At 33.8% G+C, this 144,179-nt stretch overlaps 4 protein-coding genes and 1 long non-coding RNA gene across 5 annotated transcripts in view; all 5 read right to left on the bottom strand.

The window, feature by feature from the left end:
• The window catches only part of LOC114717052 (30S ribosomal protein S9, mitochondrial-like), a gene marked incomplete at its 5' end in the record, with an annotated part of 18,252 nt that extends 3,067 nt beyond the window's left edge, over nucleotides 1-15,185 (bottom strand). Inside the window, 3 exons of the mRNA XM_028902126.1 lie at nucleotides 2,948-3,388; nucleotides 5,367-5,526; nucleotides 14,847-15,185. Coding sequence (XP_028757959.1) covers nucleotides 2,948-3,388; nucleotides 5,367-5,526; nucleotides 14,847-15,185 — 940 coding nt within the window. The remainder of the gene's footprint in view (nucleotides 1-2,947; nucleotides 3,389-5,366; nucleotides 5,527-14,846) is intronic.
• Nucleotides 15,186-28,783: 13,598 nt separating this feature from the next.
• Nucleotides 28,784-31,707, bottom strand: LOC114717054 (uncharacterized). Its single transcript, XR_003737676.1, has 3 exons — nucleotides 31,656-31,707; nucleotides 29,107-29,301; nucleotides 28,784-29,006 (listed from the first exon to the last, which is right to left on the bottom strand). It is a non-coding gene; the product is annotated as an uncharacterized LOC114717054 (long non-coding RNA).
• Nucleotides 31,708-37,947: 6,240 nt separating this feature from the next.
• On the bottom strand, nucleotides 37,948-110,316 carry LOC114717028 (TMV resistance protein N-like). The gene is made up of 5 exons (XM_028902106.1): nucleotides 109,641-110,316; nucleotides 39,883-40,999; nucleotides 39,415-39,774; nucleotides 38,313-39,314; nucleotides 37,948-38,229 (listed from the first exon to the last, which is right to left on the bottom strand). The coding sequence occupies exons 1-5, from the start codon at nucleotides 110,150-110,152 to the stop codon at nucleotides 37,948-37,950; spliced, it is 3,273 nt and encodes a 1,090-aa protein (XP_028757939.1). The 5' UTR covers nucleotides 110,153-110,316.
• A 10,919-nt stretch (nucleotides 110,317-121,235) lies between these two features.
• LOC114717027 (TMV resistance protein N-like) lies at nucleotides 121,236-127,230 on the bottom strand. The gene is made up of 7 exons (XM_028902105.1): nucleotides 126,837-127,230; nucleotides 126,406-126,567; nucleotides 125,911-126,270; nucleotides 124,791-125,807; nucleotides 124,183-124,692; nucleotides 123,403-123,508; nucleotides 121,236-121,519 (listed from the first exon to the last, which is right to left on the bottom strand). Exons 1-7 carry the CDS (start codon nucleotides 126,843-126,845, stop codon nucleotides 121,236-121,238), a joined length of 2,448 nt encoding a protein of 815 aa, XP_028757938.1. The 5' UTR covers nucleotides 126,846-127,230.
• Nucleotides 127,173-128,701, bottom strand: LOC114717025 (TMV resistance protein N-like). Its single transcript, XM_028902104.1, has 2 exons — nucleotides 128,486-128,701; nucleotides 127,173-127,500 (listed from the first exon to the last, which is right to left on the bottom strand). Exons 1-2 carry the CDS (start codon nucleotides 128,575-128,577, stop codon nucleotides 127,173-127,175), a joined length of 420 nt encoding a protein of 139 aa, XP_028757937.1. The 5' UTR covers nucleotides 128,578-128,701.
• Between the last annotated feature and the right edge of the window lie 15,478 nt (nucleotides 128,702-144,179).

Raw genomic sequence — 144,179 nt, 5'->3', positions numbered from 1 at the left:
AGGCTTGGAAGTTCAAGAAGCAAATATCTCATATGAAGAAGAATCCATCGAACTACAAGAGTCATTGGGATTCAACGAACAACCAACAACCAACAACCATTGCCCAAGAAGTGTCTGTTGAAGTGAAAGAACCCTTGGAGCTTAATGATAACATCAAGAAAGATCTTTCGTATGAGTATGGAAGTGAAGAAGAAGATTTTGATGATCAAACAGAAGACTTGGCAGTTCAAAATATGATAAAAACACTCTCCATACTGATGACGGATTTGATGACCTTAACGAAGGAAAAGTCAAAGACACAACTCTCACCAAGATTGGGTTTTGTGTTTATGGGCCTTTTCTTTCAAGAAACGAGTCACAACTTCTTGTTACCATTGATCAGTTTTAATTGGGTTTCTCTTCACATTTCTCCTATAAGATTCTTGGTTCAAATTTGGTTCAAAGGCAAATTAATCAAGATGCTCTTTGGTGTTGGTCTGGGACGAGTTTTTGTGTACTTGACCCTTGAGGGCAAGGGTCTTTTGGGGAAGGGGGTATTGTTATGTAATTATAATTATAAATAGGGAAATATTTAAAGATGATATAAATAGCATAAATAGGATTTAAATGATATTAGTAGGACTTAGATAGGATTTAATTATATTAGTAGGATTTGGATAGATTAGGATATTTAGATAATATTAGGATATATATTTGGATTTATATCTATTAGGGCTTTTGATTATAAATAAGTACTCAGTATCCTTTGTAACTCAGTTTTGGAATGTGATTAGAAATTATTCAGTTTCTCTTGGTCTTCTTCTCTTCTCTAATTCTCCTCTGATTCTCTTACTCTTTTCCCTTCTCTTTTCTCTTTCTCTCTCCTATTCCTTTGCTTTCCATAACAGAAACCATAAAAGCCCACAGCATCTCTTCATCCATCCAGCCAATAACTTTCCCTATTTCTTCCTCCTCAATAGATTTCTCCAACTAAGCTGCCTTGAGGAATCAGGCCCCAATCCAAGGCTCAAATGAAATGTTTGCTAGAGGAGTCACTTTATACACACCAGCTAAAGAAAAATGATTTTCAGCAATTACTTGCACATTCATAATACGAACCCTATTCTCAGACTGCAATTTCTTAGCAAAATTTCCAACTACCTGCGACCACTATGTAAAATAATTTAGACTTCTCATTCACATCTTTAGCCCACTTAATTGTTGATTTCTCACTCCAAATTATCTCTTTTCTAAAGTCTCCACCTAATTGATGCTCAGGCATACTTTCCCTCTTCAACAGAGATCACTATCTCAACCTCAAACTTATCCGGAAATCAGATATAGATAAATAATTATCTCACAACAGATCCAAATTTCCAGAAAACTCAGTATTTAACACCTTAAGCAAGTCTTGATGAAGATTCAGCATCATCACAAGCTTTAAAATTCCTGATCTAGCCACATATTCACAAAAATAATATATCCTCACCTCACATGTTCAAAAAGTAACTTGAAAATAAAAATCTACAGCAAGCCAAACAAATGCCTTTCTTCAAGCCTAAACAATTTATTGTATTCTAGAAAACGTGATTTTAATAAAATAAATCTGAATAATAATAGTTTAGTTATTAAAAAAATGAATCATATTAGTTTTATGTCCATGCCACAAGGCTAATTAAGCACATCATGTCACAGAGTCTCATCTCCTTTCAAGATTTGAACTTTGCAAGAACCTTGTCAACCAATATAAGTACGTATTTGTGTGACCAATTTTGTGTCATTAAAACACATGAGTTTACCATTATACTTAAATAAGATATACGCCATAGTTTACAAAGAAAACCAGATATTCTATTAACACTATTGACAGAATCGTAGCATGGCAGTTAAGAATTGTTAACTATTTGCAAAGACTCTTTGGGGGAGAAAATGTTCAGCTTTTGTCAAACTTTCCAAATTTGTCCCATCATACCTTTTTGCACGGCTCTCCAATTTGGTGTTTTCAGTCTTCTCCCGGGGAAATTTCCTTTGAAAAATTCACTTTGCCAGAATTCGTTCTGATAGAGAAATTCATGAACTAGTGGTTATTTTTTAGATTAAGTACTTTAGAACCATATTTTAGAGCCCATATGCCTTTGTTCATACTTACAGCAGAGTTTAAAAAGTTTAACTACAGGTTCATCAAATGTTCTCTTTTCTAAATCCTCTTTAATTCATAGTTACTTCTCCCAATAGGCCATCAATTTATTCTTGAGACTTTTAGTTGGAAACCAGAAACTCTCCTCAAAGTGAAATCTTTTGTTTGGACAGTGGTACTCAAAAGAATGCAGATTCAAAAACAATACAGGGCACCTTCTCCTAACATTTGATTTCTGTGTAGGGACAACTCAGTAATGAGGAACAATTAGACACTTCTTACAGTGTAGTACGCCTACTTCTCTTTGGAATAAGTTATTTGATATTGTTGCCAGATCTGCGTTAGTCCAGAAAATCTGGATAAACTTTTCGTTGATATAATTTGGGGGTAGAAATAAGATTACAAAGTTTTGTGGCACTATGTATTTTTTGCTTTTGTGGCACTAAGTATTTTTTGCTGTGATTCAGTGTGTTTAGTTTGAAAGAAATGCTAGAATTCTTAAAGGTGTTTCAACTACACTCAATGACTAATGAAGAAAAAGATCTTATCTCTTGCTTTCTTTTAGTGTTCTATTCATAATTCTTTTTGTAGGGATTTGTGCTCAACTGTTATTTACTTAAGTTCATTATTTCTTTCCTAATTTTTCTTCTTTTTCCTTTTCAGTACGTTATCTCTCATAGGAGGTTGTCTTGCCCAGCAGTTTTCTAATAATTCATTTTCTTTTCCAAAAATGAATTATGAATGAATGAATAGAACATGGCACTTTCATAACAGAATCATTGAGAATTAAATGCAAAGACAGAAGATGTAATTATAAGTCATTAACCTTACCTGAAACACCACCTCCTTTCACAGTACAATCGACATCCCAAAGCCCCAATGTCTTTGTCTCAGAGAAAGGTCGTAATAGGGTAGCCCGATGTTCAAGCATAGGAAAGCAGACATCAAATTCTTTATCATTAACTATAAATTTACCATCACCAGGCTGAACCCAAACACGAGCTACACTGCACTTCCTTCTTCCTGTTCCATAGGCACGTCCTTTCTCATCTACTTTTCTCACTCTTGCTTTTGCAGCTTCCTCCTGTTTCTGTCGCTCAATTTCAGCTCTAGTAGATTTTTTAGTACTCTTTTCATAGCGCATGTCTTCTATTTCTCTAAGGGGTGGCAAGCCATCAACCTCTTCAAAGTCCTTCAATGCCATCAAACTGTCAATCATTTCATCCGTAATTCCAGAAGCAGCAACAAGATCACCAAAAGCACAGTTGGGTCCTGTAGTTGAAAATAATAATATGAAAACTTCAGATTTCCTCTCAACAATAGGAAAGTGGCATTGCATTCCACGATCCATGAGTAAATAAACATCTTTTTATCACATAAATCACCAAAAAAAAAAAATGTAACTTCAGCAAGCAAATTGTATTAAAAGAGAAAAGAAAAAGGCAACAAGAAGAATAAACAAAAAATGAGTTGATACAACTGATACCAGTTATGATACATAAAATATAAGACGATGGACAAAAATCTAGAGCTTTTGATTTTCTTCTTCCTCAGTTGTGATATTATCAACAAAAAGATGAGATGGAGAACAAAGCTAGCATTGAATTTTCAGATTGTTCAGCAAATGAATATAAAGGGTGGGTTTTCCCCAGGTACAGCCCCTTTCAAAAATGCATCCAATATGTGAGTGAGCCATATCCACGTCATATCTAAAGTTAGATCATTTTCACCGATGCAAATATGCAGTGCTCAGTTCTAACAAACATCCCCACTCAAATCGCACTGCATATATGTTTTATTCTCAATGAAGGTCCACCTCTTCTATATTCCTTAAACTAATCTCAATTTACACGTTGTCTACTGCAACATCCTCATCTCAATTTAATTTGATGGTTGTCCAGTACTTGATCCGAAGTGCAAATGAAGAAGTATAATGGCTAATGGGGGCAAAAAACATGAAAGGCCGCCTGTCATAACCAAATTTTAAACTCAATTGCTCAAGATGAATTCCCTAAATTATTCTCGCTTCAAAATCATCATCACTTCATAGAATATGATGACGCACTGCAAGTGATTTTTCCCATATATTGCTCCCTTAATTAAGCATTATTAAACTATCACTTCCAAATTCTTACTACAGGTGCCTAATTGTTATGTTTCGACTCGTTAACCACTAGAATATCCTATAACAACAGACAAAAAGTAATTATGATCCAGAGTTGGATGATTTCGAAGTAGGAGATTTTTCTTTGCAGGCACTAAATACACTATGTTTAGCGCATTTATCACTGTATTTCCTCCTATTTTGTGCTATATTTTCCTTTTATAGGAATCAATAGGGCTGGTTTGATCAGTACCCTTCCTCTCCAAGCAACAAAAAGAGAATAAATACGGCCCTGAAGATAGCAGTTACACCATATGGAAAGCCTTTTCTTTTTCTGACTGTGAAGCTTCCATACATGAAAAGCCCTCCTAGTAGCAAGACTACTTATGTTTCACAAATATAGCATAAGCAATTTTGTGCAGCATCATTTTACTACTGAACTTATTCTTCATTCCACTCATCATTAACAGATTTCCATCTAATTATTAACCATAAAGATGCCAGCTTTCTGTTCAACCACTAACTATCAGCAAACCTATGTTAAGCAATGGGACTTGAAAAGACATACTCAGTCCTTAACATTTTGATATTGTCATTTTATCATCTTAACAGCTTTCATTAGACTCTTCTATACTAACACAGCTAGAAGCGTGGAAGCCCAAAACAAAAAGAAACACGATAGAAACAGATGAATAAAACAAAGCAGAATCTTCCCAAAATAGGACTTGTTCAAACAGCGCAAGGGGAAACGCTAAGGGTTGTCTAAACAATATTCTACTTCAATTCTCTAAAAAATCCAGAAGGATTGGTTCAAGACTTATTTGTAATATGAAAACTCATCAGTGAAACAGTGCTCACACCTAAAATTACAAAATAAGGTTTCATAAGAAAATGCAACAATATTAGAATTCACCAAATGAGGATTGATTATGTAAAATAATTATACTTATCGTCTAATTGCTTAGCAATGTTTTGCTTTAAGAATGATACATTGACATTTGAAAACGAAATATATACTTGTGATCACCAAAACACAAATCATCACCCACTAAAATAGCTGATAAAAAATGACAAACTGCATTTCGGGTTGACCATTACTGTCAATATGAATCTTGTTATTATGCGCAGAAAAGACTTATAATTTACCTTTGAGAACCGCAGTCAACTGTTTCTCTTCCTTCTCAAGTTTTTCAGGATCCTCAATTTTCTGACTATCAGTTGTCTCACTCTCCACAATACTACTATCAGGCCTGAAATCACTCGCATTGTTTACAATATCTTGAAAATTAAACACATCTTTCTCTTCCTCCCGTAAGGTCCAAGGTTTCGAGGCCCCAGCCAACAAGGACCAATGGTGGTTAGAAAATTGATCCCTACCATTGTTGTTATTGTTCCCATCGGTGGAGAAGTACTTAGGGAAAATAAAAAAATTCGAGGTGGTGGCAGAATAGATGAAATATGGTTGGGGATGTGAGATAGACTTTGAAGTAATCAATACAAAGCGTCGGAAATGGGGGGATTTGGGTATTAGGCGAGAAAACATGGTTAAAAACCGGGCAAAAAATCAAACTTTACCAGCAACACAGAACGGTCTCCGAAATTTGAATGACTGGAGGTATCATAACATTGATTCCGTGAGAGCTGAGACAGCCATCAAAACCGCTAGATAATTGCTGCCAACGACGACGACCGGAGAAGGGAAGAGTCTGAACACGGCGGCGAGGGAGCGACGACGAGCACGGTGAGTGTGGATGCAAAGGTGGGTACAACGGGAAAGGGGTATCGCTGCTCTGTGCGCTCTCCCAAGGTGTATTTTTACGACAAGTTCGACTAAAATTTCCAGTTCTCTAGTTTATAGATTAATGGAGAAATTTAGAGACAAAATTTTGCATGTTTGTGTACGGATGGTTTAAATTGAATTATACTGGCTCTTATTTTTAATATAAGATCTCGTTTGATTTTTATTTTGGTCTTAAATATAAAACTCCAATCTATTTTGTCTCTTATATTTATATATTTTTTCTCAAGTAGTCCTTCTTATAATAATAGTTGTAACCAATATACTTGATTAGTAAGGATATTTTAGGAAAGACAACGCCTATTTATTATAAAAAACTAACTTAATTTATTTCCTTAATCTTCTCAAATTAGTCAACTAATTCTTATTTTTAGAACCAGAGGTAGTATAAAACTACTTTAATTTTAAAAAAGGATTTTTTTTGTTGTCGAGAAAATCCTAATTAAAACCAATTAAAATACTTAGATTAGATTCAAATTGAGGCCAACATTGTTAATCAGGACATGACGTCTAATTAAAAATTTCTTAATATTATTAAATGATTAGAATATTATCAAAATATAAATAATTTTTTAGTGTTTGAAATTTTATATATATATATATATAAGTAAAACCTTCAAAGTATTTTAACAAAACATTTTTAAATTATAATATAAGTAGTCTTTTTTCTTTTTACGGTGTACATATTTATTTTGAGATTTTGAAATATTTTAATTGCAAGAAATATTTGATAGCGAGTTGTTATAATTTACATTTTGTGTTGGATCCAACATTATTCAAATAAATAAAACTAATCCAAATTATGAGAACTGAAATTAAAAAAATTATTTAAAGGTTACTAATATTTGTAATTTAAATATTTTATTAAAATATTTTTAATGGTTTTATTTTTTAAAATTAAAGCAGGCATTCTGATTATTTAATAATATTTACAAATTCCAAATCAGGTATCATGACCTAATTAGAAATTTTCTAAGAATTTAGGCCTAAACTTGAATTTAAGTATTTCAATTTGATTTAATTTGAATTCTACCTTTTTTCTAGTTTCTAATCTTAGCACCATTAATTTTTAAACACTGGTCTTATAATTTGGAAAACTACCCAAAAATACCTTTAAAATTTTAAAATACCAAATCAAGAATGATTACAAAAATGTTTTGTTATTTACTTTTTAAATGTTACCAATTATTATTAAAGTATAGTAAACAAAATTGATTTAGAATTTTGAAATTCAAATATATTTTTTAGAATTCTCCCTATAATTTTACATATTAACAAAATATTTTCAAATAATGTATTAGTAAAAATTATAAATAAGTACCCTCAAAATATGAAAATCCAAATAATTGATTTCAGTTGGCATAATCCCAAATCATTCCACGAGTATTGAAATGTAATTTTGAAAATTTCATGTTTTGATTATGATACTCCTCGCTTAAAAGGAAAAAAGCCACCTCAATATCCTCGCTAGCTGCAATATTGACAATCAGTCAGATAGCGGCAATTAGGATTTTTTTTATTATAAAATTAGCAAATAAAATGCAGTAAATCACTAATGAAATGCAGTAAATAGCGAACATAGTGTTGGAAATATTCAAAATGTGTATAATAAATAGTTAATGAAATATAGTAGATATTTCATTTGCATTTCATTAGCTATATACTACATCTCAATATTTCATAAATTATTTACTACAATAATTATTTAAAGTTGGTAGGGTCCAACCCGTCAACCCAACAAAAATGACAGGTTAAAATTGCCTAAAAGCCAACTTGCCAGCAATTGAAACTTTTTAACTCGCACCTCCAAACTTACAACCTGTCGCGAGTTAGTTCGCCAACCTGTGAGCTAACCTGCATTTATTTTTTTTATTTTTTTCAATTTTATTAATTATTATAATTATATTATCATATTTTATATCCTATCTAAAAATAAAAAAATATCTATGTCATCTCTTTGTTTTTGAATCAAGTATTTGAAGGAAAGATAAAAATTTTATTATATTTTGTTTATACTATATAAGAAAAATATTTTAAAAAATTTAAAAAAGTAAAGAAAATAATGCCCTGATAATTTCATGTATATTTTTGCATCCGAGTAAATTTTATGGTGCCCAATGTCCTTTATTGTAAATTTTGTTGTTAAAATTACACTTTAACCCTTCTTTTTATATTTGCAAGTAAACATTTCAATCTTTCCAACACATCCTAATTTACAAATTTTAGGAATGTATGAAATTAATCATGAATTTTTGAAGTTAGGCTACCTCAATACCTATAAACCTTTTGAGCAATTTTGGAAATTATCATTTTCAAGGACCAAATGATAATTTTTTTAATATTCCCTCCGGTCCTCATTACAAGCTTCAAATAAATAATTCACAGATAACAAAAAATTAGTAAAAAAATAATAAATAAGTTACAAATATACTTTTATTTCCAAATATGCCCTTGCAAAAATGAGAAAAAAGATCAGAGAGAATATGTCAAAAAATGATATAAGAGAGAAATAATGAAGGGCAACATTAAAAAAAATACATTAAATATTAAGACAAGTCCAAATTAAAACTTATAAAATGAATTACACCTATTTCCAAATTTCAAGCTTAGAAATAGGACTGGAGGTAGTAATTCTTTTTGTATTGAAAAGTAGACTTCCCAAGCTTTCTAAAAATTCCTAACTTGTAATTTTTGGAGATGTGTAAAATTGAGTATGAATTTTTAAAGTCGAGCCACCCTTGTTGTCATGCCCTTACATCTTCTCGCATGACTAACAAAAAGTATAAGGAGTCCCTCACTTCATAAGCCTATTTATTTTTTTATTATTATTTACAAACAGCAAAGTCTCCTTCATTAGTATAATATTAAGTGAAATTATAATATTTATCCATGACCTTTATGATAGAATCTCATAGAATAAATCACATGCAATTCTAAGCATCTAGTCATCTACCAACACACACACCACAACAAATAAGGGACCCAGAAACATAATAAAATGCATATGGAGAAAACAACATAAACTCATTGGGGGAAGAACTACAAATAGCTAATGTAGCTTTACTCTTCCTAAGCCTTTCTTAACATCCCTCTTCTAGAGCTTTCACCTGGGGAAAAAAAAGGTTAAACAACATGAATGAGACATCTTAGTAATTAAATCCCTACCTATCATACACTAGCATGGGCTAGTAAGGTGTCAGGTAGGATATACTATTTTAAAAACAACTGCACAATTTCAGTCAATAGATAAAACATGTTCACCAGATTCATTAGCCAGTATCAAGATAATATCAATATCAGTCTCAGAGATAACATCACTGTTAATCTCATTCACAAGATAGTAATTAGAAAATAATTCCAAATATATATATATATATATGCAAATATGAATGCCAAATCCAACCTTATATCTTTTTTATTTCTGTCAACTGGACCCGTGAGCTAAGTCACAACACATGATTGGCCACTCTTACAAGCTCACCACATAAGTGATATGGATGGACCAAAGTTTACAGAGCACCAGTGGACTATGGGTTCCCCTCAAAAAACTAATGGGATGTTGTAGTCCCTTAAAAAACTAGTGGGACAAGAACAAAGGCCAACCATAAAGCTTTGTATGGAGGCTAATACCATGTGCAAGTATATGTGTATTTGTAATCTCTAGTCATCTCCTCCACCATCTAACTCATGCACATGATTCAAAAACATAAATGTGGATATATACACATATATTAAAAAACATAGCTCATCAAAACTCTAACTCATGCACCATATCCCAAAGAGTCAATTGTTTCCAAAATTGATCACGTTATTTAGCTTCTTTCAAACAATATCCCACTAGACAATTTATGCAAATCAAAACTTTATATAAAAGAATTCATTTATAAAAATCACTCAATAGCACATACTAGAGCATGCAACAGATAAAATTTTAGTTACATAGTCTCCTAACTAACAGTCAAACACAAGTAAGGCCAAAAATCAAAAACACCAAAGTATGATTTATAACTACTAACAAAATTAAAAATTTATCTTTATAGTATTAAGGTAAGATACTCATCAAGTTTTAACCCCTAACTCCTCCTCTAAGACCTCAATTATTACTTAGAATTCTATTTTGAAAGGCTTTTTCTAAAGGTCGGAGTAAGAACATATACATGATAATGTAGATTCAATTCCTAGGATCCCTTAACTTAGATTATCTTTGAGTTATTAGATTAAATCATTAGAATCATCAATTCATAACCTAGATAGAAGACCCCTAATTTAAAACTTATGTTTTATTTTCGAAGATCTTAGAAAAACATCTTTAATATGAGTTACATTATTCTCACTACAATGTCTAATTATTGATCTAACCATTAAAATTAGTGACTTATATGTTTAAGTCTACCCTCAAATTTTCAGCTTAATCCAATAGTGAACGAATTAAAAAAATAATAATTAGTTACTAAGGGTTCTATCTATGCAATCTAGAAAAACGATTTCAAAGCGTATCTAATAAATCGCGCCTCATAGATTGATCCAATTGTTGAAACCAATGAGTTGGATGTCTTGGACTGGCTTGCCAAATTTCAGCCTGATCTAACTGTTCACGAACTTGTAAACAATACTTTACCAAGACTATCTCATGTGTATGTGAAACTTGCTTAGGATATTCTTAACTCTACCTGCCTCCTCCTCTATGCAGCTCCTAAAACTCCCTCATTTTAGTATTTATTTGATGTGGCGCTTCTATAACTTGTTATGCTATTTATTTTTATAATATTACACACACCGAGTCATGATTAATTAAATTGCCTATATTTTAATCTCCATTAACTTGATGCTAAAAGTATTTATTTATAAATTTTGTTAAACCCTAGGTGTAAAAGTTCAAAATGTTTCAGATGGCGTGCAGCTAGTAGTCCAAAGTATTCTCTTATGCCTACCCCTTATCTGACACCCCTAACACGCCCCTTGTGCTCTTGCTTTCCCGTAGCAATAGTCAATATGTCATCCCTACCTTGTGGCTTGAAGGTTCCCTTGACTTCTTGACATTTAAGTTTATCCTATAATAACAACAAATATATAACAAGTTATGATATAAATAGTTTAACCAAAGCCAAAAAAAAAAAAGTAACAGTGTGCGTACAATTCTTTGATTCTTTCAGTAACTTTTTGAGCATACATCTTCACGACATATTAGAGACGGTGGGATAAGGATGATAAAAGGATCTGAATCAGCTACTTCTTGTAACCTCTTTCGCTCGGTGGTCTTCAAGTCTTTGTCTGCCTTGGCATAATCCCCACGAGACATTATGTGGCGGCACTCATTTTTGCAATTGTTCTCCATTGCTTTTGCTCGTTCTTGTTGTAACATCCTAATTTTTATTTTTAGTATTTAAATAAACTTAGAAAAAAATTAATGCTTGATAAATAAGATTTATTCTATAATTAATTAAGTAAAGAGGATTCACTTAGAATAGGCTTTATGAGAATAAGTAAATGAAATTACTAAATAAAGAAATAAAATGGATTAAAAAAAAGAGAGAATACAAGGAAAATGAAAAAGATGGGGTTTTGAACTGTCATTCTTCCTATTTTAACATGGCTCTTAAAGTTCAATATACCCCTAAGTTTTATTTTTTAACCATAACGAGAGAGAGAAAATTTTCGGAAAACTCAACGTCTTCTTCCTTCCTTTCCTCGCACAGGATCACCATTCTTGAAGCTTGGAGTGTCTTTGCAAATCATTTAGATACTCCAAACCACTCCATTTTATTAAACCTTATCCGTGAAAGTGATTCTACTCATTTAGATCTATCTAATAATAGTAATTTTTGCTGTTAGAGAAAATTTTTGGATTTAAGATTTAGAGCAAGTGTTGAGTTTTGAGAATAGATGGGCATGGTATTGTAAAGCTATTTTAATAGATTATTTCTATCGGTTTAGATTTATTTACTGGGTGCCTAATATTTTTAAATTAATTATTTTAGTTAAACAGTTTTTTTTGGTGAAAAATATGATATTTTTACTATGGAACTTATGATTGAAATATTTACTTAAGTGTATTTGATGTATATTGAATTTCTAATGGTTTATTTTAGATATTTAAACTTGAGATTCGATTTGTAAATTTTAAATATCATAATTTTATATTTTTAAAATTTTAAGAAATTTTTATTACAGTAAATAGTTTGAAAGATTTAAATAAAAAAATGGATTGTTAGTATATTATAATTTTGTGCTAAAAGATTTAAGTAAGGGTTGTCACCCAAAAAAAGAAAGATTTAAGCAAAGGATATGAGAGCTATGAGATTTTAGCATAAAATTAGAAACTTTAACTTATATACTTGCTCAAGTAATTAATTAAATAGCTTGTGTATTGATATGCAGATATAATGATTGTGTAGATTGAATTATTTGATTGCTGGTTTGAATACGAGGTTAACCTTGTGGTAATCCTTTTCCTAGTAGGCAAGACGTAACTTCTTTTCACTTATTATGTATGCTTGTGTGTTGTTTATGATTGATTTTAAATTATATGGGATTTATGAAGTAACGAAATTATGATATTAGTTATGAAACTATGTTGTTATTGAAACTCTCTCGTGGGACTCTTTTTATTAAAAATAATTATACATATAACTATGATGATCTCATGTGTTTATGGATTGTTGGGAATTGGAAATTCAAACTGATTTTAGCATGTTGATGATTTATTATGAATATAATCTTTTGAGTATCGATATGCGAGGGGTGGCAGATGTTAATAATGGGAATTATACCACAGAGGATATAAGAGGGTGAATCATGTACATTAGATGATATTAGTTGGTAGGGCTATTAGGTGTACATTGGTTGGTCCTTTAGCCCAATTACTCATTGTAGGGCATTGACACCTTGCTAGTGGATTAGAGGGGGAACCCATAGTTCTGTCTTATGCTCTGTGGATTTTGGCCGCTCCATATCACTTGATATGTAAGCTTATTTGATTACTAGTCACATGGATAAAATTTAACCTATGGGTTCAGTTAGATAATATAGGGTAGCTGGATATAAGGGAGGTGAGAGGATTATCCATTGTACTTTGTTATATCTTTCAACAATATGAAATCTGTTTGAATACTATGAATTTGTAATTGTCTCACTTGACACCTTATGAGCACTTATTTGTATACTTAATAAGTAGGATTGTTGGTTATTAAGGCTTTTGTCTCATCCTGTTGATTTAACACTTTTCCAAGTGATAATTACCTTTCAAGTCTCTCAAGGAAAGCTCCAGAAGTTTGAGCTACTGCTGTAAAATTGTAGTGTTTTCACTCTTTTAATTATCTTGGACAGATTTATATTGCCATACTAGGGCACATTCCACATACTCTGATTTGTTATGAGACTGATTGTATTGGCTTTGTAGTTTTGATTAACTGTTACTAAATTGCATGTTAGTAGAAGACCGGAGGCTTCAAGGTGTTTACATGTGGTTTCTATTGTGAATGGTAGACCCACAATGATCTTTAATACTAGATGACTTTTAGTTTTAGAAAGTTATGAAAGACATTATTGAGTAATATTGTGTTATGGGCTTAGATTGAATATGGCATTCTGGGTTTCATAAAGCTCTTTTAACCATTATAGACATATTTATAGATTGGTTTGACTCCTTTTTCTTATCATGGTTAACTTTTTTTGTGATTTAAGTTGCTTATATAACCATGGTAGCATTTCTAAATGTTTTACAAAGTTCCTATTTTACCATAGTTAACTTTTCAATATTGATACATTTAAATAATTAGAAGTTTTGTTGTTACAAATTTGGTATTAAAGCCAAGTTTCGATCTTGTGACTTGTGTGTTAGGGACCCACCATGCTTTTGATGTGCAACTCTAATGCATATAGTGGCAATATATAATCTTCACACATATCCTTTCTTATCTTGTCTTGGTTGTTGTGTTTCAATACTCACTTCCTATGTTTGGTTACATCCTTAGGTAAGGAGGAGATGGTACGCACGCAATCATGACAAACTAACCTTGGAGGCAACTGGCCTCCTAATCCACCTAACTAACCTCAATAAAACAATGAAGCTTTCTTACAACGGATGATTGACCTAGTGATTGTTAGTCACAGCTTCACCCAAGAGGGGTTGAATTGGATGATATATAAAAAAATTGACTTAATAAAATAAATAACCAATTAAAACAAGGGAGACAGGCTTAGAAAGATTTCACCAAGGATGAACAAATGAAATGACATAGGAGATTATACTGGTTCGGTCTCAATCACTTGATCTACGTCAAGTCCTCAGAGTGCCTCTAAGGCTTCCACTATACCCCAAGATTCAACAGGCTCTTGGTGCTTCAGTATAGCAATTGAGTCACTCTTAATTACTCTCATTTACTACCTGTGAGGTTACAATCCCCATAAGAATCCACACTCTTCGGTCACTCAGTGCTCATGCCTAAAATTACAAAATAAGGTTCCATAAGAAAATGCAACAATATTAGAACTCACCAAATAATGATTGATTATGCAAAATAATTATACTTATCGTCTCATTGCTTAGCCATATTTTGCTTCAAGAATGATACATTGACATTTGAAAATGAAATATATACTTGCGATCACCAACACACGAATCATCACCCACTAAAATAGCTGATAAAAAATGACAAACTGCATTCCGGGTTGAGCATTACTACCAGTATGAATCTTGCTATTATGCGCAGAAAAGGCTTCTAATTTACCTTAGAGAACGGCAGTCAACTGTTTCTCTTTCTTCTCGAGTTTCTCAAGAACTAGTAGAAGTCACATGCATTGCTTACAACATTTTAGATATTAAACACATCTTTCCGTTCCTCCCATAAAGTCCATGGTTTTAGGAGCTCTTCTCCATGCCATAGTTGGTTGCCAAAATTATCACCCTTCTCATTACTTTTCTTGTGAAGCCCTTTAAATATAGCATCCTCGTCTTTATTATCAAGACCCTTCTCTTCTGACCACCATTGGTCCTTGTTGGCTAGGGCCTTGGGGTCGTCATCCCCCTCATTAAATCGATCAAATCCTCCAGCGAACATAGCGTCAAACATATCTTCACTCTCCTGGAAATCTTTGCAAACACCGATAGAAGCTTGATCCCTGCCATTGTTGTTGTTGTTCCCATAGGTCGAGAAGTATTTGGGGAAAATAAGAAAATTCAGAGTGGTGGCCAAATAGGTGAAATATGGTTGGGGTGGTGGCAGAATAGATTATTTCTATCGGTTTAGTGTTATTTACTGGGTTGGCTAATATTTTTAAATTAATTATTTTAGTTAAACAGATTTTTTTGATGAAAAATTTGATATTTTCACTATCGAACTTTTGATTAAATTATTTAGTTACGTGTATTTGATGTATATTGAATCTCTAATGGTTTATTTTAGATATTTAAAGCTGAGATTGGATTTGTAAATTTTAAATATGATAATTTTATATTTTAAAATTTTGAGAAATTTTTATAAAAGTAAATATTTTGGAAGATTTAAATAAAAAAATAGATTGTTAGGATATTATAATTTTGTGCTAAAATAAAATCGCAAAAAGGCCACTAAAATAAAAAATTATATACAGTTTACAAAAATTATTATAAAAACCAATGCTATTGTTATCAAAACCCATACTTATGTTGTTATGGGTTCTTATTTGTAATTTTTTTATTTCTGCCTTTTTTTTTTGTGATTTTCCCTTTAGCAATAATTATCTAATAAGTACAAAATAAATCAATTGCATTGTAGACTTAGGTGGCGTTTGGATGGAAACCAAATCATAGTTTCAAAAGTACTTTTACGGTTTACGAAATAAATATGTAGAGGAGTTTGCCTCGTTTTGCTGAAAAGTACTTCTGAAGCACTTTTAAGGGTTACCAAATACCCCCTTAATGAAGATGGGAAGGCATGCAGCTGACAGATATAGATTAGAAATTTGGATCTTCTTAATTAATCAACAATTTCTTCTACTTTGTTTCAATTTTACTTTTTAACTGTCATGCATATTGATTTAAATTGTTACATTGTCCCCCGTCAAAAAAGAAAAAGGTTAGTGGATGCAATATTTATTTCCTCTCTACATTTTATTTAGTTGATTTTTTTTCCTGCTGCTTTAATTCCTTTAGAACTGGGACTATAAATCTACATAGATGAATTAGGATTTTAGTATATTGATGAATAGATTAGTAAATAAATATTTTAAATATTTTAATTAAAAAATATTTTTATAGCCCTTTAAACTATAACACAATTAGGATATTATATTAAAGTATACGTTCACAAAGAAAGCATATATAATTATAAGACAAAATAAAAAGAAGATGATCAAGATTATTTTACTGTAAAATAATGCATCCATTGGACTATAATTTTTAAACCTGCATCCATTAGATTTTAAACCCGGCGAAGGCTATGGCAAAAATTGAAGCTTTGGGCAGAAGTTTAAAAAAAGGGACAGTAGATTCAAAAGATTAGACATGCAGACATCAGGTTGATTCGCAAACTCATTTCCACTCAAATCTAATTTCTGCAATGATGATAAGCCATTGAGGTCATTAGGAATGATCCCATCAACTAATGTTTTAGTAGCTCAAATCTAATTCCGTCAGTGATTCAATTTTGAAGATAGAATTAGGCAATATGAAGCCCTTAGGAAATGACTGCCTCTGAAACATTTGTTTCCTTAGAAAAGACAAGATCCTTGAGCTGGAAGTTGTCTTTTAGCATCCATGAAATGCCAATGTCTTTAATTTTTCTAAATAACAAATAGCAGAAGGTACTCCTGCAGAGGCTGTTCCACTAGCATCAAGCTTTTCCAAGGCTTCATTCTCATTAAGGTTTTCTGGCGCTTCGGAAAAAGTTGAGCAGCCGGAGACATCAAGAACTTTCAGACACTTCAATTTGTAAAGGCTATGGGGAAGGCCAACAAGATTTTGGCAACCCTTTAAATCCAAAGTTTCTATCCTTGTTTAAGGATCCAAGTGACTTAGGAACTTTGGCTATACTTGTCTCTTTGACATCTAGTGTTATGAGCCCTTCAAACCCCACTACTTTCCAAAAACAAACGGAAAGGAAAGGAAAGGGGAGAAAAACGTACACAACAAAATCTATATGTATGCACCAAAACGCAAAAACCCAAGGACTCTGGCTTTAATTAATGCAAATGCTCTCAAGGACCTGCCGCCAGTGGAGCCAGCATCATCTTTTTTCGTGATGATGGATGATAAAAAGGAAGAGGACTGCACAAAGTATAAGCCAACCATGAGCAAATGACACATTAAATCTTGTTTCATAGGATGAAAATATTTGAAAGCTCATCAAAAAGCTTCCTGAAATCTTCCCACTATACCAGTCTGCATGAGTGTGTAAAATACGGTGACCGTGTGCATCTATTGAGAGATAACTGGAATAAAGTTCTCAGCCTTATCAACAGGGGGAAAAAAATAGCAACTAGAACATGGAGAATTATATCTTGTATATCCTAAACCCTTTCCTTTCCATATAAATAATTAGAAGATGGAGCAGAAATAAAGAACTGAACCTAGTGAGTTCAAATTGCAAGGTGTTTAATAGTGAGTCAGCTACTCTGTAAATTCCGAAGAGTCTAGAAAGCATTATATACAATTAAAAACACAGACAAATGGCTACTCAAGTGAAAACCCTTTAAATTCTAGCAGTCCTTGGCTTAGGCAGTATATTATTATCTATCCCATGCTACTGCAAGCTGCTTATAATGCCAGTGATATGGACTTCCCTGTTCATATGAATACTGTTGCAATTGCTGCCATTAAATCTGCACATCTACCTCTCAGTTCTGCTTTAATGATTGAAGATAGGAGGTGTGTTGAAATTTGATGATGACTTGATCAGGATTGGGTTAATTGATGTGAGGGGTGGTAGGTGTTTGGAATTCTTTGAAGTGCAGAATTGTTTGAGGAGTTCCAGCAGGAATAGTCAGATTGTTATTTTCCTATTTTTTAATTGCTTCTGCGGCTGAATTGAATGTCACTAGAGCTGGTGCAGTGATGGTTGGGTATAAGACAATTGATGAGTTGATAAGGCCAGGGAAAAGTTCTCCAAATATTATTATTGACGGCTCTATTTCCAGATATAGAGAGCTAAGTTCTGTATAGGTGATCATGAAATGGAAATTGCCATTTTCAGTGTGCTCAAACCCATTCTATGTTATTGGTACTTACTCTTATTATATCTGACCATGGGTTCACTTTACAGGTTGTAAATGTTTAGTCCCTCAGTTCTGGGTTGATTATATACCAGCTGTAATTGACGGATTCAATGACATATTCATATCAGCCATACGTGGCTCAATAGAGCATTTAATGCTGCTGATATTTAAAGGAGGTATTCTTAATCAGCCAAACTCCTTTAATGTCTACGTGAATAGCTTGTCAGACTCCATAGCAAGTACTTTCGACCCTGGTGGCAACAATAGTGTTCATTTTTCCTCTGTTATATGGTTGCTAAAGTATCTAGTTAGTACATTGGACGGGCAAAGGACAATGATTGATGAATACTCAAACTATTTTTGGAGAATTTAGACCCATTTATAGTTTTGTGCTGCAGAGAACAAGGTGCTTCGGTTTTATCAATGATGAAAGAATTATGTCTCCCTGATTTGAGGACGCTTCTATTTGAAACTTTTGCTTAAAGAAATATTTCTCCACATTTGCTTGTGTACTTTTTTCAATGGTGAGAAACTACCACTCTGCCATTTGCCAATTTGCTCATGATATTGGACTGAGTTTCTGCTTTTTAGTTACTGCCATATGAAATTTTGAATCTGGAGGTCCTAAATGTGGTTGATATTTGACTCCTGTGCTTAAAACCCAGCACTTCCGTGCTCTACTCTAACTGATGCAAGGGTACCCAAACAGTTGTCGCTTAGTTTTGCCTTGATGATTGAGGATTTTGAGAGAGTTAGAATTTGTTGAATTGATTTCGTTTGGCATTAATATAGAACCTACTATTAATAATTCTTGAAAGTGCAGCTTACTCTGTGTTCAATAGTCCTTAAAACTATCAATCGAATACCTTATAAAAATGATATGTTTTTTCTTCACGACTTTAATCTGTTGAATTGGTATGGTTTGGCCAAAAAGCAATTAATAATGGAAATTGTGAAAATTAAAGAAACAGCACACGCTTTTTACTTCCGAAATACAGCACTTGTTTATAACTTACAAGTATAGCTACATGGTGATGTTGAGCGTGCCTTTTACTTTGTTCAGTTAGCTTTATTGTTGCCGGATTCATGTAATTTTCAAATGATTTCTCCTTTAGCAGTTCTTCATAATCAAGACCTGTACTGTTTAGATTAGCTAAATTCAAGTGCAACGATTTTATACTATGAAAAATAAAATTAAAAAAAAAAATCTGTGTATTTAAGGATTAAGTTTAGCCGCATTATTTCACTACTCATTCGCATGTAGATAGAAATCATTGCACACGTTTAGGTTGAATATTCATTCTTTTAAGTTTGCAAATTGTTGTGAGCAAGTGTTTCTGGATTTCTTGGTGATAGAAGTAGCCTAAAAGCCTAGAAATCTAAGCTTTGATACCAAACTGATGCAACACACTCGCTCTCACGACAAGTTGCACTCGGAATGGATTTAAGAGAGGCAAATAGAAACAGAGATGGGGAAGGAAAAGAACAAACAGAAACAGAGGGAGAAAGGGAGAGAGAATAGAAGCTCAAGAGAGAGATTTCACATAACTTAAAATATCATTCAACTAGTCTTACTTTTACAAATTAAAGCTAGGCATTTATAGAAGGAGATTTCTTTCTCATGAAGTAAACTACTTCTCCTTCCTGTGAAGAAACCTAAGTAGCAGCAAATGTTGACTTTCCAGAAGTAGAAACGAAAAATAAACTGAAGTTTCTTTCACCCTAAAAAGAAACTAAAAATACAAGATAAAAACTCAACAGCAAAGTCATCTATTTCTAGAACAAAATCTTCCATATTTCCTATCGATTCCTATATTCCATCAGCATCAGCAGGGGACAATGCTTGATGAATACTTAAAGACTAATCTTTCCAAAGATATGAAAAGTAAATGAATAGCTTCCTTTTATCTAAGTATCACCGGAGGAGAAAAAAAAAAAAAGGAGGAAGAAGCTTCCTTTTAGCTGGATTTGCTCCATATATAAGAGTTGTTCTCCCAGATAGTTACTCATGAGATGAGACCACATTTTACTATTCAAATTATGAAATCATCGTGACATATCATGCCATCTTTAATAATCTTACTATTTGAGTCCAGGCCAAGACAAAGAAATATGCACTCCAATTGGCACCCGCCTCAGCCTGATGGCTCAGACTTGATGTTAATCGATCATTTGATTACAATGGGGCAGTCTCATATGCGAAGGCTTCATCTAGGACGCTCAAGGAAATTAGAAAAGGGCTTCATCAAATATTTAGGTTATCAGAAATCTCTTCATGCAAGATTGGACAGTTCTTTTCAACTATGCTTTTAGAGAAGCAAATGCTTGCGTCAATTACCTTGCTCATCAAGCGAATTACAATAGTTTCACATCAGGATTATTTATGAACCACCCTGGGATATGGGGATCTTTGGTCTTGCCAAAAAATAGAGCGCTCTCTCTCTCTCGTTGAGGTTCCCAAAAACAGGTCAACTTTTTACAGTCTTGGTTTTGCACAAATTAGTACACGTGGGAAAACAAATCGAGACTAGCTAGTCTTTTTAACCCAGCACTCATGTTTGAGAAGGAATTGGAGTGTTGTGCTGCAGAGAACAAGGTGCTTGGATTTTATCAATAATGATGAAGAATTATGTCTACCTGATTAGAGTTTGCCTCTATTTGAAACGTTTACTCAGAGAAATATTTCTCAGCATTGCTTGTTTATATTTTTCAATGGTGGGAAACTACCTTCTTCCATTTGCCAATTTGCGCATGATATTGGACTTAGTTTCTGGTTTTTTGTTACTGCTATATGAACGTTTGATCCTGGAGGTCCTAAGTGTGGCTAGTGTTTGAATTATGTGCTCCAAACCAGCACTTCCACGCTACTTCAACTGTTGCAAGGGCACCTAAAGATTTGAGAGGGTTGGAATTGGTATGGTATGGCATTAATATGGAATTTGCGGTTATCTCTGGTGTGTTACATATCTGCATAATACTCTATGAGTTGCTACCTTGGATATTACAGTAAATTACATTACATTGCAAGACCAGCTTGGAAAAACTTAGACATTAGCAAGTCAAATTCAATCTGAAGTTGGTATATAAGAAATGGAAATGGTTCACTTTGTCATATTAAAATTACAGGTCAATTAGGTTGTAGTATCAGTCAAAATAATGATCCCACTTGCCCGCAGTCTAACACAACAACAAGAAGGAACAAAAATTAAATCTCAACAGATTAAAGGCTCACTGGAAAATCGGATTCACCGTTGATGTTTGAATTTATCTCTTTTGGGTTCAATAATGTCATGAAAAGGTGGAAACATCAGTAGTAGTTGATTCTTGTGAGTAATACTGACCAGTAAAGCAGTATTGGACAGCTTAAAAACGAGGATAAATGTGATTAAGGAGCTAAAATGTGTTCTTAAAATCTACGATGAGAATAGAATTTTATTGGGTAAATAATAGAAATATTAGGAAAATCCATGCAAACTCAAACACAACCAACAACAAGGTATAAACAAAAAGGCACGAATTAATATGAGGGAAAGAGAACATAAAATCAATAAGTACTTGGGAGACCTTCCGTGTAACAACTCCATAAAGGTGACTGCATAACGTAGATGCCATTCATGTGAAGCAGTGTAAATAATTTCTTTCATGATTCTTAAAATAATGATATAAATGCTTGTGAAAATAAATGAAATTGTATTAAGAGTATCAGAATACGCTAGATTACAGAGGCATGAAAGCCCAATTAATTGCTCTCTGTAGTCTGAAAGAAAGATGCTTCTTCAACCAAAAGTGACTTCGCCGAGCACATTATCAGACACAAAGTACCTAGGTTGGAATGTTAAGCTAAAGAATACGTTATAAAGTACAGAGTAACAAATATTATACCACATTCAACAACTTTATATTTATACGTCTCAGGAAACTGGAAGACAATACCAACTCTTTCTGGTGCCAATGTCTTTTTTTTTTTTTGCCGCCGCCCCCGGGGGGGGGGAAGGAGGATTGGCTGGGCTTGCCATCATTATCATATTTTTGCGTGTAAATGGAACCAGAGGTTGGTTTGGTTAATCCTGCCAGAAGCTAAAAAGATAAGTGATATGAACAGCTGAGAAACCAGATGCATTGAAACTAAGGGACAATCTTACCTGCAACAGAGTTGTTTTTCCACTTCCACTCTGTCCAAAAGTGGGCCAAAACTGTGACAATTGACAGAAACGAGTTAGAACTTCTAGTGCCAATATACAAAATCTTTGTTCTAGTTCCTGAAAATGTAATCCTACCATCAATCTTTAATATAAAAAGCTAGTTGGAGATATAATTTGGTTTTAAATATAAAGCCCCAATCTACTTTGTTTCCCTTTTTTTCCCCTAAAATATCCCTATTGATTGAAAGAGAATCTGGACAAGAGGACTTCCAATGCACATGACTATAAGGGACAGTTTAGGGAGATAAACACACATTTGTGACAAATAACTAATTTAACTAATTTTTTTAATATTTTCAAATTAGTTATCTAACTATTATATTAAGGACTGGAGGTAGTATGTCCAGCATGTAGATTTCAGCTGTGATTCCATTGTGAGAATAGTTCTCTTTTTAGAGGAGATATGGTAGCTAGAAGCTTATATCGAATCAGCTCCAACTGGTCATCTCTAAAACTCAACCTTCTTTCTGATTGCATAGAAGATTGTGATTTATTAACAAGGGGCTGTGACAATTCTCAGCCCTTTAGATGCATTGTAGATGAAGTTAGATTACTGATTTATAGGGATTTGCAGGTTGTGATTCATCATAGACCCAGAGAAAGCATTTTGAGCGCTGACAAACTTGCCAAGCTATCTCACAGCTTTGTAGAAAATTTTTACATCTTTGACCATCCTCCGTCTTGACAGATTAGAAGATGGATGATGATGAAGGAGCGCATTTTTGTTGTATTTCTGTGCAAGTTTCTCTCTTTCTTGAGTTGATGAATTTCAGTTTTAAAACCCTCACCTATCATCAATCTCAGCCTCATTCAACATCCATGAAACTATACTCAGGGACAGACAGACACGTAGTTCAGGTAGGAAATATCATTAAAAGAGACTAATTGCTTAAAAACATGAAAATGTAAAAGGTTCAGAAATCAACACGCGCACTCTTTGTAAACCATATATATAGTTGACCCCCTATCAATTTTTGTTATCATCATTAACTTAATTCTACATCATTTATTTTAATTTTAATTCGTATTATCCTCCCTGTCTCCCTTCTTTTTAACTATCACTTTCTTGTAAATCATTTGTTTTTATCTATTGGAGTATTTTTAAAATGTAAAGACAATAGTATTAATTATCATTTTTAATTGTGCCCTTAATGGTTACCAGGGCAACAATAATTATTACTTCCTTTAAGACTCATTATTAGCTCTATTTCAACATTAAATAGAAATTCCGTTTGCAAAATAAGGTGAATACGTGAAACTTTCACCAAATTAAATCTTACTCCTCTAGTCTTATTTATAAAGCAGAGAGAGAAGATATTTTTTGGTCCTTTTTATAGGATGCTAAGAGAAATTTTTTTATAAGATGTACAATTTTACTCTTCATTTATTATTGTGTTAACTTTATTTACATGAGGTATAATGTACATTAAATAGGGCTAAAATTATAAAGTTATTGAATTTTAAATGAGAGTTAATAAAGTTTAAAGTTTTTCTTGATTTGTATGAAATATGTTAGAAGTGACTTATAAATAATATTAGAAGAGTAATATATTATCTCCCTTATAATGACACTCATTTCTTGGACATTTGAACGAGTTGGATGCAAAATATGGCGGAACTGCAGTAAAATTTTGAAGAAGTAATATTGAACACATAAACTTTGTGTCAACGGCCATTATCCTTTTTTTATTATTGATCTTCAATCATTTCCGTGGTAATTAAATCATCATCACATGACTTTATACAAAATTTACAGCTCAGTTTTTCTTTTTTTTTTTATTGTGAAGGAGGCCCAACGGCCCAAATACAAATTTAGTTAATAAGAGATTCTTAAAGGAAAAATTACCGATAAGTGCCAGATAAAAAAAAAAAATCCAAATAAGTCTAAAAGTTTACAACAAACCTCCTTCAACTTTGCAAAAAACTTTCACACTATTACTTTTTATTATCTACTTATGGAATTGTTATTTATTTATAATTAGAGAGTTAAAATATAATTAAGTCAGAATTTTGGCATATTATATGTACATAAAAATAAAATTAATGGTTTTAAGTTTTTATATAATTTTGCTCTTTACTTTCATGATGCTCGCGAAATTATCATAGCGAAAATGGAATTCATCACTTTTTGACCGGAGAAAAGGCGCAAAGTCTGTAATTTGCTTTATGATGTGGCCATATAGGCATGCGCATGATATGGGAGGCAGGGTATGCCTTCGGTCAAGTCAACTTGACGTAAACGCTCCGATTCCTCTCCTAACTGTTCCATACGATTTTAACTCATCCTAATGGCTTGTTTATGTTAATGGGAAAATTGCAATAAATCCTATCTACAAAAATTAAATATAAAAAAATCTCTTAAAATATCAATTTATTCTAAAGTTTTAAGAGAATTTTATTTGTTTAATTATTTTTTTTTAAAATTTGTATTGACAACTGAAAGAGCAGTTATTAACAATTTAAAATATAAGAATTAACAACTATCACGATAGGTATTGACAACATATTTTCTCAGTATATTACAAAATGTAATGCATGAGTGATCAATACTTGCCGTGATAGTTGTTAAAATTTACACCTTAAATTGTTAATGACTGCTCTTACAGTTGTCAATGCAAATTTAAAAAAAAAAAAGCAATTTGGTAATTAAAAAAATATATTCTTTTGCAATGAGGTTCTTTAGGACTTCAGAATAATTTGATAATTTTCAAAAAAAAATTTATATTTAATTCCATTAGATGGGACTTTGTTACAATTTTTCCTATGTTAATTGGAGAAAAATGGAGAGATTGAGGAAGGGAAAATCATGTAAAAAGAAGCTAAAAATTATAATATTTCAATTCAGACATTTAAAGGTCAAATATTCAATGAAGAAAGTAGTGCCTACAGTCAAATGACTAAAATGCTTTTGTATCAGTTTTTTTTTTTTAAAAAAAGCTATTAAACTTGCCATTGCTAGCATATTTATTGTCATTGGTTGTTCAATACTTGTCATTGCTAGTTCATAACTTATTAATAAATAACTTATCATTGTCAGTATATTTTTTTGTCATTTGTTGCTTAACATTTGTTATTATTAGTTCACAATTTGTTGATAAACTTTTTGATACAATGGCATTTTTATCATTTAATTACATTTGTAAAATATCATATCAGGCATTACTTTCTTTCCTAATATTTTGGCCTCTTAGATTTCTATTTAATTAGAATATAACAATTTCGAACTTATTTTTATGTCATTTTCCCATGAAAAAACTAATAGGCTGTGTTGGAAAAGTAATTTGTTTGAAAACATTATAGAGAAAATGTCTTCAGTTTTTTTTTTTCAATTCAGAATTTCACATTTACCCTTAAATTAAGAAAAAGAGCTAGTTCTGATTTCAGACTCCCCTCCTGATTAACTTTATTTGGGATTTTCAAAAGGTAGGCAAATTTTATTTCTAATTTACAATTATAAACTCTGGATTCCAAAAACACTCATGCTCCAAATAAATGCAATACACAGCAGAAAACCTCCATCTATTGAATTCAGACGGAGCAACCACTTGCTTCTCTTTAATGTATTTATTCTTCTATATTAATTAAAATTTGTTTTTATATCATATGAAAAATCAATTAAAAGACGTCCTGCCAAATTGTATAAGTCCGATGAGGGTGATCCACAGGGACGGGAATTTTAAAAAAACCATTTCACACATTCAAGAGAAAACTTCTCTTACATGCTTATCATCTCGTATATTATAAAATTATTTCTAAAAAAAAATAAAAACTAATTGGGTAAAATACTTCTCTTTTCCAATTTTTGTACCAGACCGTGTTCTTTAATTTAATCCGGCTAATATATACACATACATTACGAATATAAGATTCACTTTATATGGTGGATGTCATGTAAAATATTTTTCTGTGATTTTCTTGTTTATCTTACCGGCCTAACCATTTTCTTAAATTTTTTTTTAAATATATCTTTCCACGACGTTTAATTGTCTCCACGACACAATGCTAAGGACAAGAAACGGACTCATCCCCTAACTAATACATACTACCTCCGCTCCTTAATATAAGAACCTGTTTGACTTTTATTTTGGTCCAAATATAAGACCCCAATCTACTTTGTCTCTCATATTTATGCATTTTTTTAAGGTAGTCCTTCTAATAATTGTATTTCTAAAAAATATAGTTGATTAGTAAGGATATTTTAGGAAAAACAACACATATTTATTACAAATAACTAACTTAACTTCTTTCCTTAATCTCTTTAAATTAGTCAACTGGGTCTTATAATTAGGACCAGAAGTAGTACTAAACAAAAGTATTAAGTTGGCAAATTAATTTTCTTTTTAGTAATAGGAAAAAGTAATTAAATTGAATTATATACAAAATCAGTAAAAAATTAGCAATTATTTTCGTTTTTGAGCAAATCAAAGAACACGAATTTGCATTTCATGCATCTTTTATATTTGGATGTTACAACTTGTTGAGATCATTTTAAATTCATTCATACTGTATGTGCACCATGCATAGTTTTTTTTTTTGTTTGACCAGATCATAGTTATTTATTATTGACAGAAACACAATTATATATACCATACTTTGTTATCATGGTTTAGGGTGATGAGTTTATAGGTCTTTTTACCTGCGTGGGGCTGTACGGATATATTCACCTCTTATCAAGTTAAATTATATGCAATGGAGGATTTTATTATTGCATTCTATTTTCGATATAAAATTTAGTTTACAGTTCAATTTAAATTACAAACTAAATTTTATTTTAAAAATTGAAAGTAGCATTTTCTTTTTCCATACATCAAATCAAGGCCGTCCACAGGTATTTTCATGTTCAATCCTTGAAACCTTTTTTACTGGTTGAGAAGGTTTAAACTGAGGAGAATAAAACAATTCTCCGAGGGTGTGACTTTCATTGAGCAGAGAGAGATGAAGCAACTCAAATGGAAACTGAAATTTGCAGCAACATTTCTTATTGCTCTATTTGAGAAAATTAACTGTATGTCTTTATAATTTCACTTTAGTTTTAATCAGATGCTTACAGCTTTTCTCATTCATAGACATTAGTCTTTAGCTCATAATGTATTATTTTGATTGATATGGATGCTAAGTCACATGTAAGTTATTGCAAGATACAAAATTAAAATTTTAAATAAAATGACAGAATACAATTTATTTTCAATCAACATAATAAAAAATTATTATACTCATAGATGTCTCCCTGAACCTATATACAATCTACTGTCTAGTTTATTTTAATCTAATTTTTTTAGATCTATGTGAAAAAAGTAGTCCATGTATGATATGAGTTAATTAGGCCAACATTGTCATTAGCTCATAACAATGTTTCCTTTACAGATTAACAAATTATTAATACAATGACCAATACCTATAATTGAAGAAATTGTACCAATAGAAAAAGCTACTACGACCCCATTAAAAATTATATAAAACTACAAAGATCTATGAATTAATTTTTTAAATTTATATTAATTATCTGTGATGCTATTGAGCACAATGGGCAATTATGCAAACGAAACTTGAAAATAGGGCATTTTCTTGCTTTTTTTTTATGAATTTTATATGCAGCTGATTTTTTTTCCAAAAAGGATAAAACCTTTTTTCCCCCCCTTTTATTCTTCACCCAATGGAAAGAGTCTATGCATCTGACATATCCATAGTCCATAGACACTCAATCTCATGCTTGACTAAATTTAAAGAGGTCAACCCAACAGCGAAGATGAAACATATCTAGCTACTATTTGCATAAAATAAATATGGAATTTATATGATTTACTTTTTCAAAAAAAAATAATATGGCCTTCTTCATTAGATTTAACTATTACCATTTTATGGATGTGAATACATATTATGGAATGTTGATCGATATCTTTTTTTAAAAAAATATATTAATAATTTAATTATAATAGATGTGAATGTGATTAATAAGTCTAACCATTAAACTATAAATAGGAAACTTGACTCGTTCACCACCCCATCGTATCTTCATAACATTATTGCTCATTATTACGCACGTATCCTTAGATTTCTCGTTTAATTATGACAACTTAAAGTTAATTTAAAATTCGGATTCTGTTAGATGACCTTTATACATATATCTCATGTTGTGTCAAGCGACTAAGGGGATGTTTAGTTAAACTTAAAAAAAAACAAACGTTTAAAAAATAATTTCATACAAGTCAAGACAAAACTGAACACCCCATAAATTATATGTCGAGTACCCGTTTCCTGAAGGCCAAGCTTTTTAAAGTGCTTCTAATTAATGGCCAGAGATTAATAACGCCAACGAGGGGCTACCTCTTGCAATTACTGTCGTGAATATTGTGATACTGCGAGTGGGTGTGTCCCAAAAACAAAATAATAATAATAAAGAGAGAAAACAAGTCAAACATTGTCCAGAATAGTAAAGATTTTAAAACAGTTCCTCAAGCTAACATACCTGAGATTCTCATATAGTCATATTCAACAGCACCATCATTAAGCGTTTTAGGCATGGTGATTGCTCCACCAAGAAAATAAGGATTATATAATGTTATCCCTCTCGAATAAGTTAAAAAGGATGCACTTCTGTCCCAGGAAATCAAAATATAAACCCATATTGAGGCCTATATAGTCTCAAACTTGCTAACTACCATTAATAGTAAGGGAGGAGTGAAAAAAATCGTACTCACGAAGCATGATCATGTGCACTGAGGATGCATGGATAGCTTGGACTATCCAGCCTCATCAGCTGAAGCTGTTGTAGCAAAACTCCAAAACCCAAGGACCCGCTACCAGTAGAGGGCCAGCATCATCTTTTTTTTTTTTTTTCCTTTTTTTTGTTTTGTGGTGATGGATGATGAAAACTTGAAAAGGAAGAGGACTGCACGAAGTATAAGCCAACCATGAGCAAATGGCACGGTAATCTTGTTTCATTGGAAGATCAATATTTGAAAGCTCATCAAAAGGCCCCCTGAAATCTTCCCACTATACCAGTCTGCATGAGCGTGTAAAATACAATGACTGCATGCATTTATTGAGAGATAACTGGAGTAAAGCTCTCAGCCTTATCAACAGGGAAGAAATAGCAACTGGAACATGGACAGGTATATCTTGGATGTCCTAAACCCCCTCCTTTCCATTTAAATAATTAGAAGATGAAGCAGAAATAAAGAACTGAATCTAGTGAGTTAAAATTGCAAGGTGTTTAATAGTGAGTCAGCTACTCTGTAAATTCCAGAGTCTCAAATGCATTATGTACAATCACAATAAACTTGGGCAAACAAAACCCTTTCTAGCATTCCAATTCTCTTGGCTTTGCCAGTATGTTATTATCTACTCCATGCTACTGCAAGCTGCTCATAATGCCAGTGATATGGACTTCCGTGTTCATATGCATACTGTTGCAATTGCTGCCATTAAATCTGCACATATACTTCAGCTTTGCTTTAGTGATCGAAGTTGGGAGTGTGTTGAAATTTGATGATTTTTTGATCAAGATAGGGTAAATTAATTAATGTGAGGGATGGTAGATGTTTGGAATTCTTTGAAGTGCAGAATGGTTTTGTGTTGGAGCAGAAATAGTCAGATTGTTATTTTCCCATTTTTAATTGCTTCTGCGGCTGAATTAAATGCCATTATAGCTGATGCAGTGATGGGTGGGCATAAGACAATTGATGATGAGTTGATATGGCCAGGGAAAAGTTTTCCAAATATTATTATTGAGGGTTCTGCTACCTTCCTTTTTGGGAGAGCTACGAGATATAGGAGGATTATATACAAGCTGCAACTGAAGGATTCATTGTGTTCACATCAGCCTTACGTGACTCTATAGAGCGTTTAATGCTGCCGGTATTTAAAGTAGGCATACTTAGGAACTGGTTTCGGTGCTCATCACTTTGATGAGCACTATAAGCCCATCAAATCTGGACCGTTTATATCTTATTTGGATGGTCCAGATTTAAAATCTTTAATTAATTATTTCTAAATGAAAAAAACTATTTTTTGAAAGAATGATAGTAAAGAAATTATCTCTATTTTAAATTCTATACATATTAAAATAATTATTTTAAATAAATAAAAATAAAAAGAATCAAATCTGGACCATTAAAATGAGACATAGACGGTTCAAATTTGATGAGTTTAGGGTGCACATCAAAGTGATAAGCACTGAAACTGGTTCCGGCATACTTATGGAGCCAAACTCTATAGAGCCTTATGTCCATATCAACCTTTGTTCTAATACCATAAATGCAGCACCTAGCTAACATTCTATATACTAATAGGGTCGTTTTAATGCCCGCGAATAACTAACACTGGGTTTCTAACCTGAAAATAACAGGGTAAATTTTTTTTCAATTTACTCAAATGATTAATTAGCATCATCAGATTCAAAAGACCATACAAGTATGTACATATAGTATAATACCCACAAATCACTTTACAAATCCTTCCTCATTTCTAAAAAAACTTTAATCCATAACTCTAAAATATCAAATTAACTTTAATAGAAATGCCTAACTATCATTTTAAAACTTCATACTTGAATCTGAATCAATTCTTCTAAATCTGGAATTATTTTTCCAGCTTATCATTAACACTTAGACCATTCATATTAATTTAAATCCTCCTTCCTATAAGCTCTAAAGTGACTTAGGGTGTTTAATCTGGAATTTCCAGATTCCATTTCTACTCTGAAATTATAGTCTGGCAACTTAGAGCACCAAAGAACATTCCTTATCTTAGCTTTGTTCAATTAAATGGTCCTGCCCATACCACTCATCTCCACTTAAGTCATACCATTTCATTGAAAAAAGACACTCCATCCCTTTAAAAGAATTCTCTATTACAAAATTTGAATGACTCAATATCAAGCATCGAGAGCTCACGGTTTCCATATCTTTTTTTTTTTTTTTTTTAAAGCTTTTCTCTCTTCCAGATTCGAAAATTATTATATACCCATATCAAACCGAACAACTAACACTTATCATATGTTTATATCACATCTCCTCCTAACTCCAAAGAACTCTACAGTATAATCGAAACAAAAAAGGGCAACAGATTTGACAGCATCACAAAACAGTCCCAACATCTCATGCATAAACATTTTTCACTTCTTTAGATCTTAGAAAACCTGGGCTACAAAAATTGAACACCAAACCCTCTCTTCGACCAACACAAGCAAAGCAACAAACACACATGCATGAGCAGAATCACAGCCACACACTCCGTTCTAACCTTTAAACACGGTTTGCATAACTTGGCCATCGAGCTCTACACTTTCTCCCTCTAAAACAGGATTTTATTATCTTCATCATTTTGCAAAACGTGCCCCATCAGAGGAGAATAAAGATAAGAGAATATTCAGGAGGCATACCTTTCTTGGATTTCACCTCTTCATGCAAAGATTCTCTCCTCCGATCACTTCTTCCTTCTCGGTCTCTCTCAAACTCTCAACTCTCTCTCTGGTTTCACTTCGAGCAGCAGGGGAAATGAAAAAGGAAAGAAGCATTCTGAATGTTATTCTGTGGGGGTTTCTAACCCATCCTTCACTCAGGTTTCCTGAAGTTAAGGAATACATCCAGAAATTAATTCAGGATATTTTGTATGGATTTATATTATCCGTTAGCTTTTTTAACCAGAAAGTAATTTGTCTAAAAATTGAGTTAAAAATCAACTCCTAATTATTTTTTTTTAAAATAACTTTTTATTTCATAAATTAATCCTGAACTCATTTTAAAAATTTTATACCTCAAGTAGATTCTTTAACTCATAGAATAATTATTCTAGAATTTTCAACTCATTTTTCTTTGAATTTTCTAGAAAAATGAGTCATTTTTTGCTCTGAAAAATAAATTTAAAATTATTTGAGTGATTTTTTTAAAATAGAATTTTTTATAAAATTTGTAAGTCCTGAAAATTCATATTCCACAATTTCTCCCATTTTTATTTAGGCTCTAAATAATTTTAAGAAATTTTTTTTCCTATCCTTCCTAAATCAAAACATTCGGGTTTACACATATGGGATGATTTTCTCACTTTCCCGTCTAAACACCACCATCAAAAAATTTGAGTGTTTGGATTGAATTAAAACCATGGTTTTAAAAGTATTTTTATGGAATACGAAATAAATATTTGGAGGAGTTTATCTCGATTTGTGAAAAAATTCTTTTGATGGTGCCCAAATACCCCCACGACTCCTTCCAATTAATTAGATTATACTATCTTTATTTTTTTAATGTAAAAATTAGATAATTAATTTATAAATATTAAGAAATTAGTTAAGTTAGTTATTTATAAGAAATTGATATTGCTTTTTCTAAAATATCCTTATTAATTATGTGAATTTGGATTATCTATTGATAAAAATTTCTTGACAGCATATGTAATCCATAAGAATTACTTGAGGAGAAAATAAATAAATATTAGATATAAGGTAGATTAGGTTATTATATTTAAGACTAAATCAACCCTTCAACTAACGCTTATATTGTAACAAAAAAAAAAAAAAAACTAACGGACCGAATGGAGCATGAAACAAAAGCAAATACATAAATGCTGTTCTTGACCAAAGACTTGGAAAAAGGAGTGGAAAATTAAGGAAATATTACTTCCACTGACAACTTATTTATTTCAAGCTTGGAAGTCTTGTTTCCATGCTCCTTCCCGCATGACTGCGATTTGTATCACCAAAGTCAAGTCAATCTAGTCTGAGACTCCAAGTCTTTCCCGAATATGCTACAATTTTAAATTTTGTTCTCATTTAATGACTTTTCTTTCTGAACAGCAACTAATATTTATCCAACTTGCAACTATTGTCTATATTACTAATTTATTTTTTAAAAATAAAATTGATCCTCAAAAATTAGCTTGTGAATTTTAGAAATTTAAATTATTCAATTTCTTTATAAAAATGATCAAAGTCTTTTGAAAAAGACGGGCTGAACTTATTAAGCAAATGGTGGACGTGAGAGAACAGAGAAGATGTTGAGTGTAGTAATGAAAGGAGCTGTAATCTGAGCAATTTGAAAAAGATGAAGGAGTTGGAGGTGAAGATAAAATGACGAGGCTGAGTAACTGTGGATTATGAGAAATAACGAGACCATTGTAAGGACAAGAAATTGCCACGCGGAGGTAGAATGCATTTTCAAATTCATGCTTCAGTCAACAGAGAATTTTAGAAAGTAATTTTATTTCCAAATCCAATTCTACTGTTTGGATGAGTAAAAAATATTATAATAATTATGAATATATATTACAGCATATTCCTTTTTTCTTATAATTTAGAATATACATAATCCTGTATTCATCTAAACACAAAAGAAAGCACTATATTTTACGGTTTACAATATGAATTGCATCAGCATGTATATGCATATAACTAGTACAAAATAAATGAAATTGCATTTCGATATATCTCGAAATCCAATCTCATCCCCAACGCATAAGCCACATAAGCTTAAAAAAAAAAAAATGCTAAGCTAGTAAAATGATTATTGTACCAAAACCTTGCAAAGGTAACAAATTAAGTGAAATATCTTGTAATCTGGGTTGACATAAGCTTTGTGAATAAGGGAGTAGGAAGAGTCTTAAATGACTCATACTCTCTTTGGTTTCCAGTAACTATTATATAAATTTGCACCAAATCAGTGTCTGCTAAGTCTGGAACTTGAGAAGGTTCTTCCTCAACACTAGCAGTACATGATTTCGCTCCCTGGAACGATTCTGCTTTCGAGTAGGAACTTGTGCGCCATCAATTGAACAACCAGTTGAGATTGTTGATTCCTGTTACCAAACGAGCTTGAACAATCATAACACGCACCTTTTCTTCTGTCATGAACTACTACCATTAATCACCTAATTTCTCTTCCTCTTCCAAGCATAATGATGATGACAGTTCTGAAATTTAGGAAGTTATTCATAAAAAAATATTATTTTTTTTAAAAAAACATGGTTCATCTTTTAAAGTAAAGACTGCAAAAGCTAGTTTATTTGACCCAATTGAAAAAAAATTTGATATTTTCCCCATAGACTTGAAAACTGACTTCCCTATTAAAGCTATACGATTATTTTTAAGTAACTTTTATTTTTTAACAATTTAATGTGTAATTCTTTTTACTTACTTTCTATATAAAAAAGAATATTTGAATATTTATACGCAGTGATTTGCGATCCAATATTATGTCATTAACAAGTCATACTGTGGGGATTATCGAATAAACTCGATTAACTGTGCACTACAATGATGCTGACCTAGATCGATCTCTTTTGAGGAGTCCATTACTAAATTTCTGACTAATTAAGTATTAATGGTTTTCCCCCCATTTTACGAATTAAATGGATTACGGAATGAGTGATAGGAGACTTCTTTGATGATCGACTTAACTAACTTCTCTAGTTCCCCTTTCAATTACCTAACTAAGCAATATCACTCGCGAAGACACTTATCCCTAGCCAATACCAATAACCCCCTAAATTCACGTGGACACCTATGTTCCTTTAGTTTTTATTATAGATGTTGCTTAGCTGATATTAGACTCCCAGCCAATGCTAGGAGGATCTCTCCACTCTTAATCAAACCTGGACAGCTGGCCATTTAATCAAGAGCTTGAGAACATGGAGAGTCAATCAAAATAGAAAAGAAAATGCTACAAATCAATCAACAATCCACAGAATACAACATCTAATATAAGTATCAATCTTCAGACTACACATACCGACGATAATCCTGAACCAAATGCACCAATTACAATCCATAGAGACCTAGAGACTATAATCAATAAATATACAGATTGGAAACGGAAACTGGATAGGAGGATATCTGTCCATTATTAATCAAACCTAGACACCTGGCCATTTAATCAAGAGCTTGAGGAACTCAGATTGGCTCCTCCATCATCAAGGAACGGAAGGCCTAACTGCTCATGGACGGACACACATGTCACCGAGGTTCACAGGACTCTCGATCATGGGTCTCAGCAAGTGAAGACGGAATTGCAACCGAAGGACGAGAGGAGATGGTGGAATTGAGAGGACCCAAACTGTGGTCGATGAAGATGAGAGATGAAGATGAAGATGGTGGATATGCAGAAGATGACAACCGGAGGTGGAGGATCGAGAGAAATCGGCAAACAAAACAAAGATGAGAGTTATGAATCTGAACATGTGCAACCTCGAATCGAATATGAGAACCTCAGCAAAACGTAGCGTTACTCGTCTAATCCTTCGTCGTCATTTTGCTGGATTGGTCCTTCTTGCCATTTTTGTGCATTTATCGTCAATTCACATAACTTGCAACTAGGGTCACCTGCACGCACAATGAACTCAAGGGATTAAATATCTTAACATAGAAAATCACATAGACAACACCAAGCACATAAAACCTCTAAAATAACTTCATTACCCTTTGTGCATACTTACCATTAATTATGCCCCAATTAACTAATAATTAGTGCCAAAAACCTAAAATTATACATGGAAATGTATAAAAATAATGAGGTCATATTCGAGCATTCTTGTATCAAGCTCCATCCACACTCTCCACTACATTTAATTTCCTCGTGCCTTAGCGTGGCTTAAAAGTTATTAAACAAAGATACATGAATAAAAGGGGGGAGGGTTGCAACGCATTGATACTAGCATTTTCCTTTTGTCAAGAACTAATATCATATAAATATCAAAGTATTGTTCCAGTCCAAATTATAATAACTTATTTCTAATTATTTTATCAGAATATAAAATATATAGTTAAATCATTGAAGAATTTTTTGTGTCTTTTATTTTTACATAAAATTTTTAAAAAGTATATTTTTATCCTTTAACCCTAGTTGTTAGTCTGAAATAAAGATTTTTTTTTATAATAATCATAGTTATTTTGATTATTTTGAAAATAACTATGAATGTATTTTAAATCTACAAAATAAAAATATTTAGTGATGGTCACTAATTTTGATAGCAACAGAAATTTTGTCACTAATGGTATATAAGCTTTATTTATAAGTATATTTTTAATTAAAAATATTAAAGTTGTAAATAAAGAGTCCAAAATGTTAATATATGGAAATTCATTATTTTATTGTAGAGTATGAATAATACATAAAACCAGATCAGGCAATATATTGGTGGCGTTTGCGTGGAACTTACCGAGCTTGAATCTGAACCTGGGCGAGGGAGCGTCATGGGACCATATCTCGTGAATACAGTGGACCTACCAAATCCCACGTGCATACATGGGGGACCAGGCGGACGAAGATACTGCACAATTTGTTGCAACCCCAATCATCACAACAACACAATCAAATCACAAAAATAACTAAGCTGCTGCTACATTATAGTTACCATTAATTTAAGTTCCATGCCACCATCTACGTAACTACTTTGTCCGGCTTGTTTTTCATTTTATGATAACCAACCAAATTAACTTCTCGTCGTTGCTCCATTTTTGCCACACATTCATTCAATTTACAGAAATTAAAGAGTTAGTTTACAATCATTTGTTTTCGTCTTCCGCCTATACTTTAATGTTACTTTTAATCTCATATATGCGTGGGCGTTAATTATGGCTTCATTTCGGTGAATCAATTGAACATTGAAAGAGCCCTAAATTTCAATAACTAAGGACTGGGAAAAGAGGCAGGCAGAGAAATTATTATTCGTGTGTATGTATACTCCCTCCATCTCTGGGCTCTTGGTACCATCTATAAAAGAAGACTATCGAGCCTATACATGTTAAAAAGATAGTTTAAGCAGACTGGTTAATATCTGAATATTGATCATATTTTCCCACTTATATCCTTAACTAATGCTCATCTTTTTCGTCTTTCCAACTTTCTAAATATGACAAGCTGCTTGTTTAATTTACTCCTTTATAAGTAGAAGTCTCTTGCTCACTTCGCTTTAATAATCCTTTATAAGAACCCATCCATCCCTTTTCTCTCCTACATCAAAATATACCCTAGCTAGTTAATTCTTATCTTCCTTTCGTAAATGAAAAGGCTTAATTTTGCACTTTGGTAAAAAAAAAACATTTACTTACTATTAATACATCTCACTAAATGTTATGAAAATTGCAAAAGAGGATTCGACAAGTTAGTTACAAATAACTAATTGCACAAATTTTCTTAATACTAATAAATGAGGTACAATGGTAACTATATTTAGGCCTGAAAGAGCGTGTATATAATGCGGGGCAAGTGCTTACAAAATACTAGGGATAGAGGGGGTAGCTTGAAATAAAAATGAAAATAATGAGTATAACGGAAGTGACTTACTTGGTCCAGGTACTCCAATATTGGAATGCGACTTCGACTCATTATTGAGCTACTGCTGTTTTCAAAATCACTTTTGCGTATGACACGCCATCCACACTTCATTGAAACTTTTGCATTATTATGGCCGGCATTAAAAATGAAGGGAAGCTGACTGTGCTTTCTTGAGCACTCCAAGGCACAGAATTCCTTTGTATGTTTCCAGAACCCTAGCCAAAGGTGACAAGACTTTCTTTTCTTCTCGCCATCACAATCAAATGCCCTTATCGTCTTGTGGTTTTGGGATGTACTGCGAAATCATAAAGACTCCACGACAAAGCCGATTCTCTTGTGTCGGGTTCAGTGGAATAAAACTTACCTTCTAACGGAGTGCATAATCCAATTCCCACCATTTCTTCCCAAGAAGGTATGTCTACCATCAATAAAGCACTACCATATTCATCCAGACAAAGATCAATTTGATGGTCAAACCATGATGGTATTTCACGTCCAGGAGTAGTCACCGAGAGAGTTTCATCCATCCAAGGCGTTGTTTTCACCTTCCACTGTTTCCAATGAATATATATGTATAATAAAAACAAAATAAAAACATAGAATTCTATAATGATATATGGATATTTATACATACTTGGTCCATTGAAGCAAAGAAATGTGATAATTGTTCACCTCCCACTGTTTCCAACGAAGCACATTCTTCTAACTCCAGGATACATAAACTTGGCGGAGTCTGCGGCAACGACTGAAGTTCAGAGCAAGAATTTAAATACAGACGTTCCAATTTCAAAAGATTAGCTATGCAGCCAGCAGGTAGACTCTTAAAATTATTTCCACTCAGATCTAATCTCTCCAATGATGATAAGCCCCTCCAGTCATCTGGCATGGATGCATCATCAATCTTGCAATAGCCTAAATCCAATTCTCTCAGTGATTTAATACTCAGCATTGAAGAAGGCAATGTTAAGCCCTTATGAATTGAATGCCCCCAAGGAAGAATCATGCTCCAAGGGTATAACATCGACCTTTTGCACCGACGAAATGACAATTTCTTGAGTTTCTCTAAACCACCAATGGAAGGAGGTATTTCTGTTATATCGGTTTCACTTGCGTCGAGCTCCTCCAAGCCTTCAATTTCATTCAACTTTTCTGGCAATCTAGAAAACTTTGAGCAGCCAGATATATCAATAACTACAAGGCGCTTCAAATTGTGAATGCTCTGAGGAAGGCAAACAAGATTTTTACAGCCCCTTAATTTCAAAGTCTTAAGACCAATCAATAAGCTAAGTGACTCAGGTAGTTTGACTAAATTTGTCTCCCCAGCATCAAGTGTTTCAAGATTTTTCATACTTTCTCCAAACTCTGGGAGAAATTTTACTTGAAGACATCCAGAAAGAACAAATTCTTTCAGAGCAGTCATTTCCAATTTTTTTGGACAACGGAATCTAAGATTTTTGCAACCTTTCAAATTCAACGCTTGAAGCTTTTTGAGTTGTCCGATCGAAGCATGAAGGTCAACAAGTTCTTCACAACCTTCGAGTTCCAATCTTTCCAGGTTTGGAATTTCCAAAAAATCAGGAGTTTCAATCAAGTTTTTGGAATAACGCAAGTCCAAAATCTTCAAATTCTTTGAGCACTGGACAAACAAATATATGAGAATCATTGAAAAAAACACGATGTGCTAACTAGCATAACCAATTACACTATCAATAACATCAAAGGATAAGATATCTTACCAGGCTAAGTTTCTTTAATTTGCTATGATTCATTCTAAGATCAACAAGTTCATGCAATCGGGTTCCAGAAGAAAGAGTGTTTAGAGGATATTTTGTCCAATAAAGTACTTTCAAAGCATGAGAAAGACATTTGAGGCCATTAGGGAGATGAAAATCACTTGATATCATCAGTAATCTGAGGTTGTGCAATGTTGAAAATGCTTCAGGATCCCAAAATGCCTTATAAGATGTGGATGAGGCCATACCTTTTATTTCTTTTGTGCCTTGGTAAACAACATTATGCAATGTTGAAAATGGTTCAAAATCCCAAAATGTGTCACAAGATGTGGACGAAACCATACCTTGTATTTCATTTGTACCCTGATAAACAACATTAGCCACAAGAAAAATGGTATCAAATTTACCATGTAAGAAATTAATAAGATGTAAAATATATTGAAACCAATAAGAGATAAGATCGATACTCACTAAATTGTTTTCCATAACTTTATCAATGTCTTCGTTAGTCCACAATCTACTACGGTTTCCAACATAATTAGAAGACTTATCCACAACAATTTTCCTACCCATTTGTTCCACCAAATCATGCATCACTAAAGTACTGCCATATTCCTTCAGCATAGATTTTTCTTGGAGAGTTGTTATTCCAATTTTTCCATTAAAACCACAATTTTCTAATATTTTTGTTATTTTGTTTTTGCTCCAACCATTGAAGAAGCAAGCAATATCTAAAAATATTGCTTGTTCTATATCAGTTAATGCATCAAAACTTATTTTAAGTATCCCAAAAATATCTTCATGGGGATCTTTCCTCAACATTCCCAAGGCATCTTTCCTCAACATATCCAAAGCATCTTCCCATTGCACAATGCTTTTTCCACAGAAAAAAGAGCCCAAAACAGAGAGAGCTAAAGGAAGGCCTCCTGCATAATCACAAACAATTTTAGACAGCTCCAACAAATCCTCCTGAGGCTCACTTCTTCCAAATGCTTTCTGACAAAAGAGTTGAAGGGCTTCATTTGGGTTCATAGTTTTAACCTCGTGTTGATATGCTACACGCGCTCCACGTAACAAGTCTAAATGCCTAGTTGTTATGATCACTCTACTCCCAGCACCAAACCAGTTTGGGCTATTAGCCAAATTTTCTAAATGGGTTGTATGGCTAACGTCATCAAGGATAAGTAAAACCTTTTTATTGCAACAACGGTTTTGGATTATTTTCTTCCCTTCATAGCTGTTTTCAATTTTCATGTTTCTTCTTTTGAGTTTTGAAAGAAATTGACTTTGTAACTGAACCTCGCCACCATCTCTTTTGGAAGCTACCCTAACATTGTGAAGAAAGCAACTAATATCAAATTGGCTACAATATTTCTCAAAAACAACCCAAGCAATTGTTGTCTTCCCAACACCCCCTAAGCCCCATATTCCTACAAACCGAACATCATTCGAACCTATCTCCAACAGTGGCTCTAGTTGTTCCACTTTATTGTCAATTCCAATGAGTCCTTCAGTATAAGGTGGTAGTCTAGGATGTAATTTGGTCCACAACTCCTCAACCACTGTGTCAACAAGTTCTGCTTCAGACCTACAAGTTACAACAATGTATGAATGGCCATGTGAAATATAACTTTTGATTTATTATGTAATTATACTACCTCTAGTCCTAACTATAAGATCTACAAACGAGGTCTTATAGTTAGGGAGGAGTAATATAATATTTGTTACTCCAATGTCTGCAATTGTTAATATTCTTTTCCTTCTAGATTATCAACACATTGAAACAATTTCACTATTGGCAGCAGCACAGACATGCAGTTCTTGTTCTTTTTTTTTTCAACGGGCATTTTAATTTAATTGTGATGTTAAAGCTTTTCAATTCAAGGATAAAAAGTTGTGGATGTGAAAAAAAAATAAAAATTAACAAAATACAAATTTAAAATTTAGAAACTTTTAACTTCAAATACCAAAAAAAAAAAAGAATAGTCACAAAATTTATTAGAATAAATGACGACATAACTAAAAAAATGACCCTGTACTATAAAGTTGATTCCACACCACTCAAATATAACTAATAGTATCAATGTCAAATAATTGTATTAAAAAAGTTTTACAATTCTTTTTTCTACAAAAGTTAGCAGTGAGAACTCATTTATTAAATAGTGGTAAACAGAAAAGGAAAGAAAGATTGAATAAACAATAAAAAGAATAATGACACTTGCAATACAAGGTATCATTGTGTATTACAACTAAAATGTTCATCTTAATAATTAATTTATTTAATTTTTAAACTAAGAATACATACATGTCAACCAAATAGTTTGACTACATCTAAATCAATATATGTTCCATAAAATGATTATATAAATATAAAATATTTGTTGCATAATTTTACCCAATAAGAAATTGACTCACCTATATTTATTGCAATCCCAACCAGATAAGTCTGAAACCTCCCTGAGAGAATCTCTCCAACATTTCATGACCTCATTGTCCCTTTGAAGCATTTGATGCCTAGCAAAAGCTTCGGCAAAACTTTCTCTTTGATGCCGTACGTCAGATGGATTTACATCATAAAATATGGGGAAACTTGTTGAGACAATTGTTTCTTGAGTAAAGAATATGTTTAAGCTCATCTAAACACCATGAAGAAGAGGCATAATTTTTTGAGAGAACAACAATTGCAAATAGAGAATCCTCAATTGCTTGTTTGAGTTCTTTGGAAATGACTTCTCCTCTCTCAAGTTCTTCATCATCTCTGAAAACCTTAAGCCCACTCTTATCTAGTGCATGGTACAAGTGGTCAGTGAAGCCTTTACGAGTGTCTTCACCCCTAAAACTCAAGAGATGTCATACTTCCAAGTTCTTTGGGTTGAATTGGAGTTGGAAGAGTTTGAAGAAGATCCTCCTTGATTACTTGCCATAAATGTTTAAGCCAATAATTTGAAGAACCAGCAATATTACGACCTGCAACACAACTAGACTATTTCATTTGACGAAAGGAAAAAAATGAAATAGGAGATGATCAGATTGCAAAGGAAAAAATGGAAAAGAAAAATAGGGGAAGTTGTAGATGTATGATATACTGACCTGGGCTTATAGCTAGAGGTGAAGTGTCTGAGCTCTAATGCTTTATATATACAAGCTTTCAAGTGTTTACCTTCTTGATGGTGTTATTAGATGGCTGAAACTAGAATTTCCGTGCAAGTTTCTCACAATTTCTCTCTGTTCCTTTTCTGTCTTCCTCTTTTCTCCTTCTTTTCCTCTCTCTTTTTCTGCAGTGAGGGAAGAGAGCTAAAAGCCCTACTTATTGTGAAAGGTTGTTTGGAGGCCGCCTCGAGAATGAGAAAAGGCTGAAAGGGTCCACGGTCTTCCTTCCATGCTCCTTCCCTCGCCACGACAGGCCAGTGATCACTTTTGACTTGCCTAACCAGCTTTTTTTTCCCCACAGTATATTCCCATTTTTTCCCCACAAATTAGCCTAACGGATTTGAACCACTGCATCTTTGCAACAACCACCAAAAAATTGGTTTTATTTGAATGATGGGTGACTTATTAATTTTAATGAGTTTCCAAACAAAACGCGTGATCTATAAAAGAGGGAACAAAAGAAATTTGAATCTGCGAGTTAATTGAAAAATAAATTATAAATACCATTAATTCTTGTTAAAATACCATCTTTTGTAAAGAAGAAAAAGAAATGAGGGGAGAATTGAAATAATAGAAGATCATATTTGTTTATTTACAATTTTTTTGGGTGAAACACTAGGTTATCCATTGGAGGATCTGGTGACTAATCCCTTCATTAGCTTGTGAGCACATCAATGTGTGGGACAGTTGGCTCGGAATTTTAAAGCTTTTCCATACTCAAGGTAAGAATCAAACCCTCAATACTTGGTTAAGGGAGGATGAACCCCTACCACTCAACCACACCGCTAGGGTTTGTTTATTTATAATTACTACCCTCTATCAATTGTGGAACCAATTTTGTACTTATTGCAATGATAAGTATCATAATACTCATTGCCATGGTAAAATATATACTATTCAAATATAGTTTTAATAGTCAAGATTTAAAATTTTTAACAAATAAATTTTAAATCAAATTTTTTTTCTAAAAATTTACAATTAAAATATTACATTTATTTGGGATTATCTGCGTATGAAAAGAAAACATTTTTTAGAAAAAAATATATAAAAAATAAATCTCAACCGTCCATATTAAATTTGAACAGTTGAGATTCAATAAGTATCATGGTGATTATCACTGCATTTATTTTTAGTCAAGTCTTCCATATATTTACTTTCAAGTTGGGCATTGGAAGGAAACAGAGAAGTAGTTTTTTTCCTTTTAGGGGGGGCTGAGCAAAAGGCAATTTTGTTTGGTGTACAATCGAATAAAGCTATTTGTAGTATATTCTTTTTTTTTAAAAAAAAAAGGTCCTGAAACAACATGAAGCCAAGAAAATTTTTAACTGCCTATAAATCCATAATCCCATGGGAAATCACATTGAAAATGGAGTTCATCACGTTTTGACCGTAGAAAATAAAGCAAAGCCCGCGATTTGCTTGATGTGCAAGTGCGTCACTTGCGATGGTTCCCGCCCCACCCCAAAACAAAAAAAATTTCTTCTCACATGATCCCGGTTAAGTCAACACCTAAACTTTCCAATTCCCCTCTTGATGTGGTCCGTACAACTTTGACGTATCCTAAATAATTTGTTTAAAAAATTAGAGAGAAAATAAAGGGTACAGATTCTCTCCTTTTCCTTTTCTTTAGTTTTTTATCTCAAAATTTCAAACTTACCCTTAAATTAAGAAAAATGGAGGGTTCAGACTCCCCTCCTAATTAATTTTACTTTGGATTTTGAAAAGATAGGCAAATTTCATGACTAATTTGCAATTATGAACCCCATTCCAAAAACACCAATACTCCAAATAAAAGTAATACACAAATGAAAAGCCCCCTCTATTGAATAAACCAAGGCTCCCTCCCAGTGCTTACAAGTGTGGCAGCTTTCTTTGAAAAAGTGAACACGAATGGAAAGCAACGCGTGAAAATATGGTAGAGTTTAGTCTTTAATGCGTGTTTCCTGGGATGTGTCCCTGTCTTTTTTTATAATTACTATCCTCCGTTAGTGGCATTGTTTAGACTTTTTAAAAGTTTACAACAAACCTCATTAAACTTTGCATAAAACTTTCACACTATTACTTTTTATTATTTTTTTACGGATGACTTAAAGTTTAATCAGAGAGTTAAAATATAATTAAGTAAAAATTTTGGGATATTATATGTATATAAAAATAAAATTAATGGTTTTAAGTTTTTATATAATTTTGCTCTTTACTTTCATGATGCTCATGAAATTATCATATTGGAAATGTAATGCATCATAATTCGACCGGAGAAAAGAAGTAAAGTCCGTAATTTGCTTTATGATGTGGCCATGTGGGCATGCGCATGATGAGACGTAGGGGGTGCGTCCCCCCTGTTCTTCTCACATGACTGCGGTCAAGTAACGTAAACGCTCCGATTCTTCCTTTGTATGTTCCGCATAATTTTAACTTATCCTAATGGCTTGTTTGCGTTAACTGGGAAAAAACGGAAAGATTGAGAAAATTAGGAAAAATTAATTTGGAGGTCTTCTTTTTATTAGATCCTTCAATTTTCTTCTGTTTGGTTGATTAATTCCTACTGTTAAATAAGACAAACACCGTTATAACTGTCAGTCAACATCTTCTCCTTCCCCGCTGTTCTCGCGACCTCCCTAATATGAGTTGCATGAGCTCGTCCATCAAAAAACCTTAAATTCCAGCTCCATCCCACCTGCTCATCTGATATATTTCCCGGCTTCCATTTTCTTCTCTTTTTTTTTTTAACTGGATCTGCGCAAGTCTCTCTCCCTTTAAATGGTTTCTTAAATTGAATCCATGCTAGTTATAGAATTTATCTTTACTTTATTATTGGATTTAGTTTATTTTTCATTTGTTCCTCTATTTTCTGCGATCCTCTTATCTCGAATTTGCTTCCCTTAGTCTAGACTCTGAATGTTCTATCTAAGTTGTTAAATAAAACCTATAACGGATCAGGAAACATACTAGGTCGAGTCTCGGTTCGGGTCGGTTAGATCCTCTTAGCTCACGCTTAAGCTAGACTATAAAAGTCTAAGCTTTTGAGTGCACAGCAGAGCACCTTTTTGCAAGAAAGAAATAAGAGAGAGAGATAGTAGGAAAGATCAACTACTGGAGTGATTTGAACTGATGAGAGGAAACCTCTATATATAGCTTTTGTCAGGGGTATTTTGGGTAACCAAAAATATCCACTAAGCCCATCAGATAAAATATGAGATAAGATATATAAGTATATCTTTATCTCATGATATCATGATATCTGAATTTAATATCCAGAATTAATCACAATTAATTCTAAATATATATACTTAATATATATATTTAATCTATACAATATAAATTAATTAATTTATTATAAACTAATCAAATTTATATCGTAACCGATTGTATATGATTCAAGGTGTTTGACCAAGTCAAACATATCACAATATCGCTTGGATATTTGACTGGTATATTCTCTTTATACCCGGTCAAATAATCCAGCCTATCAAGGGCGGATCCAAGCCCAAAATCCAACATCTCCCACTCGCACTTGATGGGTTGTCCATCGTGTGATAACTACATCTTTCGTTGCTTCATATTGGGTGTCTGCTGTGACCGCGTGGGCACGACATCATCAATTTGGATGCTTGTGCACTAGAAGTCCTTTACACAGGATCAGCACACAAGAACACCCTAGGTGTACTTGTAAATTGTATGCTTGTTGCCTCGAATGCCCTAGTTTTATCTATAAACTTTACTCATGGCATATCTAATCCCTCTCGAGTTATTTTGTTTACTCAAATTGCCTTCTTATACGCATGGTGTCCACACTTGCTTAGTTGTTCTGTTCAACCTGCAAGGAAAATGTTACAGATACCAGTGTAGATGTGTACTTCAGGACAAATCTTCCTTTTGACTATTCATCACTTAGATTTGGCATAGTCGCTTTTCCAGTCTTGACCTATTAGATTGCATCATTCTTGACCGTGGGGTTTAGGCTAGAGTAGCTATGAGTAAACCAGATCCTTGTGATGCTGTCTAAGTCTTGAGGGCATTATGAAAGGTTTTATTTCCTTTCTGGGACTCACACCATAATGGATTAGGGATCTTCCATTTATGTCCCATGTTACGGATTTGTGTGAGCTCATACAATATGAATTACATGCTATAGTGTCCGATCCACTAAGTAGAGTATGTTGCTTTTGGTTTTAGTGGCACCGTACAGACTTAACTTCTAAATGTACTTTAACACTTGAACCAAGATCTCTTCTGTCCCAACTAAATATGATGTCTTATAGGTGAAGAGTTCCTTGTCTGGTTATAGGTCTCATGGATTACACATTATCCATGATTCGGCCCAGAATTTTATGAGCCTCATCTCAGTCTAGCTAAAGTGACACTTGTGCAGTGATTCTTCCCTACCATCTCATGGTGATCATCTGCTGTCAACCCTTCTACGTCCCATGAGAACATAGCAAGGTAGTTGTTTGTGTGAGTGAGCCAACCTTGTGACCTGTACGACATATTGGTGTTGCATACCTTGTGCCTATGCATATATAAACGCACAAATGTATATACAAGAAAATTTTTTGAACTGGATAAAATGCATATAATTACTAAGTAAAAGAAGGTTCAATACAACGTGCCTCACGGTTGCACAATTGAAAGAAAAAAGATAAAAAAGAAAAAGGAGTTCAATACATCATGCTTTACGCATGCCCAAGGCCTTTACATGCTTGACAAAAGGATCTCTAACTATAGGCTTGGCTAGGGGATCTGCCAACATCTTATGAGTGGACAAGTATTGAACAGTCACTTGTTTCTTGGAGATCATATCTCTTACAAAGTGATATTTTATGTCTATGTGCTTAGTACGATTTTGGTACTTAGGGTCCTTTGCATAGGCTATTGCTGCTTCACTATCGTAGTGAATTAGGGTTGGTCTCTTACTACCACCATGGATTCCTAATCCTACTAAGAATCTTTTAAGCCAACAGTCGTAGAACATGCTACGTATTCTGTTTCCAAGGATGAAAGAGACACACATGTTTGTTTCTTGCTGCTCCAGGAGATTGCTCCGTTGTTTACTAGGAATGTATAGCCTGATGTCGAGTATTGCTCGTCCAGGTCTCCTGCCCAATCAGTATCGGAATAACCCTCCACACAAAGGCCATTTCCTTGATAGCACAACTCATAGTCCATGGTTCCTTTTAGATATCTCATAATCCTCTTTACGGCTTCCTAGTGTTTTACTCCTGGATTGGATTGGAATTGTCTTACAAGTCTAACTGCGGATCACATGTCCAGCATGGTACTCAACATAGCATATATTAGGCTGCTAACGACACTTGAGCATAGAACTCTCTTCATGCTATCTATATAGCATTGTTTTATAGGGCTCATTTTCTCACTTGGATCATGTCCCTTACCCACTGGGGTATCCATAGGCTTATAGTCTCTCATATTGAAACACTCAAGAATCTTTGTTATATATGCCTTTTGTGACAACGACAACAATTTCCTAGAATGATCTCTTCTTATCTTAACTCCTAAGATATGTTCTGCTTTGCCTATATCTTTCATCTCAAAGTTCAAGGACAACCACTCTTTGATCATCTTGATTAGTTTGAGATTGGTACCAGCTAAGAGTATGTCATTGACATAGGGAATAGAATGAAAAAATTGTCTCCAAACCATTTGATATAGACACAGTGATCTTCTTTGATCATTTCGAAGTCATAGGAGCTTATAGCTTTGTGGAACCTCAGGTGCCACTGCCTAGATGATTGCTTGAGTCCATAAATGGATCTCAAGAGTTTACAAACCTTTTGTTCGTTTTCTTTCTATATGAAGCCCTCAGGCTATTCCGTATAGATTTCTTTATCTAGTTCTCCATTTAGGAAAGTGGTTTTTACATCTATTTGATGCAACTCTAAGTCTAAACTTGCTACTAGAACCAGTATTAATCATATCAAGTTGAAACGTACAACGGGTAAGAAAGTGTCTTCGTAGTCCACTCCTCTCCGTTGTGTGTACCCTTTGTCAACTAAACTTGCTTTAGGTTTATCAATTGATCCATTAGCCTTGTGTTTGTATTTGAGAACCCACTTGTTCCTGATTACCTTTCGGCCAGGTGGTAGACCAACTAGTTCCCATACTTGGTTAGACTCCACGAAATCCATTTCCTCTTGTAAGGCCTTTTTGTCATTTTTCCTTAGCAGGCCCTGTTAATGCTTTTCTAATGCTTACAGGGTCTTCTTCATTGTTTTTTGGACTAACGATGAAAGTTGCTCCTTCGACTGAGAAGCGTCTTCTAGGAGTTTTGTCTCTATTACTTCTCCTAAGTGGGGTTGCTACAGGACTTTCTTCTTGTGGATGCGTCAAACCTGGTTGTGAAAATGGTTCAACGCTCCCACTCGGATCAGTAGACTGAGAAACACTTTGTTGCTCCTCGCTGCTAATAAAGATAGCTTGTGCAATCAATACTCCCTCTGCTAGGAAATTCAGTTTCTATGAACGTTGCATCCCTTAACTCTATCTTAGTCACTGAGCCATCATCATTTTCACCAATGAAGACGTACCCCTTAGAGGTCTCATAATATCTTATGAAGATACACTTTTTGCCCCTTGGTTCTAACTTGTCATACTTGTGAGAAGAATCACGAATGTAGACCACTGATCCCCATAGTCTTAGGATGCTTAGATCCAGTTTGCAGTTTGTCCATGATTCATAAGAGGTTGTGGTGACTGATTTAGAAGGCACTCAGTTATGAATATGGCAGTTAGAAGAGCATCTCCCTAATATGAGGTTGGGAGCTTCGCTTGTGCCATCATTAACCTAACTATATCAAGGAGAGTTCTATTTCTCCTTTCAGCAACTCCGTTTTGTTGAGGAGTACCAAGGATTGTTAGCTACCTAATAATACCCCTTTCTTCATAGAGCTCCTTGAATTGATCAGAGAGATATTCTTGACCTCAGTCAATTCTTAAGCCTTTGATTATTGAAATTAGCTAATTTTTCACTAGATTGAGATATTTTCTAAAGCATTCTAATGCCTCAGATTTGTGGGAAATCAGAAAAGTATAGCCATATCGAGAAGAATCATCGATAAAGGTAATAAAATAACATGCTCTGTGATGAGCCCTTACACTCATCGGTTCACAAATATCAGAGTGTACCAATTCAAGAGGGTGGTTAGCCCTGGTTGCCTTTCCAAAAGGCTTCCTTGTGCTCTTGCCAGCTAGGCAATGTTCACACAGAGACATTTTCTTTTTGGATACATTACCTAGCAAACCCTGTTTTGCTAGTTTGGTCATGCGTTCTTGACCAATATGTTTTAATCTAGCATGCCATATATCGTAATTGACATCAAAAGAAAGCATATAGCAAGAACTAGAATTAAAATTGTCATTGAAATTCTCTAAAACAAAGAAACCATATGAAACATAATCAAAAACTGAAAAATTAGTCCCATACAAAATGTCTACGATGAAATCATGAAAAAAGACATTAAAATGAAATTTAACTAAGGAAATAACAGACACAAGATTTTGTTGGATATTCAGAGCGTAGAGGACATCTTGTAGGACTAAGGTTTTTCCTCCATGCAGGATTAGTTCACAAGTGCCAATCCCTTTGACTTCTACCCTCATGTTATTCCCAACATAAAGCCATCTACTTCTTGCTGGTAATCGATGAAATTCTGTGAAGTTGCCACGATCCTTGCTCATGTGGTCTGTTGCCCCTGAGTCTATAACCTAAACAGGATTAGTTTCAACAATCAACGCAGTGCTAGAAACATAAGAGAAATGTATTGAATCTAAATCTAATTCCTTTTCTTTCTTAGGGTAGTCCTTGGCATAATACCCCTTTTATTGGCAAGCATAGCATTTGATGGTTGCTATGTTTCACTTCTTTGCAGATTTCTTGCCTTTCTTGGAGGAATTCTTTCCCTTCTTTACTTTAGGGCCGCCGTTCTTATTTTGAGAGCCTTTGTTTCTCTTGGATTGACTTTGGGAGGTTGAGCCTCTCTTTCCTTTAGTTAAATATGCCTTATCGATAGGTTTCACAATCTCCATTCAGTCATCCTCCAATTAGAGGTGGCGGGCTACATCAGCAAAGGTTTTTATACTCTCATTATGAGTAATAGCATGCTTTATGGTATCCCAACTGGTCGGGAGAGACCTCATGACAGCTTGAATATGTTGCTCATTAGATAAGGTGCCTCCGGCTTCCTTAAGCTCCCTTATTAAGTTCTGCATTACCCTTAGGTGATGCCCTATGGGAGTGTTAGGAGCTAGCTTGAAATTATCAAGTTTGACGGTAAGTCTCCTAAACCTTGCAACAAAGGTACTATCAAATTCAGATTTCAGTACCGCCCACATGGCAGAGGCAGAAGGGTGTGTTTCAAATTACACTAACACATTGTCAGTCATAGTACTTAGCATAGTGATTTTGGCAATGGTGTCCCTTTTTGTCCAAGTTGTGTAGCCATCCTGGTCCCTTCGCGATGCATTCGCCTCAAGCTCTTGAAGAAAAGTAGTCAACACATCAGTGACTTCTTGCTCTTCGAGGACTTATGATATCTTATGATGCCACATGCTGTAATTGTCTCTGTTTAGCTTGTCACCTCCTATGAGGTTAGCTACGATGGACTTAATTCCTTTTTGAGACATCGTCCGATCATATAGACAATAATGCATTTTAGTATGGTATGTAACATAATGTTATTCAAGTAGGTCATAGACTATCCAGGTGGGAGTCTTGTCAGTTTCATGATCAGGAGACAACTAGGTTGGCTCCCATCCCATTACTCCTGGTTTGCCTTTTACCCCTCTTATGTTTGACTGTCCTTGAAAATATCCCCAATTTTGAGTTTTCCTTATAAAACTCCCACTCAATTAAAGCACTTATAAATAAATAATAAAATTTATTTATTAACAAAGAATAAATGTTTACAAAAAAAATGGACAATTCCAAAATAAAAGTAAACATGAACCAAAGAAAAAAATAAACAAAGAACAAAAACCTATTCGTTCATGACATATTTTATCATTGGTCCTCTTAAGATCTCTTGAACGGTCCTCCAGCATTTACGGAGACTTTGTTTAAAAAATCCCTCACTAAAGACGTGTCCCCTCCTTGCCAGTTCCTGTCTATATTGAATTACGATGTTTGCGAAAAATAGTGCATCTTTGTCATTGGTGATTTTTTTTGCATACTAGCTTAGTTTTGAAAACAAACATTTTTTATGTTTGCATTGATTAGCATGCTTTTCTGCTATTTGTTTGATTAGATCTGCGTCCTTAGGTCTGCAAACTTCCTCCTGTTGTCGATAAGGAACACATTTCCTTTTACCATTATTCTCCTCAGGAACATTGGAGTATGCTCGTGACTGAAGCCTTTTTCTTTTATTAGTACTTTCATCGGCATAATAATTTGAACTCTTTGGAGCTTCAGAAAGAGGAGAATAACTTGGATGTATTTCAAAACTAGGATTAGAATTTGAGGTTGTCATTTCCTAAACCAAAAAAAGTTTAAGTTAAGAAAAATATAAAAATAAATATTTAAAACATTTATTTGCTATTTTTCATACCCAAAAAGTCATAAAAAATAAGCACATAATATATCAATTTGTAGCTCATGATTTTAGGAATATTTCAGGCTAAATAGGGTCCAAAAATAAGCCATCATGCGCCCTCACGACCTCCAAGAAGCATTCCAAAAAAAATTTAAAAAACAAATAAAGGAGGGGAGGATTGCCCACTCTCGGACATGCACTGCCTTTCCAGCCTCTCACCGTCATTGGACCTACTCCATTTGATTCCCCACATCTCAAGGAGTCCATATATGTTCTTTTTGTGACCTAAGGGGCCCTAAGTGGGCCCCACGCACCCACTTGGTGTGTCGGTAGGGAAAAAAAAGTATTTTATTTTATTTTATTTTTGGGTCGGGTCTGTGGAGACCGACCCAACCCTATGGTGGATCCGAGTCCAATAGACCCGGAACGTTGCGTTTCACTTTAAGTGAAACGCAGCGTTTGACTGCAACCCAAAACAATGTTGTTTTGGGTTGGCTAGTCATCCTTGACCTCCAGCCGGGTCGACTTGAACCCGACTGGAGCTTTGGCTGGTTTGTCGCGATTCGCCAACTTCGAACCTCCATATCTTCCACCTTCGAGCTCCGTTTTTCATGTTTTAGGTGTCTATGAACTTGTATTTTTGTGCTCTGCAATTCTATGGATTTATTTTCTTAAAAAAAAAAGTCATTTTTAAAGACCCAAAATATGGTTCGGCGTAACCGACGGCGGAGCTTGTGGAAAACTAGCTTTCAACATGTTTTTGATCCTTACAGCATTACGGATAATATTTTCATACTTCAAATATATATATACAAAGCGCATTTTCGAATTTAATTCACAAGCATATCAATATTCAGGAAAAAAAAAACATACGAACGACGTAGCGAAATAACAGAACCGTAATGATATATATACATGCATATATATATATTTATGATGCCTAAAGATCGTCGGGGCTCTAATGCCAATGTTAAATAAAACTTAGAATGGATCAGGGAACATACTGGGTCGGGTCGATCAGATCCTCTTAGCTCACGCTTAAGCTAAATTATAAAAGTCTAAGCTTTTGAGTGCACAGCAGAGCACCCTTTTGCAAGAAAGAAATGAGAGAGAGAGAGATAGTAGGAAAGATCAACTACTGGAGTGATTTGAACTGATAGGGGGAAACCTCTATATATCGCTTTTGTCAGGGGTATTTTGGATAGCCAAAAATATTCACTGAGCCCATCAGATAAAATTTGAGATAGGATATATAAATATATTTATCTCATAATATCATGATATCTGAATTTAATATTCAAAATTAATCATAATTAATTCTAAATATATATACTTAATATATATTTAATCTATAGAATATAAATTAAATAATTTATTATAAACTAATCATATTTATATCGTAACCGATTGGATATGATTCAGGGTATTTGACCAAGTCAAACATATCACAATATCGCTTGGATATTTGACTGGTATATTCTCTTTATACCAGGTCAAATAATGTGGCCCATCAATGGCGGATCCAAACCCAAAACCCAACATAAGTAATTCAAGCTCAAATAAATGAACTTTGTACGAAACCCCTATTTTAAGGTTCTTTGCTTTGTTCTTTTTTCTGCTTCGCCTTTATTCCCTGTGTTCCTACCGTACCCCTGTGAGCTATACGGACGGACATGACCCGGGAACGCTTTTCCTTTTTGCCCTTTAAACCTGAACCAAACCAGACGCTATGGAGCATACTCAATGTACTGCCTAATGATATTCATCGTGGAAGGAATAGTCAGTTGGGCAAAGTGGGGGGGTGAGGTGAAGATTTAACGAAAAGTTATAACAGTATTTGTCTTATTTAACTGTAGGGATTAATGGGCCTAATAGGAGAAAGTCAAAGGATCTAATAAAAAGAAAAAAAAAATTACAAGGACTTGATTCCAAACTGATAACAACTATAAGAACCTCCAAATTAGTTTTCCTAAGAAAATTATTAGACTGTGTTGGAAAAGTAATTTGTTTGAAAAAATTATAAAGAAAATGACGGGTAACAGATTTTCTCCTTTTCCTTTTCTTTAGTTTTTTCTTCAGAATTTCAAATTTACCCCTTAAATTAAGAAAAATAGATAGTTCTGACTTCAAACTCCCCTCCTAATTAACTTTATTTGGGATTTTCAAAAGATAGGTAAATTTTATAACTAATTTGCAATTATAAACTCTGGATTCCAAAAACACTCATACTCCAAATAAATGTAATACACAGCAGAAAACCCCCGTCTATTGAATTCACATGGAGCAACCACTTATTATTTGTCTTTAATGTATTTATTCTTCTATATTAATTATAATCTACTTTTACATGATATGAAAAATCAGTTAAAAAATGTCCTTGATCGATTTAACATAAAAACTAGGGATGAAAATCAAGATGAAACTATCAGAATTGAGGGAGGAAGATTTAACATTAAAAAAAACTAACTCACCATTGCTTCCTTGAGCAATTTTTTGACTTTGTAATGGTAGACGTCAAGTTTTCCTTATTCAAAGGTCTTACACAATGCGAGAATGATAAAAATTTCTCATCTCTCTAAATTTCTAATAAAAAAGACATTAGAGTCATTACATAAAATCTCTAAATTTCTAATAAAAAAGGCATTAGAGTCATTTTATAAAATTTTAAAATTCATTTTTGGGTTATATGACTTGATTAGGATTTTAGCAAATTCAATAATCCAAATAAGAATATGAGTTATTTAAATATCTTTTTAAAAGACTTTTCTTAGAAAAATTAAATATTTTACACAGTTATCTAATTCTTTTTAATACCACTACAGTCCGATCCCTAGACCCAACAATCATATATGTGTGTGTGTGTGTAATACTTACAATTTTTGGGATAGGGTCCTGTTTTATAAGTTAATTACCGTTTGTACCTATCTAAAAATTTACTGTATTTTTTAATTTTTATGCTTAATTACTTACATTCTCTCTTATCTTTTTTATGCTCATTGTCTTTCTTACTCCCCCTCTCCATGAATAAAAGTATTATTTTTTTCCCAAGAAAACACATTTGCTACATTTTTATTGCCTTTAATTGACCAATTTGAATTATTCAGCCAAAAAAATTAACCAATTTGAATTAATTTTTTATTAATGTAATTTAATTATTTATATGACAAGAGACAAGTTAGTTCAGAGTTGGAGGTCAGATTGGAAGATCAAGTCATTCCACAAGTAGAAAAGTTTAAATATTTGAGATCAATTATACAAAAGAATGGTGAAATTGATGGAGATGTTAGTCATAGAATTCAAGTTGAGTGGTTTAAATGGAGAAAAACAAGAGGAGTTATTTGTGATCGGAAAATACCAAATAAGGTTAAAGGAAAGTTTTACCGCACTGCTATAAAACCGGCAATGCTATATGGTAGTGAATGTTAGGCTTTAAAGGGACAACTTGAACATAAAGTGGCAGTTGCTGAGATGAGAATGCTGAGATGAATATATGGTCATACAAGAAAAGACAAGATCCGTAATGAATATATACGACAAAAAGTTGGAGTGGCTGCTATTGATGAGAAAATGGTAGTAAACCGATTGAGATGATTTGGGCATGTGCAAAAAAGGCCTTGGGATGCGCTAGTGAGAAGAGTTGACCAAACAGTATGGAGTTCTCTAAAAAGAAGGAGAGGAAGGCCGAAGACAACGCTTAATAAAGTCATTGAGAGAGATCTCTCAATTAATAATATATCCAAAGATTTGGTTTTGAATAGAGCTCAATGGCATTATGCGATCCATGTAGCCAACCCCGCCTAGTGAGATAAGGCTTTGTTGTTGTTGTTGTAATTTAATTATTTATAACCTATTTATACATAGGACGGGGGAAGTATCATATTGCTTGAACCATTATGTTATAGGAGAGGGCCCAAAGCTAGGTTATATTTTGTCTGCACTGTACATTTCTGTTTTTTAGGCGCAAGTGTCATTTTATTAGAGATAATCTTATTTGAGATACTGTCGGATATTAAATATGGCCACTTCTTTCAACAGTGATTTGAACATTGCCTCACTATATTGTGGAAGACTAACTCTCCATGCTGCTGCTAAATCCAATCATGTCGGTTACGAAATTGTCTCTCATGCAAAGTATAAGAATATTTCTAACTCAAAGTATTGGGGTGTGCGTGTTGAGTCTTTAAAACTTGAGACCAGTGGCCAAGTTTTCCCATGTGCCTACAAATGCTGCAGTTTTCTTTGGTAAAAAATGAATGTGAATGGGAAGAAAAGGCGTAAAAATATGGGAGAGCTTCGTCTTTAATGCTTGCTTTTTGGGACGGGTCCCTATTCTTCTTTCCATCAGCCTTCCCACACGACTTTGACTTGTATCCCTGCAATCAAATCAACTAGGCGTCAATTTTAACTTATCTTATGGGCCTTTTATTTTAATCGGAAAAAAGAAAATTAGGGAGGAAAATAACAAAATCTCACCTGTTCATCACCTCAAAGATTGAGAAATGATAATAATAAATTGTTGTTAAAATACCATCTTTCGTGAAAGAGAAAAATAACTGTGAAGAGAATTGAAATAATAGAAGATCACATATTTATTACTTTATAATTAGTACCCTCCGTAAGCTGCACTGTTTACACCTTCTAGTTAAGTCTTCCATTTATTACTTTCAAGTTGAGCATTATATTGGGTTTCAGAAGGCATGGTTCCACATTCTCCGGTTACAGCTTGGGAGGTTGCGCCCTGTGACAAACCTTATTGCCTGTGTTCTTCAGCTTCAGAGCCCGTTATGTTTTCATTAAAAGCATGAAGTTTATGATAATTATGTCTCGCAAAGTCATCAAACTTCAATTTATTCAAACTTAAAAGAGATTTAATTTGGTGGTTTATCATTTTAATTTCTCTATACTGCATATTATGAAAGTGGCAGCAGACAGAAAGCAAGTTACTCTATCATTGAGTCGTTCTACATCCTCTGGAGTATGAAACGCCATCCACACTTAGTTATGTCTGTTCCCATTTTTTCCACGAACTAGCTTTTCAAATTTGAACCACTTTTAGTTTCAAAGAACCACTAAAAATGGATGTATAATTGGGAGTTGTTATTGATGAGTACGTACAGACAAAAATATGTAAAAGAAGTGTGAAAGGATCGAGGGAGAGGTTGGACGAAATTGAGAGAAGGACGGTGAAAAAGAATTCACAATGGAGGTGACCACTGTGCTTTTATCAAAGTTAATTTGAAGATCTTGTTACAAGAAAATAACAACAGCTAAAAATTATTTCAACTAAATAATTAAATTCCAGTCCCTTTCAAATTACAATATTGTTAATTGGTTGTGAATGTTCAAATTAAAAGGGCCGAAACTGTAAAGATGAGATGGGATAATTGAGAGGCGTGCAAAAAGCAAGCACAATGGGTGTTGTTTGGGTTTGCATAATCTTCTTTTTTATTTTATTATTATTATTATTAGTATTATAATTATAATTATTTTATTATTGAAATCTCGTAACACCCGTGAAGCTAAAACGGGTCGGGTATATTGTTTAGATGGTGCAATGGAAATAGGTAGATTGCATTATTAATTATTAATATGATACCTATCCATTTAATGACGGTCTCCTTCCGTTTGAGTAAACAACGAAACCCTCATGCTATAATAAACGTTTCCTTCTATTATTATCTTGATTATTTTCCCAATGCAACTCATTTAAACTGATTGCAGGTATTCATGGGAGATTTTTAATATTTTAAATCTGTTTTGAACAATAACTAAATTTACCAAACAAATATGTGGTTATTTAATTTAGTTAATGAAGCAAAACAAGCTTTCATATGGAATATGGAATATGGAATATGTGGGTATCCAAAAGTTTTTTTAATTAACATTCTTATTTCCCTCTAATTGACTCCTAACAAAATATATCTCAATAAATTAGAAATATAAATATATAACGATGTATCATCATAAATGTAGTCCTTCAGATTTGCATTTAAAAATGATATAGAGCAATATGCACCTATCTGTGCGTAGCACGGGAAAGAAGATTCTAGTTTGTGGTGGAAAAGCAAGCACCATCAATTTGTCTCAGAATAAAAATACTACCTCCAATTTTTAATATAAGAACTAGATAACTAATTTAAGTGGATTAAGAAAATTAGTTAAGTTAGTTATTTGTAATAAATAGGTATTGTCTTTTCTAAGATATCATTGCTAATCAAGTGTATTAGTTAGAACTTAACTACCATTATCACAAGAATTATTTTGAGAAAAAATAAATAAATATAAAAGACAAAATAGATTAGGCTCTTATATTTAGAACTAAAATAAAAATTAAATAAGCTCTTATATTAAAAATCGAAGGTAGTAGTTTATAGAAATAGAGGCAATGTATAAAAATGTGTGTGTGTGTGTGTAAATGGCGTTTGCGTGGAAGAAACGTTGGCTTTCTCACCAGCAACGTATCAACATATCTATTTGTAGATCATAAATATTGAATTTTTTCTTAAAAGAAAAAAAAATCTACGCCAATATTTCCACCACTAGGCTCCATTACCGGATGACTAGAATGAGCAGGGGACCCACTTTGCTCCTTCCATGCCCCTTCCCTCACCCACTCCTTCCCATAGATTATGTTATCATATGAAATAGAAGCAAAAGACATAAAATGCTGTCATTGACTGCCAAAGACTTGGAAAAATGAATGTGAAACTAAGGAAATGCTGCTTCCACCTAAAACTCATATTTCTCAAGTGGAAATCTCCATGCTCCTTCTCCCATGACTTCGACTCGTCTCACCACATTCAAGTCAAGCCTGGTTTCAAGTTCCTCCCAGTCTTGAATAAGCTGTAGTTTTTTAACATTGGTTTTTTATGATTTTTCCTTCTGAAAAAAGTAACTAATATTTCTCTAACTTACTTGCAAATGTATGAGAGTGTGTGTATTAATAATTGATCCACCAAAATTAACTCATGAATTTTAGAAAGTTAGCTTAGCTAATTTATTTAATAAAAATGAACAAAATCTTTTCAAAAGAAAAAAAGAGACAGGCTGATCTTATAAAGCAAATAGTGGAGCTATGGGTTATAGAACACATTCTAGAGGCGGGAGATGAGTGAGAGCATAGAGGGAGCAGAAGGTGACGGTGGCGGTGAACAAAGAAAGGGTGACTAGAGGATGGATAAGGTAGAGATGGATGGAGTTTTCAGAAGTAAGGGAGAGACGGTGACTCTGAGGAATTCTAGACGTGGCACGCATAGCGGACATGATTCACAACCAAGACTCTCCTACAAAGACAAACTGTTGAGTTTGGGGAAAACAAGATTTTTTGGAAATGAACCTATCCTTGGTTGAGGCCCTCAAGGGGTGGAGAGATTATTTTACCAAGAGTAGTGGGACACCGGCCGAGGGGGTCGAAGGTGATCAAAACGAGCAGGAGAATGAGGAGGAAGAGCCCGATGAGTCCTGGGTTACAACAGGAAAATTCCCTAAACTAAAGGTGTCAGCAAAAGAATATGCGGCTTGGTGCAAGCCGTACATGAACTCACTAATTGTGAAGTTACTAGGAAAGTCCCTACAAGCGAGGTTTATGAGACAAAGAATGGATAGTATGTGGGGTAAGAAGAATCTGATTAAGGTGACCCCACTAAGTAATGGGTACTATATCATCTCATTCTCCACGATAGAGCACCGAGATTTTGCTCTACATGAAGGACCATGGATGATCGCGGATCACTATTTGATGGTGTAACGTTGGCAACCCTAACTTCAACCCATGGAAAGTTGACACCAGAAGAAAATAGCGGCTTGGATTCGGATTCTTGATTTACTGGTAGAATTATATATAGTGGAATCTCTAAGAAGGATTGGTAACCTTGTAAGGAAGCCATTCAAGATCGACTGAACGATGGCCTTCTCAGATAAAGGAGGCTTTGCAAGAATCTGTGTGGAGCTTGATCTGCAAAAGCCTTTGCTACCAGCTTTCGACCATTTTAGTGATGATCACACAATTGAATATGAAGGTTTGCATCTAGTTTGTTTTAACTGCGGGATGTATGGACACCATACAAACCAATGCCCCTTGAAAATGCCTAAGGAGACGTCGTCGGTGATGCCACAGCAACTAGCATTGAAGCAGTCCACTAGTAAAGCTGGTAAACGGGAGGTGAGGGGAGCTACAAAATTGGGATAGGGTAATTGTCAAAGAGAGATTTTTGGTCCTCATATGATTGTAAAGAGAGATTTTCGGAGGAAGATTCCAACTATAGATATGAATGGATTATCTAACACAACAGGTATAAATGTTACAAGTAAATCGCAAGAAGAATCTAAACAATCTGACAAGCCACGTCTTGCTGAGGTTTTTTCTAAAAATAATGAGGGGATAGGAAGACAGTTGGAGATTCAAGGATAGGGAATAGAAGATTTGGTAATAAAGTCAATAATAAGTCAGAAAAGGTGTGGACCCCAGTTGTCATAAAGAAGAACTTTGGACAAAAGTAGAAACCACGTGGGGAGGAGACCCTACACAGCATTAAAATTCTAGCTAGAGGACAAAGGAAAGCCTCATCTGAGAGTGAGAAGCCGAGTCAAAATGGTGTGGAAACAGCTAATCCCTTTGCCACGTTACTTGATGGGCCAATGCATGATGCAGAGCCTAGCATAGGGGGCCACGTATATGGTCAAGGTGATCGTGACCTGAAAGCGAAGCAAGATAGTGAATTTGGGCTTGGTATGAATGAGGGAGTGGCCGAGCTAGAGCCAAGCTCATGTAGGGCCAAAGAAACAAACACCAAAATGACTGACGTCCAGTCCATGGAATGTATGATGATGGATAAGGAAAGGGGTTACACCCCAGAAACTGAGATGGTCTCTCAATGAATTTCTTATTTTAGAACATAAGGGCATTGGGTTCCGTGCTTTTCCCAGCCTTATACAGGACTTGGTTTCTCACTATAACTTGGATTTTGTGGCTCTTTTTGAAACTCGATGTGGGGGGAGAAAGGCTAGCCGTATTGCCAGCCAACTGGGTTTTCAAAACATAAAGGTTGTGGCTGCTGATGGTTTCAAAGGAGGTATCTGGTGTTGCTGGTCGGATAGATTAACAAAGGTAGGAGCAGTAATTATAGATAAATAGTTCGTGCACCTAAAAATTGAAAATCTTGACTGGCAGAAGTAGGAAATGACGTGTGTTTATGCTAGTCCTACCCCAAGCCAAAGACGATCTTTGTGGCATGAATTACATAACATCAGGAGAGGGATAGTAGGGCTCTAGTGTCTTGGTGGTGATTTCAATTCCACACTTCTCTGCTTGAACACCTCTGGCTGGCACCAATAGAGACCCTGACAAAGGCTTCTACAATTTTGTCATTGAAGAAGAGTTGAATGACATGGGTTTTATAGGCCCTAAATTAACCTGGAAACGGTCAAATGTGGAAAGTCGTATTGATTAGCTTTTATGCTCAAGTGATTGGCTGGTGGCTTTCCTGAATGCGATAGTCTCTCATCTACCATGGTATAAGTCTGACCATTTGCCTATCTTATTGCAACTTAATTGCCTTTAAGCATCCAAACAGACCTGACGCCCCTTCTGCTTTCTTGCTCCTTGGGTCCTGCACAAGCAGTTTGATGAATTTGTTAAAAAATGCTTGGAACATGTCTTTGCCTTGGAAGGAAACAGTTAGAGAATTCACCAATGCGTGTGTTACTTGGAACATGCATGTCTTTGGCAGCATAACAACGTGAAAGAAAAAGCTCATATGATGACTAAATGGTATTACGTAGGCGGAAGCACAGTTCGGGCTTATAGAGAACTTATAAGTGTTGTAGCAAAAATTATGGAGAAACTTAGAGGACGTTCTGCTCTAGGAGTCTTTGCTTTGGGCCCAAAAAGCAAGATGTGAGTGGCATATTAATGGTGACAAGAATACGCGTTTCTTTCACATGAGAGCAAATGGGAGAAGGAAAAGAAACTTTGTGGGGGCCATTAAAGACTTTAGGGAGTGGGTTTATGATGTGGAGAAAATAAAATCACTTGCTACTGAATTCTTCTCCACACTGTTTATGGAAGATATGGTTCAACACACCCTAGTGTAGTGTTCTTTTTCCTACCCATGAATAGAGACAATCGATTAGGAAATTTTGGAGACCAAAGTGGTAAACACAAAAATTAAAGAGGCACTTTTCAGTATAGGAGCTCTCAAGGCACCCGTGCTAGATGGATTGAATGCCTTTTTTTTATCAGAACTAGTAGAAGGTGGTAGAGAGCTCACTGTGCAATTTTATAAAATACCTCTGGCACATACCCAATCTAAATTTCTACTGTTAATGCAATGTTTATCTCTCTCATCCCAAAAGTAGACTATCTGGAGGAGCTTAGGGACTTGAGACCAATCAGTTTGTGCAACGTGGTTTTAAAAATTATCACAAAAATTATTGCTAACAAACTAAAAATGATTCTTCCGCACATTATTAGTCCAAATCAATGCAGTTTTGTTCTGGGCACCATAACTCTAACAACATTATTGTAGCACAGGAAGTGATACACTCTATGAGAACCATACATAGCAAGCAGGGGTATATGGCTCTAAAGATTGATTTAGAGAAAGCCTACGACAGGGTCAATTGGCTTTTGCTCAAGAGATGCCTACATGACCTGCACATTCCTGAAAAGCTTATTGAAATTATTTACAAGTGTGTAGTGACCCCCTCTATGAAGCTGCTCTGGAATGGTGAAGTTGTAGGCGACTTTAAGCTGACTAGAAGAGTAAGGCAAGGGGACCCCATCTCCCCATACTTGTTCATAATATGTATGGAGCGTCTTGCTCACCTCATCCAGGAGCAAGTTGCCTCCAAAAATTGGCTACCTATAAAGCTTTGTAAGTCTAGACTGCTGATCTCCCATTTGTTCTTTGCTAACGATATTATTCTCTTTGGTGAAGCGTCGATACAACAAGCTGAAGTGATTAAACATTGTTTGGATGCATTTTGTGAAAGCTCTGGTCTGAAAGTCAATGCTCGTAAAACTTGGATGTACTTCTCTGAGAATATTAATCATACCTGAAAGGCTGAACTAAGCAACATGTTGGGTTTTCAAATGACAGGGGACCTTAGAAAGTACTTAGGAGTCCCATTACTACACTCTAGAGTCACCAAAGATAGTTTCCAAGGAGTTGTTGATAAGGTGAAACGAAAGCTAACATGTTGGCAAGCTCATAATCTTTCGTTCACAGGATAAACAACACTAGTTACGGCAGTGACTACTGTAATCTCGGGGTACACTATGCAGACTTCATCTCTGCTAGTGGGTACCTTCAATAATATTGAGAAAAGTAACGGGGCTTTCATATGGGGCACTACAGTAGAAAAACAAGAGACCCATCTCGTGAAGTGGGACATCGTTTGCCAACTAAAGAAAACAAGGGGGTCTTGGAATTAAGAACATGCGGCAGCAAAACCAAGGATACATGGGTAAGCTTAGGTGGAATTTGATACATCGTAAGGATGATCTGTGGGTACAGGTGCTGCGGAGCAAATATAAATATGGTAATGATCTCATACCAATTATAAATATGAAGCGACATGGCTCAAATATATGGCAGGGGATCAAAAAATCTTAGAAGTTTGTTAAGGATGGTTGTGTGGTTGACCACTCAACTCTTACAGTGAAATGGAAGCATGAAAAGAGCGGAATGTTCTCAATCAGAAGTGCTTACACCATCATTAAGGACAATATTTGAGAAGGCGACCCAACGTGGCAGAAGATTTGGAAGATGGATACCACTCAAACGTGCAAAACCTTTTTGTGGCTGGCTTACCACAACCGTCTTCTCACAAATGAGGAGCGGACTCGACAACATATGATGAGAGATAACTTGTGCGTATGGTGCAAACAGAGGCCTAAAATCGTGTTGCATGTTTTACGTGATTGTGAGGCGATCACAAGGCTGTGGAGAGGCTTGATAAGACTAGAGTCGCATAATAGGCTCTTTCGTGCCAACCTGAAGGACTGGATGCAATGGAATTTGAGAGGCCCCCTTGGCGCAGGATATAAGGACTGGGGAAGCACGTTCTCAACAATCTGTTGGTTGCTCTGGAAAAGGTGAAATGACATAGTCTTTGAGGCAAAAATCACAACAAATGACTCCTTGCTTGTACATGCCAATTCCATAGTCACAGCTACCCAACATGCTCCAGCCTATATGAAAGGAAGTAATCTTAATGGCCATCTAGTGACTGATAGACATGAACAATTGTAGAGCCTAAAGGAAGGATGGGTAAAGCTAAATGTTGACAGATCTTACTCGGGAGGTAAAGGAATTGGGTGTAGTAGAGTTGCATGCAATGACGAAGGGGCCTTCATTATGGGCTTCATGCACCACGACCACACCAGAGATAGTCTATCCGTTGAGCTATGGGCCGTTCTTCTCAAATTGAAAACCACTTGGGATGTAGGCCATCGACTTATGATTCTGGAAACATATGCCTTTGAAGTGGTAGATCTATTACGGAACCGGTAAATGGATACACATGTCAAAGTCAGTTTGGTTTCTGAGATCAAGGCACTTCTTGCACGGGATTGGAATGTCGAAATTCAACACGTGAGTTAAAATACGAATAAGGCAGCTGGTTATCTAGCAAAATTGGCTTTGGGAGGCATCATGGGTTTCTTTCCTATTCTCTCACTGCCTGCAGAGCTTAAAGATATTCTATTGCAGGATTCCTTCGGACCCAACGACAATAGGTAGCGTGCCTTGAGAATTTCTCTCTCCTTCTATTATGATCTCGAAAGTAAATGACAATGAACACAATAAATGCACTGGAATATGTGTATATTCGTATAATGAATCAACTGTAGTCACAATTATACAAGCAATTATCCAGGCAAACTAAAGGCAAACAGTCAAAATATCACAACGTAATGATCAGGTCCAGAAAAGGAAAGAACAGAGATAACCGAAAGGGGATTCTAGAGAGAAGGTCAGAGAGGAGGTCAGGGAGAGAAAATCCACATATTCCACACCCACTCTCTTTCCTCTAACAAACTTTATTCCCTCAGCTTCCAAGGCAGGCATCTCTCACGTGTGCTTCTACGCACACCCATGCTCGTGATTGCATGACCACTCGGTTCGCCCACCTCATTCTCCACCCTGTCATCCACGTGAGCGCCTCGTTCATTGTCATCTGTGACATTGCCCCCCGCTAAGAGAGAGACCTTGTCCCCAAGGTCAAAAGAAGGATACAGATGTTGTATTTCAGAAATGTCCTCCCAAGTATGACGAGTAGGACCATCCCATTGCATCAAAACTTGAGGTACCCATTGTCCCCGCTTCTTAATGGTACGAGAATCTAGGACTGCAATTGGCTGTACAATGGGACCTTCAGGTTCAGACAACAAAGGCAGAGGAATATGAGGGGTAGTAACCGGCCCTTCATACCGTTTCAGCAGAGAAATATGAAACACCAGGTGTATACAAGCAGATGCCGGTAATTGCAACTGATATGCAACCTCCCCAATTTTTTTTGTAATGGGGAAAGGGCCAAAATACCTCATAGCCAGCTTATTATGCTTCCTTAAGGCCACTGAGTGTTAGCGATAAGGCTGCAGTTTGACGAACACAAAGTTGCCAATATGAAAATGCTCCTCTAAACGGTGACGATCTGCAAAGTGTTTCATGTGCTGTTAGGCCTTCAATAAATGCTACTTGAGTTGTCCCAAAATCTGATCGCGGAGCTGTAACTGAGTGTGCAGATCAGAGGGTATGTCCTGAGAGTGATGTACAGGCAGAATTGTAGGGGGATCTCGACCGTATACACTTTGAAGGGGGTCATACCAATGGCAGTATGGAATGAGGTGTTGTACCAGAATTCAGCCCAAGGTAAATATTCCAACCAGCGACGCGGGCAATCAAACACATAACAGCGAAGATACATTTCTAAACACTTGTTCAGTATTTCTGATTGTCCATCAGACTGGGGATGATATGCAGAACTCATATGGATCTCAAAACCATGCAACTTAACCAAATTACGCCAGAAAGAGCTGAGGAATACCTTGTCTCGATCAGAAACTATAGTTTTTGGGAACCCATACAATTTGACCACCCCAGTGATAAAAGCTTCAGCAACCTGTGTAGCGGTATAACTGGCCCTTAATGGCATAAAGTGAGCATATTTTGATAACTGATCAACCACCACAAAGATGACCGAATAGCCTTGGCCTGTCGGAAGGGCAGTAATAAAGTCCATGGCGATGTCCTCCTAAATTTGCTTTGGAATAGGAAGAGGGGATAATAACCCCGCAGGAGTTTGTTGGATACTTTTTGCTTGCTGACATATAATACACTGCTTGATGAACCGCTTGATGTCCTAGCGCATGTGGGGCCAAAAGAAATGTGCTGCCAAATGGTGAAAAGTGCGCAGCACTCCAGCATGTCCGCCAGTAAGAGAGGAGTGAAACTCCAATAAGAGCTGTTGAATCAAATCTTGGCAATCCGAATGGATAACCAATCACCCAAAGTGGTATAACAGATGGTCCTTGACAATATATCCTCGAAAAGCAGAAGGATTGGCCTGCACTTGCTGTAACAAGGTCTGAAAAGAAGCAGAATGAGTCAGAGCAAGCAAAATAGTGTCCCATAAGCTAGAAGTAATATGTAGAAATGACATATGAGTCATCCGGGATAGGGAATCTGCAGCAACATTCGACTTCCCTGGCTTGTATTCAATAGTGTAATCGTATCCCAGTAATTTTGGCAAATGAGCCTCTTGTTCCGGAGTCTGAATAACCTGGCCAGACAAGTGTTTTAAGCTCTCCTGATCTGTTCGGATAATAAAGCAGTGGCCAAAGAGAAAATGGCAAAACTTTGCCACTGCCTGGGTGATAGCATACAACTCTCTGGCGTAAGCAGACTGTGATTGCATCCGAGGAGACAACTGTTTCGAAAAGAAAGCAATCGGATGATCATTTTGGCTCAAGACAGCCCCAATTCCCTGTCCGGAAGCATCTGTCTCCAACATGAATGGTTGTGTGAAATTAGGAAGGACTAATGTAGGAGCTCGAGTAAGAGCAAGCTTGAGCTGATCAAAAGCCATCTGGGCTTCCGGTGTCCAACTAAAAGCATCTTTCTGCAACAATCTGGTGAGGGGGCTAGCCAGTTGCACATATTGCTTAATAAAGCGCCTGTAGTAACCTGAAAGTCCCAGGAAGCCTCTCAACTGAGTTACTGAACATGGGGAGGCCAATTCTGAATAGCTCCAACTTTAGTCTGATCCATCTCAACTCTGTCTGAAATTATATGCCCAAGGTAATCAACACGAGTGCAACCAAAGGAACACTTAGAAAGCTTTGCAAATAGACGATGGGTGACCATCACTTTTAACACTTCTTCCACATGGAGCAGGTGTTGCTGCCAAGAAGCACTATATATTAAGATGTCATCGAAAAATATAAGTACAAATTTTCTTAGGAAAGGTTGGAAGACATCATTCATAAGAGCCTGAAAAGTTGCAGGGGCATTAGATAACCCAAATGGCATAACGAGCCATTCATATAACCCCTGATGAGTACGAAATGCAGTCTTGCTTCTATCTTCTGGACACATACAATCTGGTGATAACCAGAACGCAAATCTAATTTGGAATAGTATACTGAGCCACCCAATTCATCCAACAATTCATCAACAGTCGGCATGGGAAAGAAGTCCTTTACCGTCACTGCATTCAATGCTCTATAGTCAACACAGAACCGCCAAGTACCATCTCTTTTCTTAACTAAGATAACTGGGGCAGAGAAAGGACTATTGCTAGGTTGGATCAACTCGTCCTTAAGCAATTCAGCAACCATTTTTTCAATTTCAGTTTTTTGACTAAATGGGTACCTGTATGGACGCACTTTCACTGGCACAGTTCCTTCAGCTAAGAGGATGCGGTGTTCACGGACACGGGGTGGAGGCAAACCTGCTGGCTTGTCGAATGCCTGACGGTACTGGTGGAGCAATTGGGTCATATCCAGTGGAAGACCGTCTGGAAACTTAAATGTGGTGTCTGTGGGTTGGTCTGGTGTCTCCACATGCATCATAAAACACTCCGAGATAGCGTCAATGTGTACTAAACGTTGAAGCTGATAAAGCTCTGCTCACTGCACATTCGGTTGGACTAAGCCGTGTAGAGTGACAAACTCACCATTATTGAAAAATTTGATTCGCGCGTTACCAATGGTATAATCGGCCACGTGAGGACCGAGGGTAGCCAACCATGATGCTCCAATCACTATATCCGACCTCGTAATTAGCAACACGTACGCTCGTAACAAGATCGTATGCCCTAAATGTGAAGGGGAAGCTCGCGGATGACACCTTCTCCCTTCATGGTATATCCGTCCCCAATCATGACCCAGATATTCACACCAGGCTCAACTGGAAGCTTTAAGTGATGCACAATTTTCGGGTGAACAAAACTATCTGAGCTTCCTCCATCGAGAAGAACTTGGACCGTGGTCCCCTGAATGGAGCCCTCAAAGCGAATAGTGGCCTTACCAGCTTGCCCTTGGAAAGTATGAAACGAGAGATGATGAACGGATAGCGTATCTGCCATTGGATCAAGGGATCTGGTATTGGAAGGCTTCGAACCGTGCGGCGGCTTGGGATCGTCACACTCAAGCAACATATATTGTCGATTGGGGCACTGATGGACCGGGGAAAACTTCTCGTCACAAGTGTAGCAGAGCCCTTTTTCGCGACGGACCGCCATCTCTGCCGGTGTCATCCTCTTGATTGCCGGTAAGGGCTTCACGTTCAGCGTGGGTAACAATGGTGGTAGAGATGGCTTCGAAGAAACAGGAGGTAGAACCAAACTCGCGTTAGGTTTGAAGGAAGCTCCTGTTCGATGTGGGCCAGGCATGGTGGATTTGGACCCTGACTGTAGAGACCCCACAGACGTGTCAAACAATTTGGCAAGCTCGGTGGCCCATAATAGGTTGGTGGGGGTTTGGGCCATGACATCTTTTCTAAGCTCTGGTTTTAACCCTCCATAGAAGCAATCCAATAAAGCTTCATCAGAGACGCCTTCAGTTCAATTTGCCAATGAGAGGAACTCTCCGCAATACGCATCGGCCGAACTGGATTGCATCAACTTGAAGAGACGAACTCGAGGTTGTTCAAACAAAGAGGGGCCATATTCATTTTGTACAGCCTTAATCAACGAGGACCAATCTGTAATAACCTGTGTCTTCTTAAGCATTTGGAACCACGTATGACGTCTCCTTCAAAGTTAACCGACGCACAATTACCCGCTGTGCATCTGGGGTGCCGTAATAAGAAAAGTATTGCTCAACTCGAAAAATCCAATTCATCGGGTCGGTCCCATCAAACTTCGGAAAATCTATTTTCAACTGGCACTGCGACCCTTGTGAATAGGATGGAGAAGAAAATCCACCCATCGTAGAAAAATTTGACTCATTCCCCCGTTGGGAGGTTTGTACCGTTCGTGCCAGAGACTCCAATGTTGTTTCTAAGCGATCAAAGCGTGGGTTCAGAGTACATCCCAGAGCTTCAATAGCAGCTTGCAATTGGTCAAAGCGTGAGTTGGAATGGAGTTCTAACTTCTCCATTCGATTCTGCGTTTCAGCTTCCATTTGACCCATGTAGTCTTTGACATTCTTCATTTCAACTTGTAAGTCCTTGAAACGGGTTGCCTCCGCCATGCTCAATGAAAGCACCAAAATGTTATGATCTCGAAAGTAAATGACAATGAACACAATAAATGCACTGGAATATGTGTATATTCGTATAATGAATCAACTGTAGTCACAGTTATACAAGCAATTATCCAGGCAAACTAAAGGCAAACAGTCAAAATATCACAACGTAATGATCAGGTCCAGAAAAGGAAAGAACAGAGATAACCGAAAGGGGATTCCAGAGAGAAGGTCAGAGAGGAGGTCAAGGAGAGAAAATCCACATATTCCACACCCACTCTCTTTCCTCTAACAAACTTTATTCCCTCAGCTTCCAAGGCAGGCATCTCTCACGTGTGCTTCTACGCACACCCATGCTCGTGATTGCATGACCACTCGGTTCACCCACCTCATTCTCCACCCTGTCATCCACGTGAGCGCCTCGTTCATTGTCATCCGTGACCCCTTCATGTATAAAAAAAATAGTGGAGCTCTGAAGAACAGGGCATGAATAGAGGAGATGTTGAGTGTGGCGAGGGAGGGAAGTATAACCTGAAGGCTTCCGAAAGGATGAAGAATTGGAATATGAAAATAATGAAAATGGTTGCCACCATCACTAATTCCAAAGAGAACTTAAAAACCAAACAACACAATTGTTTTCTTTTTCCAGATCATGTTAGGAAAGAAGTTACATGTGACAAGGTTTTGGCTAATCTCAGTTTTGACCAACTTCAATTTGCAAAATTCAATTTTTGCTAACTTAAATCTACTTGAAAGCAATTTTCAGAATCAATTATATCCAAACTTTAATTTTGACTAACGTAAAACCAAACATACTAGTTAAATTATTGTTGAAGTAAGAGGTCCAAGGTAACACAAGCCACAAAGGTAATTGCCAATTAATTAAAGGTTCGTTTGATATGAGGAAAAAGCAGGAAAAGGAAAAAGAGAAAAAATTTTAATGAGCTCGTTTTAGAAAATTAAAGAAGTGGGGTTACAAACTTTTAATTAATTCTTAGTACTCTTTTATATTACATCTTCTCTCTATTAAAATTTTAAAACCCCATTTCTTCAATTTTCCAAATCGAGCTCATTAAAATTTTTCCTAATTTTCCTTTCTCTCCATTTCCCTTGTACCGGACAAGCCCTAACCAAGAGAGTGATATATCCGTGACTACAACTTTGAAATTCAGCTTTAAGATGTATTGAAACATATTAGATTACGTTTCATAACATGTTCCTCAGTATTCTGTCATGAAATACTTCCATTAGTCATATAATTTCTCATACTAAGTAGGGTGGTTGATAAATCCCTAATTTAATATATTATTTGATATTTTTGGGGATATTTACCAATTAAAGTGGGATAAATTGCATTGATTATGGATATCTTGAATCGAATATTGATTGCATGAAATTAGAAATTTAAAAGGAAATCTTATCATATTTTTATCTCCTTTTAAATAATTGATTTTGAATTTTATGATAGTATCTCAATTTATCTTTGGCAGGCCTTAAAGAAAAGGAAATAAAGATAATAGGAAAGCTGAAAGGAAGAAGGAAAAAAATAAAAATAAAAAAAAGGAAATTGGAGACACAACTTGAGCATCAAGTATCAGATGATTATTTTTCAATTGAGTCATGAAAGAAACGGGACGCTGGAATTGCGATATCCACACACGCCAATCTTCCTTTAGATTTGATTCATATATCTATCTATTCCCTCAACTCCAAGATACTGACCACGCCACCAACGTAATTGCCATATATATGGATGGAGGCCCGACATCAAAAGGGAAGCCACACACACAAGAAGTTCATATCCGATCTCCTGAGAGTCACGCAACGACACAACATCACTATTCATTGAATTTCCATCCAACCTCCACGGCCTCATGGATTCTTACTCCTTCAAATATGTTGTAGATGCTGCTAGATTCATGAGAGGCTAATCCTATTGTGCTTCTTGGAGATGGAGGAGTAGCTTGAGTTTGGAGCTTTAACTAGGAGAGTATTTGGTTTTCCAATTAATTTTCTCTTAGACTTCATTAGATTTTTCCTGCGTTAGGATTCTTCTTATTTATTTTGGAGACTAAGATTATGCGTTATAATTTCTGTTAATTGGATTTTTGCAGTTAAATTTGAGTTGTATTACTTGGGATTTGAATTTATATATATTTCCTTTGCATTCATTAAAATTATTCTATCTGGCGTGTTGTTGGATTTTATGATTGAGATATATTGCAATTGAGTGTTTTTGTGAGCATTCGTTGAGAGAAAAACAAGTTTTGTTAACTCAATTTAAATTGCATGTCAAGTGATTTTTAAATGTGGCTTAATGTGGCTTAATAATTTGATTACTATGTAGCGTTTAGAGTAGTCAAGTGTTAAGTTTACTTGACTAAAATCATGTTTGGGGTTGTTTTTCTTAACTTGATGTATTATTTTACTCTCATATCTTTATTAAGTAATGATAGCTATATTCCGTTTTTATAGAACATTCTCATCACTGATTTTCTAAAACCTGAATTTACATTTTTCATTTTCTCTTTATTAAAAGTATCAAAAAAAAGTAGTTTAGATTTATTTCTTAATTTCATAATTAGTTTTATTAATTGAAAAATCCTTTTCCAAACCCCTCCTTTTAATTCTTTGTCACTTAGTTAACTTAGGAATTAATAAAAAGCTCCTCAAAAGACTGGACCCGAGTTGTGCTTTACTGTATAATTTGGCTTTATTTTTGATTTAACCCAAGATAACTAAAAAGGTTCAAATCAGTGATGATGATTCTGAAATTTAGAAAGTTATTTATTAAAAAAATCGTTATTGTTTTAAACGTGGCTCATTTTTAAAAGTGGAAATTACAAAAGTTGGTTTAACCCAATGAAAACAACCATAGTTGATATTCCCCTCATAGGCTTGAAAATTGACTTCCATTGTTCATATGGTTATTAAAACTATGCGATTATTTGTAAATAATTTTTATTCTTTAAAATTTATGTATAACTCTTTTCAGTTACTTTTATATCAAAAGGATTTGAATATTTTTTATATAGTCATTTGGCACTCAACATTATTATGTCATTGAAAAGCCATGTCATTAGGGGTGGAGCCTGTCAAATAAACTAAACTAACTAGACACCATAGCAATGCTACCTAGGTCGATCTCTGCTGAGGAGCCAATTACTAAGCCTCCAGCTAACCAAGTATCAATTACAAGCTATTTAACCAAATGGGATGCAGTAAAGTGAATTAACTATTTTAAACCAGGATAAGCTCGCTCATCTACTTTTTATGATTTTTAAATTTTACTAATGAAATGGATTATGCAGACTTCCGTGATGAATGACTTAGCTAACATTCCTAGTTCCACTTATGTTGAGTTCAATCACACCTAACTAAATAATGGAGCTAGATTAGAACACACCTTCCCCTAACCAACACCAGTTATTTCCTAAACTCACCTAGACACCTAGCCATTTAATCAAAAGCTTGAGAACATGGGGAGTTAATCGCAATAGAAAACAAAGTGCTACAAATCAATCAATAATCCAGTGAATAAAACATCTAATATAAGTACCAATCTCCAGACTACACATCCCAGTGATAATCCCCAGCTATTTACATCAATTACAATCCATAGACACCTAGAGACCATAATCAATATACATAGAGATTGGAGACCGAAACTAGGAACAATTAAACTCCCCTATTAGCTTGAGGAACTCAGGTTGGCTTCGTTGTCATCAAGGAATGAAGGGCCTAACAGCTCATGGCCGGAGACAACATCTCACCGAGGTTCAAAGGACTCTCTGCCATGGCACTCAGCAGGTGGAGAGGGAATTGTGACCAAAGGAGAAGCGGAGGTGATGGAATTGAGAGAACCGAGACGATGGTCAATGAAGATGAGAGATGGTTGATATGGAGAAGATGATGACCGAAGGTGGAGGATGGGATCGAGAGGAATGGACAAACAAAGATAAGAGGGAGACGAATCTGAAAATATGCGATCTCGAAGTCAAACATGAGATCTCTGAATTAGCAAAACGCAGCAATCTATGTCCTGATCTTCATCGTTATTTTGGAAGTTTTGTCCTTTTTTTGTCATTTCCTTGTGTTCCCAAGTGCAAATGTGCAATAGGTTATTGTCCTTGATTGCTATTTTGTGAATTTCTTTCCGAACGACAAATATTGCATCGACAATAACCTGCATACATAATCAACCCATGAGATTAAATGTCCTAAACAGATCACAAACAAGCGCATAAAATCTCTAAAATGACTTCACTACCCTTTGGGAACGTTTATCATTAATTATGTCCAGTTAACTAATAATGAGTGCTAATTAGAAACCTAAGATTATATGTAGTGGAGAGTGTGCATCTAATTTTGAGAAGCTCTATCCACACTTTCCACTACATATAATTCCTACAAATGTTAAAGCCCAGAGACATGCCTTGATTTTGGCAAGTTCTCAAGACCCAAATTATCTAAACTTTTATTTATATAAAAAAAGGGAGTGGGTGTTGCACTTATAATAAATTATTTCCAATTATTTTATCAGCATAAAAAAAGATATAGTTAAATCATTAAAATAAAATAACATTTTAAGTGTATCCTTATTTGTAAATAAAAGATAATTTATCAGAATAAAAAAAAAGATAATTTAAAAAATTTGTAAATACTTCACTTTTAGTGCACAATGTTAATATATGGAAATTCATTATTTTATTTTAGAGTATAAATCATATGTAAAACCAAAGGAAATATATGAATTAAGGTGCAATTTTACCTCATATATCCAGAATTTTTTGTTGGATTAGTATCACTTCAAGAGTGTTAATACTGAAGCAATGTCATCCTTAACCGTTAAAAATATTAAAGGTTAATGTTAGTTTTTTAACTGTCAATATTATTTTTAGATTAATATTAATTGAAAAAAAAATTCAGATACTCATAGGTCCTATGCATAAACTTCCATGATAAAATTGGAAATTAACCCGACAATGTATTTTTGGCGTTTTCGTCAAACACCAAGCTTTGAATCAGAAGCTGGGTCTGGGAGCACTGTATGTGGGCTGTGTTTGGAATGGTGTTGAGTCACCTCAAACGTACGTTCAGAAGAAAAAAAGCTATGTTAGTATAATTTTTCTTGTTTGGATGGACTTAGAAGTTATTTTGCCTCGTAACCCGCACTGTGGCTGAAGTTTTTTTTTTTTTTTTAACTTTTACGTTTGGTGCGTTAGGGTTCCATGCTTTTGCATCTCATTGTCACATTATTTTCTAGATTTGTCCTCTCTTCTTTTCTCTGAATGAAGCCTCTCTCTCCTCTTTGTTGTTTTACTGTGTGAATGTGGGTTGTGTTTCAAGTGGTTTTTTTTTTTTGGTGGTTGTGTTTTACCATTTTTTTAATGAGACTTTTTTAATCAGATTTTTTGTTGCCTTTAATCTTTTAATTATTTGTTTTTTTTTAATTTTTATATATTTATTAAATATATATAATTATTTCTTTTAGATATTTACAAGTTTTTGTAATAATATGTTAAACCCTGTTATTTTTATAATTATAATTATAATTTCAATACTTTTAAGGGAGAATCTTAAAAAAAATCTTTGAATTTTAAAATTTCAAATCACTTTAATAAAAATTGATAACATTTAAAAAGCAAATAATAACATATTTTTATAGTTATTCTTGATTTGAAATTTTGAAATTTTAGAGGTATTTTTTTGAGATTTTTCTTACTTTTAAAGTTATCAAATTATACATTTGTAATATATATTTATAAAAATCATACCATTTTCAATTATTTTACATCTAAACTTATTTTTTCATTATCTATCCAAAAAATTTCAACTTTTTAAACCAACTTTTTAGAAATGTCAATACAAATATAAATTACATTACACTAATTGACTTTTATCCTAACTGGCTTTTACAAAAATAGATAGAAATAGTTTACTTTGCAATTGAACCTCATCATCTCTTTCTGAAATTGTCCGCAGACGGGGAAGAAAGCAGCGAATTTCAGATTGGCTATGATATTTGTCAAAAATGGCCTTGTCTTGCCGACACCTGGTAAGCCCCATTTTCCAACGAATTGAACATTATTGAGACCTATCTGAAAGAGCGGCCCCAGTTGTTCTAGTTTATCGCGAATTCCAATTGGTTTTTCACTAGCAGGCAGCAGTCTGGAACGTGATTTTGTCCATAGCTCCTTAACCACCACCTCAATGAGTTCTGCTTCAGGCCTACAAGTTACAACATATGAATGGCAATGTAAAATATAACTTTTGATTTGTTTTATAATTATAATATCTGTTACTTAAAGGTCTGCAATTTTTAGTACTCTTTTTCCTTTTGGATTGTCAGCACTCTAAAACAGTTTTAATAAGGGCAGCCAAGACATGCACTTCTAATTTCATTTTTATTTTACGAAAGTGCTTTATGAAGGTGAAGCTTTCTGATTTGAGGACAAAAATTATTGAAAAAAAAAACTACACAAATTTAAAATTTTAAAAGTTTTAATTTTAAATAAAAATAATTTCAAAAATTCTAAATTTTAAATTTTATTAGAATAAATAATATCATTACTTAAAAAAATGAAACGTTGATTCCACAATACTCAAATATAACAAACAGTATCAATGTCAACTAATTGTATTAAAAAAGTTTTACAATACTTTTTATATAAATTTTATCAGCGGTTGTCACCAAAAAATAAAAGTTTATCAGTGGAAACTTATTGGGAAAATTGATCATTTGGTGCCTATGTTCTTGACTCAATTAAAACTTAGTCCCTAAATTTTGACTCCATACGACTCATTCCCAATAATTTTAACCACTTAAAATGTTGATCTCTATATTTTTCAAAAAATAAAATTACAAAGACTAAAGTTATTTTCTCAAATTTAGGAAATAATATTTTAAATGGCTAAATTATAGGTACTAAGTTGTATCAAATGAAAATTTAGGGACTAAGTTATAATTAAGGCAACACTATGGGAACTAAATTTTCCTTGACTCATTTATCAAATAGTGGTAAACAGCAATGGAAGGAACAACTGGATAAACCATAAAAAGACTCATGAAACTCGTAATATGAAGTATAGGTTGGTGTTACAACTAAGATGTTCATATTAATAATTAAATTTTTGTATATTCAAAATATACAAGAACACATACATGTCAAACTACGTTCCATTGACTGATTATAAGCATAAAATATATGTCGCATGAGTTTACCCAACAAAAAGTTAACTTACCCATCCTTGTAATCCCAACCAGATAAGTTGGCAACTTCCGTGAGAGAATCTTTCCAACTTTTCATATCCTGATTGTCCCTTTGAAGCATGTGATGCCTATCAAAAGCTTCAGCGAAACTTCCTGTTTGATGCCGTACATCATATGGATCTACATCATAAAATATAGGAAAAACCTGTTAGCCCAAATTATTTCTTGATTGAAGAATATGTCGGAGCTCATTTAAACACCATGAAAAAGAGGCATAGTTTTTTGAGAGAACAACAATTGCAAAATGAGAGTCCTCAATTGCTTGTAGGAGCTTTTCTGAAATGACTTCTCCTCTCTCAAGTTCTTTATCATCCTTAAAAACTTTAAGTCCTTTCTTGCACAAGGCAGAACATAAGTGACTTATGATGCTTCTACGTGTGTCTTCGCCTCTAAAACTCTAGAAAATGTCATACTTGCAGGTTCTCGGGTTTGAGTTGGAGTAAGAAGAGTTGGACGAGGATGCTTCTTTATCACTTGCCATAAATGCCTGAGCCACCTTTTGATTGATGAAGCGGTAATATTAGGACCTACAAGAACTAAACCATATCATCATTAGCCTTGAAGGAAGACAAACCAAGTGAGCTAGAGAAGATCAGATGATAATTAACACAGAAGAAAGGAAAGGAAAAATTGTGAAAGGTGCGGATAGATAATATGCTGACCTGGGCTTACAGCTGTAAGTGTCTAAACTCTAATGATTAGTATATATACAACTTCAAGGCTTGCTAGTGGCAGCATGCATGTGATCTTTCTCTGATATTTCGCTTCATGATTTACGTAGGGCTTTATTTGACTGAATCAACTAATTAATATATTTTATTTCTCGTCAGGAGTCTTTAATTTCCCCGACGTAACTGGCGGGAACCAACTTTCGGTGAATTTTCCCTTTTAGTTTTACTGACCTTTCTTCCTTTCCTTCATCTTTCATATATTTTAATGTAATTTTTAACTTTGTGCCAAACCTTAATTCACAAAACAGAGAATAGCGTTGGATAATCGCGCGTGCTATAGATAGATAGATAGTGGGACCTTTAATTTTTTTTTGCTTTATTTTTTGCTCTTTATTTTTGCCACAAAAAATATATGTATTAAAATTATTATGGTTAAGGTATATCTAGTATTCTGAAATAGTTTGTCAGCTGCTTCCAATATCTTGAAGTAATTTGTGATTTATCTAGTACCCTAAAATATTTTTTCATGTGCATCAAGTGTCTTAAAGTATTTTCTATTTTATTATATTGCGTCACAAAATATTCTGGCATAGTAAAAAAATATTTTAGGATACTATATGAATCATAAATCACTTTAGAATACTAAAACTTGAAATATATTTTTAGGTAGGTCCACTGTTCTAAAATATTTTGTGATGTTGCATCACAAAATATTTTTGTATAAAGAATGCACTTGAAAAAAATTTAGGATAGTGGATGAACCACAAAATACTTCAGGATAATGGACCCTTAAACATTTTTCTACATGCGTTGTTACAAAATACGGTAAGACACTAAACAAATATGAAAAAAATATTTTAAGATATTAGATAAACAATAAAACAATTCTAATACATAATTTTCTTTGCAGTAAAAAAAAAGCAAAAATAAATAAATAAATAAACAAAGGTCCACGTTTTGAGTGCGAAGCAATCCGTGCTCATCATCAGAAATGTGGACCCTTGTAAATTTTCTGCAATAATGCATATAGTGTGTAATTCAAACAATGTGATTAAAAAAAAAAACAGGTTATCAAATTTGAACCGCTTCAACTTTTGCAACAACAAACCACTAAAATAAACATGCATGAAATCAGAGACCTTTTTTTGGCCAAGTCTGTAAAAGAAGTGTGAAAGGAGGGGAGGTTCGAGGAAATTGGGAGGAGAATGAAGAAATTAAAAAGAATTCACAATGGAGATGCCCTCATTGTCGTTTTATGAAAGTTCGAAGATCTCGTAGGAAGAAAATTATTACAATATGGCTATAAAGATATTTTCTAACTCAATATTTGGAAATTTTAACCGAATAATATATAAAAGCAAGATCTTATATCATTATTAATTTGTTTTAGAATAAAAATGACACTGGTTTTTAATATAAAACCCAGTTAACTAATTTGTAGAGATTAATGAGGTTAAACAGATTACTTTAAAATATTACATTTACCATTCTTTTAAAACTAATTTGCCCAGTTTATAAACTAATATATAATGTAATGATATATATAAAAATTTTAGATAGATCATGTAATATATACTACAACTAAGTAATCTTTTAACTTTCTTCATTTTCTCAAATTGGTCAATTAGATTTTATATTAATAGTCAAAAGTTGCATATAAAAGCAGAGGCAATATATTAGTGGCGTTGGCGGGGAACATCAAGGAGCATTAGACCAACAAAATGCTCAGCACAGAACTTCTCTTTTACAAAGGCTACTTTTAATCTCAAAAAAAGACCCCAAGTCTTTGCTGAACATGCTTCAATTTTTAACTTTTATTCTTATTTTATGATTTTCTTTTTGGGGAAAAATAGCTGATATTTCTCTAACTCACTTACAAATATATGTGTATTGGAATTCAGTCCGCAAAAATTAACTTTGGAATATTAGAAAGTTAACTGAATTAATTAATTTATGAAATGATATAGAGCGATTGCCAAGGAATTAGAATTAGAGTGCATCTATTTTTTAAAAAAAATTAAAGGGACAGATACTAATTGTTTGAAGTTACAAGCGCAATCTGTGACTTCCTATTTATAAGGAAGCATTAATGTTATAAGGCCTTTGGCAGAATTCATCTTTAAACTCATGCTTTGGTCATGCAAGGCATTTGGGAACGGAATTTTATTTCCAAATCCAATTCAAAATTTTACTATTTGCATACACAAAAGATAGAACTAAATGTTACAGTTTACAAGATGAATTTTATCATCAGCATGACTACACATCTATCTAAGCAGTACAAAATAAATGAAATTACATTTCAACAACCACTTCGTCTTTTCAGCAACCATTGAAAAATTGGCTGGTTTTCTTTTTGAATTATTATTACCAAGTTATGAAAATAATGAGTGTTCTCAAACAAAAACGCTTAACCTATAAAAGAAGGAGGGAAAGGTATGTATATGATTTTTGCTGGGCTTCATTACCATATGTCTTGCCAAAATGTGAGAGACAAAAGGAGAAGAGAGAGAATGAGCAGAAAGCCCATTTTCTACTTTCCATGCCCGCCCATCACGACCTGGCAAAATGAATGTGAACTTAAAGAAATACTACTTTCAATTCAGGTCCTTTTTTTTCTTTTGAATTACAAGGCAAGCATTACGCTTGAGGGTCCAAAACAGTCAAAGTCATTCACTAAAGGGCGACGCAGCTCCCTGGTTGGAGCTCCCCTAGTCGAGTCTCAGCTGGTCCAAACACATGTGGTTAGGTTCCTGGGAATATATTTCGTTACTGCTGACATTGTGCGCATTTCTAGCAAGGATATCAGCACACTTGAGTGCTTCTCTATGTGAATGAATGATCTCAAGGTCCCAACCGAAAAAGACAAGAGCTCTTGTATCATCCATCATCTCTTTCAAGGGGTGTGTAACTTCACAAACTGACATCATTCGGTTAACAGCCTCTATGGAGTCAGTGTACAGTTGACCTGGGACAATTGCAAATCTTCACAGACTTGTAGGCCTTGATGTACTGCTTGAAGCTCTGCTGCTGTGGTTGATGTAAATCCTAGACTGTTTTGGAATCCCATCAGCCATTGTCCTCATTCATCATGAAGGACCCCCCCACAAGCTCCATGCTTCTGGCTTGCGACCGATCCATCAACGTCAATTCTAACGAATCCTTATGCTGGTGCCGTCCATCTACAATCTGCTCTATCAGGTAGCTAGTAGATCTGGTGCTTGAGTCTACTGTTTTCTACTCCTTCCATCAGTTGGTGTAAGCAGTGATGATAAACATCCTTGGGTTGGTAATACACTCTTTTGAAAGCTTGCTTGCATCTGTTCTTCCGAATTAACCAACAAGTCATTGCGAATACTCTGTGCCATGGCCAGCATGTTATCCTTCATGCTCCTGGGTTGGTTCTCTGGTTCCTCTACAACCATACCTGCAAATTTCCACTAAAAAACACAGGAATATTATGGGGGTTAATGAAAACTAGCCATATTCTCTTTGCAAACTCACAGTCTCTCAGAGTATGTACAGTGGTTTCCTCGCTATTACACTTAAAAGGGCATTTAGTTGTGGAGTTTGTGGGGATTCTCTCGTGGATAACTTGCCACAAAAAGAATTTGACTCTCTCGGGGATGTCCCATCACCAGAATTTGTGCCACTGAGTGTTAACCGGTTGGTTATTTTAAGCTTTGACCAGTTGGTAGGCTGTTTTAACACTGAAAAAGCCATCATTTGATAGTCTCCAGTAGAAAGCATCATTGTCCGCCTGCCAAGGTGGTTTCACTAAGCAGATTTTTTTAATGACCCAATTTGGGAGTACCTCTCTCCACTTGTCTATGTCCCAGCTTCCACTACTTGTTTTAAAGTGATCCACCATGGCTTCATGATCAATAAGGTGGAATTTTCTATCTACATAGTACATAAGTTGTCTGTCCAGTGGCGTACTAAGTTCATTATAGGCATTCGTGCTTTTGCCACTATGGATCTTACTCCCCACTCCTGGAATAAATTTCTCCCAAATTGAAACTATAGCATGCCAAACTGCTGATTGATTTCTCTTCTTTACCACTATTGGATATTTGCCCATACCATAAAGGTATTTTGCCCTAAGACACTGAACCCAAAGCACATCCTGTTGAGTTAGGAGCACCCAGTAGAGTTTCATAATGAAAGCTAAGTTTTGGCATTATAGATCCCAGATCCCTAGTCCACTTGCCTTCTTCTCCTTCTTAATGGTCTTCCAAGATATGAGATGCATTTTTTTTATATTTGGATCCTACCTCCAGAAGAACTCCCTGCTTAACTTCTCAATCTCCTGTAAAACTCCAACTGGAAGAAGAGTCTGCATCTGGTAATATGGTAGAGAGGAGAGCACCGATTTGATAAGGATAGTCCTCCCCACCATACTTAGATACCTGCCTTTCCAGTTTGCCAATTTCCAGTTCACTTTCTATATGATTGGTGCAAAAGTTAGTTTAATCACCCTTTTGTGTAGAATCAGAACCCCTAGATACTTTCCCAAATCTGTTGTCAAATTAACACCCAACAATTGACTGTAGATGTTTGCTCTAGTAGCATGTATAATCCTTGAAACAAACACTTTGGACTTTTAGAGGTTTATATTATGACCAGAGACTTCATAGAAAAACATCATCACCTTTCTAATTTCGGTCATTTGTTCCTTGGAGGCTTTGCTAAACAGCACCAGATCATCTGCAAAAAATAGATGAGACAGCATAGGGCCTTGACTGCTTAAAGCCATAGGTTTCCAATTTCCCTGTCTTCAAAGTCTATTAGATGCCCCAACCTCTCCATACAGAGAACAAACAGAAAAGGGCTTAGTAGATCACCCAGTCTAACTCCTTTGCTTGGCAAGAAAGCTTCGGATTAGGCACCATTCTAGGATACTTTTATTGTGGCCGTTGTAACGCATCTGATAAGAATTTGAACAAAATCTCCCCTTAGGCCTATATTTTCCAAAGTGAACCTAAGGAAATCCCAATCCAACTTATAGTACGCTTTTTCCATATCAACCTTAATTGCTACAAAGCCTTTCCCACCTCTTTTGGTTCTCATAGTATGAATTGCCTCCTACACTATGATAATATTGTCGCAACTTTGCCTATCATTGATGAAGCTACTTTGGTTTGGTTTAACCAGGAAACCCATTACCCCCTTGATTCGGTTAGCTAACACTGTACTCAGAATTTTGTAACAGACATTGCATAAGGATATGGGCTTGAAATCCTTCAGAGAGGTAGGGCGATCTACCTTTAGGACCAAAACAATCTTCATTTGGTTTATCTCCCTAATTATTGAAGGGTTAACGAACATGTTGGAGATTATTGTGCAGATTTTAGGTCCCACTACAGCCTATTAGGACTGGAAGAAGTGTGCATGTAAGCCATATGGGCCTAGAGCTTTAAAAGCCCCCATCTCAAACGCTGCATTTTTTATTTCAACCATCGACACCTCCCTTTGGATGTCGCCGAGCTGTCGTGCTAAAAGTGAAGGAAAATCCACAGGCCAAGTATTTATTTGTCTGACACTTTGGTCTTTCGAGTAAAGGTTACTATAGAAGTCCAAAGCCATGCTTTTCATTTCCTCCTGATTAGACACCCAATTCCCATTTTCATCTTTTAGAGCTTTAACTCTGTTCCTTTTCCTCTTCATCACACAAGTTGCATGGAAGAAACTGGAGTTCTTGTCACCAAACTGAATCCATTAGCACCTCGACTTCTAAAACTAGATCAACTCTTCCTATTGACGTAATTTATTATAATCGCGCCACAAGTTTTGTTCTAGTTGAAGAAGTCCATTGCAGGGATTTGAGGTTCTAGCCCTATCTATGCCCTCCAACCGTCTAATAATTTCTCTTTTCTTCTTTGGAATATTTCCCACTATCTTTTCATTCTAGATGGCTGCGTTTTTCTTGAAGACTTTCTTCCCTTCCTGCCAGTGTCTGTTCTCCCAAGAAGTTCTGACTATTGCTTCAAAATCCTCCTTAAGGCACCAAGCAGCTTGATATATAAAGGAATACGGACCATTCTTTTTAGGAGTAGCATCTCCCGAGACCATTATGACTCGATGATCAAACTTGAATCTGAGGTGGTGGAAGCATTTGAATTGAGGATAGGAGATTTCCCAATCAAAGTTGCAAAAAGCTTAATCTAATCTTTCTCTGACCCCCTCTTTCTCCCATGTGAAACTATCCCCCACAACTGGAACTTCCAACAAATTACAAGAGTTTAAACAATTCCTAAAATGTGACATCATCTGACTTGTCAGGGGGGCTTCTCCTACCTTGTCATTTGGGGTAAGATACGAGTTAAAGTCTCCCAAGACGAGCCACACATGGCCTTTAGAGTCTGCCACCTTCTTCAGAGCCTCCTAGAGAGTTTTCCTTTTTCACTGTTGTTGTGTCTCCATAGACAAAGATGACAAACATACTCCCCCCTGATGCCTTATTAGTAAGCTAGCAATGTAGAAGTTGAGTAGTTGACCAGATATACTCCATGGAAGCCTCCCAGTCATTCCATAACACCCAAATTCCTCCAGCAAAACCTATAACTTCTATCCTGAGCCAATTGTTGAACCCCAATTTCCTTACCATTTTATGAGCTCTGTTGCCACTTATTCGTGTCTCAAGAAGCTCCATAACTTTTATACCATATTTCTTAACTACATCTTTCAGAATCTGTGGGAAAGATCTACTACTCGCCCCATGGCAATTCTAGGAAGAGACAATCGTTAAAGACAAATCAAGAAGGAAGGGAAAGAGCGAGATGCTTACAGGTCTGGAGGTTTGTTCTCCTCTACCATTATGCCTTCCTTTTGTAACATACTAATTTTTTTAAAAAAATTAATTAAAATATATATAATAATATTTTATTTCCACTGAATTTGGTGGAAAGTTGTGGCTTTTGACTTAGGAATAGAATTTAGGAGAAGGGTAGTAAATGAGGTTGGAAAAAAATGGAGTATAGTACATGAAAGAAGAATGTTGGGAAGGAGTATTAAATGAAAAAAAGAAAAAGGAAAGAGGAAAGGACAGATGGAGGTGGAAATTGGGAGGAATAATGAAAGAAGTTGAAAAAACCAATAGAGAAGCATTAATGAAGAAAACAAGGGGGGAGGGGCGGTCGATGGAAGGAATAGGATCAGGCATAGGTAAGAGAAAATTAAGGAAGAAAATTAAACGCGAGGATGTTAAATACCTACAATCCATCTTCCCTTCATTTCATGCTAGGAGTAGAGAAAGAGAGAACGAGAGGCAGAGAGGAACAGAGAGCGAGTGAGATTGAGTTGCAGAGTACGTGACAAGTTTTGAAAATCATTTAGGGATACAAAACTACTCCTTTTTATCATATTTTCTTTATGAATATTTTCTATATATTTAGAGCTTTATATTATTAGTCTTATTATCATGTTTAGAGAAAATTTTACTGTTTAGGTATGGAGTAAATATGGAGTTTTGACAATATATGACTGTAGAAATTTAAAGATCCATTATTAAGGAATTTTAATCTGTTTATTTTTGTTTAATTATTATTTTGAGAATTTTAAATTAATATTCTAGTTGAAAAATTTGTTATTTAGACTTACAGTATGTTTTTACCGATTAAATTTAAGTTAAATAATTTTTTTGAGTTATTTGATGTATTATTGAGATTTTAATTGGTTTGATTATTAAATAGATTAAAGATATAGTTTTGAAATAATTTTTAAAAGCTTGAAGAATTGTAAATTGAGAATTTTATTTAAAAAATTAAAATTTATTTGTACTTCAAAGGAGTTGTTTGGCTGAGGAAAAATTTTTTAAATGAGACTATAATAAATAATTGAGATTTTAATATAAAATATTTATATTTAAGAAATATATATTTATTTAAGTTATTAGATTTAAATAGTCTTATATGTAAATTATATTTTCAAAATATTATATGCATTATAAATAGCTAGATTTAGGAGTTTATGTAATTTTAGTTTAGAGGGTAGTTTTAGAATTTTAGAGTAGTTTTGAAGTAGTTTTGAGTTTTATATTAATAGATATCTATGTGCAATTTTATAGACTCTTGAGAATTTTGGAGTAATCTTTGTGTGGTTATTTGTAAGTTAAAGAGTACCAGGTAACTCTGAAAATTCTTTCTTGTACATGTGAATTGTGTATGATTATATTGTGGATTTACTAATGTTTTTATATCATATTGAAAAATAGTATTATGATTTCAAATAAATGTTGATATGTTATTAGATTTTGTTAGGATTTATTACTATTGATTATGATCAATATTTAAATATATTGATGGATATGGAATTGTCTTGAGTCGCTATTAAATGGTATATAAGTTTTATTGCTATCTTATTTTTAATATATTTGAGGATGTATTTATGATGTAATTATTGGCATCTGACATGCATTGTTGGGTTAAAGATAGGAGATTGCTTGGATATAAAATTACCACATAGTATGCCATCACTCAGTGCATAGTGGATGGCACATGTCAAGGCCCATTCTTTCATGTTTTTCTTTGGCTGGGAATTCAATAGAGCTGTGGGACATGTAACACCTTCTTATTTTATTTGCAAAGGAGGGGAGCCATAGTCCGAGCTTGAGCTCTATATCTTTGGCTGGATATATCTCTAGTATCGGTGAGCTTGGAATAATTCAGTAAAATGGATTAGTTCCTATCAGACTATGTATTAGCCTATAGCTCCAATCAACGGTATAAGGGTAGACGGTGATATAAGGGAGGCAGCATATTGCATTATTTTTTGATATATTGGAAAAATGATATTGGTATATTATTGAATCAAAAATGAAATTGAGTTGAATGTATCGAATCTATGATTTTTATATATACATATACACACACATATAAATGAATTTTTGGTTTATCATATATGGTTTGCTCATATATGTTAGAATTTCAATAGTTACTGAGACGTTTGATCTTATCCCCTGTATTAACAATTTTTCAGGCAAAGGATCTAGTAGGAATCAAGGGAAGGCACCAATAGAGTGAGCCGTGAAGGCTTCTGTGCTCCTCAAGCACATGCTATATTATATTTTTATTTGCTATGACTATAAGACTTTAATAGTTTATGTTGTCAAGTTATGTTAGGAATGTCTTGAAATTATAACTTATTTGAAATGTTAGAAATCTATATAGACTTTTAAATGAAATATTTTATCACGTATATGGATATAATTACGTGAAGTGTTACACTTTTTCTCTCTAATCGTGGGGTATTTGTTGCACAGTATTCCCTGCATGTTCCTGCCTCGCTGTGAAGAACTGTTACTCTTGACTAAACATCTTTCGTCCCTTCCCCATTACCAATGTTGATAGTAGGCACTCTACTCTAACTGCAGTTTGCAATCACTGTGTTCATCAATTCCTTCAGAGCCTCCAAACTTACCTGTTTGTTCTGCTCAATGATGATCTTAGTCTCAATAGAAGATAAACCTCCGCTTACCACTGAATGTGTACGTTGGCCCACAGCTTTTTGGCTAGGCCTTGGTTTGCTAACTGGGGTCTTACTAACTTCCCCAGACTTCATATTTGTTCTGCTGGAATTTGGAATCCTAAAGTTTTGGGCTTTGTGTTCTCTTTTCCCCAGCCCATATTATTGGGTATCATTTTCTGGCTCATTTTTAACTTCGGTTTGCCTTTTGTAATTGGTGCTGCCATGTGTCTGCTCTAGCTCACTGGACTTCCCTCGTATATGACTAGCGCCCGTTGCCTATTGGGGGGCGTGTTTTGACCCCCCACATCTCTACTTGTCAACTCAATTGTTCCACCTTCTTCCTCTTCAAGGTCTGCGATAGCTGCATATTTCGACTTGTAGGTACTCATATTTCCTTTCCTATCAATTTTCGATTTCTGTCCTGAGGTTGATGCCTTCTCCTTCTCTTTATCAGTCCTCAGAAATCATGATTTGCTTCCTTTCATGAACACCTAGGGACCAAAGTGTTCATCCTCCTCCGGTAAAGTGGTTTCTGGCGACATACGCAGTGGAGCGTTAGTCTTTGGTGTTGACCCTGCTGAGTTCTGGGAGCTCAGTTTCTAGGGGCAAGCATCCCTTGTAAGCCCATATCTTCCACAATTAAAGCAGATAAGATTCAACCCCTCATATTCCACATTGAAGAGGGCTGAAGTACATATGATTTGAGGAACCAGTTTCTTCTGTAGATCTACCTCTACACAAATCCGGGCGAATCTGCCGCGTTCTGCCTTGGCTCTGTTTTCCTCTAGATTTGCTATGGTATTCATGTCTACCCTGGGCGTCTTTCCTATCATATCTCCGATCCTCTATATGGTACAGTGGGATATTTGGTATTCTCGCCCAGGTAGCAATGCGTCCCAATAGGTTATGGAACGGCTGGAAATCGGGAGACCATTTCTGCACCAGTATGCTGTGTTGCGCCACTACCCATGGACCTTCAAAGAGCACTCGTTTGTATTTCCGACCCCAGTTTTCATCGCTGCTAAAGTGAACCACATAATAGTTATTCGGTAGGTCAACTAGCTCAAAGTCGTTAAATCCCCAAATTCTGCCCAGATGTTCCTTAAGCTTGTATAAATTAAATCTTGCACCCAGTACTGTGATGATCAAGGCATTATTCCACTACTTGCATTCATCATTAAACTCTACTTCCATGATTGGCATTACCGGATACACCTCCATTAATTTTTTTATTTCATCAGAAGGCTCTGGCAAGCTCCATGTCTGGTCCAGGATATCAAAAATGAGTGTATCCTCCTCCATGCCAGAATACCCATTTGCAACTCTGTTGAAACCTTGCCTTTTGCAACCTAGTAGTGAGTCTCTGTATGAAATGGGACTTGACTTTTGTTTTGATTGGGGCTCTTGAGGTTGGGTTTCCTCAAAGCATACTTCAGCATCCTCCATCTTATCTGACATGATTGTATCTTCTTTGACCTCCTTCTTTGATATTTTGGAGCTCGTCACTTTATTTCGGTCTTCCAGCTCTCAGTCCTGTGGCATTTTCCGGCAACAGGGATCCCCCATGAGGTTCGAATCGTATTGGCACGAAATCCAAGGGAGAGAAAATCTTGGGAACAGTGACTGCGAGCTTTTTAATTCAGGTCTTTTTTGGCCGATAAAATTTTCATACATGGAAGGAACTAATATGTTTTTAATACATAGGAAGTAAAAATTTGACTAATAAAATTTTTAGATAGGGATTTTCCACCCATTTTTCTTATAGTTAATATGGTGGACTCCCCTTTTATCTATTTTTATTGGGAAGTAAATGAGAATAAGAAAAGTAACTCTCTTCTTCTTTCGATGCTTCTTCCCGCATGACTGCAACTTGCATCTCCATAGTCAGGTCAACTTGGGATAAGGACACTGACCCTTTTCTTGAATATGCTGCCATTTTTCACTTTTGCTTCCCTTTTCTTTTTGAACAAGACAATCATTTTATGAGTGATTTCGAGAAGACGAAGTGGTGGCGAAGTCACGAAGATAAAAATTATAACTTGTTCCATGGGAAGGCATGCAGAGACGGTTAGATGGATTATAAATCTGGATCTTCTCAATCTACGATTCCTTTTATTTTTTTTCGAATTAGCAAGCTAACGCTTGCGGATCAGATCGAAGCCACATGGCACGTTAGCTGCCTTGGGTGCACTTTTACTTTTTAACTGTCACATTGATTTAAATTGCTGTGCTGTTCCCTCCGGGTAAATTAGAAGGATACGATAGTTATTTCTCTTTTACATTTTAGTTGATTTTTTTTTTCCTTTAGGACATAAGTCCCCTTTGTTTCACCGAAAAAAGAAAGAAAGAAAGAGGAAAAATATGACTTATTATACGGATCAAGGACTAAATTAAAATTTAGAAATGAGACAAATTGAGAGGATAAATCTACATACAAGAATTCGGATTTTAGTGTATTGATGAATAGATTAGTACATAAATTTTTTTAAAAATAATTTAACAAATGTAATTTTAGATTACTTTAAAGTATAATAGAAGTGATATATCATATTAACGTATACGTTCACAAAGAAACTCTATATAATTAAGATAAAAATAACACCAAGATTATCAATACCATTTTACTATATAAAGATATAGATTACTTTGTTGCAACCATAATTTTTTTTTTTTTTGGGCTTGCGCAATGATTCAAACCTTGATGAGAAAATCCATTTTAAAGGCAGCTAAAATACCCAAATTCAAAATCAGGCCTTTAAATTCAACACGTTTAGACCAAAATGAGATTTTAGAATGTTGGTTATTTTCCCACTTTGTCCTTTTTTTAAAAAAAGAAGAAAGAAAAGTAACCTCCTAAGCCACTTCCACCAACGACCAGCTGCCAACCTTGCGAATGGCTTCGCCGGAGCATCGATGTTGATTGTTGACAACAATTTTATTGCAAAAATCTTTTTGTGAATATCTAATGGCAGCTTATGGGTCGCTATTATTGGACTTGTTAATTTCCACACCTATCTTGTGATTAAATAATAAATATTAATATAAGTTTTTGAAGAGTACAACTTGATTGCAAAAATTTGTTATCAATAATTAATAGACTTGTAAATTGTTAAATTGAACTTGTTAATTTTTAAGGTTGTTTTATCTTATGATTGAATAACAACATTTCATCGAAGAGTGCAACTTTATTGCAAAATTAATATTTTCGTTGTACATATATACCTCAATGAATTGTTAGATTAAACTTATTACTAAAAATGCTTCTCTAATTTTCTGTATTGGACCCGTGTTTTCTCATCGTGCTATTTCTTTGGCCAAAAAAAAAATCGTGCCATTTCTGCGATATCTTTCGGTGACGTATGTTTGTCTGTCCTCAACGATACAATGCCCAAGACATGGATATCGATAAAACTAAGAATATTAACGTAACATGATCGGCAAAAACAGAGGCCAGATGTCTCTACTAAAAGAAGTGCAACAGAGTATGTACGGATAAGGCATTGAAACAAAGCAAAGCTCATATAATTTATGACTTTCAATAGGATGGATCAGTTGGGATTTCGATGAAGAACACACTGCCACGTTCTTTTGTGAGTAACGCAGCATTTCTTCATCATAATATTCACTTTCATAACAAACTTTGCGAGCAAACCAACTATTCCATTGGAGCCTCTTCATTAAGCAGTAATTAATCAACAATCCTGCATATATAATAATTCCACAGCCAGGAAAAAAAAAAATAATAAGGAGAGGCATGAGCAGTGAAGTTTGCGCTTTGGTGGAGTGCATAAACTCATATATAGATATCTATTCAATTAAAATATCCTTATTAATCATATGAATTTGAATTATCCCTTGATAGAAACTCCTTGATAACATATGCAATCTATAAGAATTTCTTGAGGGGAAAATGAATAAATATTAGAAATAAGATGGATTAAGATCTTATATTTAAGATCAAATTGAATATTCAACTAAAAGCTTATATTGTAACCAAAAAAAAAACAGATCGAATGTAGTGTGAAACAGAAGCAAAGACATAAATGCTGTTATTGACCAAAGACTTAGAAAAATGAATGGGAAATGAAGCAAATATTACTGCCACTGACAACTTATTTCTTACAAGCTTGGAGGTATCGTTTCCATGCTCTTTTCTCCATGTCTTCCCTGAATATGCTACAATTTTTAAATTTTGTTCTCATGTAATGACTTTTCTTTTCTGAGAAAAGTAACTAATATTTATCTAACTTAAAAATATGTGTCTATATAGCTATTTTTAAAAAAAAATAAAATTGATCCAAAAGAATTAGCTTTTGAAGTTTAGAAAGTTAAATTATTCAATATATTTTATAAAAATGATCAAAGTCTTCTGAAAAAAGACAGGCCAAACTTATTAAGCAAATAGTAGGCCTGTGAAGAAAAGAGATGTTGAGTGTGGAAAGGAAGGGAGCTTTGATTGAGCAAGTGAAAAAAGATGAAGAAGCGGGATTTAAGATAAAAGGGTGAGGCTGAGTAAGTGTGGATGATGAGAAATGATGAGAGCAGTGCAGGGAGAAGAAATTGCTAGTTAGAATTAGAATGCATCTTCAAACTCATTCTTCAGTGAACAGAGAATTTGACAAAGGAATTTTAATTTCCAAATCCAATTCAAGTTTTATTGTCTGGATGAATAATAAATGTTACTCTATAATAATTATCCCTTTTTCTTAATTTAGATTATGCATAACATCTTGTGATCTGGGTTGACATCCAAAGCTTTGTCAATAAGGGAGTCGGAAGAGCCTTAAATGACTCATTATATACTCTCTTTGATTTCCAGTAACTATTATATAAATTTGCCTCTACCCAGTGACTGTTAAGTCTAGAACCTGAGAAAATTCTTTCAATATATCCTCAGCACTAGCTTGTTAGCATTGGAGACAACACCAGCAGCATAATTTCTCTCCCCTGAATTATTCTGCTTTCAAGTATGAACTTGTGTGCCATCGATTCAATCACAAGTGGAAATCGTTAATTCCTGTTAAGAATGAAATCAAAATACAAGAATCTCCTCTAAATCGCCCAAAGAATCTCTAGCATATCAATTACGTAGATCAGAGAACGATACAACAGAGTGCTTTTCTCTGTTCCTACGCATGCCATACCCAAGTACCTTACATGTATAAATTCCTCTATATATATTATAAGGATCATACCTTGCATAGTCAGTAATGAACTACATCTGTGAATCATTTCGTTTGCCCTCCTCTAGAGGCATTTTTTCCACATTTATTGATTTTGAAGAGGGAGTTCTCACTTATTCCTTATTACAATAATGGAAACCAAAAAAAAAGGAGTGGGTTGCAACACATTGATACTAGCATCTTCCTTTGGTCAAGAGTTAATATCATAACAAAATTGATATCATACAAAAGTAATGTTCCGATCCTAATTATAATAAATTATTTCCAATTATTTTATCAGAATGAAAAAGATATAGTTAAATCATTAAAATAAAATAACATTTTAAGTGTATCCTTATTTGTAAATAAAAGATAATTTATCAGAATAAAAAAAGATAATTTAAAAAATTAATAAATACTTCACTTTTAGTGCAAAATGTTAAGGGAAAATCCCAAAAAAATGACTATTAAATTTCAAAATGCCAAATCAGGAATTACTACAAAAATGGGTTGTCATTTGCTCTTTGAATGTAGTTATTTTCTTTATGAGTGTAGTAATGAATACTGATTTGGAATTTTGAAATTTAGCTATCATTTTTTTAGAATTTTTCCAAATGTTAATACATGGAAATTCATTATTTTATTTTAGAGTATAAATGATATATAAAACCAAAGGCAATATATGAATTAAGGTGCAATTTTACCTCATATATCCAGAATTTTTTGTTGGATTAGTATCACTTCAAGAGTGTTAATACAGAAGCAATGTCATCCCTAACCGTTAAAAATATTAAAGGTTAATGTTAGTTTTTTAATTGTCAATATTATTTTTCTAACGATTAGGGCAATCTTGCTTCTTCTTCTTCTTTTTTAACACTTTTAGATTAATATTAATTGGAAAAAAATTTTCAGATGCTCATAGGTCCTATGCATAAACTTCCATGATAAAATTGGAAATTAACCCGACAATGTATTTTTGGCGTTTCCATCAAACACCAAGCTTTGAATCATAAGCTGGGTCTGGGAGCACTATATACGGGCTGTGCTTGGAATGGTGTTGGGTCCCCACAAACGCACGTTCAGAAGAAAAAAAGCTACGTTAGTCTAATTTTTCTTGTTTGGACCAGTGGTGACTCAGAAGTTATTTTGCCTCGTAACCTGCGCTGTGGCTGAAGCTTTTTTTTTTTAAAAAAAAAAACTTTTACGTTTGGTGCGTTGGGGGTCCATGCTTTTTCATCTCATCGTCACATTATTTTCTAGATTTGTCCTCTCTTCTTTTCTCTGGATGAAGCCTCTCTCCTCTCTGTTATTGTACTATCTGAATGTGGGTTGTGTTTTCAGGGTTTTTTTTTTTGGGTGGTTGTGTTTTACTTTTTTTTTTTAATGAGACTTTTTTAGTTAGATTTTTTGTTACCTTTAATCTTTTAATTATTTTTTGTTATTTGTAATTTATATATATTTATTAAATATATATATAATTATTTATTTTGGATATTTACAATTTTTTGTAATAATATGTTAAATCCTTTTATTTTTATAATTGTATTTATAATTTCAATACTTTTAAGGGAGAATCTTAAAAAAAATATCTTTGAATTTTAAAATTTCAAATCATTCTTGTTCACTATACTTTAATAACAATTAACAACATTTAAAAAGCAAATAATAACAAAATTTTGTAGTCATTCTTAATTTGAAATTTTGAAATTTTAGAATTATTTTTCTTGAGATTTTTCTTACTTATAAAGTTATCAAATTATACATTTATAATATATATTTATAAAAACCATACTTTTTTAGTCATTTTGTATCTAAACTTATTTTTCATTATCTATCCAAAAAGTTTCAATTTTTTTTAACCAACTTTTTACAAACATCAATCTAAATATAAATTACATTCCACTAATTGACTTTTATCTTAACTGACTTTTATAAAAATCAGATAGAATAAAAGTCCCACCGCTGATCCAAACACATCGTGATCACTCTACTCCCAGCACCAAACCAATTTAGGGTATTACAAACTTCTCTAAAGGGATTGTACAGCTAACCTCATATGGATAAGTAAAACATTTTTCTTGCGACAAACTTCATATGTGTCTTCGGAATGTGAAAGTTTACTTTGCAATTTAACCTCATCATCTCTTCGGCACTTGGTAAGGCCCATTTTCCTACAAATTGAACATTATCGAGACCTATCTGAAAGAGCGGCCTCAGTTGTTCTAGTTTATCGCGAATTCCAATTAGTGTTTTACTAGCAGGCAGCAGTCTGGAACGTGATTTTGTCCATAGCTCCTCAACCACCACGTCAATAAGTTCTGCTTCGGGCCTACAAGTTACAACACATGAATGGCAATGTAAAATATAACTTTTGATTTGTTCTGTAATTATAATATCTGTTACTTCAATGTCTGCAATTTTTAGTACTCTTTTTCCTTTTGGATTGTCAGCAGTCTAAAACAATTTTAATAAGGGCAGCCAAGACATGCACTTCTAATTTCATTTTTATTTTACGAAAGTGCTTTATGAAGGTAAAGCTTTCTAATTTGAGGACAAAAATTATTGAAAAAAAAACTACACAAATTTAAAATTTTAAAAGTTTTAATTTTAAATAAAAATAATTTCAAAAATTTCAAATTTCAAATTTTATTAGAATAAATAATATCATTACTTAAAAAATGAAACGTTGATTCCACAATACTCAAATATAACAAACAGTGTCAACGTCAAATAATTGTATTAAAAAAGTTTTACAGTACTTTTTTATATAAAGTTTATCAGCGGTTGTCACCAAAAAATAAAAGTTCATCAGTGGAAACTTATTGGGAAAATTGATCATTTGGTGCCTATGTTCTGACTCAATTAAAACTTAGTCCCTAAATTTTGACTCCATATATACGACTCATTCCCAATAATTTTAACCAATTAAAATGTTGATCCCTATATTTTTTTTAAAAAATAAAATTACAAAGACTAAGTTATTTTCTTAAATTTAGGAAATAATATTTTAAATGGCTGACTTATAGGTACTAAGTTGTATCGAATGAAAATTTAGGGACTAGTTATAATTAAGGCAACACTATGGGAACTAAATTTTCCTTGACTCATTTATTAAATAGTGGTAAACAGCAATGGAAGAAACAACTGGATAAACCATAAAAAGACTCATGAAACTCGTAATATGAAGTATAAGTTGGTGTTACCACTAAACTGTTCATATTAATAATTAAATTTTTGTATATGTCAAACTATGTTCCATTGACTGATTATAAGCATAAAATATATGTCGCATGAGTTTACCCAATAAAAAGTTAACTTACCCGTCCTTGTAATCCCAACCAGATAAGTTGGCAACTTCCGTGAGAGAAGCTCTCCACCTTTCCACGTCCTCGTTGTCCCTTCGAAGCCTTTTATGCCTATCAAAAGCTTTAGCGAAACTTCCTGTTTGATGCCGTACATCAGATGGATCTATACCATAAAATATAGGAAAAACCTGTTGGCCCAAATTATTTCTTGATTGAAGAATATGTCGGAGCTCATCTAAACACCATGAAGAAGAGGCATAGTTTTTTGAGAGAACAACAATTGCAAAATGAGAGTCCTCAATTGCTTGTAGGAGTTTTTCTGAAATGACTTGCCCTCTCTCAAGTTCTTTATCATCCTTAAAAACTTTAAGCCCTTTCTTGCACAAGGCAGAATATAAGTGACTTATGATGCTTCTACGTGTGTCTTCGCCTCTAAAACTCAAGAAAATATCATACTTGCAGGTTCTTGGGTTTAAGTTGGAGTTAGAAGAGTGGGACGACGATGCTTCTTTATCACTTGCCATAAATGCCTGAGCCACCTTAGGATTGATGAAGCAGTAATATTAGGACCTACAACAACAGAACTATATATCATTAGCCTTAAAGGAAGACAAACCAAATAAGCTAGAGAAGATCAGATTATAATTAATATTTAATACAGAAGAAAGGAAAGGAAAAGCAGTGGAAGGTGTAGATAGATAATATGCTGTCCTGGGCTTACAGCTGTAAGTGAAATGTCTAAGCTCCAATGATTAGTATATATACAAACTTCAAGGCTTGCTAGTGGCAGCATGCCCGTGATCCTTCCCTGCTATTTCCCTTTTGGTAGTGTTGGCGCGTAAACCGGGAACTTAATGATTTACGTGGGCCCTTGTTTGACTGGGTCAACTAATTAATATATGCAATTTCCCGAATCTTTAATTGGGAGAATTACAATAAAATTCCAAGCTTGCTAGTGGCAGCATACCCGTGATCTTTCCCTGATATTTCCCTTTTGGTAATGTTGGCGCGTAAACCGGGAACTTAATGATTTACGTGGGCCCTTGTTTGACTGGGTCAACAAATTAATATATTTAATTTCCCGAATCTTTAATTGGGAGAATTACAATAAAATTCCAAGCAAAGCAAACAATTAAAAAATAAATCTCAGAGGTTATCATTCTCCAATAGAACTTGTCATTAACTCATTATAGATTGTTGAGGTTGCTATTAGGACTTTTTGGTAATTATTTTTTTTTTGTGAGATTTAATTGTAATATTCTCTCCCTAATTTCCCTGACGTAACTCTCGGAAACCAACTTTGGGTGAATTTTCCCTTTTAGTTTTACTGACCTTTCTTCCTTTCCTTCATCTTTCATTTATTTTAACGTAATTTTTAACTTTGTGCCAAACAAACAGAGAATAGCGTTGGATTATAACGTAATCGTGCTACCGATGGATAGACAGCGGGACCTTTAAATTTTTTTTTTTTGCTTTATTTTTTTCTTTTCCTTTTTGCTACAAAAAAATGTATGTGTTAAAATTATTTTTGGCTAAGGTTCATCTAATACTCTAAAATAGTTTTTCAGCTGTTTTCAGTATCTTAAACTAATTTGTGATTCATCTAGTAACTTAAAATATTTTTTTATGTGCATTAAGTGTCTTAAAGTGTTTTCTATTTTGTTATATTGCATCACAAAATATTCTAGAATATTGAAAAAATATTTTAGGGTACTATATAAATCATAAAATACCTTAGACTACTAAACCCTAAAATATTTTTTTTAGGTAGGTCCACTGTTCTAAAATATTTTGTGATGTTGCATTAGAAAATAGTTTTGAATAATGACTGCAGTTGAAAAAAAAATTATGATAGTAGATGAACCATAAAATACTTTAGGATACTAGATTATTAAATATTTTTCTAAATACGTTGTCACAAAATACTTTAAGACACTATACGTATATTAAAAAAATTATTTTAAGATATTAGACGAACAATAAAACAATTCTAATATATAATTTTCTTTGCAGTGGAAAAAAGAAAAAAAGCAAGAATAAATAAATAAATAAATAAAGGTCCACGTCTTGAGTGCTAAGCACTCCGTGCTCATCATCAGAAATGTTGACCCTTGTAAATTTTCTGCAATAATGCATAAAGCATGTTTTTCAAACAATGTGATTAAAAAAATAGCATATCAAATTTGAACCCCTTCAACTTTAGCAACAAGCCACTAAAATACACATGCATGAAATCAGAGACCTTTTTTTGGCCAAGTCCGTAAAAGAAGTGTGAAAGGAGGGAAGGTTCGAGGAAATTGGCAGGAGAATGAAGAAATTAAAAAGAATTCAAAATGGATATGGCCATCATTTTCGTTTTATGAAAGTTCTAAGATCTCGGAGGAAGAAAATTATTACAATATAGCTATGTAGATATTTTCTAACTCAACTTTCGGAATTTTTAACCGAATAATATATAAAAGCAAGATCTTGGATGATTATCAATTTGTTCTAGAATATAAATAACACTGATTTTTTATATAAGACCCAGTTAACTAATTTGTAGATATTAAAGATGTTAAACAAATTACTTTGAAATATTATATTTATCATTTTTTTTAAAACTAATTTGCCCAGTTTATAAACTAATGTATAATGTAATAATACATACAAATATTTTAGAGAGATAATGTAATATACACTACAACTAAGTAATCTTTTAACTTTTTTTATTTTTTCAAATTAGTCCATTAAATTTTATATTAAGAACTAGAGGTTAGATGTTGTATATAAAAGCAGAAGCAATATACTAGTGGCGTTGGCAGGGAACAAGGAGCATTAGACCAACATAATGCTCGGCACACAACTTCTCTTTTACTAAGGCTACTTTTGATCTCGAAAAAAGACCCCGAGTCTTCGCTGAATATGCTTCGATTTTTAACTTTTATTCTTATAATGTGATTTTCTTTTTGGGAAAAAATAGCTGCTATTTCTCTAACTCACTTACAAATATATGTTTTTAATACATAGAAAGTAAAATTTTGACTAATAAAATTTTTCGATAGGGATTTTCCACCGATTTTTCTTATAGTTAATATGGTGGACTCCCCTTTTATCTATTTTTATGGGGAAGTAAATGAGAATGAGAAAAGGAACTCTGTTCTTCTTTCGATGCTGCTTCCCGCTTGACTGCAACTTGCATATCCATAGTCAGGACAGCTTGGGATAAAGACACTGACCCTTTTCTTGAATATGCTGCCATTTTTCACTTTTGCTTCACTTTTCTTTTTGAATAAGATGTGTGTTTATGTGTATTAATCATTTTATGAGTGATTTCGAGAGGACGAAGTGGAGGCGAAGTCACGAAGATAAAAATTATAACTTGTTCCATGGGAAGACATGAAGAGACGGTTAGATGGATTATAAATTTGGATCTTCTCAATCTACGATTCCTTCAACTTGTTTCAATTTTGCTTTTTAACTGTCACATTGATTTAAATTGTTGTAGTGTTCCCTCCGGGTAAATTAGAAGGATGCGATAGTTATTTCTCTTTTACATTTTAGTTGATTTTTTTCCCTTTGGGACATAGGTCCCTTTTGTTTCGTGGAAAAAAGAAAGAAAGAAGAAAAATATGACTTGTTATATGGACCAAGGGCTAAATTAAAATTTAGAAATGAGACAAATTGAGAGGATAAATCTACATAGATGAATTAGGGTTTTAGTGTATTGATGAATAGATTAGTACATAAAATTTTTTAAAAATATTTTAACAAATGTATTTTTAGATTCCTTTAAAGTGTAATAGAAGTAATATATCATATTAAAGTATATGTTCACAAAGAAAGTCTATATAATTAAGATGAAATAAAACCAAGATTATTGAGACCATTTTACTATATAAAGATATAGATTATTTTGTTACAACCATAATTTTTTTTTTTTGGGGCTTGCGCAATGATTCAAACCTTGATGAAAAAATCCATTTTAAAGGCAGCTAAAATGCCCAAATTCAAAATCAGGCCTTTAAATTCAACAAATCCCTAATCAGACTTTTAGACCAAAATGAGATTTTAGAATGTTGGGTATTTTTCCACTTTGCCAAAGTAACCTCCTAAGCCACTTCCACCAACGACCGGCTGCCAACCCTGCGAATGGCTTCACCTCAGCATCGATGTTGATTGTTTTTGAAGAGTGCAACTTGATTGCGAAAATTTGTGAATCTTTTTGTGAATATCTAATGGCAGCTTGTGGGTCGCTATTATTGGACTAGTTAATTTCTACACCTATCTTGTGATTAAATAATAATACATGTTTTTGAAGAGTGCAACTTGATTGCAAAAATTTGTTGTTAATAATTAATAAAGACTTGTAAATTGTTAAATATTAGAAATAAAATGGATTAAGATTTTATATATTTAAAACCAAATTAAATATTCAACTAACGCTTATATTATAAAATAAAAATAACGGACCGAACGTATTGACCAAAGACTTGGAAAAATGAATGGGAAATGAATGAAACATTACTTCCACTCTTCCACTGACAACTTATCTCTTACAAGCTTGGAGGTATTGTTTCCATGCTCCTTCCTCCATGACTGCGACTTGTATTCCCAAAGTCAAGTCAACTTCGCGTGAGGACTCCAAGTCTTCCCTGAATATGCTACAATTTTGAAATTTTGTTCTCATGTAATGACTTTTCTTTTTTGAGAAAAGTAACTAATATTTATCTAACTTAAAAATATGTGGCTATATAGCTATTTTTTTAAAAAAATAAAATTGATCCAAAAGTATTAGCTTTTGAAGTTTAGAAAGTTAAATTATTCAATATATTTTATAAAAATGATCAAAGTCTTTTGAAAAAAGACAGGCTGAACTTATTAAGCAAACAGTAGGCCTGTGAAGAAAAGAGATGTTGAGTTTGGTAAGGGAGGGAGCCCTAATTGAGCAATTGGAAAAAGATGAAGAAGTAGGACTGAAGATAAAATGGTGAGGCTGAGTAAGTGTGGATGATGAGAAATTATAAGAGCAGTGCAAGGACAAGAAATTGCCAGTTAGAATTAGAATGCATCTTCAAACTCATGCTTCAGTCAACAGAGAAGTTGACAAAGGAATTTTAATTTCCAGATCCAATTCAAGTTTTATTGTTTGGATGAAGAGTAAATGTTACCCTATAATAATTATCCCTTTTTCTTAATTTAGATTATGCATAATATCTTGTGATCTGGGTTGACATCCAAAGCTTTGTCAATAAAGGAGTCGGAAGAGCCTTAAATGACTCATTATATACTCTCTTTGATTTCTAGTAACTATTATATAAATTTGCCTCTTCTTAGTGACTGTTAAGTCTGGAACCTGAGAAAATTCTATCAATATATCCTCAGCACTAGCATGTTGGCATTGGAGACAACACCACCAGCATAATTTCTCTCCCCTGAATGATTCTGCTTTCGAGTATAAACTTGTGCGCCATCGATTCAATCACAAGTGGAAATCGTTAATTCCTGTTAAGAATGAAATCAAAATACAAGAATCTCAGCTAAATCGCCCAAAGAATCTCCAGCATATCAATTACGTAGATCATAGAAGATACAGCAGAGTACTTTTCTCTGTTCCTACATATGCCATACCTAAGTACCTTACATGTAGATATTCCTCTATCTATATTATACAGATCGTACCTTGCATAGTCAGTGATGAACTGCGTCTGTGAATCATTTCGTTTGCCTTCCTCTAGAGGCATTGTTTCCACATTTATTGATTTTGATGAGGGAGTTCTCACTTTTTTCCTTTATTACAATAATAGAAACCAGATATTTCCTCGTCTGCTAAATGGAGGAGCAGAGCAATCCACAATGTACGTCGCTTTTTTTTTTAACCAACCACGTTTTTAACACATGTTGGAGGTTAAGAACCATGGTTTTGAAGCCCAAATTACGTTTTCTTGGAAGCGGTTGCCAACGAACTTGAAAACCAAACAACACAATTTTTATTTTCAAATCATGTTAGAGTTCAAAATCTTGGTAAGCAAAGAAGTAACCTGTGACATGCTTTTGGCTAATCTCAGTTTTGGCCAACTTCAATGTCAAAATTCAATTTTGGCTAACTTCAATCTGCCTAAAAGCAATTTGCAGAGCCAATTCTATCCAAGCTTTAAAATTGACTGACGTTAAACCAAACACACTAGTTAAATTATTGTCGACGCAAAAGGCTCCAAGATAACAAAAAGGCTCACAAAGGTAATTGCCAATCATGAGAGTGGCATAGAATTATATTCATTACTGCAACTTTGAAATTCACCTTCAAGATGAAATGAAACATATTAGATTACATTTCATCACACGTTCCTTGGTCTTCTGTCATGAACTGGTTCCATTAATCATCTAATTTGTCATCCTCTTCGAAGCAGGGTGATGATGGTTCAGAAATTTAGAAAGTTATTCATAGAAAAGTTATTATTGTTTAAAACATTGCTCCTTTTTTAACGTTAAAGTTACAAAAACTGGTTTGACCTAATTAAAATAACCAAAGTTAATATTTTCCCCCCAAAGACTTGAAAATTGACTGTTCACCCAAAAAAAAAAAAAAGACCGCCATTGTTCATATTATTATTCAATATTATTATGTCATTGACAAGGCATGTTATGGGAGCTATCAAATAAACTAGACTATGGGAGCTATCAAATAAACTAGACTAACTGTACACTATAGCAGTGCTACCTAGGTCGATCTCTATTGAGGAGCTAATTACTAAGCCTCTAGCTAACTAAGTATTACCCCCGGTCCTAATTATAAAAGCTAGTTAACTAATTTAAGGAGATTAAAGAAATAAGTTAAGTTAGTTATTTATAATAAATAGGTGTTGTCTTTCCTAAAATATCCTTGTCAATCAAGTGTATTGGCTAGAACTACTATTATTAGAAGAATTACCTTGGGGAAAAATGTATATATATTAGACACAAAGTGGAGTGGGGTTTTATATTTAGGACTAAAATAAAAGTCAAACAAAGTCTTATATTAAAAACCGGAGCTAGTATTAATTACAAGTTAACCAAATGGGATTTAGTGAGGCGAATTAACTATTTTAAACTAGTATAAGCTAGTATACTTTTTATGATTTTCCAATTTCATGAACCAAATGGATCATGGAATGGGTGATAGGAGTCTTCCTTAACATTCCTGGTTCTACTTATGTCAGGTTCAATGACCTAACTAAGCAATAGAGCTAGTGAAGACACCTTCCCTAGCCAAACCAATAACTCCCAAAATTCACCTAGACACCTAAATTCTTCCTTTAGTTCATTAGAGATGCTTTAAAGTGCTTAGCTCACATTAGACTCGCGGAAGGATCTTTACACTAATAACCAGACCTAGACACCTAGCAATTTAATCAAGAGCTTTAGAACATGGAGACTTGATCAAAATAGCAAAGAAAGTGCTACAAATCAATCAACAATCCGCTGCATGCAACATCTAATATAAGTACCAATCTCCAGACTACACATACCACTGATAATCCTCAGCTATACACATTAAATACAAATTCGATCCACAGATACCTAGAAACTATAATCAATACGCATAGAGGTTGAAAACTGAAACTAGGAACAATTAAACTCCCCTATTGTCTTGAGTAACTCAGCTTGGCTTCATCATCATCAAGGAATGGAAGGCCTTACTGCTCATGGACGAAGACAACACCTCACCAAGGTTCACAGGACTCTCGGCCATGGTATTCAGCAAGGGAAGACGGAATTGAGATTGAAGGAGGAGCAGAGATGGTGGAATTGAGAGGATGGAGATGGTAGTCAATGGAGATGGAGATGGTGGATATGGAGAGGATGATGACTGGAGTTGCAGGATAGGAACGAGAGGAATGGGCTAACGAAGATGAGAGGGAGATGAATATGAAAATGTGCGATCTCAAATTAGATATGGGAACCTTCAGCAAAAACGCAGCGTCCCATGTCCTCTGATCCTTCATCGTCGTTTTGGTGGATTGGTCTTTTTGGTTCCAGAGGTCCTCAACATGACGTCCCTTGGGTATTATTTGGTACGAGGGAAATGGAAGGGGGGAGGGGAAGAAAAATTTTAATGAGCTCTATTTAAAAAATTAAAAAAGTGGAGTTTTAAAATTTTAATAAAGAGAAGAAGTAATATAAAAGACTAATAAAAATTAATTAGAAGTTTTTAACCCCACTTTTTCAATTTTTTAAATCAAACTTATAAAAATTTTTCCTTCCCTCCTCTTCTCTGGTCCAACGGTATAGCCTTTCCCACAGACAATCAACGCATGGACAATCACCTGCACACACAATCAAACCATGCATTACATGTCCATAGAAAATCACATAGAGAAGACATAAAAAGATTAATATAATGTTTAGTCTTTCAAATTTGTCCTTATTTTGGTTTTGGTCTCTTAATGAGAAAAATGGTCCAAATTTTTATTGAACTATAGGGACTGTTATTTTAAATGAAAAGAAACTTGAGGAACTAAAACTTATTGTTTGAAACTTAAGAGACTAAAAATAAATTAAAAGCAAACTTGAGAGATCAAAAATTACATTAACCTAACCTAAAATTTTATATGTAAATGTATAAAAAGAATGAGCTCTGTCAGCCATATTTGAGTAGTGGTGGATCTAACCATAAAAAGCTCTATCCCCACTCTCAACTACATTTAATTTCCACATTCGTTAGCTTGGCTCAAAAGTCAAAACATAAGAAAAATAAATAAAAAGAGTGGGGAAGGGGTTGACCTTCCAACATATTGATATTGGCATTTTCCTCTGGTCAAGAACCAATATCATATTGATATCCTACTAAAGTATTGTTCCAATTGTAATTATGATAAATTATTTCTAATTATTATATCAGAAATGAAAAAAACGATTTGGTTTGTGTGGAAATATTAAAAGTTGTAAATTAAAATAATTAAAATTTAAAAGTTAATAAATACTTCACTCTGTAGTGCAAGATGGTTAATATATGGAAATTTATTAATTTATTTGAGAGTATGAATATATAATATATAAAACCAGAGACAATATAGTAGAGGCTTTTGTGTGCATACCGAGGTTTGAACCTAGACGTGGGTCTGGGAGCGTTATGGGACCATCTTTCGTGAACGCAGTACGGTAATGCCATGGGCTCCCAGGGCCTGTCATCGGCATCGGGTTACGATCAACAACCTGCATTATGAGTTGTAGCCCTCAATTCACATTAAGAACCCATCTATCTATTTTCTCTCTTACATCAAAATGCCCCTAGCTGGGTAATACTTCATTTTCTTTCGTAAATGAAAAAAGCTCAATTTTCATTTTGGTAAAAAGGTCACTACTACTATAGTCACTATATCTCATTCAGTATAATGTTAGGAAGGAATAATTGTAAAAGAGTACTACCTCTAATGCATCATATAAAAAATTGGTTAACTTTTTCTCACACATGAAGTGTAGTCACTAAATATGTCATAAAATGATAAAGTTTGCCTATTTTACCCTAAAAAAGTGATAAAGTTGCCTTTAATATTATATTTTTATTATCTCACATGTCTCTTCTATATTGAATAGGAACAAAAATGAAAAAATCACATTAATTATCCTGCTAAAGTCTTATATTTTGGACCACAATTTTCTTTAACCAATGTCTTATATTATGGGACTAAAGGGAATATTTGACTAATTGCACACGTTTTCTTAATACTAATAAATTAGTTAAAATGGTGCTATGTTCAGGACTTCAAAGAGTGTGTATAATGTGGGTTAAGCGTTTACAAGATATGGGGATGGAGGAGGTAGCTTGAAATAAAAATGAAAAAAATGAGTTTAATGGAAGTGACTTACTCAGTCCATTTGTTGCTCCAATATTGGAAGGAGACTTTCACCCTTTGAGCTGCTGCTATTTTCAACATCAACTTTGCAGATGACACGCCATCCACACCTTATTGAATCTCCTGCACTGCAAGGACCAACTTGAAGTACAAAGGGAATCTGGTTGTACTTCCTTAATTGCACCATATCACGGACATCCTTTGTTAGTTTGCAAAATACGACCCAGAGGTGACAAGACTTTCTTTTCTTCCCACCATTACAATTAGGCGGTGGAATGCGATCGTTTACACCAAAATTATAACGCCACTGCCACACAAAATACGTCCACGCTTCTCTAGAATAAAAGTTACTTTCTAGACGAATGCATAATCCAATTCCCAATATTTCTTCGCAAGGAGGTATGTCTATCATCACTAGAGCTTCGGCAATATGATCCAGATAAAGATCGATTTGATTCTCAAACCATGGCGATATTTCACTTCCAGGAATAATCAGTGATAAATCAAGTAACCCAAGTGGTCGCTCCTAAATCGATAAATAAGCACGTATCAAATTATATAGTATGATTAAACGCAAAATAAATACATATAATTATGTGATGATATATGACTCTGTGTATATACCTGGTCCGTTGAAGCAAAGAGATGTGATAATTGTTCACCTTCCACTGTATCCAATGAATCACATTCTTCTGCATACATCTCACATAATCTTGGTGGAATCTGTGGCAACAACTGAAGTTCCGTGCAAGAATTCATGTCCAGAAATTCCAAATTCAAAAGATTTGATTTCAGCCAGCAGGTAGATTCTTAAATTTGTTTCCACTTAGATCTAAGCTCCCCAACGATGATAAGCCACCAAAGTCATCCGGAATAGATCCATCATCAATACTGCAGTAGCTTAAATCCAATTCTTTTAGTGATTTAAGATTGAACATTGAAGCAGGCAATGTTAAGCCCTTATGAATTGAATGCCTCCAAAATAAGTGCTTCAACAGAAGAGTCATCCTCCAAGAGTTCGACGTTGACCTTTTGCACCCACGAAATGACAATTTCTTGATTTTTTCTAAACCACCAATGGAACAAGTTATTTCTGTTATATCAGTTTCACTTGCATCCAGTTCCTCCAAGGATCCCATTTCATACAACTTCTCTGGTAATCTAGCAAATTTTGAGCACCCAGCAATATCAACAAGGACAAGATGTTTCAAATTGTGAATGCTTTGAGGAGGGCAAACAAGATTTTTGCAACCCCTTAATTTCAGAGTTTTAAGACCAGTCAACAAGCCAAGTGACTCGGGAAGTTTGACTAAATTTGTCTCCCCAGCATCGAGCGTTTCTAGATTTTTCATATTTTTCCCAAACTCTGGGAGAAATTTCACTCGAATGCATCCACAAAGAACAAATTCTTTTAGCGCAGTCATTTTTAGTTTTTTTGGACAATGGGCTGTAAGACTTTTGCAACCTTTCAAGTTCAATACTTGAAGCTTTTTGTGTTGTCCAATTGAAGCATGGAGGTCAACAAGTTTTTCACAACCTTCAAGTTCTAATCTTTCTAGATTTGGAAGTTTAGAGAAATCAGGAGTTTCAATCAAGTTTTTGGAAAAACTCAAGTCCAAAAACTTTAGATTCTTCGAGAACTAGTCAAACAAATATATGAAAACCAATGAAAAAAATATGTATTTTGCTAAGTATGATAATCAATGACACTATCAATAACATCAAAGGATAAGATATCTTACCAAGCTAAGTTTCTTTAATTTGCTATGATGCATTCTAAGATCAACAAGTTCATGCAGTCGAGTTCCAGAAGGAAGAGTGTCTAAAGGATATTTTATCCAATAAAGTACTTTCAAAGCATGAGAAAGACATTTGAGGCCAACAAGAACATGGAAATCACTTGATATCATGAGTAATCTAAGGTTATGCAGTGTCGAAAATGCTTCAGGATCCCAAAATGCCTCACAAGATATGGACGAAATCACACCTTGTATTTTTCTTGTGCCTTGATAAACACCACTATGCAATGTTGAAAATGGCTTAGGACCACAAAATGCCTCAAAAAATTGGGACGACATCATACCTTCTATTTCTTTTGTACCCTGATAAACAAGATTAGCCACAAGAAAAATGGTATCAAATTTACTATACAAGAAATTAATAAGATGTAAAATGCATTAAAACCTAATAATATGTAATATTAAAACCAATAAGAGATAAGATTGGTACTCACCCAATTGTTTTGCATAACTTTATCAATATCTTCATTAGTCCACAATCTACTACGATTTCCAACACAATTAGAGGACTTGTCCACAATAATTTTCCTACCCATTTGTTCCACCAAATCATGCATCACTAAAATACTGTCATATTCCTTCAGCATAGATTTTTCTTGGAGAGTTGTTATTCCAATTTTTCCATTAAAACCACAACTTTCTAATATTTCTGTTATTTTGTTTTTGCTCCAACCATTGAAGAAGCAAGCAATATCTAAAAATATTGCTTGTTCTGTATCGGTTAATGCATCAAAACTTATTTTAAGTATCCCAAATATATCTTTCTGTGGATCTTTTTTCAACATATCCAAAGCATCCTCCCATTGCACAGTACTTCTTCCACAGAAAAAGGAGCCCAAAACAGAAAGAGCTAAAGGAAGGCCTCTGGCATAATCACAAACAATTTTAGATGGCCGCAAAAGATGCTCTTGAGGTTCTTCTCTTCCAAATGCTTTTTGACAAAAGAGTTGAAGGGATTCATCTGCATTCATAGTTTCAACCTCATGTTGATATGCTACACGTGCTCCTCGCAACAAGTCTAAATGTCTAGTTGTTATGATCACCCTACTCCCAACACCAAACCAATTTGGGTTACTAGCCAAATTTTCTAGATGGGCTGTATGGCTAACATCATCAAGGATAAGTAAAACCTTTTTATTGCAACAAAGTTTTTGGATTATTTTCTTCCCTTCATGGCTGTTTTCAATTTCCATGCTTCTTCTTTTGAGATTTGAAAGAAATAGACTTTGTAACTGAACCTCGCCACCATCTCTTTCTGAAGCTGCCCTAATATTGTGAAGAAAGCAACTAATATCAAATTGGTTACGATATTTCTCAAAAACAGCCCTAGCAATTGTTGTCTTCCCAACACCCCCTAAGCCCCATATTCCTACAAATCGAACATCATTCGTGCCTATCTCCAATAGTGGCTCTAGTTGTTCCACTTTATTGTCAATTCCAATGAGTCCTTCAGTATAAGGTGGCAGTCTAGGACGTAATTTGCTCCACATCTCCTCAACCAGCATGTCAACAAGTTCCGCTTTAGACCTACAAGTTACAATAACGTATGTATGAATGGCCATGTGAAATATAACTTTTGATTTATTCTGTAATTATACTACCTCCGTTCCCAATTATAAGACCTACAAATGATGTCTTATAATTAAGACTAGAGATAGTACAATATTTGTTAATCCAATGTTTGCAATTCTTAATATTCTTTTCCTTTTAGATTATCAACACATTGAAATAATTTCACTATTGGCAGCGGCCCAAACATGCAGTTCTTGTTCATTTTTTTTCAACGAGCGCTTTAATTCAATTGTGATGTTAAAGCTTTTCAGTTCAAGGATAAAAAAATTTTGGATATGAAAAAAATAAAAATTAAAAAAATACACATTTAAAATTTAAAATTTTTAACTTCAAATACAAAAAAAAGAATAATTATAAAATTTATTAGAAAAAATGATGACATAACTAAAAATGACCTGGTACTGTGAAGTTGATTCCACAATACTCAAAATTTAACTAATAGTATCAATGTCAAATAATTGTATTAAAAAAAGTTTTACAATTCTTGTTTCTACAAAAGTTAGCAGTGAAAACTCATTTATTAAATAGTGGTAAAGAGAAATGGAAAGAACGATTGAATAAACAATAAAAAGAATAATGACACTTGTAATATGAAGTATAATTGCGTATTACAACCAAAATGTTCATCTTAATAATTAATTTTTAAAATTTTTAAAATAAGAACACATACATGTCAACCAAATAGTCTAACTACATCTGGATCAATATATGTTCCATAAAGTGATTATATAAATATAAAATATTTGTTGCATAATTTTACCCGATAAGAAATTAACTCACCGATTCTTATTACAATCCCAACCAGATAAGTCGGAAACCTTCCTGAGAGAAACTCTCCAACTTTCCATGACCTCATTGTCCCTCTGAAGCATTTGATGCCCATCAAAAGCTTTGGCAAAACTTTCTCTTTGATGTCGTACATCAGAAGGATTTACATCATAAAATATGGGGAAAACTTGTCGAGACAAATTGTTTCTTGAGTAAAGAATATGTCCGAGCTCATTTAAACACCATGAAGAAGAGGCATAATTTTTTGAGAGAACAACAATTGCAAACAGAGAACCCTCAATTGCTTGTTTGAGTTCTTTGGAAATGACTTCTCCTCTCTCAAGTTCTTCATTATCTCTAAAAACAGTGAATCCACTCCTCTTTAAGGCATGATACAAGTGGTCAGTGAAGCCGTTACGAGTATCTTCACCCCTAAAACTCAAAAAGATGTCATACTTCCAAGTTCTTTGGGTTGAACTGGAGTTGGAAGAATTTGAAGAAGATGCTGCTTGGTTACTTGCCATAACTGTTTAAGCCAATAATTTGATGAACCAGCAATATTACGACCTACAACATAACTAGACCATTTCATTTGGCTAAAGGGAACAAATGAAATATGAGATGATCAGATTGCAAGGGGAAAAAAATGGAAAAGAAAAATAGTGAAAGTTGTAGATGTATGATATACTGACCTGGGCTTACAGCTAGGTGAAGTGTCTAAACTCTGATTCTTAATTTATACAAGCTTTCAAGTGTCTACCTTCCTGATGGTGTTATTAGATGGCTGAAACTAGAATTTTCTTGCAAGTTTCTCACAATTTCTCTCTGTTTCTTTTCTATCTTCCTCTTTTCTTCTTCTTTCCTCCCTCTTTTTTGCAACAAGGGAAGAGAGCTAAAGGCCCTCCTCATTGTGAAAGGTTGTTTGGAGAAAAGGCCGAAAGGGTCCACAATCTTCCTTCCATGCTCCTTCCCTCACCACGACACGCTAGTGATCACTTTGACTTGCATAACCAGCTTCCCCCCCCCCCCAAACAATATTTTCCCTTTTTTTTTAACACAAATTAGCTTAACGGATTTGAACCGTTACATCTTTGCAACAACCACCAAAAAATTGGTTTTATTTGAATGATGAGTGACCTATAAAATTAATGAGTTTCCAAACAAAAACGCGTGATCTATAAAAGAGGGAATAAAAGAAACTTGAATCTGCGAGTTAGCTGAAAAATAAATTTAAAAAAAGATTGAGCAATGCCATTAATTCTTGTCAAAATACCAGCTTTTGTGAAAAAGAAAAATAAATGAGGAGAGAATCGAAATAATAGAAGATCATATTTGTTTATTTATAATTAGTACCCTCTATAAATTGTGGAACTAGTTTTGTTACTCATCGCAGTGACAAGTATCATAATACTCATTACTGCTGTAAAATCTACACCACTCAAATAGAGTTTTAATGGTCTGTATTTAAAATTTTTAACCAACAGATTTTAAATAAAAAATTATTTTTTAAAAAATTTTACAGTTAAAATATTACATTTATTTTGGATTATCTGCTTATGAAAAGAAAACATTTTTTAGAAAAATAAAAATATGGAAGAATTAAGTCTCGGCCATACATATTAAATTGAAACGGTTGAGATTCAATGAGTATCATGGTACTCATCACTGTATTTGTTAAGTCTTCCATATATTTACTTTCAAGTTGGGCATTGGAAGGAAACAGAGAAGTAGGTTTTTTCTTTCGGGGGGCTGAGCAAAAGGCGATTCTGTTTGGTTTACAACCGAATAAAGCTATTTGTGTTTACAAATCGAATCGAGTTAAGGTTAATAAGTAAATACCCCGGTGATTTTTCCGTTAATAATTAAATGCACACGTAGAACCCCTGTGATTTTCGTAACTATCAAGCATGAAACCCACCCCAATATCCATATTATGTGTGTTTGATTCGTTTTCAATCGACATTTTCATATGTGCGTCGTCTAGAGATTAAAATCTGGATGTTATGTACTTATGTTATGCTACCTCTGGGATCTTAATATGAAAGCTAATTTAATTTTGAAGTTGGTTCTAAATATAAGACTCCAATTTACTTTGTCTCTCATATTTATCTATTGTTTTCAAAGTAGTCCTTGTAGTGGTTGCACATATTAAAGATTTCATCAAATGGTTGTTCTAGCTAATATATATATAATTAATAAAGATATTCTCATTAAGAAAGATAACACATATTTATTATAAATAACCAACTTAACAAACTTTTTAAATCCTGTTTGGCAAAGCATTTGGAGAGGGTAAAAATAAATTTTCGGTGTAATAAGTCAGTTTGCAAATTTGAGAGATGTTTGTCATATCTTTTGGCTTGACTTGTAAGTCAAAAGCTACTTTTTTAAGCACTATTACAAAAGTACCTAAAGCTTACTTATAATTTATACAAAAATAGCTTTTTGGAATTAAAAGATATTTTTATCCTTATATTGTTCTTATGCTTCTCTCTATCTATTCTTTGTGCTTCTCAATCAATTTTTAGTTATTTATTTTTAGTATTCTTTTAAATAAAATTTTTTTTTAATAATTTTTATAATATTTTTATTTTATATTTGCATAAATTATATAGAGTATATCATCCAATTAATTATGTAATATTATTTGGTTTAAAAATTTTCACATTACTATAATGTCTAATTTAAATATATTTTATTAATTAAATATAACTTTTGTAAATTCATACTTTTAATCATTTTTCATTATTTAATAAAAGTCATACCCATTTTGGTCATTCTACAAACTAAATTTACTTATTGAATCATAATCCAAATAATTTTTTTACTTTACAAATTAACTTTTGCAAATGTCTATCCAAATATAAATTACATTACCCAATATAACTTTTATCTAATCTCACTTTTTTAAAAGTCAGATTGAAAATAACTTATTTTTTCTAGTGATAGTCAAACTCTCAATCTATTCAAATTAATTAACTAGCTTTTATATTTAACATAGGATGTAGTACAGTCAATATCTGATAAATACTATTACCTTCTGTTCATATAAATTTTCAACTATCAAAGGAAAAGCAAGGGCCTGTTCCTCATGCCCACGTCCCTTCCACTTTTCTTCCACTTTTCTTTTTCTAAGGCTACCTTTAATCTTTTGACCATCTAAAAATACTCATTACTTCGGATGCATTTGGATTGTTAAATGACCAAGGTCTTTCGGTGTTGTGTTCTCATTCTTTCACATTAAAATATGACCAAGGAATGATGAGAGACATGGGATGGGGAGGCGCGTTATTTGGGATGGGTCCCTCCCTATTCTTTTCACATGACTTCGGTCACGTCAACCTGACGTAAACGCTCCGATTCTTCTCTTCATATGTTCCGTACAATTTTAACTTATCCTAACGGCTTGTTTATGTTAATTGGGAAAAAAATAGAGAGATTAAGGAAGGGAAAATCACGTAAAAAGATTAAAAATTGTAATATTTCAATTCAGCACTTGAAAGGAAAGACAGTGGCGCCTATTTTAATATTTTACAAATACAGTTGAATGACTAAAATGTTTTTCTATCATATTTTTCTAAAGAAAAAAAACAGGTTTTAAACTTGTCATTACTAGTATATTTTTTGTCTTTAGTTGTTCAACACCTGTCATTGTCAGTTCATAACTTATTACTCCCTCCGTTCCTTATTATAAGAGACATTTGATGCTTATAACATGTTTCTAAATATAAGAGACACTTAAAAGTTGTCTCTACTTTTTTGTGTTGATTTCCTATTTTACCCATATTTATTGTCTCCAACTCACACTCTCTCTCCTTCCCACTTCTCTTTCTTTTAAGAATTTACTATTGTTCTCTCTCATGCTCTCTCTCCTTATTAATGAGGGTATTTTTGGGAAAAAAATTATACTTTTTACACATTCATTGTTCTTAACTAATTTTAACTGTTTTTTTTATCAACGTAATTCGGTTATTCGTCTCTTATAATAAGGAACGGAGGGAGTAATAAATAACTTGTTATTATCAATACATTTCTTGTCATTTGTTGCTTAACACTTGTCATTACCAGTTGACAATTTATTAATAAACTTTTTAATATAAGGGCATTTTTATTATTTAACTACATTTGTAAAATATCATATTAGGCATTACTTCTTTTACTGATATTTTGACCTCTTAGGTTCCTAATTAATTAGGATATAACAATTTCAAACTTATTTGTATGTCATTTTCCCATTGAAAAAACTAATAGCCTATGCTGGAAAAGTAATTTGTTTGAAAACATTATAGGGAAAATGACGGGTACAGATTTTTCCCTTTCCCTTTTCTTTAGTTTTTTTCCCCCTTCAGAACTTCATATTTACCCTTAAATTAAGAAAAAGAGCTGGTTCTGACTTCATACTCCCCTCCTAATTAACTTTATTTGGGATTTTCAAAAGATAGGCAAATTTTACAACTAATTTGCAATTATAAACTCTGGATTCCAAAAACACTCATGCTCCAAATAAATGCAATACGCAGAAGAAAGCCTCCATCTATTGAATTCACATGAAGCAACCACTTTTTGTTTGTCTTTAATGTATTTATTCTTCTATATTAATTAAAATCTACTTTTATATGATATGAAAAATCACTTAAAAAATGTCCTTGATCGATTTAACATAAAAACTAGGGATGAAAATCAAGATGAAACTATCAGGATTGAGGAAGGAAGATTTAACATAAAAACTAACTCACCATTGCCTCCTTGATCAATTTTTTGACTTTGTAACGGTAGACACCAATTTTTTCTTGTTCTAAACTCTTACACAAAGAATGGCCAAAAATCCTTATCTCTCTAGATTTCTAATGAAATGGGCATTAGAATCATTTTATAAAATTTTAAAATCCCTCTTTGGGTCATATAATCTGATTAGGATTTTGACAAATTCAGTAACCCAAATAAAAATTTGAGTTATTTAACTATCTTTTTAAAAAAAATTTCCTAAAAAATTGAATATTTTTACATAGTTATCTAATTCTTTTTAATACCACTACAGTGCCCAGACCCAACAATCATATATATATATATATATATATATTGTGCGTGTGTGTGTAATTGTTACAATTTTTGGGATAGGGTCCTTTTTTATAAGTTACTGTCTGTACTTATCTAAAAATTTAATATATTTTTTAATTTTTCTCCTTAATTAATTACATTCTCTTTTATCTTTTTTATGCCCATTGTCTTTTTTACTCACCCTCTCCATGAATAAGGTATTATCTTTTTTAAGAAAATACATCTCCTAAACTTTTATTGTCTTTAATTAACCAATTTGAATTATTCAACCAAAAAAGTTAACCAATTTGAATTAATTTTTTTATTAATGTAATTTAATTATTTATAACTTATTTATATATAGGACGGAGAGGCTATCATATTGCTTGAACCATTATGTTATAGAAGAGGGCCCAAGTGTCTAGAGCTAGGTTATATTTTGTCTGCACTGTGCCTTTCTGTTTTTTTAGGCACATGTATCATTTTGTTAGAAATAATCCTATTTGAGATATTGTCGGGTACTAAATATGATCACATTTCTCAACAAGGATTCCTATCTTGGTTTACTATGTTATGAAAGACTAGCCCTCCATTTCGCTGCTAAGCCCAATCCTGTTGGTTACTAAATTGTCTCTTATACAAAATATAGAATATTTCTAACTCCAAGTATTGGGGTGTGCTCGTTGGGTCTTTAAAAAAAATGTGAGAAGAGTGGCCAAGTTTTCCATGTGCCTACAAATGCTGCAGCTTTTCTTTGGGGAAAAAAAAAAAGAATGTGAATATGGGAGAGCTTCGTCTTTAATGCGTGTTTTTTGGGACGGGTCCATATTCTCCTCTCCATGAGCCTTCCTACACGACTTTGACTTGATCCCCCCCAATCAAATCAACCAGGCGTCAATTTTAACTTATCTTATGGGCCTTTTATTTTAATCGGAAAAAAAGAAAATTACAGATGAAAATAACAAAATCTCACCTGTTCATCACCTCAAAGATTGAGAAATGAAAATAATAAATTGTTGTTAAAATACCATCTTTCGTGAAAGAGAAAAATTAAGTGTGAAAAGAATTGAAATAATAGAAGATCATATTCGTTACTTTATAATTAGTACCCTCCGTAAGTTGCAGTGTTTACACCTTCTAGTTAAGCCTTCCGTATATTACTTTCAAGCTGAGAATTGGGTTTCACAAGGCATGGTTCCACATTCTCCGATTACAGCTTCGGAGGTTTCGCCCTGTGACAAACTTTATTGCCTGTGTTCTCAGCGTCAGAGCCAGTTCTGTCTAATTCTTAATATAAGAGCTAGTTGACTAATTTGAATAGATTAAGAAAATTTGTTAAATTAGTTATTTGTAATAACTAAGTATTGTCTTCTTTAAAATATCCTTACTAATTATGTGTGTTAACTAAAACTACCATTTGATAGAAGAACTACTTTAAAAAAATATATAAATATGAGAGAAAAATAAGTTGGGTTTATATTTAATATCAAATTGAAAGTTAAATTAGCTCTTATATTAAGAATTGGAAATAGTACATCTGGCAAAGTCATCAAATATCAATTTATTCAAACTTAAAAAGATTTAATTTGGGGGTTTATTATTTGAATTTCTCTCTACTGCATATTATGAAAGTGGCAGTAGATAGAAAGTAACTTAATCCATCATTGAGTCGTTCTAAATCCTCTGGCGTATGAAACGCCATCCGCACTTAATAATTGACTCTGCAACAACCTATTCTCATGGAGGCCGCTCCCCATCAGTACAAAACCTCAAGCGAATCTTACTGTAAAAATTTGAACTACTTTATGTTTCGAACAACCACTAAAATGTTAGTGATGAGCACGGAGAGACAAAAATATGTAAAAGAAGTGTGAAAGGATCGAGGGAGAGGTTGGAGGAAATTGGGAGAAGGACGAGGAAAAAGAATTGTGCTTTTATCGAAGTTAATTTCAACAAAATAACAACAGCTAAAGATTATATTTATATTTTAACTCAACTTGTGGAATGTCTAACTCAATCTTTCAACTAAATAATTAAATTCCAGTCCTTTTCAACTGATATTTCTCTAACTTACTTGCAAATGTATGAGAGTGTGTATTAATAATTGATCTGCCAAAATTAGCTCATGAATTTTAGAGAGTTAGCTTAAATAATTTATTTAATAAAAATGACCAAATCTTTTCAAAAGAAAAAAGTGAAAGGCTGATCTTATAAAGCAAATAGTGGAGCTGTGAAGAACGGGGCATGAACAGAGGAGATGTTGAGTGTAGTGAGGGAGGAAACTATAACCTAAAGGGCTTCCAAAGGATGAACAATTGGAAGATGAAAATATTGAAAATAGTTGCCACCATCACTAATTCCAAAGAGAACTTAAAAACCAAATAACGCAATTGGAAGATGAAAATATTGAAAATGGTTGCCACCATCACTATGTTAGAATTTTGAAAAGTCCTATCAACAATCAGAAAAAATGATATTATAATATGTTTTTATAAATTTTATACATAATAAATTTATAAGCATAAACTCACATCTTAATGACATCCTTGGTTTCACCTTGTGGCGCTCCACAGAGGATATCAAACTGGTAAACATAAGACTAAAAAATGTCCAATTATTACTACAAAATACAAATTATATTAATTATAATTTTATATATGTAATTTGTGTGAGTCTCAAACACAATAGTATATATAGTTACATTTCAATATAAGATGCAAAATATATTTTCTTTTTTATCTGGATTATTATAGTTATCATGTAGAACATCCTACAGACTTGCGAGTGGCAGCATGCATGTGATCTTTCTCTGATATTTCGCTTTCGGCAATGTTGGCGCGTAAACCGGGAACCTCATGATTTACGTAGGCCTTTATTTGACTGGGTCAACTAATTAATATATTTAATTTCTCGTCAGGAATCTTTAATTTGCCCGGCGTAACTGGCGGGAGCCAACTTTCGGTGAATTTTTCCTTTTAGTTTTACTGACCTTTCTTCCTTTCCTTCACCTTTCATTTATTTTAATGTAATTTTTAACTTTGTGCCAAACAAACAGAGATAGATAGCGGGACCTTTCTTCTTCTTCTTTTTTTGCTTTATTTTTTTCTTTTCCTTTTTGCTAAAAAAAAATATATGTATTAAAATTATTTTTGGTTAAGGTTCATCTAATACTCTGAAATAGTTTTTCAGCTACTTTCAGTATCTTAAAGTAATTTGTGATTCATCTAGTAACTTAAAATATTTTTTCATGTGCATCAAGTGTCTTTAAAGTATTTTCTATTTTGTTATATTTTGTCACAAAATATTCTGAAATACTGAAAAAATATTTTAGAGTACTATATGAATCATAAAATAGTTTAGAACTAAATCCTGAAATACTACCTCTGGTCCTTAATATAAGACCTTGTTTGACTTTTATTTTGGTTCTAAATATAAGATCCCAATCTACTTTGTCTCTTATATTTATTTAATTTTTTTTAAGATAATCCTTCTAATAATTATAGTTCTAGTTAATACACTTTATTAGTAAGGATATTTTAGGAAAGAGAACACCTATTTGGGATAAATAACTAACTCAACTTACTTCCTTAATCTCCTAAAATTAGTCAACTGGCTCTTATAATTAGGACCGGAGGTAATTTTTTTTTTTTAAGTAGGTCCACTGTTCTAAAGTACAATGTGATGTTGCATCACAAAATATTTTGAATAATGAATGCACTTAAAAAAATTTTAAGATAGTAGATGAATCACAAAATACTTTAGGATATTGGATTCTTAAATATTTTTCCAAATGTGTTATCACAAAATATTTTATGACACTAGATGTATATAAAAAATATTTTAAGATATTATATGAACAATAAAACAATTCTAATACTCTTCGGGTCCTTAATATAAGACCCATTTAACTAATTTGATTAAATTAAGGAAGTTAGTTAAGTTAGTTAATTATAAGAAATATGACATGTTTTTTTTAAAACACCATTATCATCTTTCTTAATACCCTATCTTCCTCTTTTACTTGATTATGGTTGAGGGAGTATCCATAGGGGTAATTTAGAGAAAATTGATAAATATGAAAAATGAGTCTTATATTTAGGACCAAAACCAACTCAACAATTAGGTCCTATATTAAGGATTGGAGGAATACATAATTTTCTTTGCAGTGAAAAAGAAAATAAAACATAAATAAATAAATAAAGGTCCATCACTGCTCAGCGCTCAAAACATCCACCTTTTGAGTGCTTAGTACTCCGTGCTCATCATGATGAGCAAGAAATGCAGACCCTTATAAATTTTCTGCAATAATGCACATAGTATGCAATTCAAAAAAGGTGATAAAAAAAATAAATAGCTTATCAAATTTGAACCACTTCAACTTTTGCAACAAACCACCAAGTGATGAGTGAAGGGACAATAAATTGCCAACAATCAGTATATAGAGCGATTGCCAAGGAATTAGAATTAGAGCGCGTCTTTTATTTTTTTTGTTTTTTAAATTAAGAGGGAGACACTAATAACTTGAAGTTACAAGTGGGATCTGTGACTTTCCACTTATAAGAAAGCATTAATGTCACTAAATTATAAGGCCTTTGGCAGAATTCATCGTTAAACTCATGCTTTGGTCATGCAAAGCATTTGAGAACGGAATTTTATTTCCAAATCCAATTCAAAATTTTACTCTTTGCATACACAAAAGAAAGTACTGCATGTTACAGTTTACAAGATGAATTTTATCATTAGCATGAATATGAATCTATCTAACCAGTACAAAATAAATTAAATTACATTTCAACAACCACTTCGTCTTTTCAGCAACCACTAAAAAATTGGTTGGTTCTTTTTTTTTTTTTGAATTATTATTAGTGAGTTTTGCATGCCTACGACTTGGCAAAATAATGTGAACTTAAGGAAATACTACTTTCAATTCAGGTCCTTTTAACCGATAAAATTTTCATACATAGAAGGACCTGATATGTTTTTAATACATAGGGATTTTCCACCGATTTTTCTTATAGTTAATATGGTGGACTCCCCTTTTGTCTATTTTCATTCGGAAGTAAATGAGAATGAGAAAAGGAACTCTGTTCTTCTTTCGATGCTGCTTCCCGCATGACTGCAACTTGCATCCCCATAGTCAGGTTAACTTGGCGTACGGTTTTTCACTTTTGCTTGACTTTTCTTTTTGAATAAGATGTGTGTGTTTATGTATATTAATCATTTCATGAGTGATTTCGAGAAGACGAAGTGGTGGCCGAGTCGTGAAGATAAAAATTATAACTTGTTCCATGGGAAGGCATGCAGAGACGGTTAGATGGATTATAAATTTGGATCTTCTCAATCTACAATTCCTTGAACTTGTTTCAATTTTACTTTTTAACAGTCATATTGATTTAAATTGTTGTACTGTTCCCTCCGGGTAAATTAGAAGGATGCAATATTTATTTCTTTTTAACATTTTAGTTGATTTTTTTTTCCTTTGGGACATAGGTCCCCTTTGTTTCACGGAAAAAGGAAAGAAAGAAGAAAAATATGAATTGTTATATGGATCAAGGGCTAAAATAAAATTTAGAAATTAGACAAATTGAGAGGATAAATCTACATAAATGAATTAGGATTTTAGTGTATTGATGAATAGATTAGTACATAAATTTTTTTAAAAATATTTTAACAAATGTATTTTTAGATTCCTTTAAAGCATAACGGAAGTAATATATCATATTGAAGTATATGTTCACAAAGAAAGTCTATATAATTACGACAAAATAACACCAAGATTATCAAGACCATTTTACTGTATAAAGATATAGATTATTTTGCTGCAACCATAATTTTTTGTTTTTCCTTTGGTCTTGCTCAATGATTCAAACCTTGATGAGAAAATCCATTTTAAAGGCAGCTAAAATACCCAAATTCAAAATCAGGCCTTTAAATTCAACAAATCCCCAGTTAGACTTTTAGACCAAAATGAGATTTTAGAATGTTGGGTATTTTACCAATTTGCCCTTTTTTTAAAAAACAAAAAAAGAAAAGTAACCTCCTAAGTCATTTCCACCAACGACCGGCTCCCAACCCTGCGAATGGCTTCTCCGGAGCATCGATGTTGATTGTTGACAACAATTTTATTGCAAAAATCTTTTTTGTGAACATCTAATAGCTTTTGGGTAGCTATTATTGGACTTATTGATTTCTACACCTATCTTGTGATTAAATAATAATATATGTTTTTGAAGAGTGCAACTTGATTGCAAAAATTTGTTATTAATAATTAATAAAGACTTGTAAATTGTTAAATTGAACTTGTTCATTTTTAAGGTTTTCTTATCTTATGATTGAATAAAAACAAAAGTTCATCGAAGAGTGCAATTATATTGCAAAATTAATATTTTCGTTGTACATACCTCTATGAATTGTTAAATTAAACTTATCACTAAAAATGCTTCTCTAATTTTTTGTATTGGACTCGTGTTTTGTAATCGTGCTGTATATGCGATATCTTTCGATGACGTATGTTTGTCTGTCCTCAACGATAGAATGCCAAAGACATGGATATCGACAAAACTAAGAATATCAACGTAACAACATGATCGGCAAAAACAGAGGCCAGATGTCTCTACTAAAAGAAGTGCAACAGAGTATATACGGATAAGGCGTTGAAGCAACGCAAAGTTCATATAATATATGACTTTCAATAGGACAGATCAATTGGGATTTCGGTGAAGAACACACTGCCACATTCTTTTGTGAGTAACGCAGCATTTCTTCATCATAATATTCACTTTCATAACAAACTTTGCGAGCAAACCAACTATTCCATTGGAGCCTCTTCTTTAAGCAGTAATTAATCAACAATCCTGCATATATAATAATTCCACAGCCAGGAAAAAAAAAATAATAAGGAGAGGCATGAGCAGTGAAGTTTGCGCTTTGGTGGAGTGCATAAACTCATATATAGATATCTATTCAATTAAAATATCCTTATGAATCATATGAATTTGAATTATCCCTTGATAGAAACTCCTTGATAACATATGCAATCTATAAGAATTTCTTGAGGGGAAAATGAATAAATATTAGAAATAAGATGGATTAAGATTTTATATTTAAGATCAAATTGAATATTCAACTAAAGCTTATATTGTAACAAAAAAAAAAAAACAGACCGAATGTAGTGTGAAACAGAAGCAAAGACATAAGTGCTGTTATTGACCAAAGACTTGGAAAAATGAATGGGAAATGAAGGAAATATTACTTCCACTGACAACTTATTTCTTACAAGGAAATAACTAGACTCACTATACACTATAGTAATGAAAATTTGCGATCTCCAATTAGATATGGGAACCCTCAGCAAAAACACAGCGTTCCATGTCCTCTGATCCTTCATCGTCGTTTTGCTGGATTGGTCATTAGGGTTCTATAGCTTAGAGCTAATAATATGGGTTGGACCCGCAAACACGCCAAAAATGGTGAGTTAGGATTGGCCAAAAACCAACTCGACAGTAAATGAGCCTTTTTAACCTGCACCGCCAGGCCCGCAACCAGTCATGGGTTAGCTTGCCAACCCGTAGCCTAACCCGCATTTATTTTTTAATCTTTTAATTATTATAATTATATTATTATATATTATATCCTATCTACAAAAATAAAAAAAATACTTATATAATTTATTTGGTGCTTTCAATTAAATATTTCAAGGAAAAACAAAAATTTTATTATTATTTTTGGATACTATATAAAAAAAAAAAGGTATTAAAAAGTAAAAAAAAATTCCAAAAAAAAAAGTATTAGCTGGTCAACCCGTCAACTCACCTTGCAAGGGTTAGAATTGGCTAAAAACCAACTCACGTTTCAAACGGGTTGTTTCAGCCCAACATATATGGGTTCAACCCACCATGGCCCTATTATAGGTCCTTAACATGTTGTCCCATATCCTCCCCCGCAGACAATCAAAGCATGGACAATCACCTGCACACACAATCAAACCATGCATTACATGTCGATAGAAAATCACACAGAGACGACATAAAAAGATTAATATAATGTTTAGTATCTCAAATTTATTCTTATTTTGGTTTTAGTCTCTCAATTAACAAAATGGTCTAAATTTTTATTAAATTATAAAGACCAGCATTTTACATGAAAAGAAACTTGAGCTAGGGATTAAAACTTCTGGTTTGAAATTTAAGAGATCAAAACTAAAATAAAAACAAACTTGAGAGACCAAAAATTATATTAACCTAACTTAAAATTATATATGTAAATGTATAAAAATAATGAGCTCTGTCAATCATATTTGAGTATTGGTGGATCTAATCTTGAAAAGCCCTATCCCCACTCTCCACATGCGTTAGCTTGGCTCAAAAGTCAAAACATAAGACCCATAAATAAAAAGAGTGGGGAAGGGGTTGACCTTCCAACATATTGATATTGGCATTTTCCTCTGGTCAAGAACCAATATCATATTGATACCATCCTAAAGTATTTTTCCAATCGTAATTATGATAAATTATTTCCAATTATTTTATCAGAATAAAAAAACCATATAGTTAGCGTGGAAATATTAAAATTGTAAATAAAAATAATTAAATTTTAAAAGTTAATAAATACTTCACTCTGTAGTGCAAGATGGTTAATATATGGAAATTCATTAATTTATTTGAGAGTATGAATATATAATATATAAAACCAGAGGCAATATATTGGAGGCTTTTGCATGGAGCACCGAGCTTTGAACCTGAAGGTGGGTTTGGGAACGTTATGGGACCATGTTTTGTGAATGCAGTATGGAAAGGCCATGGGCTCCCAAGGCCTGTCGTCGGTGTCGGGTTACGATCAACAACCTGCACAATGTGTTGTAGCCCTCAATCATCACAACGAGAACCCATCTATCCATTTTCTCTCTCACATCAAAATACCCCTAGCTAGTTAATGCTTCATTTTCTTTCGTAAGTGAAAAAAAGCTCAATTTTCACTTTGGTAAAAAGGTCACTACTACTACAGTTACTATATCTCATTCAGTATAATGTTAGGAAGGAATAATTGTAAAAGAGTACTAACTCTGATGCATAATATAAAAAATTGGTTAACTTTTTTTTTTTTCAGACATTAAGAAATGGAAGTGGAGTTGCTAAACATGTTCTAAAATGATAAAGTTTGCCTATTTTTCCCTAAAAAAATGATAAAGTTGCCTTTAATATTTTATTTTTATTATCTCACATTTCTCTTCTATATTTAATAGGGACAAAAGTGAAAAAATCACACTAATTGTCCTACTATCATCTTATATTTAGGCCACAATTTTCTTTTAACCAACATCTTATATTAAGGGACCGAAGGGAGTATTTGACTAATTGCACATGTTTTCTTAATACCAATAAATTAGTTAAAATGGTGCTATGTTTAGGACTTAAAAAAGCGTGTGTAATGTGGGTTAAGTGTTTTACAAGTTATAGGGATGGAGGAGGTAGCTTGAAATAAAAATGAAAAAAGAAAGAGTTTAATGGCAGTGACTTACTTGGTCCATTTGTTGTTCCAATATTGGAAGGGGACTTTGATTCTTTGAGCTGTTGCCGTTTTCAACATCAACTTTGTGAATGACACGCCATCCACACTTTATTGAAACTTCCGCATCGTAAGAAGGGGCTCGAAATGCAAAGGGAATCTGATTGTTCTTCCTTGATTGCCACATATCACGGACATCCTTTGTTGGATTGTAAAATGAGACCCAGAGGTGACAAGACTTTCTTTTCTTTCCACCCTTACAATTAGACGCTGGCATAGCATGGTTTCCGCGATTGGGATGTCCAACATAAGCATGACTACACTGCCACCAACAGTAAAAGTTACTTTCTAGACGAGTGCATAATCCAATTCCCAACATTTCTTCACAAGGAGGTATGTCTATCATCACTAGAGCTTCGAAGTTATGATTCAGATAAAGATCGATTTGATTCTCAAACCATGGCGGTACTTCAGTTCCAGGAATTATCAGTGAGAAATAATCACGTGGCCCAAGCACTCCCGCCTAACCCGATAAATAATCACATATCAAATTATATAGTATGATTAAACACAAAATAAATACATATAATTATATGATGATATATGGCTATATGTATGTACCTGGTCCGTTGAAGCAAAGAGATGTGATAATTGTTCACCTTCCACTGTATCCAATGAATCACATTCTTCTGCATACATCTGCGATAATCTTGGCGGAATCTGCGGCAACGACTGAAGTTCCGAGCAAGAATTTATATTCAGAGTATCCAAATTCAAAAGATTAGATATGCAGCCAGCAGGTAGATTCTTAAACTTGTTTCCACTTAGATCTAACCTCCTTAACGATGATAAGCCACCCAAGTCATCCGGAATGGATCCATCATCAAAACCGCAATAGCTTAAATCCAATTGTGTCAGTGATTTAAGATTGAACATTGAAGGAGGCAATGTTAAGCCCTTATGAATTGAATGCCTCCAAAACATGTGCTTCAACGAAAGAATCATGCTCCAAGAGTTCAATGTTGACCTTTTGCACCCACGGAATGACAATTTCTTGAGTTTTTCTAAACCACCAATGGAACACGGTATTTCAGTTATATCGGTTTCACTTGCGTCTAGCTCCTCCAAGGCTTCAATTTCATTCAACTTCTCTGGCAATCTAGCAAATTTTGAGCACCCAGCAATATCAACAAGGACAAGATGTTTCAAATTGTGAATGCTTTGAGGAGGGCAAACAAGATTTTTGCAACCCCTTAATTTCAGAGTTTTAAGACCAGTCAACAAGCCAAGTGACTCGGGAAGTTTGACTAAATTTGTCTCCCCAGCATCGAGCGTTTCTAGATTTTTCATATTTTTCCCAAACTCTGGGAGAAATTTCACTCGAATGCATCCATAAAGAACAAATTCTTTTAGTGCAGTCATTTCCAATTTTTTGGGACAATGGGCTATAAGACTTTTGCAACCTTTCAAGTTCAACACTTGAAGCTTTTTGTGCTGTCCAATTGAAGGATGGAGGTCAACAAGTTTTTCACAACCTTCAAGTTCTAATCTTTCCAAATTTGGAAGTTTAGAAAAATCAGGAGTTTTAATCAAGTTTTTGGAAAAACGCAAGTCCAAAAACTTCAAATTCTTCGAGCACTGGTCAAACAAATATATGAGAACCAATGAAAAAAATATATATTTTGCTAACTATGATAATCAATGACACTATCAATAACATCAAAGGATAAAGATATCTTACCAGGCCAAGTTTCTTTAATTTGCTATGATGCATTCTAAGATCAACAAGTTCATGCAATCGAGTTCCAGAAGGAAGAGTGTCTAAAGGATATTTTGTCCAATAAAGTACTTTCAAAGCATGAGAAAGACATTTGAGGCTAACAGGAACATGGAAATCACTTGATATCATGAGTAATCTAAGCTTACGCAATGTTGAAAAAGCTTCACGATCCCAAAATGCCTTACAAGATGTGGATGAAACCTCACCTTGTATTTCTCTTGTGTCTTGATAAACAAGGTTATGCAATTTTGAAAATGGTTTAGGATCCCAAAATGCCTCACAAGATGGGGATGAAATCATACCTTCTATTTCTTCTATACCCTGATAAACAACATTAGCCACAAGAAAAATGGTATCAAATTTACTATACAAGAAATTAATAAGATGTAAAATGTATTAAAACCTAATAATATGTAAAATATATTAAAACCAATAAGAGATAAGATCGATACTCACCCAATTGTTTTGCATAACTTTATCAATATCTTCATTAGTCCACAATCTACTACGATTTCCAACACAATTAGAGGACTTATCCATAACAATTTTCCTACCCATTTGTTCCACCAAATCATGCATCACCAAAATACTGCCATATTCCTTCAACATAGATTTTTCCTGGAGAGTTGTTATTCCAATTTTCGCATTAAAACCACAACTTTCTAATATTTTTGTTATTTTGTTTTTGCTCCAACCATTGAAGAAGCAAGCAATATCTAAAAATATTGTTTGTTCTCTACTGGTTAACGCATCAAAGCTTATTTGAAGTATCTTGAAAATTTGTTCATGTTGATCTTCCTTCAACATATTTAAAGCATTTATCCATTTTGCCACGCAGCTTTTTCCACAAAAGAAAGAACCCAAAATAGAAAGAGCTAAAGGAAGACCTTTTGCATAATTACAAATAGTCTTAGATAGCCCCAATAGATCCTCTCGAGGCTCACTTCTTCCAAATGCTTTCTGACAAAAGAGTTGAAGGGATTCAGTTGGGTTCATAGTTTCAACCTCATGTAGATATGAGACACGTGCTCCACGCAACAAGTCTAAATGTCTAGTTGTTATGATCACTCTACTCCCAGCACCAAACCAACTTGGGCTACCAGCCAAATTTTCTAGATGGGCTGTATGGCTGACATCATCAAGGATAAGTAAAACTTTTTTATTGCAACAACGGTTTTGGATTATTTTCCTCCCTTCATAGCTATTGTCAATTTCCATGTTTCTTATTTTGAGATTTGAAAGAAATAAACTTTGTAATTGAACCTCGCCACCATCTCTTTCTGAAGCTGTCCTAACATTGTGAAGAAAGCAACTAATATCAAATTGGCTATGATATTTCTCAAAAACAGCCCTAGCAATTGTTGTCTTCCCAACACCCCTAAACCCCATATTCCTAGAAACCGAACATCATTCGAACCTATCTCCAATAGTGGCGCTAGTTGTTTCACTTTATTGTCAATTCCAATGAGTCCTTCAGTATAAGGTGGTAGTCTAAGATGTAATTTGGTCCACAGCTCCTCAACCACTGTGTCAACAAGTTCTACTTCAGACCTACAAGTTACAACAACGTATGAATAGTCATGTGAAATATAACTTTTGATTTATTTTGTAATTATACTACCTCCAGTCCTAATTATAAGACCTACAAACAAGATCTCATAATTAAGACAGGAGGTAGTATAATATTTGTTGCTCTAATGTCTCCAATTGTTAATATTTTTTCCTTTTGGATTATCAACACATTGAAACAATTTCACCTTGGCAATAGCCCAGAGATGCAGTTGTTGTTCATTTTTTTTTCAACGAGCACTTTAATTTAAGGGAGAATTGCAATTAAGTCCCATATAAGAGAAATAATTATGAAAAGGTCCTAATAACAATCTGAACAGTCTGTAATGACAAGTCTTACAGTGGAGAATGACAACTTCTAGGAATTGTTTTGTAATTTTTTTCCCCTTTCATGGGACTTGATTGTAATCCTCCCTTAATTTAATTGTGATGCTAAAGCTTTTCAGTTCAAGTTTTGGATATGAAAAAATAAAAAATAACAAAATACAAATTTAAAATTTTAAAACTTTTAACTTCAAATACAAAAAAAAAAAGGATAGTTACAAAATTTATTAGAATAAATATGACATAACTAAAAAATGACTAAGTACTATAAATTTGGTTCCACAATACTCAAAATTTAACTAGTAGTATCAATACCAAATAATTGTATTAAAAAAGTTTTAAAATTCGTGTTTCTACAAAAGTTAGCGAGGAAAGCTCATTTATTAAATAGTGGTAAACAGAAATGGAAAGAACGAGTGAATAAACAATAAAAAGAATGATGACACTTGTAATACGAAGTATAATTGTCTATTTCAACTAAAATGTTCATATTAATAATTAATTTTTTTAGTTTTTAAAATAAGAACACACACATGTCAACCAAATAGCCTGACTGCATCTAGATCAATATATGTTCTAGAAAATGATTATATAAATACAAAATATTTGTTGCATAATTTTATCCAATAAGAAATTAACTCACCGATTCTTATTGCAATCCCAACCAGATAAGTCCGAAACCTTCCTGAGAGAATCTCTCCAACTTTCCATGACCTCCTTGTCCCTTTGAAGCATTTGATGCCCATCAAAAGCTTTGGCAAAACTTTCTCTTTGATGCCGTGCATCAGATGGATTTACATCATAAAATATGGGAAAACTTGTTGAGACAAATTATTTCTTGAGTAAAGAATATGTCCGAGTTCATTTAACACCATGAAGAAGAAGCATAATTTTTTGAGGAGAACAACAATTGCAAACAGAGAATCCTCAATTGCTTGTTTGAGTTCTTTGGAAATGATTTCTCCTCTCTCAAGTTCTTCATTATCTCTAAAAACAGTGAATCCACTCCTCTTTAAGGCATGATACAAGTGGTCAGTGAAGCCGTTACGAGTATCTTCACCCCTAAAACTCAAAAAGATGTCATACTTCCAAGTTCTTTGGGTTGAACTGGAGTTGGAAGAATTTGAAGAAGATGCTGCTTGGTTAGTTGCCATAAATGCTTAAGCCAATAATTTGATGAACCAGCAATATTACGACCTACAACACAGCTAGACCATTTCATTTCGCTAAAGGGAACAAATGAAATATGCGATGATCAGATTGCAAAGGAAAAAAATGGAAAAGAAAAATAGTGGAAGTTTCAGATGTATGATATACTGACCTGGGCTTACAGCTAGAGGTGAAGTGTCTAAACGCTAATGCTTCAAATATACAAGCTTTCAAGTGTTTACCTTCCTGATGGTGTTATTAGATGGCTGAAACTAGAATTTTCTTGCAAGTTTCTCACAATTTCTCTCTGTCCCTTTCTATCTTCTCTTTCTTCTTCTTTTCTCTCTCTTTGTCTGCAATAAGGGAAGAGAGCTAAAGCCCTACTTAAGTGAAAGCTTGTTTGGAGGACCACCTCGAGAATGAACCTACTTAATGTGAAAGCTTGTTTGGAGGACCACCTCGAGAATGAGGAAAGGCCGAAAGGGTCCACAGTCTTCCTTCCTTGCTCCCTCCCTCACCATGACACGCCCGTGATCATTTTGACTCGCATAACCACCTTTTTTCTGCAGATTAGTTAGCTTATCAAATTCGAAACCGCTTCATCTTTGCAACACCTTCTAAAAATTTGGTTGGTTTTATTAGAGTGATGAGTGACCCATGACATTATGCGAGTTCTCAAACAAAAGCTCGTGATCTATAAAAGAGGGGGAATTTGAATCTGCGAATTGATGATTGCAAAAATAAACCAAAAAAAGATAAATGTAATCAGATGACTTTTACATTCATGTGTATAATACTTGAAGATTTGACGTATGTACTTAGAAGCCACCCCGGCCATGATGCAATCCGACGACTTTCCCCTTAATTATTGGTTTTCATTTATTTCCTTTATTTGTGCTTCGTCTTCAATTCTTCATACATTTTCTGCTCATACTCTAAGAAATCGTTTGAAAAGATCTTCATGCAATCCCACATTGATGAGCAATCAAATTACTAAAAAGTCGCACAACAAGTGAGCAGCATGAAATAATAAATTTTGATGCAAAAAGTCACAACAGGTGTATCTGCGGTTCACTTGTCATGAGGCTTTTTAGTAATAAGATTGGTTATACAAAGTACAAAGTAATTTTGCCATATTAATATTACTATTATTAAAAAGCAAATGGGAGAATTCTTTCTGGTCAGCAATCCAATATTAAATGCATATGGGGTTGGTTTTCTCAGCTTCCAGTCTGAACACACCAATATATCTATGTAAATGGAATCCGTCGGGCTCCATTAGCGTATGCCAAAAAGTCAAAAAGAAAAGGAGACGTGAGAATTGAATGAGCAGAGGGCCCATTTTCTTCCTTCCATGCCCCTTCCCTCACGACTCCTTCCAATTAATTATATCATACTACCTTAATTTCTTAATATTAAAACTAATAGCTAATTTATAAATATTAAAAAATAATTAAGTTAGTTATCTGTAATAAATTGATGTTGTTTTATCTAAAATATCTTTATTAATCATGTGAATTTAAGTTATTTCTTGATAAAAACTCTTTAACAACATATATGCAGTCCATAAGAATCCTGAGAGGAAAATGAATAAATATTTAAGATAAAATAAATTAAGATTTTTATTTAATATCAGATTGAATATCAACTAATGTTTATATTGTAACAAAAAAAAAACTAACTGAACGGTAGTATGAAACAGAAGTGAAGACATAAATGCTGTTATTGACCAAAGACTTGGAAAAATGAATGGGAAATTAAGGAAATATTACTTCCACTGACAACTCATTTCCTACAAGCTTGGAGGTATTGTTGCATACTCCTTCCCGCATGACTGCGACTCGTGTCACCAAAGCCAAGTCAACCTGGCGTAAAGACTCCAAGTCTTCCCTGAATTTGCTACATTTTTAAATTTTTTCTCATGTAATGACTTTTCTTTTCTGAGAAAAGTAACTAATATTTATCTAACTGACAATATGTGTCTACATACTAATTTTTTAAGAAATTAATATTGATCCAAAATAATTAGCTTTTGAATTTTGCAAAGTTAAATTATTCTATTTTTTTATTTTATTTTATAAAAATAATCAAAGTCTTTCAAAAAAGAGACAGGCTGAACTTATTAAGCAAATAGTAGACTGTGAAGAAAAGAGAGATGTTGATGTGGTAAGGGGGGAGCTGTAATCTGAGCAATTTGAAATGGAGAAGTGGGAGTGAAGATAAAAGGGTGAGGCTGAGTAAGTATGGATGATGAGAGCAGTGCAGGGACAAGAAATTGCCAGTTAGAATTAGAATGCATCTTCAAATTTGAGAAAAGGATTTTAATTTCCAAATCCAATTCAAGTTTTATTATTTGGATGAATAATAAATGGTATAATCACTATATATTGTTTGGATGAATAATAAATGTTATAATAATTATAAATGTATATATTACCTCGGTTCTAAATATAAGATTATAAACAAAGTCTTATATCTAGGACCGAATGTAGTATATTATAGCATATTTCCTTTTTCTTTTTTGTTTTTTGTCAACTCCCTTTTTCTTAATTTAGATTATGCATAACTCTACATTCATCCAAACACAACGGAAAGCACTATGCGTTACTGTTTACAATGTGAAATTCATTAGGATGAATATGCATATAACCAGTACCGAATAAATCAAATTGCATTTCGTTATGTCACGAAATCCAATTTCATCACCAACCCATAATCACGCGAGCATATATAAATTAAGAGTTAAGATGCATCCAGTACTCTAAAATATCTTTTCGGATGCATCCAAACACCCTAAAATATATTCAAGTGCATCCAACACTCCGACGTATTTTTTAGGGACACCTAGGGGTGGAAATAGGCTAGGCCAGACTAGGCTTTAGCTAAATAGTCTGGGCCTGCATAAGAGATCTAAAGCCTGGGCCTGAGCCTGAGCCTGCATGTAGGCTTTTTTTAAGCTCGAGCCTGAGCCTTCAAAAGGCTTGATAAGCCTGAAAGCCTTTTTAAAAGCCTACTTAAAATTTAGGTATTTAAATAGGCTTAAAAGCATATACTTCAAATTCATGTATAACTCTTCAAACCTATTTTAAAGCCTATGTTATGTCTTAAAAGCTTAGGATCTATTCTCACATATAATATAAGATAATAAAAGTCTAGTAAGGAAAAAGAATGTTTAGTGACAACAATTGTTCTAACAAATATGAATAAGAAAAACCAATTATATGTTGACTAAGGAGATATATTTTCTAAAATCAACCAAACCCAACAAGTGGCATGTAATTAAAACTAGATTTTACCTCTTGCTTCTCTAGCAATATTATAATATTTCATTTGGGCATGACTAAAACAAACTTACTAAAATTATTATGTTTTAGCGAACAATGTAAGTCAGGAGAGAGGGAGTGAGCTAACGTAGTCATCTTGAGTGATCAAAGAAAAGAAATGTAAAGGTGAAAGATTGATTGATGAAAGGGTTGCGTTTGTGTGTGAATGATGGGATGTGAGACTTAGATTATAGCTTAGTAATTTTATAAATAATTTATAAAATTAGTCTAGATTATATTATATAATAGTGTAAATTAAAAAAAAAAAAAAAGCTAAATAGGCCAAGCCTGTAGACTTGTAGGCTAGGCCTTATAGAAATAGGCCTGGCCTGTTTATCTAAATAGGCCTTGCAATAGGTCTAAGTCTGAGCCTGACCTATTTACTAAATAGGCTAGGTTAGGCTTAAAGTAGGCTAGACCGTAGGCCTCCGATAAGGGCCTAGCCTACTTCTACCCCTAGGGACACCCAGTACCCTGAAGTATTTTTTTTTGCCTTGGTGCTAGATACACCAAAAAATATTTTTAGGTGCTGGATGTATCTGAAAAAGTACTTTAAGATGCTGGATGCACCAAAAAATACTTTACGATACTGAACGCACCTAAAAAAATATTTCAAGATGTTAAATGCACAATAAAATACTTTAAGATGCTGGATGTACTGAGAAAATACCTCGAGATGCTGGATGCACTTTAAATCATAAATCAATGCCAAGCTAGTAAATGATTATAAATATTGTATCAAAACCTTGCAAAGATTACAAATTAACTACAACATCTTGTGATCTGGGTTGCTATCCAAAGCTTTGTCAATAAGGGAGTCAGAAGAGCCTCAAATGACTCATTATATGCTCTCTTTGATTTCCAGTAACTATTATTAAATTGAGCTTTTATTAACTAATCACGTTTTGAAAACAAGTTGGAGGTAAGAACCATAGTTTTGAAGCCCAAATTACGTTTTTTTGTTGAAAGCGGTTGCCAGCATCACTAATTCCAAAAGGAACTTGAAAAACCAAACAACACAATTTTTTATTTTCAAATCATGCTGGAGTCCAAAATCATGGTTAGCAAAGAAGTAACATGTAACATGCTTTTGGCTGATCTCAGTTTTAACCGCCTTCCATTTGTCAAAATTCAATTTTGGATAACATCAATCTATCTAAAAGCAATTTGCAGAGCCAATTCTATCCAAACTTGGATATTGACTGACGTAAACTAGTCAAATTATTGTTGACGCAAGAGGCTCCAAAATAACAAAAAGGTAATCGCCAATTAATTCTCAATATGTACAAGCTTTCAAGTGTCTACCTTCCTGATGGTGTTGTGAGATGGTTGAAACTAGAATTTTCTTGCAAGTTTCTCACAATTTCTCTCTTTTCCCTTTCTATCTTCCTCTTTTCTTCTTCTCTTCCTCTCTCTTTGTCTGCAATAAGAGAAGAGAGCTAAAGGCCCTACTTATTGTGAAAGCTTGTTTGGAGACAAGGCCGAAAGGGTCCAAAGTCTTCCTTCCATGCTCCTTCCCCCGCCACGACCGCCTGTGATCACTTTGACTTGCATAACCAGCCTTTTTTTTCCCACAATATTTTCCCATTTTTTCCCACAAATTAGCTTAACGGATTTGAACCGCTACATCTTTGCAACACCCATCCAAAAATTGGTTTTATTTGAATGATGAGTGACTTATAAAATTAATGAGTTTCCAAACAAAAACGCGTGATCTATAAAAGAGGGAATAAAAGAAATTGAAAAATAAATTTTAAAAAAGATTGAGAAAGGCCATTAATTCTTGTTAAAATACCATCTTTTGCAAAAAAGAAAAATAAATGAGGAGAGAATTGAAATAATAGAAGATCATATTTATTTATTTATAATCAGTACCCTCTATCAATTTCAAAACCAGTTTTGATACTCATCACAGTGATAGGCATCATGATACTCATTACTGCAGTGAAATCTACATCATTTAGATACAATTTTGATGGTCTAGATTTAAAATTTTTAACTAATAAATTCTAAACAAAAAATTATTTTCCAAAAAATTTACAGTTAAAATATTATATACCAGAAATATCCTTTTCTCCTGGGCATCTTTCTCTCCTTTTCTCTCGTCAAAAGTGGAACCCACATCCGTTGGGGAATTCTTTTTCTCCGTTCTTCTCCCAATTTTTTCGAACCATTCCCTCCTTTCACACTTCTCTTATAGATTTGCAATAAAATATGCTTTTTATCTTTCTTAATATAATACCTAATTGATTGATTTAGAAAGATTAAAAAAAATTAGTTATACTAATTATCTATTTTTTAATATAATACCTAATTGATGGATTTAGAAAGATTTAAAAAAAATTGTTATACTAGTTATTTAAATAGACGTTGATAAGGAGCATATTTTATTGCAAATCTGTAAAAGAAGTGTGAAAGGAGGGAATGGATCGAGGAAATTGGGAGAAGAACGGAGAAAAAGAATTCCCCAACGGATGTGGGTTCCACTTTTGACGAGAGAAAAGGGCAGACAGAAACCTACCAGAAAAGGATATTTCTGGTATATAATTCTGAGACGCTCAAAAAATGCTGGTGCCCAGCCTCCTCGGCTGGATATATAAGGGAAAAAGACAGCAAAATGCACCTCCAACTCCAAAAGCCCAGAAACGTCCGTCCAATTCCACAAATCCCATTTTGGTACCATGAGACCAAATTGGGATTATTATGTAAAAAGAAAAGACCACATTGCCCTTCATTTTAAATATTATTTTTAAAATATCACAACCCCTACTGGCCGGCCGGTCACCGGACCTCCGGCAGCGGCGGTCACCGGAGCTCCGGCGACCAGCCGACAATTGGTCACCGGAGCTCCGGCGGTCGGAATTTTTTTTTTTTGAAAATTTTTACAACTTCAATATAACGGTTAACAACTTTTGTAATGCTATTCACAACTTCAGTATAGCAATTAACAACAGCTTTTCTGGAAAATTCAACAAACTCCGGCGACCGGAAACAATTATTTTGAAAATTTTTACAACTCCAATATAACCGTTAACAACTTTTGTAATGCCATTCACAACTTCACTATAGCAATTAACAACAGCTTTTCTGGGAAATTCAACAAACTCCGGCGATCAGAAACAATTTTTTTGAAAATTTTTACAACTTCAATATAACGGTTAACAACTTTTGTAATGCTATTCACAACTTCAGTATAGCAATTAACAACAGCTTTTCTGGAAAATTCAACAAACTCCGACGACCGGAAACAATTATTTTGAAAATTTTTACAACTCCAATATAACTGTTAACAACTTTTGTAATGCCATTCACAACTTCAATATAGCAATTAACAACAACTTTTCTGGGAAATTCAACAAACTTCGGCGACCGGAAATAATTTTTTTGAAAATTTTTACAACTTCAGTATAGCGGTTAACAACTTTTGTAACCCTATTAACAACTTCAGTATAGCGGTTAACAACAACAAACTCAAGCGACCGGAAAAATTTTTTTTGAAAATTTTTACAACTTCAATATAACGGTTAACAACTTTTGTAAGCCTATGAACAACTTCAGTATAGTGGTTAACAACAGGTTTTTGAGTTTGTTAAAGGCATTACTGAAGTTATAAAAAAGCCACTTTTTTGAATTTTTCGAAAAACTTGTTAACTGCTATATCAAAATTGTTAACCGTTATATTGGAGTTGTAAAAATTTTCAAAAAAACGTAATTGTTAACGTTATACTGAAGTTGAAAATTTTTACAACTCCAATATAACGGTTAACAACTTTTATAATGCTATTAACAACTTCAATATAGCAATTAACAACAAGTTTTCTAGGAAATTCAACAAACTCCGGCGACCGGAAATAATTTTTTTGAAAATTTTTACAACTTCAATATAGCGGTTAACAACTTTTGTAACCCTATTAACAACTTCAGTATAGCGGTTAACAACAGGTTTTTGAGTTTGTTAAAGGTATTACTGAAGTTATAAAAATGTCACTTTTTGAATTTAAAAACTTGTGAACTGCTATATCAAAGTTGTTAACCGTTATATTAGAGTTGTAAAAATTTAAAAAAAAAAACGTAATTGTGAACGTTATACTGAAGTTGAAAATTTTTCCAACTCTAATATAACCGTTAACAACTTTTGTAATGCCATTCACAACTTCAATATAGCAATTAACAACAGCTTTTCTGGGAAATTCAACAAACTCCGGCGACCGGAAACAATTTTTTTGAAAATTTTTACAACTTCAGTATAGCGGTTAACAACTTTTGTAACCCTATTAATAACTTCAGTATAGCGGTTAACAATAGGTTTTTGAGTTTGTTAAAGGCATTACTGAAGTTATAAAAATGTCACTTTTTGAATTTAAAAACTTGTTGTTAACTGCTATATCAAAGTTGTTAACCGTTATATTGAAGTTGTAAAAATTTTAAAAAAAACGTAATTGTGAACGTTATACTGAAGTTGAAAATTTTTACAACTCCAATATAACCGTTAACAACTTTTGTAATGCCATTCACAACTTCAATATAGCAATTAACAACAGCTTTTCTGGGAAATTCAACAAACTCCGGCGACCGGAAACAATTTTTTTGAAAATTTTTATAACTTCAGTATAGCGGTTAACAACTTTTGTAACCCTATTAACAACTTCAGTATAGCGGTTAACAACAGGTTTTTTCAACCGCTATACTGAAGTTATTAACCGCTATACTGAAGTTGTTAATAGGGTTACAAAAGTTGTTAACCGCTATACTGAAGTTGTAAAAATTTTCAAAAAAATTATTTCCGGTCGCCGGAGTTTGTTGAATTTCTCAGAAAAGCTGTTGTTAATTGCTATATTGAAGTTGTGAATGGCATTACAAAAGTTGTTAACGGTTATATTGAAGTTGTAAAAATTTTCAAAAAAATTGTTTCCGGTCGCCGGAGTTTGTTGAATTTCCCAGAAAAGCTGTTGTTAATTGCTATATTGAAGTTGTGAATGGCATTACAAAAGTTGTTAACGGTTATATTGAAGTTGTAAAAATTTTCAAAAAAATTGTTTCCGGTCGCCGGAGTTTGTTGAATTTCCCAGAAAAGCTGTTGTTAATTGCTATATTGAAGTTGTGAATGGCATTACAAAAGTTGTTAACGGTTATATTGGAGTTGTAAAAATTTTCAAAAAAATTGTTTCCGGTCGCCGGAGTTTGTTGAATTTCCCAGAAAAGCTGTTGTTAATTGCTATATTGAAGTTGTGAATGGCATTACAAAAGTTGTTAACGGTTATATTGGAGTTGTAAAAATTTTCAAAATAATTGTTTCCGGTCGCCGGAGTTTGTTGAATTTTCCAGAAAAGCTGTTGTTAATTGCTATACTGAAGTTGTGAATAGCATTACAAAAGTTGTTAACCGTTATATTGAAGTTGTAAAAATTTTCAAAAAAAAAAATTCCGACCGCCGGAGCTCCGGTGACCAATTGTCGGCTGGTCGCCGGAGCTCCGGTGACCGCCGCTGCCGGAGGTCCGGTGACCGGCCGGCCAGTAGGGGCTGTGATATTTTAAAAATAATATTTAAAATGAAGGGCAATGTGGTCTTTTCCTTTCACATAATAATCCCAATTTGGTCTCATGGTACCAAAATGGGATTTGTGGAATTGGGCGGACGTTTCTGGGCTTTTGGAGTTGGAGGTGCATTTTTCTGTCTTTTTCCCGATATATAATTGGGTGACACAACATTCTAGCACAAATACAATTGCTGTGAGAGTATAACTGAACCTATAGCATATTGACACGTAAACGAGAGCGAAAATATCTGCATCTGTCCAAGCCTATGCAATAATTATAAATTATTTATGCTTTGATAGGGTGGCTTCAAGAAAAGTTTTAGCATCTTGTCGGCAGAAGGCAACAATAGTCAAAGATATCATTTAACTCAACTTTCATGATTTTCAACTGAAGTTTTCAAATGAATAATAAATTTCAGTCGCCTTCAAATTATAGTATTAAATACTAATTATATTCTTAATATAAAAATTAATTTGATTTTTAATTTAATTTTAAACATAAAATCTCAATTTATTTTATTTTTTTATATTTCTTTATTTTTTTAAGTAGTCCTTGTAAAAATTGTACATATTAAAAATTTTATTAAATAGTAGTTTTAACTAATACATATGATTAGGAAGAATATTTTAAAAAAGACCACCTATTTATTACAAATAACTAATTTAATTAGTTTTTTTTAATCTTTTTAAATTAGTTAACTGTGTTTTATATTCAGAATTAGAGGCTTTATTGTTAATTGTTTGTTTCCGTTCAAATTACAAGGGGCCAAAGGGGTAATGACGAGATGAGATTGAGACGCCTGAAAAAAGCACAATAATGCGTGTCGTTTGGGTTGGCTCATTGTTACTTTGGTGTATAATATAATAAGTTGGTTAATTTTTTTAAATTCTAACTTGCTAAAAAATAAAAGTTTAGTTCTTAAATATATTTTAAAATAATAAAAAAATTTACTTTACCCTTAAAAATTGATAAAATTGTCTTTAATGTTATATTTTTAATATCTCTTATCTCTCTCCTCTCTCTTTTATATTTAATAAGAGCGATAGTGAAAAAATTACATTAATTATCACAATAATCTCTTATACTACATTTGGTCCTTAATATAAGACCTAATTAACTAATTTGAGAGGATTAAAAAAAATCGGTTAAGTTAGTTATATACATTAACTAGAACTACTATTTGATGAAAACTTTAACATATGCAAACTATAAGGACTATTTTGAAAAAATATATAAATATGAAAAACAAAATAGATTATGGTCTTATATTTAGAACCAAATTAAAATTTTATATTTAAAAAAAGAACCAAATTGAAAGTCAAACAAACTCTTATATTAAGAACCAGAAGTAGTATTTTAGACCATAATTTTTTTTAACCAATATCTTATATTATTATAGCTTAGAGAGAGTACTAGTATTTTCTTTTGGCTAGAACTAATATCATACTGATATCATACTAAAGCATTATTGCGATCCCACGCATAGAGCAGTCCCAGCTATAAGTATTGGGGTGTGCAGGCTGAGTCTCTCAAAGAATTTGAGATGTTTGGACAAGTTTTTCCAAGTGCTTACTAATAATTGTCCATGATTAACAGTTAGGGAGCATTATTCCTTGTACTTACAAGCGAAATTAACTTAATTTGGGAGATGCAAAACTTATAATTAACTAATATGAGTAAATTAAGGATATTTTTAAATTAGTTAATATTATATATATTTTTAGAATACCCTAAATATCTTTCCTATATTATATATATTTTTAGAATACCCTAAATATCTTTCCTAATTTTCTTCCTCTTTCTCTTACTTATTGTTGAGAGAACATCAATATTATTAATTATAAAAAATATATAAAATATGTTTTATATATAAAATCAATCTCAATTTTCTAAGTAGTTTTTATATTAGGAGATAGAGGAGGAGGAATACTCATTAATTTAAATCACATCATCATATACGCGACTTCTTTCCACGCAAATTTCGCAGCTTTTCTTCGAAAAAATAGATGTGCAGAAGCATAGAGGCCTCCGAGGAAAGGTGCGGACTCAGAAATGGTAATGGATTTCACTTTTCCCCGGCAAAAGACACCTGTTCCCCTTTTTTTCATATTAAAAAAATTAAAATAAGTTAAGTCTTGAGAGTTTATCAAGATCTAGACATGTTTCTAGATTCAAATAGAGTTTATAAAGATATTTACAAATTATTTATTAATAAGGTTTTTAATTAGTAATGATATTTGAACTTTTAATTTTATAAGTTATGAACTGATTTTTTATTAAGTGAACTAATATTTAATCACCTATCCCGAGGGGCATAAAATGGAGAAAAACTGGCCCACTAAATTGTGCTGTTTGGGATGGGCCCCCATTTTACTTTCCATACAACCTCCCTCACGACTCCGGCCTGTGTCCCCATAATCGAGTCCCGTCAACCCCGAGTAAATACTTAAGAGGCTTTGTCACACAAACACGCAATGGTCTAGGGAGACGCGCGCGCTCAGAAACCCAACCCAATGTCTATATTATGTCCATGTGATCCGATTTCGATCAACGCGAGATATTCTTACATACACCCCGTGCACCACATCATTCATGCTCTGACCAGTAAAAATATGCCACGTTACTGATCTTAATCTGTAAGCTTATGCGTCAGCTTTGAAATTCATTTTAGATTAATAATTTAATTTAACAATTGTTTTTTGAACCCGTGCCACCTTTTTCATTCGGTCATTCCTCTCCATACTCTCTCTCCCCTGTTAACTTTTTCTTCCTCTTCAGAGTTCATAGTTCTCTTTTTTGGTCCATCTTCTTCTTGCTCAACTTTAATCTTTTTTTTTCTTCTCAAACTCTCTCTTCTTGTTAACCTTTTCTTCTGAGAGACGCTACTGTTCTGTTCTCAAAACTACAGGAATATCTGCTTTTGCTCCATAGACTCACCAAAGAGGAAAGCAGGAAGATGCTTGTACAGCGGACATGAAGAAAGAAAGAAAGAAAGAGAGGAAAGTGGCAGCGACCTTCTCAATGTTACCGAGGTAGCATCGAATGCGGTCATATCTGTGGCCAAGGAAGTCAGCGAGGAAAGACTGCGTGTATCCCCTGGTGTCGTAGTGAATGCAGATCTACTAAAAGGCCAGCGGGTGTCGGAGCAGTCGCCGTGAGTCATGAAGACGGTGGCCTTAATGGGAGTGTCCGAATCCAAAGGAAGGGTTGAGTGAAGATGTTACCACTATAGTTTCAGAAGAAGCCATGTCCAGAGGCAAAATAATGAAGCTGTGTTTGGTTTGAATTTGAGAATAGTGCCCCCAAAAGAAAAAGGTTGACCAGGAGGGAGAGAGACAGAGAAGAGGAAGAAGACGAACGAAAATGATAAGAGAGGAGTAAATGAAAAGAAAGGGCACGAGTTCCGAAAACAGTTTTAAATTAATTAAATTAATCAATCTAAAATAAATTCCAAGACTAACACATAAGCTTACACGTAGGATTAAAATTAGTGATATGACATATTTTTACTGGCCAGAGTATGAATGATATGGTGCACGGAGTGTATGAAAGAATTTCTCGATCAACGCTGTCGTCATTTGTGCTTCGTCTGCGTATAGATCGAGGCTGGCTGTTGTGTTGCTCAATGTCTGATAATTGCTGGTATATGCTATTCATATCAAAGTTTCATTGAACTCCTCATTTACTAAGATAATATTTATCCGATTCTAAATATAGAATTTATTTTTTTCAATATAAATTATATAATAAAATGGGTTTTGCAATTAGAATGGAGGAATATAAACTACTCTTCCTCCTGTTCTAAATATAAGATTATTATACATATATAAAATCTTTATATTAGTTTATATAAAAATTTTATACTTATGAATAGAGGAGTATGTACGTAACTAACTAAAAGAAAGACCCACGTATTGAAATGTAAGAACAAAGTAAATGCATAAAGCACATTTGTAAATCTCTTTGGGATACACGAGGCTCAGAGATAATGAACGTGAAGTACCAGTATGGCTTCTAAGGCGGGTAGGCGTCAGACTAGTCAGCTCATTGGTGTCTTTCTCTCTCTAATAAGGACAAATTAAAGATGAATCCCAGGGCAAACGAATTCCGCGTGGCTCTGTATGTCATCATAACTAAAATTACTTATAAATATATTTTATATAAATTAAAATAAAATTTCTCTCGTATATATTTACTCTGTATTCCGTAAATCATATACTTATTTCATATCAAATTTGAGCCGCTTTGAGTGTATTTGATAGGGCTGAACACAAAACCCGATAACCTGATGAATCCGATCTGGCCTCCAAAAAAAAGAAGAAAAAGCTTGATAAAAATCAGGTCAGACTGGGTCTGACCTGAAGACCAGGTAGGACCGGGTTCTGGGTGAGTATGCTAGATTGGTTAACCTAGTTCTACCTGGTGATACATATCATTTTTTTAATATATATTAGTTTTTAAAAGAAAAGGAAAAAAAAAACAAAAAGCCCAAGTCCCAAAGAATGACGCCACTGATTGATAGGGGGTCAGTACCACCATCCTCGAGATCCAATATGATTTGAAACTCCATTCAAACCCTAAGCCTTAGGTTTTCGGCGCCTTCTCTCTTCCTCCTCCCACTCCCACTTCCCTCTCTCTTCTTTTTCTCACTTCCCTTCTCCATTCCTCCTCCCATTTCCTTTCTCTCTTTGGCGCCTTTGATCCTTTTACTTCCCTTCTCCCTTCCTCCTCCTACTTCCCTTCTCTCTTCGATCTATTGCTCAAATGCTCAATACTTCCTTCACTGTTGCAGGCTTGCAGCCCCCTTCTCTGGCCTCTTCGTCATTTTTAAATATTCATCCTGAAGCTTGTTATTGTCCTGCTGTATTTTATTCTTACTAATATGACGTGGAACAGTTATGGTGATAAACATAAATAGAGTCCCGTCTCCTCCTCTAACTCTAATTTTCTATGCTTTAATAAGTCTTCTTGAGATCTTGTGTCCTGGGTGATTTTTCATAAAAAATATATTTCTTTTCCGATTCTTTATGTGTGTATGAATTTTTACTCTTCATACTGCATTGTCACACTCATTTTTCTAACCCAACTGGATTATTAACCTTTGGTTAAAAAAAAAAAAAGAAAGTAGACCATTAGCCCGGTCAAATCCGGTCTGGTTTGCCCAACCCGATGGGTAGCGGATTCTCCACTGGGTTGGACTGGTCTTTGGGCTAAAATGGCCGGGTCGAAGACCAAACTGGACCAGACCACGGGTTAATGTCTTGTCCAACCCGGTCTGGTCTATGTTCAGACCTAGTATTCGGAGCTCTAATGAGGACTCCAAACATGTCTGGAAAGACGGGCACCGTGGAAGTTTTGGACAATAAGCTAATATGTGTTCGTTTGGCATGGTTTGTTTTTAGCCTGATTGTGCCTTGCATCCCAAGCTATATTTTGGTGCGTTAGGAAAAGAAGTTCTACTATGCATGATTTATTTAAAAAGTTAAGATTCATTCAATATTTTAAAATATTTTTTAAAATATATTTAATATCTTAAAGTATTTAGTGGTATATCTAATATTCTAAAATATCTTTTCAGATATATCTAATGCTGTAAAATAATTTTTAGTGTAATTTTACTTTTAGCAATTTAAGATAGTGGATGCATTAAAAAATATTTTAAGATATTAAATGCACCTGAAAAAATACTTTAAAGAACTGGATATACTAAAATATAATTGAGGATGCTAGATGTACCTTAAAAAAATATTTTAGAATAATGGATGTACTACTAAATACTTTAAGTTATATTAAATATATCTAATTGAGTGTTTTTCTAGTATTTATAATTTTTTTCTTATAATACATTAACTATTTTTATTTTTATACTTTCAATTTTAATATTTCTCATAAATTTATCAAATTATATACATTATTTATATGTATAATAAAGTTTGTGTCTTTTTAGTCATTTTAAATTTAAACTTTTTTTTTTTAGTTATCCAAACAATTTTCAATTTGTCAAACTGATCCAAACATAAATAATATCACACTAACTGATTTTTATCTTAACTTGTATTTGTAAAAGTTAAATGAAATAAAAGTGACTTTTCTCATTATTATTTCATACACACCCTTCAACTTTGCAACGTAACCACCGCTAAAAATTTGGTTGGATTAATTCGTATGATGAATGATTTGTGAAATTAATGAGAGTTCTTAAGCTAAAATCTACAAAAAAAAAAAAAGAGGGAAAAGATGCATGTATATCGTCTTTGAAATGACCCTGCAAGTTGATAGGAAAATAAACCAAGATTAAAAGATAAATGAATTCAGACCTTTTGGCAAA

The sequence above is a fragment of the Neltuma alba genome, unplaced genomic scaffold (genome assembly GCF_004799145.2).
Source record: "Neltuma alba isolate B1F8T4 unplaced genomic scaffold, ASM479914v2 tig00011705_pilon, whole genome shotgun sequence".
In the NCBI taxonomy this organism is placed as follows: domain Eukaryota; kingdom Viridiplantae; phylum Streptophyta; class Magnoliopsida; order Fabales; family Fabaceae; genus Neltuma; species Neltuma alba.
This window is presented reverse-complemented; position numbering and strand designations above follow the sequence as displayed.

What these genes read in the sequence shown, in the direction of transcription:
- LOC114717027 (XM_028902105.1), bottom strand. An exon ending in AAGTTATGCAAAACAATTGG is followed by an intron (nt 126,271 to 126,405) that starts GTGAGTATCGAT and finishes GTTGTTTATCAG; the next exon opens with GGTATAGAAGAAATAGAAGG. An exon ending in GTTCCCAAACCCACCTTCAG is followed by an intron (nt 121,520 to 123,402) that starts GTTCAAAGCTCG and finishes TTATATATGCAG; the next exon opens with GATTGTTGATTAATTACTGC.
- LOC114717025 (XM_028902104.1), bottom strand. Translation starts at nt 128,577, where the DNA reads ATGCTTCAAAGGGACAAGGAGGTCATGGAAAGTTGGAGAGATTCTCTC. An exon ending in TGGGATTGCAATAAGAATCG is followed by an intron (nt 127,501 to 128,485) that starts GTGAGTTAATTT and finishes TGTAACTTGTAG; the next exon opens with GTCTGAAGTAGAACTTGTTG.
- LOC114717028 (XM_028902106.1), bottom strand. Translation starts at nt 110,152, where the DNA reads ATGGCAAGTAACCAAGCAGCATCTTCTTCAAATTCTTCCAACTCCAGT. An exon ending in TGGGATTGTAATAAGAATCG is followed by an intron (nt 41,000 to 109,640) that starts GTGAGTTAATTT and finishes TGTAACTTGTAG; the next exon opens with GTCTGAAGCAGAACTTGTTG. An exon ending in TCTTTGCTTCAATGGACCAA is followed by an intron (nt 38,230 to 38,312) that starts GTATGTATAAAT and finishes CATTGGAAACAG; the next exon opens with TGGAAGGTGAAAACAACGCC.